This window comes from Ixodes scapularis, unplaced genomic scaffold (assembly GCF_016920785.2).
Source record: "Ixodes scapularis isolate PalLabHiFi unplaced genomic scaffold, ASM1692078v2 ptg002705l_1__unscaffolded, whole genome shotgun sequence".
Taxonomy (NCBI): Eukaryota; Metazoa; Arthropoda; class Arachnida; order Ixodida; family Ixodidae; genus Ixodes; species Ixodes scapularis.
The window spans coordinates 78,503-222,681 of NW_024610263.1; the positions used below are offsets into that span (position 1 = coordinate 78,503).

At 44.9% G+C, this 144,179-nt stretch overlaps 2 long non-coding RNA genes across 2 annotated transcripts; one reads left to right on the forward strand and one right to left on the reverse strand.

Annotated features, from left to right (window-relative positions):
• Positions 1 to 4,190: 4,190 nt before the first annotated feature.
• Positions 4,191 to 108,609, reverse strand: LOC120848198. The gene is made up of 2 exons (XR_006077310.1): positions 107,852 to 108,609; positions 4,191 to 4,354 (listed from the first exon to the last, which is right to left on the reverse strand). It is a non-coding gene; the product is annotated as an uncharacterized LOC120848198 (long non-coding RNA).
• LOC120848211 lies at positions 6,026 to 114,728 on the forward strand. Its single transcript, XR_006077309.1, has 2 exons — positions 6,026 to 6,198; positions 114,464 to 114,728. It is a non-coding gene; the product is annotated as an uncharacterized LOC120848211 (long non-coding RNA).
• The last annotated feature ends 29,451 nt before the right edge of the window (positions 114,729 to 144,179 follow it).

Here is a 144,179-nt window from a genome sequence, read left to right on the forward strand (position 1 = left end):
CAAAGCCGAGAAAAAATTTATCTTTCGGCTAGGGGACCAAGGGTTCCGCCATTTGAAATCCGGAGCAGATAAAGTCTCCAAATAACTCGTCGCTGGTAGATTGGGAGGTGCTATGCAAGAAACAAACACAGGTTTGTCAAGAAAACGTACGACAGAGGAGCGCTGAGCAATATCGAACCCGAAAATTACTGCTTTCCTGTGGGAAGTCGCATCAGTGCTCGTACAGTAAACTATCGACTCGATCCGAGGCAAACTACAGTCGTCGGGTCTTCTACGGAACGCGTGCTCACGTTTGACACCAACATCGCGTCTCGGAAACGAAAATTCAGCCTCGGAGGTCCGAACACAGGTTCGGAAAGTAGAATTGGCCGCCATGACCATGCCCACGGTAAAAGCGTCGTAGCATCGCGAAAACTTTTATTACACACGTTCAAAGTGGTGTCCGTAGAGTCTAGGAAGACCAAGGAACACATCGGTGCTAGCGGTGATGAGATACGACCAGTATTAATGAAGGGAGATCGAAGAAAGGATCGGTGCCTAAAGTGAGGAAAGCGAATGGCTGGCTTCGATATGAAAACTTTCAAACGTCGTTTATTTCGCGAAACTCGCATCGTACAAGAAAAGAAATCGGTCTCTGTCCAGTCCGGGGGCGGCTGGGAACAAGTGTCCCCCATTTGATATCGTAAATTCAAGGTCGTAATATAGATTTCAGAATTTAAATATTTTCAATGGTAAAACAAAAGGGCCAGGTGGCGCAATGTACCGACCGGTCGAAATTGCTCAGCCGCACTCATGGATCCATTCATTCGAAACGGGTCATCTATCTATTCATTCATAAAAAATGTAATTCCTGGCCGTGTTTTAAAATTAACGAAATCATACTGCGAGGTAAAGCTTCTGTACACCTGGCGTTTTGAAACCTGCCTGCGTCCAGCGTTCTTTCATTTCTGCTGTCACGTGACACGATCCGCCCGAGTAACTCGGGTTTGTTAGGGTGAGATTTGAAACACAGCCCTGGTTTAATAAAACCAAACTTAGAATTACGGGAATCGTCTTATTTTTCAAAACGATGTCGTCGAGACCCGTGTTCCACAACAAGTTTAAATTATTTAGGTCAAGTATTTAGAAAGTTCGTGGTTTTTGTTCGGTTTTTGCAAAAAAGCAAATGGCTGCCGCGTGTTTTGCTCGCAACCGGGGGTGATTCAATCGCACGAAGCTCGGAAAGTAGGCTAGCTAGGACATTTATTTTAACCAGGGAGTGGGATTATGTTCCGAGGAACATTCGAGGCGCGTCTCATCGATGTAGCTAATCTAAAAACAAAGTTATCAACAGAAGTTTACGTGTAAGTAAGGCTTCACTGTACGATGTTTTGATTTCACATACGCTCGTATAAAGAAAACTACAATAGCTAGAAGGTTCTAATTCGCAGCGAATGATCGCGCTCTGAATTTAGACGCACTGTTAAAATTTCATCGCTCCAGCTAGTCTAGAACTCGATATATTCGCGAAAACAGGTTTTGGGACTCTGCTCGGAAATTAACAAGCCCGACCAAGTTCAATCGTTCGCCTGTGGATATTCAAGACCGCTGGAGTGCATTCATCGATTGTGGTCGTGAAAACAACATCATAGGAACATGTGTGTGCAGTGAAACCGTGTCAGCTCATCTCAATCGAGACTCATCGATCAACAGGGAGGGTGTCCCGAGCACAAGTGGATGGATATACTTCAAAGAGCTGCCGCTCGCTCGGAATTAGAAAACCATTAAGCTATCCAATTGTCGGGAAAGGGTGTCGCACCAGGTAGGAGTGTTTGTGTGTCAAATTTCTTCGAGATAGCAAACGCAAAAGTTGTTTTATCGACCTAATAAAACCGCTCGGAGAACTCGGCTCATTTCTGGTGTTTTTTCTGTTTTTTTTTGTTGTTTTTTTTAGTGAAAAAAGATGACTCTTCAGATTACCATTTCTTTTAGGTAATTGAGAAGTTGCATTAAAGAAACGGCCTGCACAGTAAATACAAATGGTTCTATTGCGATTATTTCATAATTGAACCAGAAAAGCACATTAATTTTGGCATGTTGGCCTAATAAGAGAGTCGGCTGTTTTTTATGTACTGCTCATGTCTAGGAAACTAAGAGTGCTAGAGCGACGATTCATTTTTGATACGAGTGCTTGCTTTCCTCCTGTAATGAACGAGCCCAGGTTGGTTAACACAGCTGGTGTCAAAGTTTATGTACGAACGCAAAAGCTGAAGGTAGTCCTGATTTTTCGAGCCTTTGAACAGGGGCGTGGGGTTTTGTAGTGTCTGAGAATAAAGAGGCACTGCAGACAAGAAGACTGTGTCCTCGGTGTTGCTTGCCCACCCCCGTAAGATGTGGAGACACACTTCATTGAAAACCTACGTGATTTACTAAGACAGGGGTTTCTGCAGAACCCCGTAGGGGGCTGTGCAGAGAATACAGGTCGACATCAAGCCTTCAGAATTCACAGGTACCATTCGACAAGAATGCTGTAGCTGGACTTGAAACAAGCTGACGTGGGAAAGTACGGAAGCCGAGAAAACAAATGTGTCGGCCAAGCCGTAGCAAGGACGTCCCAGCACGACTGCGGACAGCGTTATCCTGGCTGTGCAAAGTGGACGTCCCTCGGAGACAAAAGGCAGACTTTTGGTATTCCGCAGTAACCACGCCTGCGTTCAAATTTTGGCCGTCGAGGGAAAAGGGACGTAGCTTGAGGGTTCAAAGTGAACAGGTAGCAAGCTAGTAGGTTACTCGTGCTTCAGTTTAGCTCATCTTGCGCCAGAAAGTGCAAAAGGGGACAAAATAGAAAGTGTCGGGCCAGTTGTACTGTAGGGGCATGTCTACAAAAAGCTCTGTAGGGTTGTGTGGAGGCCCTCTTGCAGCACATATGTGTATTTGTCCTCACCGTCTCTGGAAAAGACGACTGGCGGGTGCTAAAGAAGGAAACAAAAACAGTTTTCTCGATAAAACGTAATGCGGAGGATCGGTGAGCCAGATGAGAACCTCAAAAGAAACACATGGATTGCTATGGCAGGTAGCAGCTCGTACAGTGAAACATCGACTACATCAAACTTAAAAGTATATTTGTCGGGTGTTCTACGCGAGGAGAGCTCACGTTTGACACCAAGATCGCCTTTCTCGAACAAAAAACAGGCCCGAAAATAGGTCCCGAAACAAATGCATTCATGAGGCACATAGCATGACCTGCTCGTACAATACAATATGGACTAGATCAGACTTTAACTGTACTCGCCGCGTCTTCTACGCAACGAGAGCTCACGTTTGACACCAACAAGGTGTCTCTGGAGCAAAAATTAGGCCCGTGAGGGACGGATGTAGATCGGATATCCAAAATGGCGGCCATTGGCCATGTCGGCGGTAAAAGTGCCGTAACGTCGCGAAACTTGGATCGCACACGTTAAAAGTGGTGTGTATGGAGTGGCGAAAGACCAAGGAACACAGCGGTACCAGCGGTACAGATCTAGGTCCGGTATTCAGGACGGGAGATCGGAGAAAGCCTCGGCGAGTCAAGGAAGAAGCACAGGGCTGGCTTCGATGCGAAAGCACTTCAAACGTCGATGATGTCGCGAAATCATAGAAGATGAAATCGGTCTCTTTCGAGTCCGGGGGCCACAGAGAACGAGTGGAGATCGTAATCGGTACTCGAAAGATAAAATTGTTATAACGTTTGGAGTATACACTGTGCATTGGGACAGACGGGGGCTACAAATTGGAAGATTTACACAAGTACCGAGACCGAGCTCAATCAACTTTACACCGTTGGCTAGGGAATGAAAAGCGCAATTTTGTGCAAAATATTTGCAAGGTCATTGACTCGAAGGCTCGAGAGCCGAAATACGCATAATCTGCGTAGTTTCACACCAGCTGTATCGATGGAATTCGCACCGATTTTAATGTATTCGAATGTCTGAACAAACCTTTTCCCGAGGTGGACAGCAGGGACCTGAAAACCCAAATAAAAAAGAAGTGGCTCATTTAACGAGTCTTTCTTTTTCACTGCGCCAGAAAAACAAGAATCAGCTCATTTCTTTTTGAGACCTCATACTTTATTAGGCCAAGAATACAAGTTTTCAGACGAGCTGTCTCAATGTAAAAACACACTTCCTTATTAGTACCCTGCCATGAAATTCTCACAGTTCGTATAGTGTTCTTTTTAAGCTAGGAGCTGGCTAACACGATTTCACACACATGTTACTCGCAGAGAGTTGTCACAATCGGTGTTTCCATTGAAGCGGTCATCCGCAGCTGAAGAAGACTCGGGTCAGGAGGCCATTGGTTTCTTGAAACGGAGGGCCAGCCGTACAACTCGCTCGTGCTGCACAAAAGACAAGACAATCTTTAGCGCCCTACATTTAAAAAGATATGCGAAACGATCTCACGCATAATATTTCTTTTTTTTTTTTTTTTTTCTCGGTGCGTTACAGAGAGTCAAACGGGCGAGGTCGTAGAGGCCGTCCTCGCGCTCGGAGCGCGATTCCATGTTGCGTGTTCGCGTAAAAAAAACGATAAAAAACAAAACTATTCGTTCGAAAAAAAAAAAAAAAAAACATTTTCTACCATGCGTCTAGTACACACACTGGCACGCTATATTAAGAGTGTCCATCTGCGTTTATTCATACCCTTTTTCAACTTACAAAACGGCCAGCCGCTGAGAGACTTTTGCCTTTCAAGTAAGATCGAAATAAAAGGAGAATAATACCAGCGGTGGCCCTCTCGTAATCCTGGACGTGGCCCGAACGCACTGCGAAAGCCGCTCACTTAGATTAATGAAGCCCCGATAAATGAATCCAGCGAAAACAACGCTCGGATGTTTAGGCCAGGCTCGTAGAATTGTGGAATGCCTTTTTCCCCCTATTATAGTTTGATCGCACACCTCAATTTCAAAATGAACCTTGTCATCTCCTTTCCCGAGGCAGTATTCCATCATTTCGCGGCGGACGCGCTTTAGAGCTCAATTATAGAGTATACACTTTATAGTGAAAGCTTTCTTTGCCGAGCATAGAACTATCAAGAAGCAGTTGGATGAAATATCGGTATTCGAGGCGGGTCTTGCTCGCGCTCTGGTGAGCCTTCAAACGACCAGCCGCTCCGCCGAGCGCGCGCCGCACCAGATGAATGAATTAAATTAATCTCGCGCGCATAGCGAACGTTCCTTTTAACCGAGGGAGCGCTTCAGAACAAAAAAGCAAAGTGTGGTAGCAAATGATGAAGCGGTGAGCAATATCGAACCTGAAAATGACTGCCTTCCTGTGGGAAGTCGCATCAGTGCTCGTACAGTAAGCTATCGACTCGATCAGAGGTAAACTACAGTCGTCGGGTCTTCTACGGAACGCGTGCTCACGTTTGACACCAACATCGCGTCTCGGAAACGAAAATTCAGCCTCGGAGGTCCGAACACAGGTTCGGAAAGTAGAATTGGCCGCCATGACCATGCCCACGGTAAAAGCGTCGTAGCTTCGCGAAAACGTTTATTACACACGTTCAAAGTGGTGTCCGTAGAGTCTAGAAAGACCAAGGAACACATCGGTGCTAGCGGTGATGAGATACGACCAGTATTAATGAAGGGAGATCAACGAGAATGCTTCCCTTAATAAATAGTGCAAAAATAAAGAAAAAATGAGTGCCATCTGGCGGAGGGCAGACACACTAGCCGAGGCGAGTGGTGTGTCTGCCCTCCACCAGGCGGCGCGATCCCCTTTGCCGACGTTTTTGTGACCAGGTGGCGTAAGCTACCGCCCGATCCAAAGGGCTCAGCCGTATTCATTTATCCATCCATCCACCGTTACCAAGGTGCGCGCGCACACGCTTCTTAGTAACCCGTGGCAACCGTTACTTTTTTTCCTTCTCTTTGTTTGTCCGTCCTCCCCCCCCCCCGGTTTCTTTCTTTCGCCCGCTAATTGCTCGTGTGTTCTTTTGTCTTTCTCTTTCCTTCTTTCTTTCTCGTCCTCGCTCATCCTCCGCCGCTTTTCTTTGTTCCGAGAGGCGGGCCCCAGTGCGGTTTCGGTTGTGCTTCGGAGCAGTCGCGTAGTCACCCGTGTCCAGCGCCTGCTTTGTGCGGCGTCTTTGTTCCGAAATCGGTCTTCTTCTTCTTCGGACCCCTAACGTCGCCTCACGGTTCCTGCCTTCGTCAAAGGGCCTCCTTTCGTTCGACACATTGGGGTAAGTGTGCGTCCATTTTACCATCCTTTAATTCGAGTTTTTGCTTCCGATTATTTGCCAAACGAAAGTGGTTTGGGTTTTTCAGCAAAAAAAGAATAATAATTCCGTTTGAAATCAAATGCTTTGTACACCTGTTGGAGAATTTCATTAGCTTTCGGAAAATATACACTTCGATATGCGTAAAAGTATTTTTCGTTGCGTTAGAGAGTGAAACAGGGGAAGCTGTAGAGTTCGGCGCGCGCTCGAGCCGCGATTCGATCGTCTAAGATCAGGCAAAAATTAAAAATAAAGAACTACTCGCTTCAGAAGAGTCTCTTTTTCTGTGCTATTAGCGCACACGTTTTTTAGCGGCACACGAAATTAAGAATTTGTATCTACGTTTATTATTAGCTTTTTTAAACTTAAATCGACCAGCCACCCAGAGCGCCCGAAACCTATTTCCTTGTCTTCTGTGTACTCGAAGTACGTTGAACTCCGAAAGCAGACGATGCACGGAGCAAGAACACTTGCAGACAAAGATACTTCATTTCTGGAGCAGCATTGGGGAGGTATTATTTATTCCCGTTTATAGTCTGACACTTTGAGCACTCTGAAACTTACCCCAAAACCCAAACAACTTTATTTTGGGAAATACATATTCCAGGGAACCGAAAACTCGAATAAAAGAGCGTTTTTTTCGTTCATTCCGCGTCCAGAGGATCCGTGAACGCATTCTCAGAATAAGGGACAGAAACGTGGCTTTCGCTCAAAACATCGGTTATTATTTCCTCGTCTTCTGTGTACTCGAAGTACGTTAAACTCCGAAAGAAGACGATGGTCGGAGCAAGAACCGTTGCAGACAAAGATACTTCGTTTCTGCAGCAGCATCGGGGAGGTATTATTTATTCGCATTTACAGTCTGACACTTTGAGCACTGTGAAACTTACCTCAAAAACCCAAACAACTTTATTTGGGCAAATATTATCCCGGAGAAGCGAAAACTCGAATAAAAGCGCGTTTTTTTCGTTCATTCCGCGTCCAGTGGATCCGTGGCGCCATCTCAGAATAAGGGACAGAAACGAGGCTTCCGCTCAAAACATCGCTTATTATTTCCTCGTCTTCTGTGAACTCGAAGTACGTTAAACTCCGAAAGAAGACGATGGTCGGAGCAAGAACCGTTGCAGGCAAAGATACTTCGTTTCTGAAGCAGCATCGGGGAGGTATTATTTATTCGCGTTTATAGTCTGACAGTTTGAGCACTCTGAAACTTACCTCAAAAACCCAAACAACTTTATTTGGGCAAATATTATCCCGGAGAAGCGAAAACTCGAATAAAAGCGCGTTTTTTTCGTTCATTCCGCGTCCAGGGGACCCGTGAACGCCGTCTCAGAATAAGGGACAGAAACGAGGCTTCCGCTCAAAACATCGCTTATTATTTCCTCGTCTTCTGTGTACTCGAAGTACGTTAAACTCCGAAAGAAGACGATGGTCGGAGCAAGAACCGTTGCAGACAAAGATACTTCGTTTCTGCAGCAGCATCGGGGAGGTATTATTTATTCGCATTTACAGTCTGACACTTTGAGCACTCTGAAACTTACCTCAAAACCCAAACAACTTTATTTGGGCAAATATTATCCCGGAGAAGCGAAAACTCGAATAAAAGCGCGTTTTTTTCGTTCATTCCGCGTCCAGGGGACCCGTGAACGCCGTCTCAGAATAAGGGACAGAAACGAGGCTTCCGCTCAAAACATCGCTTATTATTTCCTCGTCTTCTGTGTACTCGAAGTACGTTAAACTCCGAAAGAAGACGATGGTCGGAGCAAGAACCGTTGCAGGCAAAGATACTTCGTTTCTGCAGCAGCATCGGGGAGGTATTATTTATTCGCATTTACAGTCTGACACTTTGAGCACTGTGAAACTTACCTCAAAACCCAAACAACTTTATTTGGGCAAATATTATCCCGGAGAAGCGAAAACTCGAATAAAAGCGCGTTTTTTTCGTTCATTCCGCGTCCAGGGGACCCGTGAACGCCGTCTCAGAATAAGGGACAGAAACGAGGCTTCCGCTCAAAACATCGCTTATTATTTCCTCGTCTTCTGTGTACTCGAAGTACGTTAAACTCCGAAAGAAGACGATGGTCGGAGCAAGAACCGTTGCAGGCAAAGATACTTCGTTTCTGCAGCAGCATCGGGGAGGTATTATTTATTCGCATTTACAGTCTGACACTTTGAGCACTGTGAAACTTACCTCAAAACCCAAACAACTTTATTTGGGCAAATATTATCCCGGAGAAGCGAAAACTCGAATAAAAGCGCGTTTTTTTCGTTCATTCCGCGTCCAGGGGACCCGTGAACGCCGTCTCAGAATAAGGGACAGAAACGAGGCTTCCGCTCAAAACATCGCTTATTATTTCCTCGTCTTCTGTGTACTCGAAGTACGTTAAACTCCGAAAGAAGACGATGGTCGGAGCAAGAACCGTTGCAGGCAAAGATACTTCGTTTCTGCAGCAGCATCGGGGAGGTATTATTTATTCGCATTTACAGTCTGACACTTTGAGCACTGTGAAACTTACCTCAAAACCCAAACAACTTTATTTGGGCAAATATTATCCCGGAGAAGCGAAAACTCGAATAAAAGCGCGTTTTTTTCGTTCATTCCGCGTCCAGGGGACCCGTGAACGCCGTCTCAGAATAAGGGACAGAAACGAGGCTTCCGCTCAAAACATCGCTTATTATTTCCTCGTCTTCTGTGTACTCGAAGTACGTTAAACTCCGAAAGAAGACGATGGTCGGAGCAAGAACCGTTGCAGACAAAGATACTTCGTTTCTGCAGCAGCATCGGGGAGGTATTATTTATTCGCATTTACAGTCTGACACTTTGAGCACTCTGAAACTTACCTCAAAACCCAAACAACTTTATTTGGGCAAATATTATCCCGGAGAAGCGAAAACTCGAATAAAAGCGCGTTTTTTTCGTTCATTCCGCGTCCAGGGGACCCGTGAACGCCGTCTCAGAATAAGGGACAGAAACGAGGCTTCCGCTCAAAACATCGCTTATTATTTCCTCGTCTTCTGTGTACTCGAAGTACGTTAAACTCCGAAAGAAGACGATGGTCGGAGCAAGAACCGTTGCAGGCAAAGATACTACGTTTCTGCAGCAGCATCGGGGAGGTATTATTTATTCGCATTTACAGTCTGACACTTTGAGCACTCTGACACTTACCTCAAAACCCAAACAACTTTATTTGGGCAAATATTATCCCGGAGAAGCGAAAACTCGAATAAAAGCGCGTTTTTTTCGTTCATTCCGCGTCCAGGGGACCCGTGAACGCCGTCTCAGAATAAGGGACAGAAACGAGGCTTCCGCTCAAAACATCGCTTATTATTTCCTCGTCTTCTGTGTACTCGAAGTACGTTAAACTCCGAAAGAAGACGATGGTCGGAGCAAGAACCGTTGCAGACAAAGATACTTCGTTTCTGCAGCAGCATCGGGGAGGTATTATTTATTCGCATTTACAGTCTGACACTTTGAGCACTCTGAAACTTACCTCAAAACCCAAACAACTTTATTTGGGCAAATATTATCCCGGAGAAGCGAAAACTCGAATAAAAGCGCGTTTTTTTCGTTCATTCCGCGTCCAGGGGACCCGTGAACGCCGTCTCAGAATAAGGGACAGAAACGAGGCTTCCGCTCAAAACATCGCTTATTATTTCCTCGTCTTCTGTGTACTCGAAGTACGTTAAACTCCGAAAGAAGACGATGGTCGGAGCAAGAACCGTTGCAGGCAAAGATACTACGTTTCTGCAGCAGCATCGGGGAGGTATTATTTATTCGCATTTACAGTCTGACACTTTGAGCACTCTGAAACTTACCTCAAAACCCAAACAACTTTATTTGGGCAAATATTATCCCGGAGAAGCGAAAACTCGAATAAAAGCGCGTTTTTTTCGTTCATTCCGCGTCCAGGGGACCCGTGAACGCCGTCTCAGAATAAGGGACAGAAACGAGGCTTCCGCTCAAAACATCGCTTATTATTTCCTCGTCTTCTGTGTACTCGAAGTACGTTAAACTCCGAAAGAAGACGATGGTCGGAGCAAGAACCGTTGCAGGCAAAGATACTTCGTTTCTGCAGCAGCATCGGGGAGGTATTATTTATTCGCATTTACAGTCTGACACTTTGAGCACTCTGAAACTTACCTCAAAACCCAAACAACTTTATTTGGGCAAATATTATCCCGGAGAAGCGAAAACTCGAATAAAAGCGCGTTTTTTTCGTTCATTCCGCGTCCAGGGGACCCGTGAACGCCGTCTCAGAATAAGGGACAGAAACGAGGCTTCCGCTCAAAACATCGCTTATTATTTCCTCGTCTTCTGTGTACTCGAAGTACGTTAAACTCCGAAAGAAGACGATGGTCGGAGCAAGAACCGTTGCAGGCAAAGATACTACGTTTCTGCAGCAGCATCGGGGAGGTATTATTTATTCGCATTTACAGTCTGACACTTTGAGCACTCTGAAACTTACCTCAAAACCCAAACAACTTTATTTGGGCAAATATTATCCCGGAGAAGCGAAAACTCGAATAAAAGCGCGTTTTTTTCGTTCATTCCGCGTCCAGGGGACCCGTGAACGCCGTCTCAGAATAAGGGACAGAAACGAGGCTTCCGCTCAAAACATCGCTTATTATTTCCTCGTCTTCTGTGTACTCGAAGTACGTTAAACTCCGAAAGAAGACGATGGTCGGAGCAAGAACCGTTGCAGGCAAAGATACTTCGTTTCTGCAGCAGCATCGGGGAGGTATTATTTATTCGCATTTACAGTCTGACACTTTGAGCACTCTGAAACTTACCTCAAAACCCAAACAACTTTATTTGGGCAAATATTATCCCGGAGAAGCGAAAACTCGAATAAAAGCGCGTTTTTTTCGTTCATTCCGCGTCCAGGGGACCCGTGAACGCCGTCTCAGAATAAGGGACAGAAACGAGGCTTCCGCTCAAAACATCGCTTATTATTTCCTCGTCTTCTGTGTACTCGAAGTACGTTAAACTCCGAAAGAAGACGATGGTCGGAGCAAGAACCGTTGCAGGCAAAGATACTACGTTTCTGCAGCAGCATCGGGGAGGTATTATTTATTCGCATTTACAGTCTGACACTTTGAGCACTCTGAAACTTACCTCAAAACCCAAACAACTTTATTTGGGCAAATATTATCCCGGAGAAGCGAAAACTCGAATAAAAGCGCGTTTTTTTCGTTCATTCCGCGTCCAGAGGACCCGTGAACGCCGTCTCAGAATAAGGGACAGAAACGAGGCTTCCGCTCAAAACATCGCTTATTATTTCCTCGTCTTCTGTGTACTCGAAGTACGTTAAACTCCGAAAGAAGACGATGGTCGGAGCAAGAACCGTTGCAGACAAAGATACTTCGTTTCTGCAGCAGCATCGGGGAGGTATTATTTATTCGCATTTACAGTCTGACACTTTGAGCACTCTGAAACTTACCTCAAAACCCAAACAACTTTATTTGGGCAAATATTATCCCGGAGAAGCGAAAACTCGAATAAAAGCGCGTTTTTTTCGTTCATTCCGCGTCCAGGGGACCCGTGAACGCCGTCTCAGAATAAGGGACAGAAACGAGGCTTTCGCTCAAAACATCGCTTATTATTTCCTCGTCTTCTGTGTACTCGAAGTACGTTAAACTCCGAAAGAAGACGATGGTCGGAGCAAGAACCGTTGCAGGCAAAGATACTACGTTTCTGCAGCAGCATCGGGGAGGTATTATTTATTCGCATTTACAGTCTGACACTTTGAGCACTCTGAAACTTACCTCAAAACCCAAACAACTTTATTTGGGCAAATATTATCCCGGAGAAGCGAAAACTCGAATAAAAGCGCGTTTTTTTCGTTCATTCCGCGTCCAGAGGACCCGTGAACGCCGTCTCAGAATAAGGGACAGAAACGAGGCTTCCGCTCAAAACATCGGTTATTATTTCCTCGTCTTCTGTGTACTCGAAGTACGTTAAACTCCGAAAGAAGACGATGGTCGGAGCAAGAACCGTTGCAGACAAAGATACTTCGTTTCTGCAGCAGCATCGGGGAGGTATTATTTATTCGCATTTACAGTCTGACACTTTGAGCACTCTGAAACTTACCTCAAAACCCAAACAACTTTATTTGGGCAAATATTATCCCGGAGAAGCGAAAACTCGAATAAAAGCGCGTTTTTTTCGTTCATTCCGCGTCCAGGGGACCCGTGAACGCCGTCTCAGAATAAGGGACAGAAACGAGGCTTCCGCTCAAAACATCGTTTATTATTTCCTCGTCTTCTGTGTACTCGAAGTACGTTAAACTCCGAAAGAAGACGATGGTCGGAGCAAGAACCGTTGCAGACAAAGATACTTCGTTTCTGCAGCAGCATCGGGGAGGTATTATTTATTCGCATTTACAGTCTGACACTTTGAGCACTCTGAAACTTACCTCAAAACCCAAACAACTTTATTTGGGCAAATATTATCCCGGAGAAGCGAAAACTCGAATAAAAGCGCGTTTTTTTCGTTCATTCCGCGTCCAGAGGAAGCGTGGACGCCGTCTCAGAATAAGGGACAGAAACGAGGCTTCCGCTCAAAACATCGCTTATTATTTCCTCGTCTTCTGTGTACTCGAAGTACGTTAAACTCCGAAAGAAGACGATGGTCGGAGCAAGAACCGTTGCAGACAAAGATACTACGTTTCTGCAGCAGCATCGGGGAGGTATTATTTATTCGCATTTACAGTCTGACACTTTGAGCACTCTGACACTTACCTCAAAACCCAAACAACTTTATTTGGGCAAATATTATCCCGGAGAAGCGAAAACTCGAATAAAAGCGCGTTTTTTTCGTTCATTCCGCGTCCAGAGGAAGCGTGGACGCCGTCTCAGAATAAGGGACAGAAACGAGGCTTCCGCTCAAAACATCGTTTATTATTTCCTCGTCTTCTGTGTACTCGAAGTACGTTAAACTCCGAAAGAAGACGATGGTCGGAGCAAGAACCGTTGCAGACAAAGATACTACGTTTCTGCAGCAGCATCGGGGAGGTATTATTTATTCGCATTTACAGTCTGACACTTTGAGCACTCTGACACTTACCTCAAAACCCAAACAACTTTATTTGGGCAAATATTATCCCGGAGAAGCGAAAACTCGAATAAAAGCGCGTTTTTTTCGTTCATTCCGCGTCCAGAGGAAGCGTGGACGCCGTCTCAGAATAAGGGACAGAAACGAGGCTTCCGCTCAAAACATCGCTTATTATTTCCTCGTCTTCTGTGTACTCGAAGTACGTTAAACTCCGAAAGAAGACGATGGTCGGAGCAAGAACCGTTGCAGACAAAGATACTTCGTTTCTGCAGCAGCATCGGGGAGGTATTATTTATTCGCATTTACAGTCTGACACTTTGAGCACTCTGAAACTTACCTCAAAACCCAAACAACTTTATTTGGGCAAATATTATCCCGGAGAAGCGAAAACTCGAATAAAAGCGCGTTTTTTTCGTTCATTCCGCGTCCAGGGGAAGCGTGGACGCCGTCTCAGAATAAGGGACAGAAACGAGGCTTCCGCTCAAAACATCGCTTATTATTTCCTCGTCTTCTGTGTACTCGAAGTACGTTAAACTCCGAAAGAAGACGATGGTCGGAGCAAGAACCGTTGCAGGCAAAGATACTACGTTTCTGCAGCAGCATCGGGGAGGTATTATTTATTCGCATTTACAGTCTGACACTTTGAGCACTCTGAAACTTACCTCAAAACCCAAACAACTTTATTTGGGCAAATATTATCCCGGAGAAGCGAAAACTCGAATAAAAGCGCGTTTTTTTCGTTCATTCCGCGTCCAGAGGAAGCGTGGACGCCGTCTCAGAATAAGGGACAGAAACGAGGCTTCCGCTCAAAACATCGCTTATTATTTCCTCGTCTTCTGTGTACTCGAAGTACGTTAAACTCCGAAAGAAGACGATGGTCGGAGCAAGAACCGTTGCAGACAAAGATACTTCGTTTCTGCAGCAGCATCGGGGAGGTATTATTTATTCGCATTTACAGTCTGACACTTTGAGCACTCTGAAACTTACCTCAAAACCCAAACAACTTTATTTGGGCAAATATTATCCCGGAGAAGCGAAAACTCGAATAAAAGCGCGTTTTTTTCGTTCATTCCGCGTCCAGGGGACCCGTGAACGCCGTCTCAGAATAAGGGACAGAAACGAGGCTTCCGCTCAAAACATCGCTTATTATTTCCTCGTCTTCTGTGTACTCGAAGTACGTTAAACTCCGAAAGAAGACGATGGTCGGAGCAAGAACCGTTGCAGACAAAGATACTTCGTTTCTGCAGCAGCATCGGGGAGGTATTATTTATTCGCATTTACAGTCTGACACTTTGAGCACTCTGAAACTTACCTCAAAACCCAAACAACTTTATTTGGGCAAATATTATCCCGGAGAAGCGAAAACTCGAATAAAAGCGCGTTTTTTTCGTTCATTCCGCGTCCAGGGGAAGCGTGGACGCCGTCTCAGAATAAGGGACAGAAACGAGGCTTCCGCTCAAAACATCGCTTATTATTTCCTCGTCTTCTGTGTACTCGAAGTACGTTAAACTCCGAAAGAAGACGATGGTCGGAGCAAGAACCGTTGCAGGCAAAGATACTACGTTTCTGCAGCAGCATCGGGGAGGTATTATTTATTCGCATTTACAGTCTGACACTTTGAGCACTCTGAAACTTACCTCAAAACCCAAACAACTTTATTTGGGCAAATATTATCCCGGAGAAGCGAAAACTCGAATAAAAGCGCGTTTTTTTCGTTCATTCCGCGTCCAGAGGAAGCGTGGACGCCGTCTCAGAATAAGGGACAGAAACGAGGCTTCCGCTCAAAACATCGCTTATTATTTCCTCGTCTTCTGTGTACTCGAAGTACGTTAAACTCCGAAAGAAGACGATGGTCGGAGCAAGAACCGTTGCAGACAAAGATACTTCGTTTCTGCAGCAGCATCGGGGAGGTATTATTTATTCGCATTTACAGTCTGACACTTTGAGCACTCTGAAACTTACCTCAAAACCCAAACAACTTTATTTGGGCAAATATTATCCCGGAGAAGCGAAAACTCGAATAAAAGCGCGTTTTTTTCGTTCATTCCGCGTCCAGGGGACCCGTGAACGCCGTCTCAGAATAAGGGACAGAAACGAGGCTTCCGCTCAAAACATCGCTTATTATTTCCTCGTCTTCTGTGTACTCGAAGTACGTTAAACTCCGAAAGAAGACGATGGTCGGAGCAAGAACCGTTGCAGACAAAGATACTTCGTTTCTGCAGCAGCATCGGGGAGGTATTATTTATTCGCATTTACAGTCTGACACTTTGAGCACTCTGAAACTTACCTCAAAACCCAAACAACTTTATTTGGGCAAATATTATCCCGGAGAAGCGAAAACTCGAATAAAAGCGCGTTTTTTTCGTTCATTCCGCGTCCAGAGGAAGCGTGGACGCCGTCTCAGAATAAGGGACAGAAACGAGGCTTCCGCTCAAAACATCGCTTATTATTTCCTCGTCTTCTGTGTACTCGAAGTACGTTAAACTCCGAAAGAAGACGATGGTCGGAGCAAGAACCGTTGCAGGCAAAGATACTACGTTTCTGCAGCAGCATCGGGGAGGTATTATTTATTCGCATTTACAGTCTGACACTTTGAGCACTCTGAAACTTACCTCAAAACCCAAACAACTTTATTTGGGCAAATATTATCCCGGAGAAGCGAAAACTCGAATAAAAGCGCGTTTTTTTCGTTCATTCCGCGTCCAGGGGACCCGTGAACGCCGTCTCAGAATAAGGGACAGAAACGAGGCTTCCGCTCAAAACATCGCTTATTATTTCCTCGTCTTCTGTGTACTCGAAGTACGTTAAACTCCGAAAGAAGACGATGGTCGGAGCAAGAACCGTTGCAGGCAAAGATACTACGTTTCTGCAGCAGCATCGGGGAGGTATTATTTATTCGCATTTACAGTCTGACACTTTGAGCACTCTGAAACTTACCTCAAAACCCAAACAACTTTATTTGGGCAAATATTATCCCGGAGAAGCGAAAACTCGAATAAAAGCGCGTTTTTTTCGTTCATTCCGCGTCCAGGGGACCCGTGAACGCCGTCTCAGAATAAGGGACAGAAACGAGGCTTCCGCTCAAAACATCGCTTATTATTTCCTCGTCTTCTGTGTACTCGAAGTACGTTAAACTCCGAAAGAAGACGATGGTCGGAGCAAGAACCGTTGCAGACAAAGATACTTCGTTTCTGCAGCAGCATCGGGGAGGTATTATTTATTCGCATTTACAGTCTGACACTTTGAGCACTCTGAAACTTACCTCAAAACCCAAACAACTTTATTTGGGCAAATATTATCCCGGAGAAGCGAAAACTCGAATAAAAGCGCGTTTTTTTCGTTCATTCCGCGTCCAGGGGACCCGTGAACGCCGTCTCAGAATAAGGGACAGAAACGAGGCTTCCGCTCAAAACATCGCTTATTATTTCCTCGTCTTCTGTGTACTCGAAGTACGTTAAACTCCGAAAGAAGACGATGGTCGGAGCAAGAACCGTTGCAGACAAAGATACTTCGTTTCTGCAGCAGCATCGGGGAGGTATTATTTATTCGCATTTACAGTCTGACACTTTGAGCACTCTGAAACTTACCTCAAAACCCAAACAACTTTATTTGGGCAAATATTATCCCGGAGAAGCGAAAACTCGAATAAAAGCGCGTTTTTTTCGTTCATTCCGCGTCCAGGGGACCCGTGAACGCCGTCTCAGAATAAGGGACAGAAACGAGGCTTCCGCTCAAAACATCGCTTATTATTTCCTCGTCTTCTGTGTACTCGAAGTACGTTAAACTCCGAAAGAAGACGATGGTCGGAGCAAGAACCGTTGCAGGCAAAGATACTACGTTTCTGCAGCAGCATCGGGGAGGTATTATTTATTCGCATTTACAGTCTGACACTTTGAGCACTCTGAAACTTACCTCAAAACCCAAACAACTTTATTTGGGCAAATATTATCCCGGAGAAGCGAAAACTCGAATAAAAGCGCGTTTTTTTCGTTCATTCCGCGTCCAGAGGACCCGTGAACGCCGTCTCAGAATAAGGGACAGAAACGAGGCTTCCGCTCAAAACATCGCTTATTATTTCCTCGTCTTCTGTGTACTCGAAGTACGTTAAACTCCGAAAGAAGACGATGGTCGGAGCAAGAACCGTTGCAGACAAAGATACTTCGTTTCTGCAGCAGCATCGGGGAGGTATTATTTATTCGCATTTACAGTCTGACACTTTGAGCACTCTGAAACTTACCTCAAAACCCAAACAACTTTATTTGGGCAAATATTATCCCGGAGAAGCGAAAACTCGAATAAAAGCGCGTTTTTTTCGTTCATTCCGCGTCCAGGGGACCCGTGAACGCCGTCTCAGAATAAGGGACAGAAACGAGGCTTCCGCTCAAAACATCGCTTATTATTTCCTCGTCTTCTGTGTACTCGAAGTACGTTAAACTCCGAAAGAAGACGATGGTCGGAGCAAGAACCGTTGCAGACAAAGATACTTCGTTTCTGCAGCAGCATCGGGGAGGTATTATTTATTCGCATTTACAGTCTGACACTTTGAGCACTCTGAAACTTACCTCAAAACCCAAACAACTTTATTTGGGCAAATATTATCCCGGAGAAGCGAAAACTCGAATAAAAGCGCGTTTTTTTCGTTCATTCCGCGTCCAGGGGACCCGTGAACGCCGTCTCAGAATAAGGGACAGAAACGAGGCTTCCGCTCAAAACATCGCTTATTATTTCCTCGTCTTCTGTGTACTCGAAGTACGTTAAACTCCGAAAGAAGACGATGGTCGGAGCAAGAACCGTTGCAGGCAAAGATACTACGTTTCTGCAGCAGCATCGGGGAGGTATTATTTATTCGCATTTACAGTCTGACACTTTGAGCACTCTGAAACTTACCTCAAAACCCAAACAACTTTATTTGGGCAAATATTATCCCGGAGAAGCGAAAACTCGAATAAAAGCGCGTTTTTTTCGTTCATTCCGCGTCCAGGGGACCCGTGAACGCCGTCTCAGAATAAGGGACAGAAACGAGGCTTCCGCTCAAAACATCGCTTATTATTTCCTCGTCTTCTGTGTACTCGAAGTACGTTAAACTCCGAAAGAAGACGATGGTCGGAGCAAGAACCGTTGCAGGCAAAGATACTACGTTTCTGCAGCAGCATCGGGGAGGTATTATTTATTCGCATTTACAGTCTGACACTTTGAGCACTCTGAAACTTACCTCAAAACCCAAACAACTTTATTTGGGCAAATATTATCCCGGAGAAGCGAAAACTCGAATAAAAGCGCGTTTTTTTCGTTCATTCCGCGTCCAGAGGACCCGTGAACGCCGTCTCAGAATAAGGGACAGAAACGAGGCTTCCGCTCAAAACATCGCTTATTATTTCCTCGTCTTCTGTGTACTCGAAGTACGTTAAACTCCGAAAGAAGACGATGGTCGGAGCAAGAACCGTTGCAGACAAAGATACTTCGTTTCTGCAGCAGCATCGGGGAGGTATTATTTATTCGCATTTACAGTCTGACACTTTGAGCACTCTGAAACTTACCTCAAAACCCAAACAACTTTATTTGGGCAAATATTATCCCGGAGAAGCGAAAACTCGAATAAAAGCGCGTTTTTTTCGTTCATTCCGCGTCCAGGGGACCCGTGAACGCCGTCTCAGAATAAGGGACAGAAACGAGGCTTCCGCTCAAAACATCGCTTATTATTTCCTCGTCTTCTGTGTACTCGAAGTACGTTAAACTCCGAAAGAAGACGATGGTCGGAGCAAGAACCGTTGCAGGCAAAGATACTACGTTTCTGCAGCAGCATCGGGGAGGTATTATTTATTCGCATTTACAGTCTGACACTTTGAGCACTCTGAAACTTACCTCAAAACCCAAACAACTTTATTTGGGCAAATATTATCCCGGAGAAGCGAAAACTCGAATAAAAGCGCGTTTTTTTCGTTCATTCCGCGTCCAGAGGACCCGTGAACGCCGTCTCAGAATAAGGGACAGAAACGAGGCTTCCGCTCAAAACATCGCTTATTATTTCCTCGTCTTCTGTGTACTCGAAGTACGTTAAACTCCGAAAGAAGACGATGGTCGGAGCAAGAACCGTTGCAGACAAAGATACTTCGTTTCTGCAGCAGCATCGGGGAGGTATTATTTATTCGCATTTACAGTCTGACACTTTGAGCACTCTGAAACTTACCTCAAAACCCAAACAACTTTATTTGGGCAAATATTATCCCGGAGAAGCGAAAACTCGAATAAAAGCGCGTTTTTTTCGTTCATTCCGCGTCCAGAGGAAGCGTGGACGCCGTCTCAGAATAAGGGACAGAAACGAGGCTTCCGCTCAAAACATCGCTTATTATTTCCTCGTCTTCTGTGTACTCGAAGTACGTTAAACTCCGAAAGAAGACGATGGTCGGAGCAAGAACCGTTGCAGGCAAAGATACTACGTTTCTGCAGCAGCATCGGGGAGGTATTATTTATTCGCATTTACAGTCTGACACTTTGAGCACTCTGAAACTTACCTCAAAACCCAAACAACTTTATTTGGGCAAATATTATCCCGGAGAAGCGAAAACTCGAATAAAAGCGCGTTTTTTTCGTTCATTCCGCGTCCAGGGGACCCGTGAACGCCGTCTCAGAATAAGGGACAGAAACGAGGCTTCCGCTCAAAACATCGCTTATTATTTCCTCGTCTTCTGTGTACTCGAAGTACGTTAAACTCCGAAAGAAGACGATGGTCGGAGCAAGAACCGTTGCAGACAAAGATACTTCGTTTCTGCAGCAGCATCGGGGAGGTATTATTTATTCGCATTTACAGTCTGACACTTTGAGCACTCTGAAACTTACCTCAAAACCCAAACAACTTTATTTGGGCAAATATTATCCCGGAGAAGCGAAAACTCGAATAAAAGCGCGTTTTTTTCGTTCATTCCGCGTCCAGAGGACCCGTGAACGCCGTCTCAGAATAAGGGACAGAAACGAGGCTTCCGCTCAAAACATCGCTTATTATTTCCTCGTCTTCTGTGTACTCGAAGTACGTTAAACTCCGAAAGAAGACGATGGTCGGAGCAAGAACCGTTGCAGACAAAGATACTTCGTTTCTGCAGCAGCATCGGGGAGGTATTATTTATTCGCATTTACAGTCTGACACTTTGAGCACTCTGAAACTTACCTCAAAACCCAAACAACTTTATTTGGGCAAATATTATCCCGGAGAAGCGAAAACTCGAATAAAAGCGCGTTTTTTTCGTTCATTCCGCGTCCAGAGGACCCGTGAACGCCGTCTCAGAATAAGGGACAGAAACGAGGCTTCCGCTCAAAACATCGCTTATTATTTCCTCGTCTTCTGTGTACTCGAAGTACGTTAAACTCCGAAAGAAGACGATGGTCGGAGCAAGAACCGTTGCAGACAAAGATACTTCGTTTCTGCAGCAGCATCGGGGAGGTATTATTTATTCGCATTTACAGTCTGACACTTTGAGCACTCTGAAACTTACCTCAAAACCCAAACAACTTTATTTGGGCAAATATTATCCCGGAGAAGCGAAAACTCGAATAAAAGCGCGTTTTTTTCGTTCATTCCGCGTCCAGAGGACCCGTGAACGCCGTCTCAGAATAAGGGACAGAAACGAGGCTTCCGCTCAAAACATCGCTTATTATTTCCTCGTCTTCTGTGTACTCGAAGTACGTTAAACTCCGAAAGAAGACGATGGTCGGAGCAAGAACCGTTGCAGACAAAGATACTACGTTTCTGCAGCAGCATCGGGGAGGTATTATTTATTCGCATTTACAGTCTGACACTTTGAGCACTCTGAAACTTACCTCAAAACCCAAACAACTTTATTTGGGCAAATATTATCCCGGAGAAGCGAAAACTCGAATAAAAGCGCGTTTTTTTCGTTCATTCCGCGTCCAGAGGACCCGTGAACGCCGTCTCAGAATAAGGGACAGAAACGAGGCTTCCGCTCAAAACATCGCTTATTATTTCCTCGTCTTCTGTGTACTCGAAGTACGTTAAACTCCGAAAGAAGACGATGGTCGGAGCAAGAACCGTTGCAGACAAAGATACTACGTTTCTGCAGCAGCATCGGGGAGGTATTATTTATTCGCATTTACAGTCTGACACTTTGAGCACTCTGAAACTTACCTCAAAACCCAAACAACTTTATTTGGGCAAATATTATCCCGGAGAAGCGAAAACTCGAATAAAAGCGCGTTTTTTTCGTTCATTCCGCGTCCAGAGGACCCGTGAACGCCGTCTCAGAATAAGGGACAGAAACGAGGCTTCCGCTCAAAACATCGCTTATTATTTCCTCGTCTTCTGTGTACTCGAAGTACGTTAAACTCCGAAAGAAGACGATGGTCGGAGCAAGAACCGTTGCAGACAAAGATACTACGTTTCTGCAGCAGCATCGGGGAGGTATTATTTATTCGCATTTACAGTCTGACACTTTGAGCACTCTGAAACTTACCTCAAAACCCAAACAACTTTATTTGGGCAAATATTATCCCGGAGAAGCGAAAACTCGAATAAAAGCGCGTTTTTTTCGTTCATTCCGCGTCCAGAGGACCCGTGAACGCCGTCTCAGAATAAGGGACAGAAACGAGGCTTCCGCTCAAAACATCGCTTATTATTTCCTCGTCTTCTGTGTACTCGAAGTACGTTAAACTCCGAAAGAAGACGATGGTCGGAGCAAGAACCGTTGCAGACAAAGATACTTCGTTTCTGCAGCAGCATCGGGGAGGTATTATTTATTCGCATTTACAGTCTGACACTTTGAGCACTCTGAAACTTACCTCAAAACCCAAACAACTTTATTTGGGCAAATATTATCCCGGAGAAGCGAAAACTCGAATAAAAGCGCGTTTTTTTCGTTCATTCCGCGTCCAGAGGACCCGTGAACGCCGTCTCAGAATAAGGGACAGAAACGAGGCTTCCGCTCAAAACATCGCTTATTATTTCCTCGTCTTCTGTGTACTCGAAGTACGTTAAACTCCGAAAGAAGACGATGGTCGGAGCAAGAACCGTTGCAGACAAAGATACTTCGTTTCTGCAGCAGCATCGGGGAGGTATTATTTATTCGCATTTACAGTCTGACACTTTGAGCACTCTGAAACTTACCTCAAAACCCAAACAACTTTATTTGGGCAAATATTATCCCGGAGAAGCGAAAACTCGAATAAAAGCGCGTTTTTTTCGTTCATTCCGCGTCCAGAGGACCCGTGAACGCCGTCTCAGAATAAGGGACAGAAACGAGGCTTCCGCTCAAAACATCGCTTATTATTTCCTCGTCTTCTGTGTACTCGAAGTACGTTAAACTCCGAAAGAAGACGATGGTCGGAGCAAGAACCGTTGCAGACAAAGATACTTCGTTTCTGCAGCAGCATCGGGGAGGTATTATTTATTCGCATTTACAGTCTGACACTTTGAGCACTCTGAAACTTACCTCAAAACCCAAACAACTTTATTTGGGCAAATATTATCCCGGAGAAGCGAAAACTCGAATAAAAGCGCGTTTTTTTCGTTCATTCCGCGTCCAGAGGACCCGTGAACGCCGTCTCAGAATAAGGGACAGAAACGAGGCTTCCGCTCAAAACATCGCTTATTATTTCCTCGTCTTCTGTGTACTCGAAGTACGTTAAACTCCGAAAGAAGACGATGGTCGGAGCAAGAACCGTTGCAGACAAAGATACTACGTTTCTGCAGCAGCATCGGGGAGGTATTATTTATTCGCATTTACAGTCTGACACTTTGAGCACTCTGAAACTTACCTCAAAACCCAAACAACTTTATTTGGGCAAATATTATCCCGGAGAAGCGAAAACTCGAATAAAAGCGCGTTTTTTTCGTTCATTCCGCGTCCAGAGGACCCGTGAACGCCGTCTCAGAATAAGGGACAGAAACGAGGCTTCCGCTCAAAACATCGCTTATTATTTCCTCGTCTTCTGTGTACTCGAAGTACGTTAAACTCCGAAAGAAGACGATGGTCGGAGCAAGAACCGTTGCAGACAAAGATACTACGTTTCTGCAGCAGCATCGGGGAGGTATTATTTATTCGCATTTACAGTCTGACACTTTGAGCACTCTGAAACTTACCTCAAAACCCAAACAACTTTATTTGGGCAAATATTATCCCGGAGAAGCGAAAACTCGAATAAAAGCGCGTTTTTTTCGTTCATTCCGCGTCCAGAGGACCCGTGAACGCCGTCTCAGAATAAGGGACAGAAACGAGGCTTCCGCTCAAAACATCGCTTATTATTTCCTCGTCTTCTGTGTACTCGAAGTACGTTAAACTCCGAAAGAAGACGATGGTCGGAGCAAGAACCGTTGCAGACAAAGATACTTCGTTTCTGCAGCAGCATCGGGGAGGTATTATTTATTCGCATTTACAGTCTGACACTTTGAGCACTCTGAAACTTACCTCAAAACCCAAACAACTTTATTTGGGCAAATATTATCCCGGAGAAGCGAAAACTCGAATAAAAGCGCGTTTTTTTCGTTCATTCCGCGTCCAGAGGACCCGTGAACGCCGTCTCAGAATAAGGGACAGAAACGAGGCTTCCGCTCAAAACATCGCTTATTATTTCCTCGTCTTCTGTGTACTCGAAGTACGTTAAACTCCGAAAGAAGACGATGGTCGGAGCAAGAACCGTTGCAGACAAAGATACTACGTTTCTGCAGCAGCATCGGGGAGGTATTATTTATTCGCATTTACAGTCTGACACTTTGAGCACTCTGAAACTTACCTCAAAACCCAAACAACTTTATTTGGGCAAATATTATCCCGGAGAAGCGAAAACTCGAATAAAAGCGCGTTTTTTTCGTTCATTCCGCGTCCAGAGGACCCGTGAACGCCGTCTCAGAATAAGGGACAGAAACGAGGCTTCCGCTCAAAACATCGCTTATTATTTCCTCGTCTTCTGTGTACTCGAAGTACGTTAAACTCCGAAAGAAGACGATGGTCGGAGCAAGAACCGTTGCAGACAAAGATACTTCGTTTCTGCAGCAGCATCGGGGAGGTATTATTTATTCGCATTTACAGTCTGACACTTTGAGCACTCTGAAACTTACCTCAAAACCCAAACAACTTTATTTGGGCAAATATTATCCCGGAGAAGCGAAAACTCGAATAAAAGCGCGTTTTTTTCGTTCATTCCGCGTCCAGGGGACCCGTGAACGCCGTCTCAGAATAAGGGACAGAAACGAGGCTTCCGCTCAAAACATCGCTTATTATTTCCTCGTCTTCTGTGTACTCGAAGTACGTTAAACTCCGAAAGAAGACGATGGTCGGAGCAAGAACCGTTGCAGACAAAGATACTTCGTTTCTGCAGCAGCATCGGGGAGGTATTATTTATTCGCATTTACAGTCTGACACTTTGAGCACTCTGAAACTTACCTCAAAACCCAAACAACTTTATTTGGGCAAATATTATCCCGGAGAAGCGAAAACTCGAATAAAAGCGCGTTTTTTTCGTTCATTCCGCGTCCAGAGGACCCGTGAACGCCGTCTCAGAATAAGGGACAGAAACGAGGCTTCCGCTCAAAACATCGCTTATTATTTCCTCGTCTTCTGTGTACTCGAAGTACGTTAAACTCCGAAAGAAGACGATGGTCGGAGCAAGAACCGTTGCAGACAAAGATACTTCGTTTCTGCAGCAGCATCGGGGAGGTATTATTTATTCGCATTTACAGTCTGACACTTTGAGCACTCTGAAACTTACCTCAAAACCCAAACAACTTTATTTGGGCAAATATTATCCCGGAGAAGCGAAAACTCGAATAAAAGCGCGTTTTTTTTCGTTCATTCCGCGTCCAGGGGACCCGTGAACGCCGTCTCAGAATAAGGGACAGAAACGAGGCTTCCGCTCAAAACATCGCTTATTATTTCCTCGTCTTCTGTGTACTCGAAGTACGTTAAACTCCGAAAGAAGACGATGGTCGGAGCAAGAACCGTTGCAGACAAAGATACTTCGTTTCTGCAGCAGCATCGGGGAGGTATTATTTATTCGCATTTACAGTCTGACACTTTGAGCACTCTGAAACTTACCTCAAAACCCAAACAACTTTATTTGGGCAAATATTATCCCGGAGAAGCGAAAACTCGAATAAAAGCGCGTTTTTTTCGTTCATTCCGCGTCCAGGGGACCCGTGAACGCCGTCTCAGAATAAGGGACAGAAACGAGGCTTCCGCTCAAAACATCGCTTATTATTTCCTCGTCTTCTGTGTACTCGAAGTACGTTAAACTCCGAAAGAAGACGATGGTCGGAGCAAGAACCGTTGCAGACAAAGATACTTCGTTTCTGCAGCAGCATCGGGGAGGTATTATTTATTCGCATTTACAGTCTGACACTTTGAGCACTCTGAAACTTACCTCAAAACCCAAACAACTTTATTTGGGCAAATATTATCCCGGAGAAGCGAAAACTCGAATAAAAGCGCGTTTTTTTTCGTTCATTCCGCGTCCAGGGGACCCGTGAACGCCGTCTCAGAATAAGGGACAGAAACGAGGCTTCCGCTCAAAACATCGCTTATTATTTCCTCGTCTTCTGTGTACTCGAAGTACGTTAAACTCCGAAAGAAGACGATGGTCGGAGCAAGAACCGTTGCAGACAAAGATACTTCGTTTCTGCAGCAGCATCGGGGAGGTATTATTTATTCGCATTTACAGTCTGACACTTTGAGCACTCTGAAACTTACCTCAAAACCCAAACAACTTTATTTGGGCAAATATTATCCCGGAGAAGCGAAAACTCGAATAAAAGCGCGTTTTTTTCGTTCATTCCGCGTCCAGAGGACCCGTGAACGCCGTCTCAGAATAAGGGACAGAAACGAGGCTTCCGCTCAAAACATCGCTTATTATTTCCTCGTCTTCTGTGTACTCGAAGTACGTTAAACTCCGAAAGAAGACGATGGTCGGAGCAAGAACCGTTGCAGACAAAGATACTTCGTTTCTGCAGCAGCATCGGGGAGGTATTATTTATTCGCATTTACAGTCTGACACTTTGAGCACTCTGAAACTTACCTCAAAACCCAAACAACTTTATTTGGGCAAATATTATCCCGGAGAAGCGAAAACTCGAATAAAAGCGCGTTTTTTTCGTTCATTCCGCGTCCAGGGGACCCGTGAACGCCGTCTCAGAATAAGGGACAGAAACGAGGCTTCCGCTCAAAACATCGCTTATTATTTCCTCGTCTTCTGTGTACTCGAAGTACGTTAAACTCCGAAAGAAGACGATGGTCGGAGCAAGAACCGTTGCAGACAAAGATACTTCGTTTCTGCAGCAGCATCGGGGAGGTATTATTTATTCGCATTTACAGTCTGACACTTTGAGCACTCTGAAACTTACCTCAAAACCCAAACAACTTTATTTGGGCAAATATTATCCCGGAGAAGCGAAAACTCGAATAAAAGCGCGTTTTTTTTCGTTCATTCCGCGTCCAGAGGACCCGTGAACGCCGTCTCAGAATAAGGGACAGAAACGAGGCTTCCGCTCAAAACATCGCTTATTATTTCCTCGTCTTCTGTGTACTCGAAGTACGTTAAACTCCGAAAGAAGACGATGGTCGGAGCAAGAACCGTTGCAGACAAAGATACTTCGTTTCTGCAGCAGCATCGGGGAGGTATTATTTATTCGCATTTACAGTCTGACACTTTGAGCACTCTGAAACTTACCTCAAAACCCAAACAACTTTATTTGGGCAAATATTATCCCGGAGAAGCGAAAACTCGAATAAAAGCGCGTTTTTTTCGTTCATTCCGCGTCCAGGGGACCCGTGAACGCCGTCTCAGAATAAGGGACAGAAACGAGGCTTCCGCTCAAAACATCGCTTATTATTTCCTCGTCTTCTGTGTACTCGAAGTACGTTAAACTCCGAAAGAAGACGATGGTCGGAGCAAGAACCGTTGCAGACAAAGATACTTCGTTTCTGCAGCAGCATCGGGGAGGTATTATTTATTCGCATTTACAGTCTGACACTTTGAGCACTCTGAAACTTACCTCAAAACCCAAACAACTTTATTTGGGCAAATATTATCCCGGAGAAGCGAAAACTCGAATAAAAGCGCGTTTTTTTCGTTCATTCCGCGTCCAGAGGACCCGTGAACGCCGTCTCAGAATAAGGGACAGAAACGAGGCTTCCGCTCAAAACATCGCTTATTATTTCCTCGTCTTCTGTGTACTCGAAGTACGTTAAACTCCGAAAGAAGACGATGGTCGGAGCAAGAACCGTTGCAGACAAAGATACTTCGTTTCTGCAGCAGCATCGGGGAGGTATTATTTATTCGCATTTACAGTCTGACACTTTGAGCACTCTGAAACTTACCTCAAAACCCAAACAACTTTATTTGGGCAAATATTATCCCGGAGAAGCGAAAACTCGAATAAAAGCGCGTTTTTTTCGTTCATTCCGCGTCCAGGGGACCCGTGAGCGCCGTCTCAGAATAAGGGACAGAAACGAGGCTTTCGCTCAAAACATCGCTTATTATTTCCTCGTCTTCTGTGTACTCGAAGTACGTTAAACTCCGAAAGAAGACGATGGTCGGAGCAAGAACCGTTGCAGACAAAGATACTTCATTTCTGCAGCAGCATCGGGGAGGTATTCTTTATTCGCATTTACAGTCTGACACTTTGAGCACTCTGAAACTTACCTCAAAACCCAAACAACTTTATTTGGGCAAATATTATCCCGGAGAAGCGAAAACTCGAATAAAAGCGCGTTTTTTTCGTTCATTCCGCGTCCAGGGGACCCGTGAGCGCCGTCTCAGAATAAGGGACAGAAACGAGGCTTTCGCTCAAAACATCGCTTATTATTTCCTCGTCTTCTGTGTACTCGAAGTACGTTAAACTCCGAAAGAAGACGATGGTCGGAGCAAGAACCGTTGCAGACAAAGATACTTCGTTTCTGCAGCAGCATCGGGGAGGTATTATTTATTCGCATTTACAGTCTGACACTTTGAGCACTCTGAAACTTACCTCAAAACCCAAACAACTTTATTTGGGCAAATATTATCCCGGAGAAGCGAAAACTCGAATAAAAGCGCGTTTTTTTCGTTCATTCCGCGTCCAGGGGACCCGTGAGCGCCGTCTCAGAATAAGGGACAGAAACGAGGCTTTCGCTCAAAACATCGCTTATTATTTCCTCGTCTTCTGTGTACTCGAAGTACGTTAAACTCCGAAAGAAGACGATGGTCGGAGCAAGAACCGTTGCAGGCAAAGATACTTCATTTCTGCAGCAGCATCGGGGAGGTATTCTTTATTCGCATTTACAGTCTGACACTTTGAGCACTCTGAAACTTACCTCAAAACCCAAACAACTTTATTTGGGCAAATATTATCCCGGAGAAGCGAAAACTCGAATAAAAGCGCGTTTTTTTCGTTCATTCCGCGTCTAGGGGACCCGTGAACGCCGTCTCAGAATAAGGGACAGAAACGAGGCTTTCGCTCAAAACATCGCTTATTATTTCCTCGTCTTCTGTGTACTCGAAGTACGTTAAACTCCGAATGAAGACGATGGTCGGAGCAAGAACCGTTGCAGGCAAAGATACTTCATTTCTGCAGCAGCATCGGGGAGGTATTCTTTATTCGCATTTACAGTCTGACACTTTGAGCACTCTGAAACTTACCTCAAAACCCAAACAACTTTATTTGGGCAAATATTATCCCGGAGAAGCGAAAACTCGAATAAAAGCGCGTTTTTTTCGTTCATTCCGCGTCTAGGGGACCCGTGAACGCCGTCTCAGAATAAGGGACAGAAACGAGGCTTTCGCTCAAAACATCGCTTATTATTTCCTCGTCTTCTGTGTACTCGAAGTACGTTAAACTCCGAATGAAGACGATGGTCGGAGCAAGAACCGTTGCAGGCAAAGATACTTCATTTCTGCAGCAGCATCGGGGAGGTATTATTTATTCGCATTTACAGTCTGACACTTTGAGCACTCTGAAACTTACCTCAAAACCCAAACAACTTTATTTGGGCAAATATTATCCCGGAGAAGCGAAAACTCGAATAAAAGCGCGTTTTTTTCGTTCATTCCGCGTCTAGGGGACCCGTGAACGCCGTCTCAGAATAAGGGACAGAAACGAGGCTTTCGCTCAAAACATCGCTTATTATTTCCTCGTCTTCTGTGTACTCGAAGTACGTTAAACTCCGAAAGAAGACGATGGTCGGAGCAAGAACCGTTGCAGGCAAAGATACTTCATTTCTGCAGCAGCATCGGGGAGGTATTCTTTATTCGCATTTACAGTCTGACACTTTGAGCACTCTGAAACTTACCTCAAAACCCAAACAACTTTATTTGGGCAAATATTATCCCGGAGAAGCGAAAACTCGAATAAAAGCGCGTTTTTTTCGTTCATTCCGCGTCCAGGGGACCCGTGAGCGCCGTCTCAGAATAAGGGACAGAAACGAGGCTTTCGCTCAAAACATCGCTTATTATTTCCTCGTCTTCTGTGTACTCGAAGTACGTTAAACTCCGAATGAAGACGATGGTCGGAGCAAGAACCGTTGCAGGCAAAGATACTTCATTTCTGCAGCAGCATCGGGGAGGTATTCTTTATTCGCATTTACAGTCTGACACTTTGAGCACTCTGAAACTTACCTCAAAACCCAAACAACTTTATTTGGGCAAATATTATCCCGGAGAAGCGAAAACTCGAATAAAAGCGCGTTTTTTTCGTTCATTCCGCGTCTAGGGGACCCGTGAACGCATTCTCAGAATAAGGGACAGAAACGAGGCTTCCGCTCAAAACATCGCTTATTATTTCCTCGTCTTCTGTGTACTCGAAGTACGTTAAACTCCGAATGAAGACGATGGTCGGAGCAAGAACCGTTGCAGGCAAAGATACTTCATTTCTGCAGCAGCATCGGGGAGGTATTCTTTATTCGCATTTACAGTCTGACACTTTGAGCACTCTGAAACTTACCTCAAAACCCAAACAACTTTATTTGGGCAAATATTATCCCGGAGAAGCGAAAACTCGAATAAAAGCGCGTTTTTTTCGTTCATTCCGCGTCCAGGGGACCCGTGAACGCCGTCTCAGAATAAGGGACAGAAACGAGGCTTTCGCTCAAAACATCGCTTATTATTTCCTCGTCTTCTGTGTACTCGAAGTACGTTAAACTCCGAAAGAAGACGATGGTCGGAGCAAGAACCGTTGCAGGCAAAGATACTTCATTTCTGCAGCAGCATCGGGGAGGTATTCTTTATTCGCATTTACAGTCTGACACTTTGAGCACTCTGAAACTTACCTCAAAACCCAAACAACTTTATTTGGGCAAATATTATCCCGGAGAAGCGAAAACTCGAATAAAAGCGCGTTTTTTTCGTTCATTCCGCGTCTAGGGGACCCGTGAACGCATTCTCAGAATAAGGGACAGAAACGAGGCTTCCGCTCAAAACATCGCTTATTATTTCCTCGTCTTCTGTGTACTCGAAGTACGTTAAACTCCGAATGAAGACGATGGTCGGAGCAAGAACCGTTGCAGGCAAAGATACTTCATTTCTGCAGCAGCATCGGGGAGGTATTCTTTATTCGCATTTACAGTCTGACACTTTGAGCACTCTGAAACTTACCTCAAAACCCAAACAACTTTATTTGGGCAAATATTATCCCGGAGAAGCGAAAACTCGAATAAAAGCGCGTTTTTTTCGTTCATTCCGCGTCCAGGGGACCCGTGAACGCCGTCTCAGAATAAGGGACAGAAACGAGGCTTTCGCTCAAAACATCGCTTATTATTTCCTCGTCTTCTGTGTACTCGAAGTACGTTAAACTCCGAAAGAAGACGATGGTCGGAGCAAGAACCGTTGCAGGCAAAGATACTTCATTTCTGCAGCAGCATCGGGGAGGTATTCTTTATTCGCATTTACAGTCTGACACTTTGAGCACTCTGAAACTTACCTCAAAACCCAAACAACTTTATTTGGGCAAATATTATCCCGGAGAAGCGAAAACTCGAATAAAAGCGCGTTTTTTTCGTTCATTCCGCGTCTAGGGGACCCGTGAACGCATTCTCAGAATAAGGGACAGAAACGAGGCTTCCGCTCAAAACATCGCTTATTATTTCCTCGTCTTCTGTGTACTCGAAGTACGTTAAACTCCGAATGAAGACGATGGTCGGAGCAAGAACCGTTGCAGGCAAAGATACTTCATTTCTGCAGCAGCATCGGGGAGGTATTCTTTATTCGCATTTACAGTCTGACACTTTGAGCACTCTGAAACTTACCTCAAAACCCAAACAACTTTATTTGGGCAAATATTATCCCGGAGAAGCGAAAACTCGAATAAAAGCGCGTTTTTTTCGTTCATTCCGCGTCCAGGGGACCCGTGAACGCCGTCTCAGAATAAGGGACAGAAACGAGGCTTCCGCTCAAAACATCGCTTATTATTTCCTCGTCTTCTGTGTACTCGAAGTACGTTAAACTCCGAAAGAAGACGATGGTCGGAGCAAGAACCGTTGCAGGCAAAGATACTTCATTTCTGCAGCAGCATCGGGGAGGTATTCTTTATTCGCATTTACAGTCTGACACTTTGAGCACTCTGAAACTTACCTCAAAACCCAAACAACTTTATTTGGGCAAATATTATCCCAGGGAACCGAAAACTCGAATAAAAGCGCGTTTTTTTCGTTCATTCCGCGTCCAGGGGACCCGTGAACGCCGTCTCAGAATAAGGGACAGAAACGAGGCTTTCGCTCAAAACATCGCTTATTATTTCCTCGTCTTCTGTGTACTCGAAGTACGTTAAACTCCGAAAGAAGACGATGGTCGGAGCAAGAACCGTTGCAGGCAAAGATACTTCATTTCTGCAGCAGCATCGGGGAGGTATTCTTTATTCGCATTTACAGTCTGACACTTTGAGCACTCTGAAACTTACCTCAAAACCCAAACAACTTTATTTGGGCAAATATTATCCCGGAGAAGCGAAAACTCGAATAAAAGCGCGTTTTTTTCGTTCATTCCGCGTCTAGGGGACCCGTGAACGCCGTCTCAGAATAAGGGACAGAAACGAGGCTTCCGCTCAAAACATCGCTTATTATTTCCTCGTCTTCTGTGTACTCGAAGTACGTTAAACTCCGAATGAAGACGATGGTCGGAGCAAGAACCGTTGCAGGCAAAGATACTTCATTTCTGCAGCAGCATCGGGGAGGTATTCTTTATTCGCATTTACAGTCTGACACTTTGAGCACTCTGAAACTTACCTCAAAACCCAAACAACTTTATTTGGGCAAATATTATCCCAGGGAACCGAAAACTCGAATAAAAGCGCGTTTTTTTCGTTCATTCCGCGTCCAGGGGACCCGTGAACGCCGTCTCAGAATAAGGGACAGAAACGAGGCTTTCGCTCAAAACATCGCTTATTATTTCCTCGTCTTCTGTGTACTCGAAGTACGTTAAACTCCGAAAGAAGACGATGGTCGGAGCAAGAACCGTTGCAGACAAAGATACTTCGTTTCTGCAGCAGCATCGGGGAGGTATTATTTATTCGCGTTTACAGTCTGACACTTTGAGCACTCTGAAACTTACCTCAAAACCCAAACAACTTTATTTGGGCAAATATTATCCCAGGGAACCGAAAACTCGAATAAAAGCGCGTTTTTTTCGTTCATTCCGCGTCCAGGGGACCCGTGAACGCCGTCTCAGAATAAGGGACAGAAACGAGGCTTTCGCTCAAAACATCGCTTATTATTTCCTCGTCTTCTGTGTACTCGAAGTACGTTAAACTCCGAAAGAAGACGATGGTCGGAGCAAGAACCGTTGCAGGCAAAGATACTTCGTTTCTGCAGCAGCATCGGGGTGGTATTATTTATTCGCGTTTACAGTCTGACACTTTGAGCACTCTGAAACTTACCTCAAAACCCAAACAACTTTATTTGGGCAAATATTATCCCAGGGAACCGAAAACTCGAATAAAAGCGCGCTTTTTTCGTTCATTCCGCGTCCAGGGGACCCGTGAACGCATTCTCAGAATAAGGGACAGAAACGAGGCTTCCGCTCAAAACATCGCTTATTATTTCCTCGTCTTCTGTGTACTCGAAGTACGTTAAACTCCGAAAGAAGACGATGGTCGGAGCAAGAACCGTTGCAGGCAAAGATACTTCGTTTCTGCAGCAGCATCGGGGAGGTATTATTTATTCGCGTTTACAGTCTGACACTTTGAGCACTCTGAAACTTACCTCAAAACCCAAACAACTTTATTTGGGCAAATATTATCCCAGGGAACCGAAAACTCGAATAAAAGCGCGCTTTTTTCGTTCATTCCGCGTCCAGGGGACCCGTGAACGCATTCTCAGAATAAGGGACAGAAACGAGGCTTCCGCTCAAAACATCGCTTATTATTTCCTCGTCTTCTGTGTACTCGAAGTACGTTAAACTCCGAAAGAAGACGATGGTCGGAGCAAGAACCGTTGCAGGCAAAGATACTTCGTTTCTGCAGCAGCATCGGGGTGGTATTATTTATTCGCGTTTACAGTCTGACACTTTGAGCACTCTGAAACTTACCTCAAAACCCAAACAACTTTATTTGGGCAAATATTATCCCAGGGAACCGAAAACTCGAATAAAAGCGCGCTTTTTTCGTTCATTCCGCGTCCAGGGGACCCGTGAACGCATTCTCAGAATAAGGGACAGAAACGAGGCTTCCGCTCAAAACATCGCTTATTATTTCCTCGTCTTCTGTGTACTCGAAGTACGTTAAACTCCGAAAGAAGACGATGGTCGGAGCAAGAACCGTTGCAGGCAAAGATACTTCGTTTCTGCAGCAGCATCGGGGAGGTATTATTTATTCGCGTTTACAGTCTGACACTTTGAGCACTGTGAAACTTACCTCAAAACCCAAACAACTTTATTTGGGCAAATATTATCCCAGGGAACCGAAAACTCGAATAAAAGCGCGCTTTTTTCGTTCATTCCGCGTCCAGGGGACCCGTGAACGCATTCTCAGAATAAGGGACAGAAACGAGGCTTCCGCTCAAAACATCGCTTATTATTTCCTCGTCTTCTGTGTACTCGAAGTACGTTAAACTCCGAAAGAAGACGATGGTCGGAGCAAGAACCGTTGCAGGCAAAGATACTTCGTTTCTGCAGCAGCATCGGGGAGGTATTATTTATTCGCGTTTACAGTCTGACACTTTGAGCACTGTGAAACTTACCTCAAAACCCAAACAACTTTATTTGGGCAAATATTATCCCAGGGAACCGAAAACTCGAATAAAAGCGCGCTTTTTTCGTTCATTCCGCGTCCAGGGGACCCGTGAACGCATTCTCAGAATAAGGGACAGAAACGAGGCTTCCGCTCAAAACATCGCTTATTATTTCCTCGTCTTCTGTGTACTCGAAGTACGTTAAACTCCGAAAGAAGACGATGGTCGGAGCAAGAACCGTTGCAGGCAAAGATACTTCGTTTCTGCAGCAGCATCGGGGAGGTATTATTTATTCGCGTTTACAGTCTGACACTTTGAGCACTCTGAAACTTACCTCAAAACCCAAACAACTTTATTTGGGCAAATATTATCCCAGGGAACCGAAAACTCGAATAAAAGCGCGCTTTTTTCGTTCATTCCGCGTCCAGGGGACCCGTGAACGCATTCTCAGAATAAGGGACAGAAACGAGGCTTCCGCTCAAAACATCGCTTATTATTTCCTCGTCTTCTGTGTACTCGAAGTACGTTAAACTCCGAAAGAAGACGATGGTCGGAGCAAGAACCGTTGCAGGCAAAGATACTTCGTTTCTGCAGCAGCATCGGGGAGGTATTATTTATTCGCGTTTACAGTCTGACACTTTGAGCACTGTGAAACTTACCTCAAAACCCAAACAACTTTATTTGGGCAAATATTATCCCAGGGAACCGAAAACTCGAATAAAAGCGCGCTTTTTTCGTTCATTCCGCGTCCAGGGGACCCGTGAACGCATTCTCAGAATAAGGGACAGAAACGAGGCTTCCGCTCAAAACATCGCTTATTATTTCCTCGTCTTCTGTGTACTCGAAGTACGTTAAACTCCGAAAGAAGACGATGGTCGGAGCAAGAACCGTTGCAGGCAAAGATACTTCGTTTCTGCAGCAGCATCGGGGAGGTATTATTTATTCGCGTTTACAGTCTGACACTTTGAGCACTGTGAAACTTACCTCAAAAACCCAAACAACTTTATTTGGGCAAATATTATCCCGGAGAAGCGAAAACTCGAATAAAAGCGCGTTTTTTCGTTCATTCCGCGTCCAGAGGAAGCGTGGACGCCGTCTCAGAATAAGGGACAGAAACGAGGCTTCCGCTCAAAACATCGCTTATTATTTCCTCGTCTTCTGTGTACTCGAAGTACGTTAAACTCCGAAAGAAGACGATGGTCGGAGCAAGAACCGTTGCAGGCAAAGATACTTCGTTTCTGCAGCAGCATCGGGGAGGTATTATTTATTCGCGTTTACAGTCTGACACTTTGAGCACTGTGAAACTTACCTCAAAAACCCAAACAACTTTATTTGGGCAAATATTATCCCGGAGAAGCGAAAACTCGAATAAAAGCGCGTTTTTTTCGTTCATTCCGCGTCCAGAGGAAGCGTGGACGCCGTCTCAGAATAAGGGACAGAAACGAGGCTTCCGCTCAAAACATCGCTTATTATTTCCTCGTCTTCTGTGTACTCGAAGTACGTTAAACTCCGAAAGAAGACGATGGTCGGAGCAAGAACCGTTGCAGGCAAAGATACTTCGTTTCTGCAGCAGCATCGGGGAGGTATTATTTATTCGCGTTTACAGTCTGACACTTTGAGCACTGTGAAACTTACCTCAAAAACCCAAACAACTTTATTTGGGCAAATATTATCCCGGAGAAGCGAAAACTCGAATAAAAGCGCGTTTTTTCGTTCATTCCGCGTCCAGAGGAAGCGTGGACGCCGTCTCAGAATAAGGGACAGAAACGAGGCTTCCGCTCAAAACATCGCTTATTATTTCCTCGTCTTCTGTGTACTCGAAGTACGTCAAACTCCGAAAGAAGACGATGGTCGGAGCAAGAACCGTTGCAGGCAAAGATACTTCGTTTCTGCAGCAGCATCGGGGAGGTATTATTTATTCGCGTTTACAGTCTGACACTTTGAGCACTGTGAAACTTACCTCAAAAACCCAAACAACTTTATTTGGGCAAATATTATCCCGGAGAAGCGAAAACTCGAATAAAAGCGCGTTTTTTCGTTCATTCCGCGTCCAGAGGAAGCGTGGACGCCGTCTCAGAATAAGGGACAGAAACGAGGCTTCCGCTCAAAACATCGCTTATTATTTCCTCGTCTTCTGTGTACTCGAAGTACGTTAAACTCCGAAAGAAGACGATGGTCGGAGCAAGAACCGTTGCAGGCAAAGATACTTCGTTTCTGCAGCAGCATCGGGGAGGTATTATTTATTCGCGTTTACAGTCTGACACTTTGAGCACTGTGAAACTTACCTCAAAAACCCAAACAACTTTATTTGGGCAAATATTATCCCGGAGAAGCGAAAACTCGAATAAAAGCGCGTTTTTTTCGTTCATTCCGCGTCCAGAGGAAGCGTGGACGCCGTCTCAGAATAAGGGACAGAAACGAGGCTTCCGCTCAAAACATCGCTTATTATTTCCTCGTCTTCTGTGTACTCGAAGTACGTTAAACTCCGAAAGAAGACGATGGTCGGAGCAAGAACCGTTGCAGGCAAAGATACTTCGTTTCTGCAGCAGCATCGGGGAGGTATTATTTATTCGCGTTTACAGTCTGACACTTTGAGCACTGTGAAACTTACCTCAAAAACCCAAACAACTTTATTTGGGCAAATATTATCCCGGAGAAGCGAAAACTCGAATAAAAGCGCGTTTTTTCGTTCATTCCGCGTCCAGGGGACCCGTGAGCGCCATCTCAGAATAAGGGACAGAAACGAGGCTTTCGCTCAAAACATCGGTTATTATTTCCTCGTCTTCTGTGTACTCGAAGTACGTTAAACTCCGAAAGAAGACGATGGTCGGAGCAAGAACCGTTGCAGGCAAAGATACTTCGTTTCTGGAGCAGCATCGGGGAGGTATTATTTATTCGCGTTTACAGTCTCACACTTTGAGCACTGTGAAACTTACCTCAAAAACCCAAACAACTTTATTTGGGCAAATATTATCCCGGAGAAGCGAAAACTCGAATAAAAGCGCGTTTTTTCGTTCATTCCGCGTCCAGGGGACCCGTGAGCGCCATCTCAGAATAAGGGACAGAAACGAGGCTTCCGCTCAAAACATCGCTTATTATTTCCTCGTCTTCTGTGTACTCGAAGTACGTTAAACTCCGAAAGAAGACGATGGTCGGAGCAAGAACCGTTGCAGGCAAAGATACTTCGTTTCTGGAGCAGCATCGGGGAGGTATTATTTATTCGCGTTTACAGTCTCACACTTTGAGCACTGTGAAACTTACCTCAAAAACCCAAACAACTTTATTTGGGCAAATATTATCCCGGAGAAGCGAAAACTCGAATAAAAGCGCGTTTTTTCGTTCATTCCGCGTCCAGGGGACCCGTGAGCGCCATCTCAGAATAAGGGACAGAAACGAGGCTTTCGCTCAAAACATCGGTTATTATTTCCTCGTCTTCTGTGTACTCGAAGTACGTTAAACTCCGAAAGAAGACGATGGTCGGAGCAAGAACCGTTGCAGGCAAAGATACTTCGTTTCTGGAGCAGCATCGGGGAGGTATTATTTATTCGCGTTTACAGTCTGACACTTTGAGCACTGTGAAACTTACCTCAAAAACCCAAACAACTTTATTTGGGCAAATATTATCCCGGAGAAGCGAAAACTCGAATAAAAGCGCGTTTTTTCGTTCATTCCGCGTCCAGGGGACCCGTGAGCGCCATCTCAGAATAAGGGACAGAAACGAGGCTTTCGCTCAAAACATCGCTTATTATTTCCTCGTCTTCTGTGTACTCGAAGTACGTTAAACTCCGAAAGAAGACGATGGTCGGAGCAAGAACCGTTGCAGGCAAAGATACTTCGTTTCTGCAGCAGCATCGGGGAGGTATTATTTATTCGCGTTTACAGTCTGACACTTTGAGCACTGTGAAACTTACCTCAAAAACCCAAACAACTTTATTTGGGCAAATATTATCCCGGAGAAGCGAAAACTCGAATAAAAGCGCGTTTTTTTCGTTCATTCCGCGTCCAGAGGAAGCGTGGACGCCGTCTCAGAATAAGGGACAGAAACGAGGCTTCCGCTCAAAACATCGCTTATTATTTCCTCGTCTTCTGTGTACTCGAAGTACGTTAAACTCCGAAAGAAGACGATGGTCGGAGCAAGAACCGTTGCAGGCAAAGATACTTCGTTTCTGGAGCAGCATCGGGGAGGTATTATTTATTCGCGTTTACAGTCTCACACTTTGAGCACTGTGAAACTTACCTCAAAAACCCAAACAACTTTATTTGGGCAAATATTATCCCGGAGAAGCGAAAACTCGAATAAAAGCGCGTTTTTTCGTTCATTCCGCGTCCAGGGGACCCGTGAGCGCCATCTCAGAATAAGGGACAGAAACGAGGCTTCCGCTCAAAACATCGCTTATTATTTCCTCGTCTTCTGTGTACTCGAAGTACGTTAAACTCCGAAAGAAGACGATGGTCGGAGCAAGAACCGTTGCAGGCAAAGATACTTCGTTTCTGGAGCAGCATCGGGGAGGTATTATTTATTCGCGTTTACAGTCTCACACTTTGAGCACTGTGAAACTTACCTCAAAAACCCAAACAACTTTATTTGGGCAAATATTATCCCGGAGAAGCGAAAACTCGAATAAAAGCGCGTTTTTTCGTTCATTCCGCGTCCAGGGGACCCGTGAGCGCCATCTCAGAATAAGGGACAGAAACGAGGCTTCCGCTCAAAACATCGCTTATTATTTCCTCGTCTTCTGTGTACTCGAAGTACGTTAAACTCCGAAAGAAGACGATGGTCGGAGCAAGAACCGTTGCAGGCAAAGATACTTCGTTTCTGGAGCAGCATCGGGGAGGTATTATTTATTCGCGTTTACAGTCTCACACTTTGAGCACTGTGAAACTTACCTCAAAAACCCAAACAACTTTATTTGGGCAAATATTATCCCGGAGAAGCGAAAACTCGAATAAAAGCGCGTTTTTTCGTTCATTCCGCGTCCAGGGGACCCGTGAGCGCCATCTCAGAATAAGGGACAGAAACGAGGCTTCCGCTCAAAACATCGCTTATTATTTCCTCGTCTTCTGTGTACTCGAAGTACGTTAAACTCCGAAAGAAGACGATGGTCGGAGCAAGAACCGTTGCAGGCAAAGATACTTCGTTTCTGGAGCAGCATCGGGGAGGTATTATTTATTCGCGTTTACAGTCTCACACTTTGAGCACTGTGAAACTTACCTCAAAAACCCAAACAACTTTATTTGGGCAAATATTATCCCGGAGAAGCGAAAACTCGAATAAAAGCGCGTTTTTTCGTTCATTCCGCGTCCAGGGGACCCGTGAGCGCCATCTCAGAATAAGGGACAGAAACGAGGCTTTCGCTCAAAACATCGCTTATTATTTCCTCGTCTTCTGTGTACTCGAAGTACGTTAAACTCCGAAAGAAGACGATGGTCGGAGCAAGAACCGTTGCAGGCAAAGATACTTCGTTTCTGGAGCAGCATCGGGGAGGTATTATTTATTCGCGTTTACAGTCTCACACTTTGAGCACTGTGAAACTTACCTCAAAAACCCAAACAACTTTATTTGGGCAAATATTATCCCGGAGAAGCGAAAACTCGAATAAAAGCGCGTTTTTTCGTTCATTCCGCGTCCAGAGGAAGCGTGGACGCCGTCTCAGAATAAGGGACAGAAACGAGGCTTCCGCTCAAAACATCGCTTATTATTTCCTCGTCTTCTGTGTACTCGAAGTACGTTAAACTCCGAAAGAAGACGATGGTCGGAGCAAGAACCGTTGCAGGCAAAGATACTTCGTTTCTGGAGCAGCATCGGGGAGGTATTATTTATTCGCGTTTACAGTCTCACACTTTGAGCACTGTGAAACTTACCTCAAAAACCCAAACAACTTTATTTGGGCAAATATTATCCCGGAGAAGCGAAAACTCGAATAAAAGCGCGTTTTTTCGTTCATTCCGCGTCCAGGGGACCCGTGAGCGCCATCTCAGAATAAGGGACAGAAACGAGGCTTCCGCTCAAAACATCGCTTATTATTTCCTCGTCTTCTGTGTACTCGAAGTACGTTAAACTCCGAAAGAAGACGATGGTCGGAGCAAGAACCGTTGCAGGCAAAGATACTTCGTTTCTGGAGCAGCATCGGGGAGGTATTATTTATTCGCGTTTACAGTCTCACACTTTGAGCACTGTGAAACTTACCTCAAAAACCCAAACAACTTTATTTGGGCAAATATTATCCCGGAGAAGCGAAAACTCGAATAAAAGCGCGTTTTTTCGTTCATTCCGCGTCCAGGGGACCCGTGAGCGCCATCTCAGAATAAGGGACAGAAACGAGGCTTCCGCTCAAAACATCGCTTATTATTTCCTCGTCTTCTGTGTACTCGAAGTACGTTAAACTCCGAAAGAAGACGATGGTCGGAGCAAGAACCGTTGCAGGCAAAGATACTTCGTTTCTGGAGCAGCATCGGGGAGGTATTATTTATTCGCGTTTACAGTCTCACACTTTGAGCACTGTGAAACTTACCTCAAAAACCCAAACAACTTTATTTGGGCAAATATTATCCCGGAGAAGCGAAAACTCGAATAAAAGCGCGTTTTTTCGTTCATTCCGCGTCCAGGGGACCCGTGAGCGCCATCTCAGAATAAGGGACAGAAACGAGGCTTTCGCTCAAAACATCGCTTATTATTTCCTCGTCTTCTGTGTACTCGAAGTACGTTAAACTCCGAAAGAAGACGATGGTCGGAGCAAGAACCGTTGCAGGCAAAGATACTTCGTTTCTGGAGCAGCATCGGGGAGGTATTATTTATTCGCGTTTACAGTCTCACACTTTGAGCACTGTGAAACTTACCTCAAAAACCCAAACAACTTTATTTGGGCAAATATTATCCCGGAGAAGCGAAAACTCGAATAAAAGCGCGTTTTTTCGTTCATTCCGCGTCCAGGGGACCCGTGAGCGCCATCTCAGAATAAGGGACAGAAACGAGGCTTTCGCTCAAAACATCGCTTATTATTTCCTCGTCTTCTGTGTACTCGAAGTACGTTAAACTCCGAAAGAAGACGATGGTCGGAGCAAGAACCGTTGCAGGCAAAGATACTTCGTTTCTGGAGCAGCATCGGGGAGGTATTATTTATTCGCGTTTACAGTCTCACACTTTGAGCACTGTGAAACTTACCTCAAAAACCCAAACAACTTTATTTGGGCAAATATTATCCCGGAGAAGCGAAAACTCGAATAAAAGCGCGTTTTTTCGTTCATTCCGCGTCCAGGGGACCCGTGAGCGCCATCTCAGAATAAGGGACAGAAACGAGGCTTCCGCTCAAAACATCGCTTATTATTTCCTCGTCTTCTGTGTACTCGAAGTACGTTAAACTCCGAAAGAAGACGATGGTCGGAGCAAGAACCGTTGCAGGCAAAGATACTTCGTTTCTGGAGCAGCATCGGGGAGGTATTATTTATTCGCGTTTACAGTCTCACACTTTGAGCACTGTGAAACTTACCTCAAAAACCCAAACAACTTTATTTGGGCAAATATTATCCCGGAGAAGCGAAAACTCGAATAAAAGCGCGTTTTTTCGTTCATTCCGCGTCCAGGGGACCCGTGAGCGCCATCTCAGAATAAGGGACAGAAACGAGGCTTCCGCTCAAAACATCGCTTATTATTTCCTCGTCTTCTGTGTACTCGAAGTACGTTAAACTCCGAAAGAAGACGATGGTCGGAGCAAGAACCGTTGCAGGCAAAGATACTTCGTTTCTGGAGCAGCATCGGGGAGGTATTATTTATTCGCGTTTACAGTCTCACACTTTGAGCACTGTGAAACTTACCTCAAAAACCCAAACAACTTTATTTGGGCAAATATTATCCCGGAGAAGCGAAAACTCGAATAAAAGCGCGTTTTTTCGTTCATTCCGCGTCCAGGGGACCCGTGAGCGCCATCTCAGAATAAGGGACAGAAACGAGGCTTCCGCTCAAAACATCGCTTATTATTTCCTCGTCTTCTGTGTACTCGAAGTACGTTAAACTCCGAAAGAAGACGATGGTCGGAGCAAGAACCGTTGCAGGCAAAGATACTTCGTTTCTGGAGCAGCATCGGGGAGGTATTATTTATTCGCGTTTACAGTCTGACACTTTGAGCACTGTGAAACTTACCTCAAAAACCCAAACAACTTTATTTGGGCAAATATTATCCCGGAGAAGCGAAAACTCGAATAAAAGCGCGTTTTTTCGTTCATTCCGCGTCCAGGGGACCCGTGAGCGCCATCTCAGAATAAGGGACAGAAACGAGGCTTCCGCTCAAAACATCGCTTATTATTTCCTCGTCTTCTGTGTACTCGAAGTACGTTAAACTCCGAAAGAAGACGATGGTCGGAGCAAGAACCGTTGCAGGCAAAGATACTTCGTTTCTGGAGCAGCATCGGGGAGGTATTATTTATTCGCGTTTACAGTCTCACACTTTGAGCACTGTGAAACTTACCTCAAAAACCCAAACAACTTTATTTGGGCAAATATTATCCCGGAGAAGCGAAAACTCGAATAAAAGCGCGTTTTTTCGTTCATTCCGCGTCCAGGGGACCCGTGAGCGCCATCTCAGAATAAGGGACAGAAACGAGGCTTTCGCTCAAAACATCGCTTATTATTTCCTCGTCTTCTGTGTACTCGAAGTACGTTAAACTCCGAAAGAAGACGATGGTCGGAGCAAGAACCGTTGCAGGCAAAGATACTTCGTTTCTGGAGCAGCATCGGGGAGGTATTATTTATTCGCGTTTACAGTCTGACACTTTGAGCACTGTGAAACTTACCTCAAAAACCCAAACAACTTTATTTGGGCAAATATTATCCCGGAGAAGCGAAAACTCGAATAAAAGCGCGTTTTTTTCGTTCATTCCGCGTCCAGAGGAAGCGTGGACGCCGTCTCAGAATAAGGGACAGAAACGAGGCTTCCGCTCAAAACATCGCTTATTATTTCCTCGTCTTCTGTGTACTCGAAGTACGTTAAACTCCGAAAGAAGACGATGGTCGGAGCAAGAACCGTTGCAGGCAAAGATACTTCGTTTCTGGAGCAGCATCGGGGAGGTATTATTTATTCGCGTTTACAGTCTCACACTTTGAGCACTGTGAAACTTACCTCAAAAACCCAAACAACTTTATTTGGGCAAATATTATCCCGGAGAAGCGAAAACTCGAATAAAAGCGCGTTTTTTCGTTCATTCCGCGTCCAGGGGACCCGTGAGCGCCATCTCAGAATAAGGGACAGAAACGAGGCTTCCGCTCAAAACATCGCTTATTATTTCCTCGTCTTCTGTGTACTCGAAGTACGTTAAACTCCGAAAGAAGACGATGGTCGGAGCAAGAACCGTTGCAGGCAAAGATACTTCGTTTCTGGAGCAGCATCGGGGAGGTATTATTTATTCGCGTTTACAGTCTCACACTTTGAGCACTGTGAAACTTACCTCAAAAACCCAAACAACTTTATTTGGGCAAATATTATCCCGGAGAAGCGAAAACTCGAATAAAAGCGCGTTTTTTCGTTCATTCCGCGTCCAGGGGACCCGTGAGCGCCATCTCAGAATAAGGGACAGAAACGAGGCTTTCGCTCAAAACATCGCTTATTATTTCCTCGTCTTCTGTGTACTCGAAGTACGTTAAACTCCGAAAGAAGACGATGGTCGGAGCAAGAACCGTTGCAGGCAAAGATACTTCGTTTCTGGAGCAGCATCGGGGAGGTATTATTTATTCGCGTTTACAGTCTGACACTTTGAGCACTGTGAAACTTACCTCAAAAACCCAAACAACTTTATTTGGGCAAATATTATCCCGGAGAAGCGAAAACTCGAATAAAAGCGCGTTTTTTTCGTTCATTCCGCGTCCAGAGGAAGCGTGGACGCCGTCTCAGAATAAGGGACAGAAACGAGGCTTCCGCTCAAAACATCGGTTATTATTTCCTCGTCTTCTGTGTACTCGAAGTACGTTAAACTCCGAAAGAAGACGATGGTCGCAGCAAGAACCGTTGCAGACAAAGATACTTCATTTCTGCAGCAGCATCGGGGAGGTATTATTTATTCCCGTTTACAGTCTGACACTTTGAGCACTCTGAAACTTACCTCAAAAACCCAAACAACTTTATTTGGGCAAATATTATCCCGGAGAAGCGAAAACTCGAATAAAAGCGCGTTTTTTTCGTTCATTCCGCGTCCAGAGGAAGCGTGGACGCCGTCTCAGAATAAGGGACAGAAACGAGGCTTCCGCTCAAAACATCGGTTATTATTTCCTCGTCTTCTGTGTACTCGAAGTACGTTAAACTCCGAAAGAAGACGATGGTCGCAGCAAGAACCGTTGCAGACAAAGATACTTCATTTCTGCAGCAGCATCGGGGAGGTATTATTTATTCCCGTTTACAGTCTGACACTTTGAGCACTCTGAAACTTACCTCAAAAACCCAAACAACTTTATTTGGGCAAATATTATCCCGGAGAAGCGAAAACTCGAATAAAAGCGCGTTTTTTTCGTTCATTCCGCGTCCAGAGGAAGCGTGGACGCCGTCTCAGAATAAGGGACAGAAACGAGGCTTCCGCTCAAAACATCGCTTATTATTTCCTCGTCTTCTGTGTACTCGAAGTACGTTAAACTCCGAAAGAAGACGATGGTCGGAGCAAGAACCGTTGCAGACAAAGATACTTCATTTCTGCAGCAGCATCGGGGAGGTATTATTTATTCCCGTTTACAGTCTGACACTTTGAGCACTCTGAAACTTACCTCAAAAACCCAAACAACTTTATTTGGGCAAATATTATCCCGGAGAAGCGAAAACTCGAATAAAAGCGCGTTTTTTTCGTTCATTCCGCGTCCAGGGGACCCGTGAACGCCGTCTCAGAATAAGGGACAGAAACGAGGCTTCCGCTCAAAACATCGCTTATTATTTCCTCGTCTTCTGTGTACTCGAAGTACGTTAAACTCCGAAAGAAGACGATGGTCGGAGCAAGAACCGTTGCAGACAAAGATACTTCATTTCTGCAGCAGCATCGGGGAGGTATTATTTATTCCCGTTTACAGTCTGACACTTTGAGCACTCTGAAACTTACCTCAAAAACCCAAACAACTTTATTTGGGCAAATATTATCCCGGAGAAGCGAAAACTCGAATAAAAGCGCGTTTTTTTCGTTCATTCCGCGTCCAGAGGAAGCGTGGACGCCGTCTCAGAATAAGGGACAGAAACGAGGCTTCCGCTCAAAACATCGCTTATTATTTCCTCGTCTTCTGTGTACTCGAAGTACGTTAAACTCCGAAAGAAGACGATGGTCGGAGCAAGAACCGTTGCAGACAAAGATACTTCATTTCTGCAGCAGCATCGGGGAGGTATTATTTATTCCCGTTTACAGTCTGACACTTTGAGCACTCTGAAACTTACCTCAAAAACCCAAACAACTTTATTTGGGCAAATATTATCCCGGAGAAGCGAAAACTCGAATAAAAGCGCGTTTTTTTCGTTCATTCCGCGTCCAGAGGAAGCGTGGACGCCGTCTCAGAATAAGGGACAGAAACGAGGCTTCCGCTCAAAACATCGCTTATTATTTCCTCGTCTTCTGTGTACTCGAAGTACGTTAAACTCCGAAAGAAGACGATGGTCGGAGCAAGAACCGTTGCAGACAAAGATACTTCATTTCTGCAGCAGCATCGGGGAGGTATTATTTATTCCCGTTTACAGTCTGACACTTTGAGCACTCTGAAACTTACCTCAAAAACCCAAACAACTTTATTTGGGCAAATATTATCCCGGAGAAGCGAAAACTCGAATAAAAGCGCGTTTTTTTCGTTCATTCCGCGTCCAGAGGAAGCGTGGACGCCGTCTCAGAATAAGGGACAGAAACGAGGCTTCCGCTCAAAACATCGCTTATTATTTCCTCGTCTTCTGTGTACTCGAAGTACGTTAAACTCCGAAAGAAGACGATGGTCGGAGCAAGAACCGTTGCAGGCAAAGATACTTCGTTTCTGCAGCAGCATCGGGGAGGTATTATTTATTCGCGTTTACAGTCTGACACTTTGAGCACTCTGAAACTTACCTCAAAACCCAAACAACTTTATTTGGGCAAATATTATCCCGGAGAAGCGAAAACTCGAATAAAAGCGCGTTTTTTTCGTTCATTCCGCGTCCAGGGGACCCGTGAACGCCGTCTCAGAATAAGGGACAGAAACGAGGCTTCCGCTCAAAACATCGCTTATTATTTCCTCGTCTTCTGTGTACTCGAAGTACGTTAAACTCCGAAAGAAGACGATGGTCGCAGCAAGAACCGTTGCAGACAAAGATACTTCATTTCTGCAGCAGCATCGGGGAGGTATTATTTATTCCCGTTTACAGTCTGACACTTTGAGCACTCTGAAACTTACCTCAAAAACCCAAACAACTTTATTTGGGCAAATATTATCCCGGAGAAGCGAAAACTCGAATAAAAGCGCGTTTTTTTCGTTCATTCCGCGTCCAGAGGAAGCGTGGACGCCGTCTCAGAATAAGGGACAGAAACGAGGCTTCCGCTCAAAACATCGGTTATTATTTCCTCGTCTTCTGTGTACTCGAAGTACGTTAAACTCCGAAAGAAGACGATGGTCGCAGCAAGAACCGTTGCAGACAAAGATACTTCATTTCTGCAGCAGCATCGGGGAGGTATTATTTATTCCCGTTTACAGTCTGACACTTTGAGCACTCTGAAACTTACCTCAAAAACCCAAACAACTTTATTTGGGCAAATATTATCCCGGAGAAGCGAAAACTCGAATAAAAGCGCGTTTTTTTCGTTCATTCCGCGTCCAGAGGAAGCGTGGACGCCGTCTCAGAATAAGGGACAGAAACGAGGCTTCCGCTCAAAACATCGGTTATTATTTCCTCGTCTTCTGTGTACTCGAAGTACGTTAAACTCCGAAAGAAGACGATGGTCGCAGCAAGAACCGTTGCAGACAAAGATACTTCATTTCTGCAGCAGCATCGGGGAGGTATTATTTATTCCCGTTTACAGTCTGACACTTTGAGCACTCTGAAACTTACCTCAAAAACCCAAACAACTTTATTTGGGCAAATATTATCCCGGAGAAGCGAAAACTCGAATAAAAGCGCGTTTTTTTCGTTCATTCCGCGTCCAGAGGAAGCGTGGACGCCGTCTCAGAATAAGGGACAGAAACGAGGCTTCCGCTCAAAACATCGCTTATTATTTCCTCGTCTTCTGTGTACTCGAAGTACGTTAAACTCCGAAAGAAGACGATGGTCGCAGCAAGAACCGTTGCAGACAAAGATACTTCATTTCTGCAGCAGCATCGGGGAGGTATTATTTATTCCCGTTTACAGTCTGACACTTTGAGCACTCTGAAACTTACCTCAAAAACCCAAACAACTTTATTTGGGCAAATATTATCCCGGAGAAGCGAAAACTCGAATAAAAGCGCGTTTTTTCGTTCATTCCGCGTCCAGGGGACCCGTGAACGCCGTCTCAGAATAAGGGACAGAAACGAGGCTTCCGCTCAAAACATCGCTTATTATTTCCTCGTCTTCTGTGTACTCGAAGTACGTTAAACTCCGAAAGAAGACGATGGTCGGAGCAAGAACCGTTGCAGACAAAGATACTTCGTTTCTGCAGCAGCATCGGGGAGGTATTATTTATTCGCATTTACAGTCTGACACTTTGAGCACTCTGAAACTTACCCCAAAACCCAAACAACTTTATTTGGGCAAATATTATCCCGGAGAAGCGAAAACTCGAATAAAAGCGCGTTTTTTCGTTCATTCCGCGTCCAGAGGACCCGTGAACGCCGTCTCAGAATAAGGGACAGAAACGAGGCTTCCGCTCAAAACATCGCTTATTATTTCCTCGTCTTCTGTGTACTCGAAGTACGTTAAACTCCGAAAGAAGACGATGGTCGGAGCAAGAACCGTTGCAGACAAAGATACTTCGTTTCTGCAGCAGCATCGGGGAGGTATTATTTATTCGCATTTACAGTCTGACACTTTGAGCACTCTGAAACTTACCCCAAAACCCAAACAACTTTATTTGGGCAAATATTATCCCGGAGAAGCGAAAACTCGAATAAAAGCGCGTTTTTTCGTTCATTCCGCGTCCAGAGGACCCGTGAACGCCGTCTCAGAATAAGGGACAGAAACGAGGCTTCCGCTCAAAACATCGCTTATTATTTCCTCGTCTTCTGTGTACTCGAAGTACGTTAAACTCCGAAAGAAGACGATGGTCGGAGCAAGAACCGTTGCAGACAAAGATACTTCGTTTCTGCAGCAGCATCGGGGAGGTATTATTTATTCGCATTTACAGTCTGACACTTTGAGCACTCTGAAACTTACCCCAAAACCCAAACAACTTTATTTGGGCAAATATTATCCCGGAGAAGCGAAAACTCGAATAAAAGCGCGTTTTTTCGTTCATTCCGCGTCCAGGGGACCCGTGAACGCCGTCTCAGAATAAGGGACAGAAACGAGGCTTCCGCTCAAAACATCGCTTATTATTTCCTCGTCTTCTGTGTACTCGAAGTACGTTAAACTCCGAAAGAAGACGATGGTCGGAGCAAGAACCGTTGCAGACAAAGATACTTCGTTTCTGCAGCAGCATCGGGGAGGTATTATTTATTCGCATTTACAGTCTGACACTTTGAGCACTCTGAAACTTACCCCAAAACCCAAACAACTTTATTTGGGCAAATATTATCCCGGAGAAGCGAAAACTCGAATAAAAGCGCGTTTTTTCGTTCATTCCGCGTCCAGAGGACCCGTGAACGCCGTCTCAGAATAAGGGACAGAAACGAGGCTTCCGCTCAAAACATCGCTTATTATTTCCTCGTCTTCTGTGTACTCGAAGTACGTTAAACTCCGAAAGAAGACGATGGTCGGAGCAAGAACCGTTGCAGACAAAGATACTTCGTTTCTGCAGCAGCATCGGGGAGGTATTATTTATTCGCATTTACAGTCTGACACTTTGAGCACTCTGAAACTTACCTCAAAACCCAAACAACTTTATTTGGGCAAATATTATCCCGGAGAAGCGAAAACTCGAATAAAAGCGCGTTTTTTCGTTCATTCCGCGTCCAGGGGACCCGTGAACGCCGTCTCAGAATAAGGGACAGAAACGAGGCTTCCGCTCAAAACATCGCTTATTATTTCCTCGTCTTCTGTGTACTCGAAGTACGTTAAACTCCGAAAGCAGACGATGGTCGGAGCAAGAACCGTTGCAGACAAAGATACTTCGTTTCTGCAGCAGCATCGGGGAGGTATTATTTATTCGCATTTACAGTCTGACACTTTGAGCACTCTGAAACTTACCCCAAAACCCAAACAACTTTATTTGGGCAAATATTATCCCGGAGAAGCGAAAACTCGAATAAAAGCGCGTTTTTTCGTTCATTCCGCGTCCAGGGGACCCGTGAACGCCGTCTCAGAATAAGGGACAGAAACGAGGCTTCCGCTCAAAACATCGCTTATTATTTCCTCGTCTTCTGTGTACTCGAAGTACGTTAAACTCCGAAAGAAGACGATGGTCGGAGCAAGAACCGTTGCAGACAAAGATACTTCGTTTCTGCAGCAGCATCGGGGAGGTATTATTTATTCGCATTTACAGTCTGACACTTTGAGCACTGTGAAACTTACCTCAAAACCCAAACAACTTTATTTGGGCAAATATTATCCCGGAGAAGCGAAAACTCGAATAAAAGCGCGTTTTTTCGTTCATTCCGCGTCCAGAGGACCCGTGAACGCCGTCTCAGAATAAGGGACAGAAACGAGGCTTCCGCTCAAAACATCGCTTATTATTTCCTCGTCTTCTGTGTACTCGAAGTACGTTAAACTCCGAAAGAAGACGATGGTCGGAGCAAGAACCGTTGCAGACAAAGATACTTCGTTTCTGCAGCAGCATCGGGGAGGTATTATTTATTCGCATTTACAGTCTGACACTTTGAGCACTCTGAAACTTACCTCAAAACCCAAACAACTTTATTTGGGCAAATATTATCCCGGAGAAGCGAAAACTCGAATAAAAGCGCGTTTTTTCGTTCATTCCGCGTCCAGAGGACCCGTGAACGCCGTCTCAGAATAAGGGACAGAAACGAGGCTTCCGCTCAAAACATCGCTTATTATTTCCTCGTCTTCTGTGTACTCGAAGTACGTTAAACTCCGAAAGAAGACGATGGTCGGAGCAAGAACCGTTGCAGACAAAGATACTTCGTTTCTGCAGCAGCATCGGGGAGGTATTATTTATTCGCATTTACAGTCTGACACTTTGAGCACTGTGAAACTTACCTCAAAACCCAAACAACTTTATTTGGGCAAATATTATCCCGGAGAAGCGAAAACTCGAATAAAAGCGCGTTTTTTCGTTCATTCCGCGTCCAGAGGACCCGTGAACGCCGTCTCAGAATAAGGGACAGAAACGAGGCTTCCGCTCAAAACATCGCTTATTATTTCCTCGTCTTCTGTGTACTCGAAGTACGTTAAACTCCGAAAGAAGACGATGGTCGGAGCAAGAACCGTTGCAGACAAAGATACTTCGTTTCTGCAGCAGCATCGGGGAGGTATTATTTATTCGCATTTACAGTCTGACACTTTGAGCACTCTGAAACTTACCTCAAAACCCAAACAACTTTATTTGGGCAAATATTATCCCGGAGAAGCGAAAACTCGAATAAAAGCGCGTTTTTTCGTTCATTCCGCGTCCAGAGGACCCGTGAACGCCGTCTCAGAATAAGGGACAGAAACGAGGCTTCCGCTCAAAACATCGCTTATTATTTCCTCGTCTTCTGTGTACTCGAAGTACGTTAAACTCCGAAAGAAGACGATGGTCGCAGCAAGAACCGTTGCAGACAAAGATACTTCGTTTCTGCAGCAGCATCGGGGAGGTATTATTTATTCGCATTTACAGTCTGACACTTTGAGCACTCTGAAACTTACCCCAAAACCCAAACAACTTTATTTGGGCAAATATTATCCCGGAGAAGCGAAAACTCGAATAAAAGCGCGTTTTTTCGTTCATTCCGCGTCCAGAGGACCCGTGAACGCCGTCTCAGAATAAGGGACAGAAACGAGGCTTCCGCTCAAAACATCGCTTATTATTTCCTCGTCTTCTGTGTACTCGAAGTACGTTAAACTCCGAAAGAAGACGATGGTCGGAGCAAGAACCGTTGCAGGCAAAGATACTTCGTTTCTGCAGCAGCATCGGGGAGGTATTATTTATTCGCATTTACAGTCTGACACTTTGAGCACTCTGAAACTTACCCCAAAACCCAAACAACTTTATTTGGGCAAATATTATCCCGGAGAAGCGAAAACTCGAATAAAAGCGCGTTTTTTCGTTCATTCCGCGTCCAGAGGACCCGTGAACGCCGTCTCAGAATAAGGGACAGAAACGAGGCTTCCGCTCAAAACATCGCTTATTATTTCCTCGTCTTCTGTGTACTCGAAGTACGTTAAACTCCGAAAGAAGACGATGGTCGCAGCAAGAACCGTTGCAGACAAAGATACTTCGTTTCTGCAGCAGCATCGGGGAGGTATTATTTATTCGCATTTACAGTCTGACACTTTGAGCACTCTGAAACTTACCTCAAAACCCAAACAACTTTATTTGGGCAAATATTATCCCGGAGAAGCGAAAACTCGAATAAAAGCGCGTTTTTTCGTTCATTCCGCGTCCAGAGGATCCGTGAACGCCATCTCAGAATAAGGGACAGAAACGAGGCTTCCGCTCAAAACATCGCTTATTATTTCCTCGTCTTCTGTGTACTCGAAGTACGTTAAACTCCGAAAGAAGACGATGGTCGGAGCAAGAACCGTTGCAGACAAAGATACTTCGTTTCTGCAGCAGCATCGGGGAGGTATTATTTATTCGCATTTACAGTCTGACACTTTGAGCACTCTGAAACTTACCCCAAAACCCAAACAACTTTATTTGGGCAAATATTATCCCGGAGAAGCGAAAACTCGAATAAAAGCGCGTTTTTTCGTTCATTCCGCGTCCAGAGGACCCGTGAACGCCGTCTCAGAATAAGGGACAGAAACGAGGCTTCCGCTCAAAACATCGCTTATTATTTCCTCGTCTTCTGTGTACTCGAAGTACGTTAAACTCCGAAAGAAGACGATGGTCGCAGCAAGAACCGTTGCAGACAAAGATACTTCGTTTCTGCAGCAGCATCGGGGAGGTATTATTTATTCGCATTTACAGTCTGACACTTTGAGCACTCTGAAACTTACCCCAAAACCCAAACAACTTTATTTGGGCAAATATTATCCCGGAGAAGCGAAAACTCGAATAAAAGCGCGTTTTTTCGTTCATTCCGCGTCCAGAGGACCCGTGAACGCATTCTCAGAATAAGGGACAGAAACGAGGCTTCCGCTCAAAACATCGCTTATTATTTCCTCGTCTTCTGTGTACTCGAAGTACGTTAAACTCCGAAAGAAGACGATGGTCGCAGCAAGAACCGTTGCAGACAAAGATACTTCGTTTCTGCAGCAGCATCGGGGAGGTATTATTTATTCGCATTTACAGTCTGACACTTTGAGCACTCTGAAACTTACCCCAAAACCCAAACAACTTTATTTGGGCAAATATTATCCCGGAGAAGCGAAAACTCGAATAAAAGCGCGTTTTTTCGTTCATTCCGCGTCCAGAGGACCCGTGAACGCCGTCTCAGAATAAGGGACAGAAACGAGGCTTCCGCTCAAAACATCGCTTATTATTTCCTCGTCTTCTGTGTACTCGAAGTACGTTAAACTCCGAAAGAAGACGATGGTCGCAGCAAGAACCGTTGCAGACAAAGATACTTCGTTTCTGCAGCAGCATCGGGGAGGTATTATTTATTCGCATTTACAGTCTGACACTTTGAGCACTCTGAAACTTACCTCAAAACCCAAACAACTTTATTTGGGCAAATATTATCCCGGAGAAGCGAAAACTCGAATAAAAGCGCGTTTTTTCGTTCATTCCGCGTCCAGAGGATCCGTGAACGCCATCTCAGAATAAGGGACAGAAACGAGGCTTCCGCTCAAAACATCGCTTATTATTTCCTCGTCTTCTGTGTACTCGAAGTACGTTAAACTCCGAAAGAAGACGATGGTCGGAGCAAGAACCGTTGCAGGCAAAGATACTTCGTTTCTGCAGCAGCATCGGGGAGGTATTATTTATTCGCATTTACAGTCTGACACTTTGAGCACTCTGAAACTTACCTCAAAAACCCAAACAACTTTATTTGGGCAAATATTATCCCGGAGAAGCGAAAACTCGAATAAAAGCGCGTTTTTTTCGTTCATTCCGCGTCCAGGGGACCCGTGAACGCCGTCTCAGAATAAGGGACAGAAACGAGGCTTCCGCTCAAAACATCGCTTATTATTTCCTCGTCTTCTGTGTACTCGAAGTACGTTAAACTCCGAAAGAAGACGATGGTCGCAGCAAGAACCGTTGCAGACAAAGATACTTCATTTCTGCAGCAGCATCGGGGAGGTATTATTTATTCGCATTTACAGTCTGACACTTTGAGCACTCTGAAACTTACCTCAAAAACCGAAACAACTTTATTTGGGCAAATATTATCCCGGAGAAGCGAAAACTCGAATAAAAGCGCGTTTTTTCGTTCATTCCGCGTCCAGGGGACCCGTGAACGCATTCTCAGAATAAGGGACAGAAACGAGGCTTCCGCTCAAAACATCGCTTATTATTTCCTCGTCTTCTGTGTACTCGAAGTACGTTAAACTCCGAAAGAAGACGATGGTCGGAGCAAGAACCGTTGCAGACAAAGATACTTCGTTTCTGCAGCAGCATCGGGGAGGTATTATTTATTCGCATTTACAGTCTGACACTTTGAGCACTGTGAAACTTACCTCAAAAACCCAAACAACTTTATTTGGGCAAATATTATCCCGGAGAAGCGAAAACTCGAATAAAAGAGCGCTTTTTCGTTCATTCCGCGTCCAGAGGACCCGTGAACGCCGTCTCAGAATAAGGGACAGAAACGAGGCTTCCGCTCAAAACATCGGTTATTATTTCCTCGTCTTCTGTGTACTCGAAGTACGTTAAACTCCGAAAGAAGACGATGGTCGGAGCAAGAACCGTTGCAGACAAAGATACTTCGTTTCTGCAGCAGCATCGGGGAGGTATTATTTATTCGCATTTACAGTCTGACACTTTGAGCACTGTGAAACTTACCTCAAAACCCAAACAACTTTATTTGGGCAAATATTATCCCGGAGAAGCGAAAACTCGAATAAAAGAGCGTTTTTTTCGTTCATTCCGCGTCCAGAGGACCCGTGAACGCCGTCTCAGAATAAGGGACAGAAACGAGGCTTCCGCTCAAAACATCGGTTATTATTTCCTCGTCTTCTGTGTACTCGAAGTACGTTAAACTCCGAAAGAAGACGATGGTCGGAGCAAGAACCGTTGCAGACAAAGATACTTCGTTTCTGCAGCAGCATCGGGGAGGTATTATTTATTCGCATTTACAGTCTGACACTTTGAGCACTGTGAAACTTACCTCAAAAACCCAAACAACTTTATTTGGGCAAATATTATCCCGGAGAAGCGAAAACTCGAATAAAAGCGCGTTTTTTTCGTTCATTCCGCGTCCAGAGGAAGCGTGGACGCCGTCTCAGAATAAGGGACAGAAACGAGGCTTCCGCTCAAAACATCGCTTATTATTTCCTCGTCTTCTGTGTACTCGAAGTACGTCAAACTCCGAAAGAAGACGATGGTCGGAGCAAGAACCGTTGCAGGCAAAGATACTTCGTTTCTGCAGCAGCATCGGGGAGGTATTATTTATTCCCGTTTACAGTCTGACACTTTGAGCACTCTGAAACTTACCTCAAAAACCCAAACAACTTTATTTGGGCAAATATTATCCCGGAGAAGCGAAAACTCGAATAAAAGCGCGTTTTTTTCGTTCATTCCGCGTCCAGAGGAAGCGTGGACGCCGTCTCAGAATAAGGGACAGAAACGAGGCTTCCGCTCAAAACATCGCTTATTATTTCCTCGTCTTCTGTGTACTCGAAGTACGTCAAACTCCGAAAGAAGACGATGGTCGGAGCAAGAACCGTTGCAGGCAAAGATACTTCGTTTCTGCAGCAGCATCGGGGAGGTATTATTTATTCCCGTTTACAGTCTGACACTTTGAGCACTCTGAAACTTACCTCAAAAACCCAAACAACTTTATTTGGGCAAATATTATCCCGGAGAAGCGAAAACTCGAATAAAAGCGCGTTTTTTTCGTTCATTCCGCGTCCAGAGGAAGCGTGGACGCCGTCTCAGAATAAGGGACAGAAACGAGGCTTCCGCTCAAAACATCGCTTATTATTTCCTCGTCTTCTGTGTACTCGAAGTACGTCAAACTCCGAAAGAAGACGATGGTCGGAGCAAGAACCGTTGCAGGCAAAGATACTTCGTTTCTGCAGCAGCATCGGGGAGGTATTATTTATTCCCGTTTACAGTCTGACACTTTGAGCACTCTGAAACTTACCTCAAAAACCCAAACAACTTTATTTGGGCAAATATTATCCCGGAGAAGCGAAAACTCGAATAAAAGCGCGTTTTTTTCGTTCATTCCGCGTCCAGAGGAAGCGTGGACGCCGTCTCAGAATAAGGGACAGAAACGAGGCTTCCGCTCAAAACATCGCTTATTATTTCCTCGTCTTCTGTGTACTCGAAGTACGTCAAACTCCGAAAGAAGACGATGGTCGGAGCAAGAACCGTTGCAGACAAAGATACTTCGTTTCTGCAGCAGCATCGGGGAGGTATTATTTATTCCCGTTTACAGTCTGACACTTTGAGCACTCTGAAACTTACCTCAAAAACCCAAACAACTTTATTTGGGCAAATATTATCCCGGAGAAGCGAAAACTCGAATAAAAGCGCGTTTTTTTCGTTCATTCCGCGTCCAGAGGAAGCGTGGACGCCGTCTCAGAATAAGGGACAGAAACGAGGCTTCCGCTCAAAACATCGCTTATTATTTCCTCGTCTTCTGTGTACTCGAAGTACGTCAAACTCCGAAAGAAGACGATGGTCGGAGCAAGAACCGTTGCAGGCAAAGATACTTCGTTTCTGCAGCAGCATCGGGGAGGTATTATTTATTCCCGTTTACAGTCTGACACTTTGAGCACTCTGAAACTTACCTCAAAAACCCAAACAACTTTATTTGGGCAAATATTATCCCGGAGAAGCGAAAACTCGAATAAAAGAGCGTTTTTTTCGTTCATTCCGCGTCCAGAGGAAGCGTGGACGCCGTCTCAGAATAAGGGACAGAAACGAGGCTTCCGCTCAAAACATCGCTTATTATTTCCTCGTCTTCTGTGTACTCGAAGTACGTCAAACTCCGAAAGAAGACGATGGTCGGAGCAAGAACCGTTGCAGGCAAAGATACTTCGTTTCTGCAGCAGCATCGGGGAGGTATTATTTATTCCCGTTTACAGTCTGACACTTTGAGCACTCTGAAACTTACCTCAAAAACCCAAACAACTTTATTTGGGCAAATATTATCCCGGAGAAGCGAAAACTCGAATAAAAGCGCGTTTTTTTCGTTCATTCCGCGTCCAGAGGAAGCGTGGACGCCGTCTCAGAATAAGGGACAGAAACGAGGCTTCCGCTCAAAACATCGCTTATTATTTCCTCGTCTTCTGTGTACTCGAAGTACGTCAAACTCCGAAAGAAGACGATGGTCGGAGCAAGAACCGTTGCAGGCAAAGATACTTCGTTTCTGCAGCAGCATCGGGGAGGTATTATTTATTCCCGTTTACAGTCTGACACTTTGAGCACTGTGAAACTTACCTCAAAAACCCAAACAACTTTATTTGGGCAAATATTATCCCGGAGAAGCGAAAACTCGAATAAAAGAGCGTTTTTTTCGTTCATTCCGCGTCCAGAGGAAGCGTGGACGCCGTCTCAGAATAAGGGACAGAAACGAGGCTTCCGCTCAAAACATCGCTTATTATTTCCTCGTCTTCTGTGTACTCGAAGTACGTCAAACTCCGAAAGAAGACGATGGTCGGAGCAAGAACCGTTGCAGGCAAAGATACTTCGTTTCTGCAGCAGCATCGGGGAGGTATTATTTATTCCCGTTTACAGTCTGACACTTTGAGCACTCTGAAACTTACCTCAAAAACCCAAACAACTTTATTTGGGCAAATATTATCCCGGAGAAGCGAAAACTCGAATAAAAGCGCGTTTTTTTCGTTCATTCCGCGTCCAGAGGAAGCGTGGACGCCGTCTCAGAATAAGGGACAGAAACGAGGCTTCCGCTCAAAACATCGCTTATTATTTCCTCGTCTTCTGTGTACTCGAAGTACGTCAAACTCCGAAAGAAGACGATGGTCGGAGCAAGAACCGTTGCAGGCAAAGATACTTCGTTTCTGCAGCAGCATCGGGGAGGTATTATTTATTCCCGTTTACAGTCTGACACTTTGAGCACTGTGAAACTTACCTCAAAACCCAAACAACTTTATTTGGGCAAATATTATCCCGGAGAAGCGAAAACTCGAATAAAAGAGCGTTTTTTTCGTTCATTCCGCGTCCAGAGGACCCGTGAACGCCGTCTCAGAATAAGGGACAGAAACGAGGCTTCCGCTCAAAACATCGGTTATTATTTCCTCGTCTTCTGTGTACTCGAAGTACGTTAAACTCCGAAAGAAGACGATGGTCGGAGCAAGAACCGTTGCAGACAAAGATACTTCGTTTCTGCAGCAGCATCGGGGAGGTATTATTTATTCGCATTTACAGTCTGACACTTTGAGCACTGTGAAACTTACCTCAAAAACCCAAACAACTTTATTTGGGCAAATATTATCCCGGAGAAGCGAAAACTCGAATAAAAGCGCGTTTTTTTCGTTCATTCCGCGTCCAGAGGAAGCGTGGACGCCGTCTCAGAATAAGGGACAGAAACGAGGCTTCCGCTCAAAACATCGCTTATTATTTCCTCGTCTTCTGTGTACTCGAAGTACGTCAAACTCCGAAAGAAGACGATGGTCGGAGCAAGAACCGTTGCAGGCAAAGATACTTCGTTTCTGCAGCAGCATCGGGGAGGTATTATTTATTCCCGTTTACAGTCTGACACTTTGAGCACTCTGAAACTTACCTCAAAAACCCAAACAACTTTATTTGGGCAAATATTATCCCGGAGAAGCGAAAACTCGAATAAAAGCGCGTTTTTTTCGTTCATTCCGCGTCCAGAGGAAGCGTGGACGCCGTCTCAGAATAAGGGACAGAAACGAGGCTTCCGCTCAAAACATCGCTTATTATTTCCTCGTCTTCTGTGTACTCGAAGTACGTCAAACTCCGAAAGAAGACGATGGTCGGAGCAAGAACCGTTGCAGACAAAGATACTTCGTTTCTGCAGCAGCATCGGGGAGGTATTATTTATTCCCGTTTACAGTCTGACACTTTGAGCACTCTGAAACTTACCTCAAAAACCCAAACAACTTTATTTGGGCAAATATTATCCCGGAGAAGCGAAAACTCGAATAAAAGCGCGTTTTTTTCGTTCATTCCGCGTCCAGAGGAAGCGTGGACGCCGTCTCAGAATAAGGGACAGAAACGAGGCTTCCGCTCAAAACATCGCTTATTATTTCCTCGTCTTCTGTGTACTCGAAGTACGTCAAACTCCGAAAGAAGACGATGGTCGGAGCAAGAACCGTTGCAGGCAAAGATACTTCGTTTCTGCAGCAGCATCGGGGAGGTATTATTTATTCCCGTTTACAGTCTGACACTTTGAGCACTCTGAAACTTACCTCAAAAACCCAAACAACTTTATTTGGGCAAATATTATCCCGGAGAAGCGAAAACTCGAATAAAAGCGCGTTTTTTTCGTTCATTCCGCGTCCAGAGGAAGCGTGGACGCCGTCTCAGAATAAGGGACAGAAACGAGGCTTCCGCTCAAAACATCGCTTATTATTTCCTCGTCTTCTGTGTACTCGAAGTACGTCAAACTCCGAAAGAAGACGATGGTCGGAGCAAGAACCGTTGCAGGCAAAGATACTTCGTTTCTGCAGCAGCATCGGGGAGGTATTATTTATTCGCATTTACAGTCTGACACTTTGAGCACTCTGAAACTTACCTCAAAAACCCAAACAACTTTATTTGGGCAAATATTATCCCGGAGAAGCGAAAACTCGAATAAAAGCGCGTTTTTTTCGTTCATTCCGCGTCCAGAGGAAGCGTGGACGCCGTCTCAGAATAAGGGACAGAAACGAGGCTTCCGCTCAAAACATCGCTTATTATTTCCTCGTCTTCTGTGTACTCGAAGTACGTCAAACTCCGAAAGAAGACGATGGTCGGAGCAAGAACCGTTGCAGGCAAAGATACTTCGTTTCTGCAGCAGCATCGGGGAGGTATTATTTATTCGCATTTACAGTCTGACACTTTGAGCACTCTGAAACTTACCTCAAAAACCCAAACAACTTTATTTGGGCAAATATTATCCCGGAGAAGCGAAAACTCGAATAAAAGCGCGTTTTTTTCGTTCATTCCGCGTCCAGAGGAAGCGTGGACGCCGTCTCAGAATAAGGGACAGAAACGAGGCTTCCGCTCAAAACATCGCTTATTATTTCCTCGTCTTCTGTGTACTCGAAGTACGTCAAACTCCGAAAGAAGACGATGGTCGGAGCAAGAACCGTTGCAGGCAAAGATACTTCGTTTCTGCAGCAGCATCGGGGAGGTATTATTTATTCCCGTTTACAGTCTGACACTTTGAGCACTCTGAAACTTACCTCAAAAACCCAAACAACTTTATTTGGGCAAATATTATCCCGGAGAAGCGAAAACTCGAATAAAAGCGCGTTTTTTTCGTTCATTCCGCGTCCAGAGGAAGCGTGGACGCCGTCTCAGAATAAGGGACAGAAACGAGGCTTCCGCTCAAAACATCGCTTATTATTTCCTCGTCTTCTGTGTACTCGAAGTACGTCAAACTCCGAAAGAAGACGATGGTCGGAGCAAGAACCGTTGCAGGCAAAGATACTTCGTTTCTGCAGCAGCATCGGGGAGGTATTATTTATTCCCGTTTACAGTCTGACACTTTGAGCACTCTGAAACTTACCTCAAAAACCCAAACAACTTTATTTGGGCAAATATTATCCCGGAGAAGCGAAAACTCGAATAAAAGCGCGTTTTTTTCGTTCATTCCGCGTCCAGAGGAAGCGTGGACGCCGTCTCAGAATAAGGGACAGAAACGAGGCTTCCGCTCAAAACATCGCTTATTATTTCCTCGTCTTCTGTGTACTCGAAGTACGTCAAACTCCGAAAGAAGACGATGGTCGGAGCAAGAACCGTTGCAGGCAAAGATACTTCGTTTCTGCAGCAGCATCGGGGAGGTATTATTTATTCCCGTTTACAGTCTGACACTTTGAGCACTCTGAAACTTACCTCAAAAACCCAAACAACTTTATTTGGGCAAATATTATCCCGGAGAAGCGAAAACTCGAATAAAAGCGCGTTTTTTTCGTTCATTCCGCGTCCAGAGGAAGCGTGGACGCCGTCTCAGAATAAGGGACAGAAACGAGGCTTCCGCTCAAAACATCGCTTATTATTTCCTCGTCTTCTGTGTACTCGAAGTACGTCAAACTCCGAAAGAAGACGATGGTCGGAGCAAGAACCGTTGCAGGCAAAGATACTTCGTTTCTGCAGCAGCATCGGGGAGGTATTATTTATTCCCGTTTACAGTCTGACACTTTGAGCACTCTGAAACTTACCTCAAAAACCCAAACAACTTTATTTGGGCAAATATTATCCCGGAGAAGCGAAAACTCGAATAAAAGCGCGTTTTTTTCGTTCATTCCGCGTCCAGAGGAAGCGTGGACGCCGTCTCAGAATAAGGGACAGAAACGAGGCTTCCGCTCAAAACATCGCTTATTATTTCCTCGTCTTCTGTGTACTCGAAGTACGTCAAACTCCGAAAGAAGACGATGGTCGGAGCAAGAACCGTTGCAGGCAAAGATACTTCGTTTCTGCAGCAGCATCGGGGAGGTATTATTTATTCCCGTTTACAGTCTGACACTTTGAGCACTCTGAAACTTACCTCAAAAACCCAAACAACTTTATTTGGGCAAATATTATCCCGGAGAAGCGAAAACTCGAATAAAAGCGCGTTTTTTTCGTTCATTCCGCGTCCAGAGGAAGCGTGGACGCCGTCTCAGAATAAGGGACAGAAACGAGGCTTCCGCTCAAAACATCGCTTATTATTTCCTCGTCTTCTGTGTACTCGAAGTACGTCAAACTCCGAAAGAAGACGATGGTCGGAGCAAGAACCGTTGCAGGCAAAGATACTTCGTTTCTGCAGCAGCATCGGGGAGGTATTATTTATTCGCATTTACAGTCTGACACTTTGAGCACTCTGAAACTTACCTCAAAAACCCAAACAACTTTATTTGGGCAAATATTATCCCGGAGAAGCGAAAACTCGAATAAAAGCGCGTTTTTTTCGTTCATTCCGCGTCCAGAGGAAGCGTGGACGCCGTCTCAGAATAAGGGACAGAAACGAGGCTTCCGCTCAAAACATCGCTTATTATTTCCTCGTCTTCTGTGTACTCGAAGTACGTCAAACTCCGAAAGAAGACGATGGTCGGAGCAAGAACCGTTGCAGGCAAAGATACTTCGTTTCTGCAGCAGCATCGGGGAGGTATTATTTATTCGCATTTACAGTCTGACACTTTGAGCACTCTGAAACTTACCTCAAAATCCAAACAACTTTATTTGGGCAAATATTATCCCGGAGAAGCGAAAACTCGAATAAAAGCGCGTTTTTTTCGTTCATTCCGCGTCCAGAGGAAGCGTGGACGCCGTCTCAGAATAAGGGACAGAAACGAGGCTTCCGCTCAAAACATCGCTTATTATTTCCTCGTCTTCTGTGTACTCGAAGTACGTCAAACTCCGAAAGAAGACGATGGTCGGAGCAAGAACCGTTGCAGGCAAAGATACTTCGTTTCTGCAGCAGCATCGGGGAGGTATTATTTATTCGCATTTACAGTCTGACACTTTGAGCACTCTGAAACTTACCTCAAAAACCCAAACAACTTTATTTGGGCAAATATTATCCCGGAGAAGCGAAAACTCGAATAAAAGCGCGTTTTTTTCGTTCATTCCGCGTCCAGAGGAAGCGTGGACGCCGTCTCAGAATAAGGGACAGAAACGAGGCTTCCGCTCAAAACATCGCTTATTATTTCCTCGTCTTCTGTGTACTCGAAGTACGTCAAACTCCGAAAGAAGACGATGGTCGGAGCAAGAACCGTTGCAGGCAAAGATACTTCGTTTCTGCAGCAGCATCGGGGAGGTATTATTTATTCCCGTTTACAGTCTGACACTTTGAGCACTCTGAAACTTACCTCAAAAACCCAAACAACTTTATTTGGGCAAATATTATCCCGGAGAAGCGAAAACTCGAATAAAAGCGCGTTTTTTTCGTTCATTCCGCGTCCAGAGGAAGCGTGGACGCCGTCTCAGAATAAGGGACAGAAACGTGGCTTCCGCTCAAAACATCGCTTATTATTTCCTCGTCTTCTGTGTACTCGAAGTACGTCAAACTCCGAAAGAAGACGATGGTCGGAGCAAGAACCGTTGCAGGCAAAGATACTTCGTTTCTGCAGCAGCATCGGGGAGGTATTATTTATTCGCATTTACAGTCTGACACTTTGAGCACTCTGAAACTTACCTCAAAAATCCAAACAACTTTATTTGGGCAAATATTATCCCGGAGAAGCGAAAACTCGAATAAAAGCGCGTTTTTTTCGTTCATTCCGCGTCCAGAGGAAGCGTGGACGCCGTCTCAGAATAAGGGACAGAAACGAGGCTTCCGCTCAAAACATCGCTTATTATTTCCTCGTCTTCTGTGTACTCGAAGTACGTCAAACTCCGAAAGAAGACGATGGTCGGAGCAAGAACCGTTGCAGGCAAAGATACTTCGTTTCTGCAGCAGCATCGGGGAGGTATTATTTATTCGCATTTACAGTCTGACACTTTGAGCACTCTGAAACTTACCTCAAAAACCCAAACAACTTTATTTGGGCAAATATTATCCCGGAGAAGCGAAAACTCGAATAAAAGCGCGTTTTTTTCGTTCATTCCGCGTCCAGAGGAAGCGTGGACGCCGTCTCAGAATAAGGGACAGAAACGAGGCTTCCGCTCAAAACATCGCTTATTATTTCCTCGTCTTCTGTGTACTCGAAGTACGTCAAACTCCGAAAGAAGACGATGGTCGGAGCAAGAACCGTTGCAGACAAAGATACTTCATTTCTGCAGCAGCATCGGGGAGGTATTATTTATTCGCATTTACAGTCTGACACTTTGAGCACTCTGAAACTTACCTCAAAAATCCAAACAACTTTATTTGGGCAAATATTATCCCGGAGAAGCGAAAACTCGAATAAAAGCGCGTTTTTTTCGTTCATTCCGCGTCCAGAGGAAGCGTGGACGCCGTCTCAGAATAAGGGACAGAAACGAGGCTTCCGCTCAAAACATCGCTTATTATTTCCTCGTCTTCTGTGTACTCGAAGTACGTCAAACTCCGAAAGAAGACGATGGTCGGAGCAAGAACCGTTGCAGGCAAAGATACTTCGTTTCTGCAGCAGCATCGGGGAGGTATTATTTATTCGCATTTACAGTCTGACACTTTGAGCACTCTGAAACTTACCTCAAAAACCCAAACAACTTTATTTGGGCAAATATTATCCCGGAGAAGCGAAAACTCGAATAAAAGCGCGTTTTTTTCGTTCATTCCGCGTCCAGAGGAAGCGTGGACGCCGTCTCAGAATAAGGGACAGAAACGAGGCTTCCGCTCAAAACATCGCTTATTATTTCCTCGTCTTCTGTGTACTCGAAGTACGTCAAACTCCGAAAGAAGACGATGGTCGGAGCAAGAACCGTTGCAGACAAAGATACTTCATTTCTGCAGCAGCATCGGGGAGGTATTATTTATTCGCATTTACAGTCTGACACTTTGAGCACTCTGAAACTTACCTCAAAAATCCAAACAACTTTATTTGGGCAAATATTATCCCGGAGAAGCGAAAACTCGAATAAAAGCGCGTTTTTTTCGTTCATTCCGCGTCCAGAGGAAGCGTGGACGCCGTCTCAGAATAAGGGACAGAAACGAGGCTTCCGCTCAAAACATCGCTTATTATTTCCTCGTCTTCTGTGTACTCGAAGTACGTCAAACTCCGAAAGAAGACGATGGTCGGAGCAAGAACCGTTGCAGGCAAAGATACTTCGTTTCTGCAGCAGCATCGGGGAGGTATTATTTATTCGCATTTACAGTCTGACACTTTGAGCACTCTGAAACTTACCTCAAAAACCCAAACAACTTTATTTGGGCAAATATTATCCCGGAGAAGCGAAAACTCGAATAAAAGCGCGTTTTTTTCGTTCATTCCGCGTCCAGAGGAAGCGTGGACGCCGTCTCAGAATAAGGGACAGAAACGAGGCTTCCGCTCAAAACATCGCTTATTATTTCCTCGTCTTCTGTGTACTCGAAGTACGTCAAACTCCGAAAGAAGACGATGGTCGGAGCAAGAACCGTTGCAGACAAAGATACTTCATTTCTGCAGCAGCATCGGGGAGGTATTATTTATTCGCATTTACAGTCTGACACTTTGAGCACTCTGAAACTTACCTCAAAAATCCAAACAACTTTATTTGGGCAAATATTATCCCGGAGAAGCGAAAACTCGAATAAAAGCGCGTTTTTTTCGTTCATTCCGCGTCCAGAGGAAGCGTGGACGCCGTCTCAGAATAAGGGACAGAAACGAGGCTTCCGCTCAAAACATCGCTTATTATTTCCTCGTCTTCTGTGTACTCGAAGTACGTCAAACTCCGAAAGAAGACGATGGTCGGAGCAAGAACCGTTGCAGGCAAAGATACTTCGTTTCTGCAGCAGCATCGGGGAGGTATTATTTATTCGCATTTACAGTCTGACACTTTGAGCACTCTGAAACTTACCTCAAAAACCCAAACAACTTTATTTGGGCAAATATTATCCCGGAGAAGCGAAAACTCGAATAAAAGCGCGTTTTTTTCGTTCATTCCGCGTCCAGAGGAAGCGTGGACGCCGTCTCAGAATAAGGGACAGAAACGAGGCTTCCGCTCAAAACATCGCTTATTATTTCCTCGTCTTCTGTGTACTCGAAGTACGTCAAACTCCGAAAGAAGACGATGGTCGGAGCAAGAACCGTTGCAGACAAAGATACTTCATTTCTGCAGCAGCATCGGGGAGGTATTATTTATTCGCATTTACAGTCTGACACTTTGAGCACTCTGAAACTTACCTCAAAAATCCAAACAACTTTATTTGGGCAAATATTATCCCGGAGAAGCGAAAACTCGAATAAAAGCGCGTTTTTTTCGTTCATTCCGCGTCCAGAGGAAGCGTGGACGCCGTCTCAGAATAAGGGACAGAAACGAGGCTTCCGCTCAAAACATCGCTTATTATTTCCTCGTCTTCTGTGTACTCGAAGTACGTCAAACTCCGAAAGAAGACGATGGTCGGAGCAAGAACCGTTGCAGGCAAAGATACTTCGTTTCTGCAGCAGCATCGGGGAGGTATTATTTATTCGCATTTACAGTCTGACACTTTGAGCACTCTGAAACTTACCTCAAAAACCCAAACAACTTTATTTGGGCAAATATTATCCCGGAGAAGCGAAAACTCGAATAAAAGCGCGTTTTTTTCGTTCATTCCGCGTCCAGAGGAAGCGTGGACGCCGTCTCAGAATAAGGGACAGAAACGAGGCTTCCGCTCAAAACATCGCTTATTATTTCCTCGTCTTCTGTGTACTCGAAGTACGTCAAACTCCGAAAGAAGACGATGGTCGGAGCAAGAACCGTTGCAGACAAAGATACTTCATTTCTGCAGCAGCATCGGGGAGGTATTATTTATTCGCATTTACAGTCTGACACTTTGAGCACTCTGAAACTTACCTCAAAAATCCAAACAACTTTATTTGGGCAAATATTATCCCGGAGAAGCGAAAACTCGAATAAAAGCGCGTTTTTTTCGTTCATTCCGCGTCCAGAGGAAGCGTGGACGCCGTCTCAGAATAAGGGACAGAAACGAGGCTTCCGCTCAAAACATCGCTTATTATTTCCTCGTCTTCTGTGTACTCGAAGTACGTCAAACTCCGAAAGAAGACGATGGTCGGAGCAAGAACCGTTGCAGGCAAAGATACTTCGTTTCTGCAGCAGCATCGGGGAGGTATTATTTATTCGCATTTACAGTCTGACACTTTGAGCACTCTGAAACTTACCTCAAAAATCCAAACAACTTTATTTGGGCAAATATTATCCCGGAGAAGCGAAAACTCGAATAAAAGCGCGTTTTTTTCGTTCATTCCGCGTCCAGAGGAAGCGTGGACGCCGTCTCAGAATAAGGGACAGAAACGAGGCTTCCGCTCAAAACATCGCTTATTATTTCCTCGTCTTCTGTGTACTCGAAGTACGTCAAACTCCGAAAGAAGACGATGGTCGGAGCAAGAACCGTTGCAGGCAAAGATACTTCGTTTCTGCAGCAGCATCGGGGAGGTATTATTTATTCGCATTTACAGTCTGACACTTTGAGCACTCTGAAACTTACCTCAAAAACCCAAACAACTTTATTTGGGCAAATATTATCCCGGAGAAGCGAAAACTCGAATAAAAGCGCGTTTTTTTCGTTCATTCCGCGTCCAGAGGAAGCGTGGACGCCGTCTCAGAATAAGGGACAGAAACGAGGCTTCCGCTCAAAACATCGCTTATTATTTCCTCGTCTTCTGTGTACTCGAAGTACGTCAAACTCCGAAAGAAGACGATGGTCGGAGCAAGAACCGTTGCAGGCAAAGATACTTCGTTTCTGCAGCAGCATCGGGGAGGTATTATTTATTCGCATTTACAGTCTGACACTTTGAGCACTCTGAAACTTACCTCAAAATCCAAACAACTTTATTTGGGCAAATATTATCCCGGAGAAGCGAAAACTCGAATAAAAGCGCGTTTTTTTCGTTCATTCCGCGTCCAGAGGAAGCGTGGACGCCGTCTCAGAATAAGGGACAGAAACGAGGCTTCCGCTCAAAACATCGCTTATTATTTCCTCGTCTTCTGTGTACTCGAAGTACGTCAAACTCCGAAAGAAGACGATGGTCGGAGCAAGAACCGTTGCAGGCAAAGATACTTCGTTTCTGCAGCAGCATCGGGGAGGTATTATTTATTCCCGTTTACAGTCTGACACTTTGAGCACTCTGAAACTTACCTCAAAAACCCAAACAACTTTATTTGGGCAAATATTATCCCGGAGAAGCGAAAACTCGAATAAAAGCGCGTTTTTTTCGTTCATTCCGCGTCCAGAGGAAGCGTGGACGCCGTCTCAGAATAAGGGACAGAAACGAGGCTTCCGCTCAAAACATCGCTTATTATTTCCTCGTCTTCTGTGTACTCGAAGTACGTCAAACTCCGAAAGAAGACGATGGTCGGAGCAAGAACCGTTGCAGGCAAAGATACTTCGTTTCTGCAGCAGCATCGGGGAGGTATTATTTATTCGCATTTACAGTCTGACACTTTGAGCACTCTGAAACTTACCTCAAAAACCCAAACAACTTTATTTGGGCAAATATTATCCCGGAGAAGCGAAAACTCGAATAAAAGCGCGTTTTTTTCGTTCATTCCGCGTCCAGAGGAAGCGTGGACGCCGTCTCAGAATAAGGGACAGAAACGAGGCTTCCGCTCAAAACATCGCTTATTATTTCCTCGTCTTCTGTGTACTCGAAGTACGTCAAACTCCGAAAGAAGACGATGGTCGGAGCAAGAACCGTTGCAGGCAAAGATACTTCGTTTCTGCAGCAGCATCGGGGAGGTATTATTTATTCGCATTTACAGTCTGACACTTTGAGCACTCTGAAACTTACCTCAAAATCCAAACAACTTTATTTGGGCAAATATTATCCCGGAGAAGCGAAAACTCGAATAAAAGCGCGTTTTTTTCGTTCATTCCGCGTCCAGAGGAAGCGTGGACGCCGTCTCAGAATAAGGGACAGAAACGAGGCTTCCGCTCAAAACATCGCTTATTATTTCCTCGTCTTCTGTGTACTCGAAGTACGTCAAACTCCGAAAGAAGACGATGGTCGGAGCAAGAACCGTTGCAGGCAAAGATACTTCGTTTCTGCAGCAGCATCGGGGAGGTATTATTTATTCGCATTTACAGTCTGACACTTTGAGCACTCTGAAACTTACCTCAAAAACCCAAACAACTTTATTTGGGCAAATATTATCCCGGAGAAGCGAAAACTCGAATAAAAGCGCGTTTTTTTCGTTCATTCCGCGTCCAGAGGAAGCGTGGACGCCGTCTCAGAATAAGGGACAGAAACGAGGCTTCCGCTCAAAACATCGCTTATTATTTCCTCGTCTTCTGTGTACTCGAAGTACGTCAAACTCCGAAAGAAGACGATGGTCGGAGCAAGAACCGTTGCAGGCAAAGATACTTCGTTTCTGCAGCAGCATCGGGGAGGTATTATTTATTCGCATTTACAGTCTGACACTTTGAGCACTCTGAAACTTACCTCAAAATCCAAACAACTTTATTTGGGCAAATATTATCCCGGAGAAGCGAAAACTCGAATAAAAGCGCGTTTTTTTCGTTCATTCCGCGTCCAGAGGAAGCGTGGACGCCGTCTCAGAATAAGGGACAGAAACGAGGCTTCCGCTCAAAACATCGCTTATTATTTCCTCGTCTTCTGTGTACTCGAAGTACGTCAAACTCCGAAAGAAGACGATGGTCGGAGCAAGAACCGTTGCAGGCAAAGATACTTCGTTTCTGCAGCAGCATCGGGGAGGTATTATTTATTCGCATTTACAGTCTGACACTTTGAGCACTCTGAAACTTACCTCAAAAACCCAAACAACTTTATTTGGGCAAATATTATCCCGGAGAAGCGAAAACTCGAATAAAAGCGCGTTTTTTTCGTTCATTCCGCGTCCAGAGGAAGCGTGGACGCCGTCTCAGAATAAGGGACAGAAACGAGGCTTCCGCTCAAAACATCGCTTATTATTTCCTCGTCTTCTGTGTACTCGAAGTACGTCAAACTCCGAAAGAAGACGATGGTCGGAGCAAGAACCGTTGCAGGCAAAGATACTTCGTTTCTGCAGCAGCATCGGGGAGGTATTATTTATTCGCATTTACAGTCTGACACTTTGAGCACTCTGAAACTTACCTCAAAATCCAAACAACTTTATTTGGGCAAATATTATCCCGGAGAAGCGAAAACTCGAATAAAAGCGCGTTTTTTTCGTTCATTCCGCGTCCAGAGGAAGCGTGGACGCCGTCTCAGAATAAGGGACAGAAACGAGGCTTCCGCTCAAAACATCGCTTATTATTTCCTCGTCTTCTGTGTACTCGAAGTACGTCAAACTCCGAAAGAAGACGATGGTCGGAGCAAGAACCGTTGCAGGCAAAGATACTTCGTTTCTGCAGCAGCATCGGGGAGGTATTATTTATTCGCATTTACAGTCTGACACTTTGAGCACTCTGAAACTTACCTCAAAAACCCAAACAACTTTATTTGGGCAAATATTATCCCGGAGAAGCGAAAACTCGAATAAAAGCGCGTTTTTTTCGTTCATTCCGCGTCCAGAGGAAGCGTGGACGCCGTCTCAGAATAAGGGACAGAAACGAGGCTTCCGCTCAAAACATCGCTTATTATTTCCTCGTCTTCTGTGTACTCGAAGTACGTCAAACTCCGAAAGAAGACGATGGTCGGAGCAAGAACCGTTGCAGGCAAAGATACTTCGTTTCTGCAGCAGCATCGGGGAGGTATTATTTATTCGCATTTACAGTCTGACACTTTGAGCACTCTGAAACTTACCTCAAAATCCAAACAACTTTATTTGGGCAAATATTATCCCGGAGAAGCGAAAACTCGAATAAAAGCGCGTTTTTTTCGTTCATTCCGCGTCCAGAGGAAGCGTGGACGCCGTCTCAGAATAAGGGACAGAAACGAGGCTTCCGCTCAAAACATCGCTTATTATTTCCTCGTCTTCTGTGTACTCGAAGTACGTCAAACTCCGAAAGAAGACGATGGTCGGAGCAAGAACCGTTGCAGGCAAAGATACTTCGTTTCTGCAGCAGCATCGGGGAGGTATTATTTATTCGCATTTACAGTCTGACACTTTGAGCACTCTGAAACTTACCTCAAAAACCCAAACAACTTTATTTGGGCAAATATTATCCCGGAGAAGCGAAAACTCGAATAAAAGCGCGTTTTTTTCGTTCATTCCGCGTCCAGAGGATCCGTGAACGCATTCTCAGAATAAGGGACAGAAACGAGGCTTCCGCTCAAAACATCGCTTATTATTTCCTCGTCTTCTGTGTACTCGAAGTACGTCAAACTCCGAAAGAAGACGATGGTCGGAGCAAGAACCGTTGCAGGCAAAGATACTTCGTTTCTGCAGCAGCATCGGGGAGGTATTATTTATTCGCATTTACAGTCTGACACTTTGAGCACTCTGAAACTTACCTCAAAAACCCAAACAACTTTATTTGGGCAAATATTATCCCGGAGAAGCGAAAACTCGAATAAAAGCGCGTTTTTTTCGTTCATTCCGCGTCCAGAGGATCCGTGAACGCATTCTCAGAATAAGGGACAGAAACGTGGCTTCCGCTCAAAACATCGCTTATTATTTCCTCGTCTTCTGTGTACTCGAAGTACGTTAAACTCCGAAAGAAGACGATGGTCGGAGCAAGAACCGTTGCAGGCAAAGATACTTCGTTTCTGCAGCAGCATCGGGGAGGTATTATTTATTCGCATTTACAGTCTGACACTTTGAGCACTCTGACACTTACCTCAAAACCCAAACAACTTTATTTGGGCAAATATTATCCCGGAGAAGCGAAAACTCGAATAAAAGCGCGTTTTTTTCGTTCATTCCGCGTCCAGAGGATCCGTGAACGCATTCTCAGAATAAGGGACAGAAACGTGGCTTCCGCTCAAAACATCGCTTATTATTTCCTCGTCTTCTGTGTACTCGAAGTACGTCAAACTCCGAAAGAAGACGATGGTCGGAGCAAGAACCGTTGCAGGCAAAGATACTTCGTTTCTGCAGCAGCATCGGGGAGGTATTATTTATTCGCATTTACAGTCTGACACTTTGAGCACTCTGACACTTACCTCAAAACCCAAACAACTTTATTTGGGCAAATATTATCCCGGAGAAGCGAAAACTCGAATAAAAGCGCGTTTTTTTCGTTCATTCCGCGTCCAGAGGATCCGTGAACGCATTCTCAGAATAAGGGACAGAAACGAGGCTTCCGCTCAAAACATCGCTTATTATTTCCTCGTCTTCTGTGTACTCGAAGTACGTCAAACTCCGAAAGAAGACGATGGTCGGAGCAAGAACCGTTGCAGGCAAAGATACTTCGTTTCTGCAGCAGCATCGGGGAGGTATTATTTATTCGCATTTACAGTCTGACACTTTGAGCACTCTGACACTTACCTCAAAACCCAAACAACTTTATTTGGGCAAATATTATCCCGGAGAAGCGAAAACTCGAATAAAAGCGCGTTTTTTTCGTTCATTCCGCGTCCAGAGGATCCGTGAACGCATTCTCAGAATAAGGGACAGAAACGAGGCTTCCGCTCAAAACATCGCTTATTATTTCCTCGTCTTCTGTGTACTCGAAGTACGTCAAACTCCGAAAGAAGACGATGGTCGGAGCAAGAACCGTTGCAGGCAAAGATACTTCGTTTCTGCAGCAGCATCGGGGAGGTATTATTTATTCCCGTTTACAGTCTGACACTTTGAGCACTCTGAAACTTACCTCAAAAACCCAAACAACTTTATTTGGGCAAATATTATCCCGGAGAAGCGAAAACTCGAATAAAAGCGCGTTTTTTTCGTTCATTCCGCGTCCAGAGGAAGCGTGGACGCCGTCTCAGAATAAGGGACAGAAACGAGGCTTCCGCTCAAAACATCGCTTATTATTTCCTCGTCTTCTGTGTACTCGAAGTACGTCAAACTCCGAAAGAAGACGATGGTCGGAGCAAGAACCGTTGCAGGCAAAGATACTTCGTTTCTGCAGCAGCATCGGGGAGGTATTATTTATTCCCGTTTACAGTCTGACACTTTGAGCACTCTGAAACTTACCTCAAAAACCCAAACAACTTTATTTGGGCAAATATTATCCCGGAGAAGCGAAAACTCGAATAAAAGCGCGTTTTTTTCGTTCATTCCGCGTCCAGAGGAAGCGTGAACGCCATCTCAGAATAAGGGACAGAAACGAGGCTTCCGCTCAAAACATCGCTTATTATTTCCTCGTCTTCTGTGTACTCGAAGTACGTCAAACTCCGAAAGAAGACGATGGTCGGAGCAAGAACCGTTGCAGGCAAAGATACTTCGTTTCTGCAGCAGCATCGGGGAGGTATTATTTATTCCCGTTTACAGTCTGACACTTTGAGCACTCTGAAACTTACCTCAAAAACCCAAACAACTTTATTTGGGCAAATATTATCCCGGAGAAGCGAAAACTCGAATAAAAGCGCGTTTTTTTCGTTCATTCCGCGTCCAGAGGATCCGTGAACGCATTCTCAGAATAAGGGACAGAAACGAGGCTTCCGCTCAAAACATCGCTTATTATTTCCTCGTCTTCTGTGTACTCGAAGTACGTCAAACTCCGAAAGAAGACGATGGTCGGAGCAAGAACCGTTGCAGGCAAAGATACTTCGTTTCTGCAGCAGCATCGGGGAGGTATTATTTATTCGCATTTACAGTCTGACACTTTGAGCACTCTGAAACTTACCTCAAAAACCCAAACAACTTTATTTGGGCAAATATTATCCCGGAGAAGCGAAAACTCGAATAAAAGCGCGTTTTTTTCGTTCATTCCGCGTCCAGAGGATCCGTGAACGCATTCTCAGAATAAGGGACAGAAACGAGGCTTCCGCTCAAAACATCGCTTATTATTTCCTCGTCTTCTGTGTACTCGAAGTACGTTAAACTCCGAAAGAAGACGATGGTCGGAGCAAGAACCGTTGCAGGCAAAGATACTTCGTTTCTGCAGCAGCATCGGGGAGGTATTATTTATTCGCATTTACAGTCTGACACTTTGAGCACTCTGACACTTACCTCAAAACCCAAACAACTTTATTTGGGCAAATATTATCCCGGAGAAGCGAAAACTCGAATAAAAGCGCGTTTTTTTCGTTCATTCCGCGTCCAGAGGATCCGTGAACGCATTCTCAGAATAAGGGACAGAAACGTGGCTTCCGCTCAAAACATCGCTTATTATTTCCTCGTCTTCTGTGTACTCGAAGTACGTTAAACTCCGAAAGAAGACGATGGTCGGAGCAAGAACCGTTGCAGGCAAAGATACTTCGTTTCTGCAGCAGCATCGGGGAGGTATTATTTATTCGCATTTACAGTCTGACACTTTGAGCACTCTGAAACTTACCTCAAAAACCCAAACAACTTTATTTGGGCAAATATTATCCCGGAGAAGCGAAAACTCGAATAAAAGCGCGTTTTTTTCGTTCATTCCGCGTCCAGAGGATCCGTGAACGCATTCTCAGAATAAGGGACAGAAACGTGGCTTCCGCTCAAAACATCGCTTATTATTTCCTCGTCTTCTGTGTACTCGAAGTACGTTAAACTCCGAAAGAAGACGATGGTCGGAGCAAGAACCGTTGCAGGCAAAGATACTTCGTTTCTGCAGCAGCATCGGGGAGGTATTATTTATTCGCATTTACAGTCTGACACTTTGAGCACTCTGACACTTACCTCAAAACCCAAACAACTTTATTTGGGCAAATATTATCCCGGAGAAGCGAAAACTCGAATAAAAGCGCGTTTTTTTCGTTCATTCCGCGTCCAGGGGACCCGTGAACGCATTCTCAGAATAAGGGACAGAAACGAGGCTTCCGCTCAAAACATCGCTTATTATTTCCTCGTCTTCTGTGTACTCGAAGTACGTTAAACTCCGAAAGAAGACGATGGTCGGAGCAAGAACCGTTGCAGGCAAAGATACTTCGTTTCTGCAGCAAAATCGGGGAGGTATTATTTATTCCCGTTTACAGTCTGACACTTTGAGCACTCTGAAACTTACCTCAAAAACCCAAACAACTTTATTTGGGCAAATATTATCCCGGAGAAGCGAAAACTCGAATAAAAGCGCGTTTTTTTCGTTCATTCCGCGTCCAGGGGACCCGTGAACGCATTCTCAGAATAAGGGACAGAAACGAGGCTTCCGCTCAAAACATCGCTTATTATTTCCTCGTCTTCTGTGTACTCGAAGTACGTTAAACTCCGAAAGAAGACGATGGTCGGAGCAAGAACCGTTGCAGGCAAAGATACTTCGTTTCTGCAGCAAAATCGGGGAGGTATTATTTATTCCCGTTTACAGTCTGACACTTTGAGCACTCTGACACTTACCTCAAAACCCAAACAACTTTATTTGGGCAAATATTATCCCGGAGAAGCGAAAACTCGAATAAAAGCGCGTTTTTTTCGTTCATTCCGCGTCCAGGGGACCCGTGAACGCATTCTCAGAATAAGGGACAGAAACGAGGCTTCCGCTCAAAACATCGCTTATTATTTCCTCGTCTTCTGTGTACTCGAAGTACGTTAAACTCCGAAAGAAGACGATGGTCGGAGCAAGAACCGTTGCAGGCAAAGATACTTCGTTTCTGCAGCAGCATCGGGGAGGTATTATTTATTCGCATTTACAGTCTGACACTTTGAGCACTCTGAAACTTACCTCAAAAACCCAAACAACTTTATTTGGGCAAATATTATCCCGGAGAAGCGAAAACTCGAATAAAAGCGCGTTTTTTTCGTTCATTCCGCGTCCAGAGGATCCGTGAACGCATTCTCAGAATAAGGGACAGAAACGTGGCTTCCGCTCAAAACATCGCTTATTATTTCCTCGTCTTCTGTGTACTCGAAGTACGTTAAACTCCGAAAGAAGACGATGGTCGGAGCAAGAACCGTTGCAGGCAAAGATACTTCGTTTCTGCAGCAGCATCGGGGAGGTATTATTTATTCGCATTTACAGTCTGACACTTTGAGCACTCTGACACTTACCTCAAAACCCAAACAACTTTATTTGGGCAAATATTATCCCGGAGAAGCGAAAACTCGAATAAAAGCGCGTTTTTTTCGTTCATTCCGCGTCCAGAGGATCCGTGAACGCATTCTCAGAATAAGGGACAGAAACGAGGCTTCCGCTCAAAACATCGCTTATTATTTCCTCGTCTTCTGTGTACTCGAAGTACGTTAAACTCCGAAAGAAGACGATGGTCGGAGCAAGAACCGTTGCAGGCAAAGATACTTCGTTTCTGCAGCAGCATCGGGGAGGTATTATTTATTCGCATTTACAGTCTGACACTTTGAGCACTCTGAAACTTACCTCAAAAACCCAAACAACTTTATTTGGGCAAATATTATCCCGGAGAAGCGAAAACTCGAATAAAAGCGCGTTTTTTTCGTTCATTCCGCGTCCAGAGGATCCGTGAACGCATTCTCAGAATAAGGGACAGAAACGAGGCTTCCGCTCAAAACATCGCTTATTATTTCCTCGTCTTCTGTGTACTCGAAGTACGTTAAACTCCGAAAGAAGACGATGGTCGGAGCAAGAACCGTTGCAGGCAAAGATACTTCATTTCTGCAGCAGCATCGGGGAGGTATTATTTATTCGCATTTACAGTCTGACACTTTGAGCACTCTGAAACTTACCTCAAAAACCCAAACAACTTTATTTGGGCAAATATTATCCCGGAGAAGCGAAAACTCGAATAAAAGCGCGTTTTTTTCGTTCATTCCGCGTCCAGAGGATCCGTGAACGCATTCTCAGAATAAGGGACAGAAACGAGGCTTCCGCTCAAAACATCGCTTATTATTTCCTCGTCTTCTGTGTACTCGAAGTACGTTAAACTCCGAAAGAAGACGATGGTCGGAGCAAGAACCGTTGCAGGCAAAGATACTTCATTTCTGCAGCAGCATCGGGGAGGTATTATTTATTCGCATTTACAGTCTGACACTTTGAGCACTCTGAAACTTACCTCAAAAACCCAAACAACTTTATTTGGGCAAATATTATCCCGGAGAAGCGAAAACTCGAATAAAAGCGCGTTTTTTTCGTTCATTCCGCGTCCAGAGGATCCGTGAACGCATTCTCAGAATAAGGGACAGAAACGAGGCTTCCGCTCAAAACATCGCTTATTATTTCCTCGTCTTCTGTGTACTCGAAGTACGTTAAACTCCGAAAGAAGACGATGGTCGGAGCAAGAACCGTTGCAGGCAAAGATACTTCATTTCTGCAGCAGCATCGGGGAGGTATTATTTATTCGCATTTACAGTCTGACACTTTGAGCACTCTGAAACTTACCTCAAAAACCCAAACAACTTTATTTGGGCAAATATTATCCCGGAGAAGCGAAAACTCGAATAAAAGCGCGTTTTTTTCGTTCATTCCGCGTCCAGAGGATCCGTGAACGCATTCTCAGAATAAGGGACAGAAACGAGGCTTCCGCTCAAAACATCGCTTATTATTTCCTCGTCTTCTGTGTACTCGAAGTACGTTAAACTCCGAAAGAAGACGATGGTCGGAGCAAGAACCGTTGCAGGCAAAGATACTTCATTTCTGCAGCAGCATCGGGGAGGTATTATTTATTCGCATTTACAGTCTGACACTTTGAGCACTCTGAAACTTACCTCAAAAACCCAAACAACTTTATTTGGGCAAATATTATCCCGGAGAAGCGAAAACTCGAATAAAAGCGCGTTTTTTTCGTTCATTCCGCGTCCAGAGGATCCGTGAACGCATTCTCAGAATAAGGGACAGAAACGAGGCTTCCGCTCAAAACATCGCTTATTATTTCCTCGTCTTCTGTGTACTCGAAGTACGTTAAACTCCGAAAGAAGACGATGGTCGGAGCAAGAACCGTTGCAGGCAAAGATACTTCATTTCTGCAGCAGCATCGGGGAGGTATTATTTATTCGCATTTACAGTCTGACACTTTGAGCACTCTGAAACTTACCTCAAAAACCCAAACAACTTTATTTGGGCAAATATTATCCCGGAGAAGCGAAAACTCGAATAAAAGCGCGTTTTTTTCGTTCATTCCGCGTCCAGAGGATCCGTGAACGCATTCTCAGAATAAGGGACAGAAACGAGGCTTCCGCTCAAAACATCGCTTATTATTTCCTCGTCTTCTGTGTACTCGAAGTACGTTAAACTCCGAAAGAAGACGATGGTCGGAGCAAGAACCGTTGCAGGCAAAGATACTTCATTTCTGCAGCAGCATCGGGGAGGTATTATTTATTCGCATTTACAGTCTGACACTTTGAGCACTCTGAAACTTACCTCAAAAACCCAAACAACTTTATTTGGGCAAATATTATCCCGGAGAAGCGAAAACTCGAATAAAAGCGCGTTTTTTTCGTTCATTCCGCGTCCAGAGGAAGCGTGGACGCCGTCTCAGAATAAGGGACAGAAACGAGGCTTCCGCTCAAAACATCGCTTATTATTTCCTCGTCTTCTGTGTACTCGAAGTACGTTAAACTCCGAAAGAAGACGATGGTCGGAGCAAGAACCGTTGCAGGCAAAGATACTTCATTTCTGCAGCAGCATCGGGGAGGTATTATTTATTCGCATTTACAGTCTGACACTTTGAGCACTCTGAAACTTACCTCAAAAACCCAAACAACTTTATTTGGGCAAATATTATCCCGGAGAAGCGAAAACTCGAATAAAAGCGCGTTTTTTTCGTTCATTCCGCGTCCAGAGGAAGCGTGGACGCCGTCTCAGAATAAGGGACAGAAACGAGGCTTCCGCTCAAAACATCGCTTATTATTTCCTCGTCTTCTGTGTACTCGAAGTACGTTAAACTCCGAAAGAAGACGATGGTCGGAGCAAGAACCGTTGCAGGCAAAGATACTTCATTTCTGCAGCAGCATCGGGGAGGTATTATTTATTCGCATTTACAGTCTGACACTTTGAGCACTCTGAAACTTACCTCAAAAACCCAAACAACTTTATTTGGGCAAATATTATCCCGGAGAAGCGAAAACTCGAATAAAAGCGCGTTTTTTTCGTTCATTCCGCGTCCAGAGGATCCGTGAACGCATTCTCAGAATAAGGGACAGAAACGAGGCTTCCGCTCAAAACATCGCTTATTATTTCCTCGTCTTCTGTGTACTCGAAGTACGTTAAACTCCGAAAGAAGACGATGGTCGGAGCAAGAACCGTTGCAGGCAAAGATACTTCATTTCTGCAGCAGCATCGGGGAGGTATTATTTATTCGCATTTACAGTCTGACACTTTGAGCACTCTGAAACTTACCTCAAAAACCCAAACAACTTTATTTGGGCAAATATTATCCCGGAGAAGCGAAAACTCGAATAAAAGCGCGTTTTTTTCGTTCATTCCGCGTCCAGAGGATCCGTGAACGCATTCTCAGAATAAGGGACAGAAACGAGGCTTCCGCTCAAAACATCGCTTATTATTTCCTCGTCTTCTGTGTACTCGAAGTACGTTAAACTCCGAAAGAAGACGATGGTCGGAGCAAGAACCGTTGCAGGCAAAGATACTTCATTTCTGCAGCAGCATCGGGGAGGTATTATTTATTCGCATTTACAGTCTGACACTTTGAGCACTCTGAAACTTACCTCAAAAACCCAAACAACTTTATTTGGGCAAATATTATCCCGGAGAAGCGAAAACTCGAATAAAAGCGCGTTTTTTTCGTTCATTCCGCGTCCAGAGGATCCGTGAACGCATTCTCAGAATAAGGGACAGAAACGAGGCTTCCGCTCAAAACATCGCTTATTATTTCCTCGTCTTCTGTGTACTCGAAGTACGTTAAACTCCGAAAGAAGACGATGGTCGGAGCAAGAACCGTTGCAGGCAAAGATACTTCATTTCTGCAGCAGCATCGGGGAGGTATTATTTATTCGCATTTACAGTCTGACACTTTGAGCACTCTGAAACTTACCTCAAAAACCCAAACAACTTTATTTGGGCAAATATTATCCCGGAGAAGCGAAAACTCGAATAAAAGCGCGTTTTTTTCGTTCATTCCGCGTCCAGAGGAAGCGTGGACGCCATCTCAGAATAAGGGACAGAAACGAGGCTTCCGCTCAAAACATCGCTTATTATTTCCTCGTCTTCTGTGTACTCGAAGTACGTTAAACTCCGAAAGAAGACGATGGTCGGAGCAAGAACCGTTGCAGGCAAAGATACTTCGTTTCTGCAGCAGCATCGGGGAGGTATTATTTATTCGCATTTACAGTCTGACACTTTGAGCACTCTGAAACTTACCTCAAAAACCCAAACAACTTTATTTGGGCAAATATTATCCCGGAGAAGCGAAAACTCGAATAAAAGCGCGTTTTTTTCGTTCATTCCGCGTCCAGAGGAAGCGTGGACGCCGTCTCAGAATAAGGGACAGAAACGAGGCTTCCGCTCAAAACATCGCTTATTATTTCCTCGTCTTCTGTGTACTCGAAGTACGTTAAACTCCGAAAGAAGACGATGGTCGGAGCAAGAACCGTTGCAGGCAAAGATACTTCGTTTCTGCAGCAGCATCGGGGAGGTATTATTTATTCGCATTTACAGTCTGACACTTTGAGCACTCTGACACTTACCTCAAAACCCAAACAACTTTATTTGGGCAAATATTATCCCGGAGAAGCGAAAACTCGAATAAAAGCGCGTTTTTTTCGTTCATTCCGCGTCCAGAGGAAGCGTGGACGCCGTCTCAGAATAAGGGACAGAAACGAGGCTTCCGCTCAAAACATCGCTTATTATTTCCTCGTCTTCTGTGTACTCGAAGTACGTTAAACTCCGAAAGAAGACGATGGTCGGAGCAAGAACCGTTGCAGGCAAAGATACTTCGTTTCTGCAGCAGCATCGGGGAGGTATTATTTATTCGCATTTACAGTCTGACACTTTGAGCACTCTGACACTTACCTCAAAACCCAAACAACTTTATTTGGGCAAATATTATCCCGGAGAAGCGAAAACTCGAATAAAAGCGCGTTTTTTTCGTTCATTCCGCGTCCAGAGGAAGCGTGGACGCCGTCTCAGAATAAGGGACAGAAACGAGGCTTCCGCTCAAAACATCGCTTATTATTTCCTCGTCTTCTGTGTACTCGAAGTACGTTAAACTCCGAAAGAAGACGATGGTCGGAGCAAGAACCGTTGCAGACAAAGATACTTCGTTTCTGCAGCAGCATCGGGGAGGTATTATTTATTCGCATTTACAGTCTGACACTTTGAGCACTCTGACACTTACCTCAAAACCCAAACAACTTTATTTGGGCAAATATTATCCCGGAGAAGCGAAAACTCGAATAAAAGCGCGTTTTTTTCGTTCATTCCGCGTCCAGAGGATCCGTGAACGCATTCTCAGAATAAGGGACAGAAACGTGGCTTCCGCTCAAAACATCGCTTATTATTTCCTCGTCTTCTATGTACTCGAAGTACGTTAAACTCCGAAAGAAGACGATGGTCGGAGCAAGAACCGTTGCAGGCAAAGATACTTCGTTTCTGCAGCAGCATCGGGGAGGTATTATTTATTCGCATTTACAGTCTGACACTTTGAGCACTCTGACACTTACCTCAAAACCCAAACAACTTTATTTGGGCAAATATTATCCCGGAGAAGCGAAAACTCGAATAAAAGCGCGTTTTTTTCGTTCATTCCGCGTCCAGAGGATCCGTGAACGCATTCTCAGAATAAGGGACAGAAACGAGGCTTCCGCTCAAAACATCGCTTATTATTTCCTCGTCTTCTGTGTACTCGAAGTACGTTAAACTCCGAAAGAAGACGATGGTCGGAGCAAGAACCGTTGCAGGCAAAGATACTTCGTTTCTGCAGCAGCATCGGGGAGGTATTATTTATTCGCATTTACAGTCTGACACTTTGAGCACTCTGACACTTACCTCAAAACCCAAACAACTTTATTTGGGCAAATATTATCCCGGAGAAGCGAAAACTCGAATAAAAGCGCGTTTTTTTCGTTCATTCCGCGTCCAGGGGACCCGTGAGCGCCGTCTCAGAATAAGGGACAGAAACGAGGCTTCCGCTCAAAACATCGCTTATTATTTCCTCGTCTTCTGTGTACTCGAAGTACGTTAAACTCCGAAAGAAGACGATGGTCGGAGCAAGAACCGTTGCAGACAAAGATACTTCATTTCTGCAGCAGCATCGGGGAGGTATTATTTATTCGCGTTTACAGTCTGACACTTTGAGCACTGTGAAACTTACCTCAAAAACCCAAACAACTTTATTTGGGCAAATATTATCCCGGAGAAGCGAAAACTCGAATAAAAGCGCGTTTTTTTCGTTCATTCCGCGTCCAGAGGAAGCGTGGACGCCGTCTCAGAATAAGGGACAGAAACGTGGCTTCCGCTCAAAACATCGCTTATTATTTCCTCGTCTTCTGTGTACTCGAAGTACGTTAAACTCCGAAAGAAGACGATGGTCGGAGCAAGAACCGTTGCAGGCAAAGATACTTCGTTTCTGCAGCAGCATCGGGGAGGTATTATTTATTCGCATTTACAGTCTGACACTTTGAGCACTCTGACACTTACCTCAAAACCCAAACAACTTTATTTGGGCAAATATTATCCCGGAGAAGCGAAAACTCGAATAAAAGCGCGTTTTTTTCGTTCATTCCGCGTCCAGAGGATCCGTGAACGCATTCTCAGAATAAGGGACAGAAACGAGGCTTCCGCTCAAAACATCGCTTATTATTTCCTCGTCTTCTGTGTACTCGAAGTACGTTAAACTCCGAAAGAAGACGATGGTCGGAGCAAGAACCGTTGCAGGCAAAGATACTTCGTTTCTGCAGCAGCATCGGGGAGGTATTATTTATTCGCATTTACAGTCTGACACTTTGAGCACTCTGACACTTACCTCAAAAACCCAAACAACTTTATTTGGGCAAATATTATCCCGGAGAAGCGAAAACTCGAATAAAAGCGCGTTTTTTTCGTTCATTCCGCGTCCAGGGGACCCGTGAGCGCCGTCTCAGAATAAGGGACAGAAACGAGGCTTCCGCTCAAAACATCGCTTATTATTTCCTCGTCTTCTGTGTACTCGAAGTACGTTAAACTCCGAAAGAAGACGATGGTCGGAGCAAGAACCGTTGCAGGCAAAGATACTTCGTTTCTGCAGCAGCATCGGGGAGGTATTATTTATTCGCATTTACAGTCTGACACTTTGAGCACTCTGACACTTACCTCAAAAACCCAAACAACTTTATTTGGGCAAATATTATCCCGGAGAAGCGAAAACTCGAATAAAAGCGCGTTTTTTTCGTTCATTCCGCGTCCAGAGGATCCGTGAACGCATTCTCAGAATAAGGGACAGAAACGAGGCTTCCGCTCAAAACATCGCTTATTATTTCCTCGTCTTCTGTGTACTCGAAGTACGTTAAACTCCGAAAGAAGACGATGGTCGGAGCAAGAACCGTTGCAGGCAAAGATACTTCGTTTCTGCAGCAGCATCGGGGAGGTATTATTTATTCGCATTTACAGTCTGACACTTTGAGCACTCTGACACTTACCTCAAAAACCCAAACAACTTTATTTGGGCAAATATTATCCCGGAGAAGCGAAAACTCGAATAAAAGCGCGTTTTTTTCGTTCATTCCGCGTCCAGGGGACCCGTGAGCGCCGTCTCAGAATAAGGGACAGAAACGAGGCTTCCGCTCAAAACATCGCTTATTATTTCCTCGTCTTCTGTGTACTCGAAGTACGTTAAACTCCGAAAGAAGACGATGGTCGGAGCAAGAACCGTTGCAGGCAAAGATACTTCGTTTCTGCAGCAGCATCGGGGAGGTATTATTTATTCGCATTTACAGTCTGACACTTTGAGCACTCTGACACTTACCTCAAAAACCCAAACAACTTTATTTGGGCAAATATTATCCCGGAGAAGCGAAAACTCGAATAAAAGCGCGTTTTTTTCGTTCATTCCGCGTCCAGGGGACCCGTGAGCGCCGTCTCAGAATAAGGGACAGAAACGAGGCTTCCGCTCAAAACATCGCTTATTATTTCCTCGTCTTCTGTGTACTCGAAGTACGTTAAACTCCGAAAGAAGACGATGGTCGGAGCAAGAACCGTTGCAGGCAAAGATACTTCGTTTCTGCAGCAGCATCGGGGAGGTATTATTTATTCGCATTTACAGTCTGACACTTTGAGCACTCTGACACTTACCTCAAAAACCCAAACAACTTTATTTGGGCAAATATTATCCCGGAGAAGCGAAAACTCGAATAAAAGCGCGTTTTTTTCGTTCATTCCGCGTCCAGAGGATCCGTGAACGCATTCTCAGAATAAGGGACAGAAACGAGGCTTCCGCTCAAAACATCGCTTATTATTTCCTCGTCTTCTGTGTACTCGAAGTACGTTAAACTCCGAAAGAAGACGATGGTCGGAGCAAGAACCGTTGCAGGCAAAGATACTTCGTTTCTGCAGCAGCATCGGGGAGGTATTATTTATTCGCATTTACAGTCTGACACTTTGAGCACTCTGACACTTACCTCAAAAACCCAAACAACTTTATTTGGGCAAATATTATCCCGGAGAAGCGAAAACTCGAATAAAAGCGCGTTTTTTTCGTTCATTCCGCGTCCAGGGGACCCGTGAGCGCCGTCTCAGAATAAGGGACAGAAACGAGGCTTCCGCTCAAAACATCGCTTATTATTTCCTCGTCTTCTGTGTACTCGAAGTACGTTAAACTCCGAAAGAAGACGATGGTCGGAGCAAGAACCGTTGCAGGCAAAGATACTTCGTTTCTGCAGCAGCATCGGGGAGGTATTATTTATTCGCATTTACAGTCTGACACTTTGAGCACTCTGACACTTACCTCAAAACCCAAACAACTTTATTTGGGCAAATATTATCCCGGAGAAGCGAAAACTCGAATAAAAGCGCGTTTTTTTCGTTCATTCCGCGTCCAGAGGATCCGTGAACGCATTCTCAGAATAAGGGACAGAAACGAGGCTTCCGCTCAAAACATCGCTTATTATTTCCTCGTCTTCTGTGTACTCGAAGTACGTTAAACTCCGAAAGAAGACGATGGTCGGAGCAAGAACCGTTGCAGGCAAAGATACTTCGTTTCTGCAGCAGCATCGGGGAGGTATTATTTATTCGCATTTACAGTCTGACACTTTGAGCACTCTGACACTTACCTCAAAACCCAAACAACTTTATTTGGGCAAATATTATCCCGGAGAAGCGAAAACTCGAATAAAAGCGCGTTTTTTTCGTTCATTCCGCGTCCAGGGGACCCGTGAGCGCCGTCTCAGAATAAGGGACAGAAACGAGGCTTCCGCTCAAAACATCGCTTATTATTTCCTCGTCTTCTGTGTACTCGAAGTACGTTAAACTCCGAAAGAAGACGATGGTCGGAGCAAGAACCGTTGCAGACAAAGATACTTCATTTCTGCAGCAGCATCGGGGAGGTATTATTTATTCGCGTTTACAGTCTGACACTTTGAGCACTCTGAAACTTACCTCAAAAACCCAAACAACTTTATTTGGGCAAATATTATCCCGGAGAAGCGAAAACTCGAATAAAAGCGCGTTTTTTTCGTTCATTCCGCGTCCAGAGGAAGCGTGGACGCCGTCTCAGAATAAGGGACAGAAACGTGGCTTCCGCTCAAAACATCGCTTATTATTTCCTCGTCTTCTGTGTACTCGAAGTACGTTAAACTCCGAAAGAAGACGATGGTCGGAGCAAGAACCGTTGCAGGCAAAGATACTTCGTTTCTGCAGCAGCATCGGGGAGGTATTATTTATTCGCATTTACAGTCTGACACTTTGAGCACTCTGACACTTACCTCAAAACCCAAACAACTTTATTTGGGCAAATATTATCCCGGAGAAGCGAAAACTCGAATAAAAGCGCGTTTTTTTCGTTCATTCCGCGTCCAGAGGATCCGTGAACGCATTCTCAGAATAAGGGACAGAAACGTGGCTTCCGCTCAAAACATCGCTTATTATTTCCTCGTCTTCTGTGTACTCGAAGTACGTTAAACTCCGAAAGAAGACGATGGTCGGAGCAAGAACCGTTGCAGGCAAAGATACTTCGTTTCTGCAGCAGCATCGGGGAGGTATTATTTATTCGCATTTACAGTCTGACACTTTGAGCACTCTGACACTTACCTCAAAACCCAAACAACTTTATTTGGGCAAATATTATCCCGGAGAAGCGAAAACTCGAATAAAAGCGCGTTTTTTTCGTTCATTCCGCGTCCAGGGGACCCGTGAGCGCCGTCTCAGAATAAGGGACAGAAACGAGGCTTCCGCTCAAAACATCGCTTATTATTTCCTCGTCTTCTGTGTACTCGAAGTACGTTAAACTCCGAAAGAAGACGATGGTCGGAGCAAGAACCGTTGCAGACAAAGATACTTCATTTCTGCAGCAGCATCGGGGAGGTATTATTTATTCGCGTTTACAGTCTGACACTTTGAGCACTCTGAAACTTACCTCAAAAACCCAAACAACTTTATTTGGGCAAATATTATCCCGGAGAAGCGAAAACTCGAATAAAAGCGCGTTTTTTTCGTTCATTCCGCGTCCAGAGGAAGCGTGGACGCCGTCTCAGAATAAGGGACAGAAACGTGGCTTCCGCTCAAAACATCGCTTATTATTTCCTCGTCTTCTGTGTACTCGAAGTACGTTAAACTCCGAAAGAAGACGATGGTCGGAGCAAGAACCGTTGCAGGCAAAGATACTTCGTTTCTGCAGCAGCATCGGGGAGGTATTATTTATTCGCATTTACAGTCTGACACTTTGAGCACTCTGACACTTACCTCAAAACCCAAACAACTTTATTTGGGCAAATATTATCCCGGAGAAGCGAAAACTCGAATAAAAGCGCGTTTTTTTCGTTCATTCCGCGTCCAGAGGATCCGTGAACGCATTCTCAGAATAAGGGACAGAAACGAGGCTTCCGCTCAAAACATCGCTTATTATTTCCTCGTCTTCTGTGTACTCGAAGTACGTTAAACTCCGAAAGAAGACGATGGTCGGAGCAAGAACCGTTGCAGGCAAAGATACTTCGTTTCTGCAGCAGCATCGGGGAGGTATTATTTATTCGCATTTACAGTCTGACACTTTGAGCACTCTGACACTTACCTCAAAACCCAAACAACTTTATTTGGGCAAATATTATCCCGGAGAAGCGAAAACTCGAATAAAAGCGCGTTTTTTTCGTTCATTCCGCGTCCAGAGGAAGCGTGGACGCCGTCTCAGAATAAGGGACAGAAACGAGGCTTCCGCTCAAAACATCGCTTATTATTTCCTCGTCTTCTATGTACTCGAAGTACGTTAAACTCCGAAAGAAGACGATGGTCGGAGCAAGAACCGTTGCAGGCAAAGATACTTCGTTTCTGCAGCAGCATCGGGGAGGTATTATTTATTCGCATTTACAGTCTGACACTTTGAGCACTCTGACACTTACCTCAAAACCCAAACAACTTTATTTGGGCAAATATTATCCCGGAGAAGCGAAAACTCGAATAAAAGCGCGTTTTTTTCGTTCATTCCGCGTCCAGAGGAAGCGTGGACGCCGTCTCAGAATAAGGGACAGAAACGAGGCTTCCGCTCAAAACATCGCTTATTATTTCCTCGTCTTCTGTGTACTCGAAGTACGTTAAACTCCGAAAGAAGACGATGGTCGGAGCAAGAACCGTTGCAGGCAAAGATACTTCGTTTCTGCAGCAGCATCGGGGAGGTATTATTTATTCGCATTTACAGTCTGACACTTTGAGCACTCTGACACTTACCTCAAAACCCAAACAACTTTATTTGGGCAAATATTATCCCGGAGAAGCGAAAACTCGAATAAAAGCGCGTTTTTTTCGTTCATTCCGCGTCCAGAGGAAGCGTGGACGCCGTCTCAGAATAAGGGACAGAAACGAGGCTTCCGCTCAAAACATCGCTTATTATTTCCTCGTCTTCTATGTACTCGAAGTACGTTAAACTCCGAAAGAAGACGATGGTCGGAGCAAGAACCGTTGCAGGCAAAGATACTTCGTTTCTGCAGCAGCATCGGGGAGGTATTATTTATTCGCATTTACAGTCTGACACTTTGAGCACTCTGACACTTACCTCAAAACCCAAACAACTTTATTTGGGCAAATATTATCCCGGAGAAGCGAAAACTCGAATAAAAGCGCGTTTTTTTCGTTCATTCCGCGTCCAGAGGATCCGTGAACGCATTCTCAGAATAAGGGACAGAAACGAGGCTTCCGCTCAAAACATCGCTTATTATTTCCTCGTCTTCTGTGTACTCGAAGTACGTTAAACTCCGAAAGAAGACGATGGTCGGAGCAAGAACCGTTGCAGGCAAAGATACTTCGTTTCTGCAGCAGCATCGGGGAGGTATTATTTATTCGCATTTACAGTCTGACACTTTGAGCACTCTGACACTTACCTCAAAACCCAAACAACTTTATTTGGGCAAATATTATCCCGGAGAAGCGAAAACTCGAATAAAAGCGCGTTTTTTTCGTTCATTCCGCGTCCAGAGGATCCGTGAACGCATTCTCAGAATAAGGGACAGAAACGAGGCTTCCGCTCAAAACATCGCTTATTATTTCCTCGTCTTCTGTGTACTCGAAGTACGTTAAACTCCGAAAGAAGACGATGGTCGGAGCAAGAACCGTTGCAGGCAAAGATACTTCGTTTCTGCAGCAGCATCGGGGAGGTATTATTTATTCGCATTTACAGTCTGACACTTTGAGCACTCTGACACTTACCTCAAAACCCAAACAACTTTATTTGGGCAAATATTATCCCGGAGAAGCGAAAACTCGAATAAAAGCGCGTTTTTTTCGTTCATTCCGCGTCCAGAGGAAGCGTGGACGCCGTCTCAGAATAAGGGACAGAAACGTGGCTTCCGCTCAAAACATCGCTTATTATTTCCTCGTCTTCTGTGTACTCGAAGTACGTTAAACTCCGAAAGAAGACGATGGTCGGAGCAAGAACCGTTGCAGGCAAAGATACTTCGTTTCTGCAGCAGCATCGGGGAGGTATTATTTATTCGCGTTTACAGTCTGACACTTTGAGCACTGTGAAACTTACCTCAAAAACCCAAACAACTTTATTTGGGCAAATATTATCCCGGAGAAGCGAAAACTCGAATAAAAGCGCGTTTTTTTCGTTCATTCCGCGTCCAGAGGAAGCGTGGACGCCGTCTCAGAATAAGGGACAGAAACGTGGCTTCCGCTCAAAACATCGCTTATTATTTCCTCGTCTTCTGTGTACTCGAAGTACGTTAAACTCCGAAAGAAGACGATGGTCGGAGCAAGAACCGTTGCAGACAAAGATACTTCATTTCTGGAGCAGCATCGGGGAGGTATTATTTATTCGCGTTTACAGTCTGACACTTTGAGCACTGTGAAACTTACCTCAAAAACCCAAACAACTTTATTTGGGCAAATATTATCCCGGAGAAGCGAAAACTCGAATAAAAGCGCGTTTTTTTCGTTCATTCCGCGTCCAGGGGACCCGTGAACGCATTCTCAGAATAAGGGACAGAAACGAGGCTTCCGCTCAAAACATCGCTTATTATTTCCTCGTCTTCTGTGTACTCGAAGTACGTTAAACTCCGAAAGAAGACGATGGTCGGAGCAAGAACCGTTGCAGACAAAGATACTTCATTTCTGCAGCAGCATCGGGGAGGTATTATTTATTCGCATTTACAGTCTGACACTTTGAGCACTGTGAAACTTACCTCAAAAACCCAAACAACTTTATTTGGGCAAATATTATCCCGGAGAAGCGAAAACTCGAATAAAAGCGCGTTTTTTTCGTTCATTCCGCGTCCAGGGGACCCGTGAGCGCCGTCTCAGAATAAGGGACAGAAACGAGGCTTCCGCTCAAAACATCGCTTATTATTTCCTCGTCTTCTGTGTACTCGAAGTACGTTAAACTCCGAAAGAAGACGATGGTCGGAGCAAGAACCGTTGCAGACAAAGATACTTCATTTCTGGAGCAGCATCGGGGAGGTATTATTTATTCGCGTTTACAGTCTGACACTTTGAGCACTGTGAAACTTACCTCAAAAACCCAAACAACTTTATTTGGGCAAATATTATCCCAGGGAACCGAAAACTCGAATAAAAGCGCGTTTTTTTCGTTCATTCCGCGTCCAGGGGACCCGTGAGCGCCGTCTCAGAATAAGGGACAGAAACGAGGCTTCCGCTCAAAACATCGCTTATTATTTCCTCGTCTTCTGTGTACTCGAAGTACGTTAAACTCCGAAAGAAGACGATGGTCGGAGCAAGAACCGTTGCAGACAAAGATACTTCATTTCTGCAGCAGCATCGGGGAGGTATTATTTATTCCCGTTTACAGTCTGACACTTTGAGCACTCTGAAACTTACCTCAAAAACCCAAACAACTTTATTTGGGCAAATATTATCCCGGAGAAGCGAAAACTCGAATAAAAGCGCGTTTTTTTCGTTCATTCCGCGTCCAGAGGAAGCGTGGACGCCGTCTCAGAATAAGGGACAGAAACGAGGCTTCCGCTCAAAACATCGCTTATTATTTCCTCGTCTTCTGTGTACTCGAAGTACGTTAAACTCCGAAAGAAGACGATGGTCGGAGCAAGAACCGTTGCAGACAAAGATACTTCATTTCTGGAGCAGCATCGGGGAGGTATTATTTATTCGCGTTTACAGTCTGACACTTTGAGCACTGTGAAACTTACCTCAAAAACCCAAACAACTTTATTTGGGCAAATATTATCCCGGAGAAGCGAAAACTCGAATAAAAGCGCGTTTTTTTCGTTCATTCCGCGTCCAGGGGACCCGTGAACGCATTCTCAGAATAAGGGACAGAAACGAGGCTTCCGCTCAAAACATCGCTTATTATTTCCTCGTCTTCTGTGTACTCGAAGTACGTTAAACTCCGAAAGAAGACGATGGTCGGAGCAAGAACCGTTGCAGGCAAAGATACTTCGTTTCTGCAGCAGCATCGGGGAGGTATTATTTATTCGCATTTACAGTCTGACACTTTGAGCACTCTGACACTTACCTCAAAACCCAAACAACTTTATTTGGGCAAATATTATCCCGGAGAAGCGAAAACTCGAATAAAAGCGCGTTTTTTTCGTTCATTCCGCGTCCAGGGGACCCGTGAGCGCCGTCTCAGAATAAGGGACAGAAACGAGGCTTCCGCTCAAAACATCGCTTATTATTTCCTCGTCTTCTGTGTACTCGAAGTACGTTAAACTCCGAAAGAAGACGATGGTCGGAGCAAGAACCGTTGCAGACAAAGATACTTCATTTCTGGAGCAGCATCGGGGAGGTATTATTTATTCGCGTTTACAGTCTGACACTTTGAGCACTGTGAAACTTACCTCAAAAACCCAAACAACTTTATTTGGGCAAATATTATCCCGGAGAAGCGAAAACTCGAATAAAAGCGCGTTTTTTTCGTTCATTCCGCGTCCAGGGGACCCGTGAACGCATTCTCAGAATAAGGGACAGAAACGAGGCTTCCGCTCAAAACATCGCTTATTATTTCCTCGTCTTCTGTGTACTCGAAGTACGTTAAACTCCGAAAGAAGACGATGGTCGGAGCAAGAACCGTTGCAGACAAAGATACTTCATTTCTGGAGCAGCATCGGGGAGGTATTATTTATTCGCGTTTACAGTCTGACACTTTGAGCACTGTGAAACTTACCTCAAAAACCCAAACAACTTTATTTGGGCAAATATTATCCCGGAGAAGCGAAAACTCGAATAAAAGCGCGTTTTTTTCGTTCATTCCGCGTCCAGGGGACCCGTGAACGCATTCTCAGAATAAGGGACAGAAACGAGGCTTCCGCTCAAAACATCGCTTATTATTTCCTCGTCTTCTGTGTACTCGAAGTACGTTAAACTCCGAAAGAAGACGATGGTCGGAGCAAGAACCGTTGCAGACAAAGATACTTCATTTCTGGAGCAGCATCGGGGAGGTATTATTTATTCGCGTTTACAGTCTGACACTTTGAGCACTGTGAAACTTACCTCAAAAACCCAAACAACTTTATTTGGGCAAATATTATCCCGGAGAAGCGAAAACTCGAATAAAAGCGCGTTTTTTTCGTTCATTCCGCGTCCAGGGGACCCGTGAACGCATTCTCAGAATAAGGGACAGAAACGAGGCTTCCGCTCAAAACATCGCTTATTATTTCCTCGTCTTCTGTGTACTCGAAGTACGTTAAACTCCGAAAGAAGACGATGGTCGGAGCAAGAACCGTTGCAGACAAAGATACTTCATTTCTGGAGCAGCATCGGGGAGGTATTATTTATTCGCGTTTACAGTCTGACACTTTGAGCACTGTGAAACTTACCTCAAAAACCCAAACAACTTTATTTGGGCAAATATTATCCCGGAGAAGCGAAAACTCGAATAAAAGCGCGTTTTTTTCGTTCATTCCGCGTCCAGGGGACCCGTGAACGCATTCTCAGAATAAGGGACAGAAACGAGGCTTCCGCTCAAAACATCGCTTATTATTTCCTCGTCTTCTGTGTACTCGAAGTACGTTAAACTCCGAAAGAAGACGATGGTCGGAGCAAGAACCGTTGCAGACAAAGATACTTCATTTCTGGAGCAGCATCGGGGAGGTATTATTTATTCGCGTTTACAGTCTGACACTTTGAGCACTGTGAAACTTACCTCAAAAACCCAAACAACTTTATTTGGGCAAATATTATCCCGGAGAAGCGAAAACTCGAATAAAAGCGCGTTTTTTTCGTTCATTCCGCGTCCAGGGGACCCGTGAACGCATTCTCAGAATAAGGGACAGAAACGAGGCTTCCGCTCAAAACATCGCTTATTATTTCCTCGTCTTCTGTGTACTCGAAGTACGTTAAACTCCGAAAGAAGACGATGGTCGGAGCAAGAACCGTTGCAGACAAAGATACTTCATTTCTGGAGCAGCATCGGGGAGGTATTATTTATTCGCGTTTACAGTCTGACACTTTGAGCACTGTGAAACTTACCTCAAAAACCCAAACAACTTTATTTGGGCAAATATTATCCCGGAGAAGCGAAAACTCGAATAAAAGCGCGTTTTTTTCGTTCATTCCGCGTCCAGGGGACCCGTGAACGCATTCTCAGAATAAGGGACAGAAACGAGGCTTCCGCTCAAAACATCGCTTATTATTTCCTCGTCTTCTGTGTACTCGAAGTACGTTAAACTCCGAAAGAAGACGATGGTCGGAGCAAGAACCGTTGCAGACAAAGATACTTCATTTCTGGAGCAGCATCGGGGAGGTATTATTTATTCGCGTTTACAGTCTGACACTTTGAGCACTGTGAAACTTACCTCAAAAACCCAAACAACTTTATTTGGGCAAATATTATCCCGGAGAAGCGAAAACTCGAATAAAAGCGCGTTTTTTTCGTTCATTCCGCGTCCAGGGGACCCGTGAGCGCCGTCTCAGAATAAGGGACAGAAACGAGGCTTCCGCTCAAAACATCGCTTATTATTTCCTCGTCTTCTGTGTACTCGAAGTACGTTAAACTCCGAAAGAAGACGATGGTCGGAGCAAGAACCGTTGCAGACAAAGATACTTCGTTTCTGCAGCAGCATCGGGGAGGTATTATTTATTCGCATTTACAGTCTGACACTTTGAGCACTCTGACACTTACCTCAAAACCCAAACAACTTTATTTGGGCAAATATTATCCCGGAGAAGCGAAAACTCGAATAAAAGCGCGTTTTTTTCGTTCATTCCGCGTCCAGTGGATCCGTGGCGCCATCTCAGAATAAGGGACAGAAACGTGGCTTTCGCTCAAAACATCGCTTATTATTTCCTCGTCTTCTGTGTACTCGAAGTACGTTAAACTCCGAAAGAAGACGATGGTCGGAGCAAGAACCGTTGCAGACAAAGATACTTCATTTCTGCAGCAGCATCGGGGAGGTATTATTTATTCGCATTTACAGTCTGACACTTTGAGCACTCTGACACTTACCTCAAAACCCAAACAACTTTATTTGGGCAAATATTATCCCGGAGAAGCGAAAACTCGAATAAAAGCGCGTTTTTTTCGTTCATTCCGCGTCCAGGGGACCCGTGAGCGCCGTCTCAGAATAAGGGACAGAAACGAGGCTTCCGCTCAAAACATCGCTTATTATTTCCTCGTCTTCTGTGTACTCGAAGTACGTTAAACTCCGAAAGAAGACGATGGTCGGAGCAAGAACCGTTGCAGACAAAGATACTTCATTTCTGGAGCAGCATCGGGGAGGTATTATTTATTCGCGTTTACAGTCTGACACTTTGAGCACTGTGAAACTTACCTCAAAAACCCAAACAACTTTATTTGGGCAAATATTATCCCGGAGAAGCGAAAACTCGAATAAAAGCGCGTTTTTTTCGTTCATTCCGCGTCCAGGGGACCCGTGAGCGCCGTCTCAGAATAAGGGACAGAAACGAGGCTTCCGCTCAAAACATCGCTTATTATTTCCTCGTCTTCTGTGTACTCGAAGTACGTTAAACTCCGAAAGAAGACGATGGTCGGAGCAAGAACCGTTGCAGACAAAGATACTTCATTTCTGCAGCAGCATCGGGGAGGTATTATTTATTCGCATTTACAGTCTGACACTTTGAGCACTCTGACACTTACCTCAAAACCCAAACAACTTTATTTGGGCAAATATTATCCCGGAGAAGCGAAAACTCGAATAAAAGCGCGTTTTTTTCGTTCATTCCGCGTCCAGTGGATCCGTGGCGCCATCTCAGAATAAGGGACAGAAACGTGGCTTTCGCTCAAAACATCGCTTATTATTTCCTCGTCTTCTGTGTACTCGAAGTACGTTAAACTCCGAAAGAAGACGATGGTCGGAGCAAGAACCGTTGCAGACAAAGATACTTCGTTTCTGCAGCAGCATCGGGGAGGTATTATTTATTCGCATTTACAGTCTGACACTTTGAGCACTCTGACACTTACCTCAAAAACCCAAACAACTTTATTTGGGCAAATATTATCCCGGAGAAGCGAAAACTCGAATAAAAGCGCGTTTTTTTCGTTCATTCCGCGTCCAGTGGATCCGTGGCGCCATCTCAGAATAAGGGACAGAAACGTGGCTTTCGCTCAAAACATCGCTTATTATTTCCTCGTCTTCTGTGTACTCGAAGTACGTTAAACTCCGAAAGAAGACGATGGTCGGAGCAAGAACCGTTGCAGACAAAGATACTTCATTTCTGCAGCAGCATCGGGGAGGTATTATTTATTCGCATTTACAGTCTGACACTTTGAGCACTCTGAAACTTACCTCAAAAACCCAAACAACTTTATTTGGGCAAATATTATCCCGGAGAAGCGAAAACTCGAATAAAAGCGCGTTTTTTTCGTTCATTCCGCGTCCAGTGGATCCGTGGCGCCATCTCAGAATAAGGGACAGAAACGTGGCTTTCGCTCAAAACATCGCTTATTATTTCCTCGTCTTCTGTGTACTCGAAGTACGTTAAACTCCGAAAGAAGACGATGGTCGGAGCAAGAACCGTTGCAGACAAAGATACTTCGTTTCTGCAGCAGCATCGGGGAGGTATTATTTATTCGCATTTACAGTCTGACACTTTGAGCACTCTGACACTTACCTCAAAAACCCAAACAACTTTATTTGGGCAAATATTATCCCGGAGAAGCGAAAACTCGAATAAAAGCGCGTTTTTTTCGTTCATTCCGCGTCCAGTGGATCCGTGGCGCCATCTCAGAATAAGGGACAGAAACGTGGCTTTCGCTCAAAACATCGCTTATTATTTCCTCGTCTTCTGTGTACTCGAAGTACGTTAAACTCCGAAAGAAGACGATGGTCGGAGCAAGAACAGTTGCAGACAAAGATACTTCATTTCTGGAGCAGCACTGGGGAGGTATTATTTATTCGCATTTACAGTCTGACACTTTGAGCACTCTGACACTTACCTCAAAAACCCAAACAACTTTATTTGGGCAAATATTATCCCGGAGAAGCGAAAACTCGAATAAAAGCGCGTTTTTTTCGTTCATTCCGCGTCCAGTGGATCCGTGGCGCCATCTCAGAATAAGGGACAGAAACGTGGCTTTCGCTCAAAACATCGCTTATTATTTCCTCGTCTTCTGTGTACTCGAAGTACGTTAAACTCCGAAAGAAGACGATGGTCGGAGCAAGAACAGTTGCAGACAAAGATACTTCATTTCTGGAGCAGCACTGGGGAGGTATTATTTATTCGCATTTACAGTCTGACACTTTGAGCACTCTGACACTTACCTCAAAAACCCAAACAACTTTATTTGGGCAAATATTATCCCGGAGAAGCGAAAACTCGAATAAAAGCGCGTTTTTTTCGTTCATTCCGCGTCCAGTGGATCCGTGGCGCCATCTCAGAATAAGGGACAGAAACGTGGCTTCCGCTCAAAACATCGCTTATTATTTCCTCGTCTTCTGTGTACTCGAAGTACGTTAAACTCCGAAAGAAGACGATGGTCGGAGCAAGAACAGTTGCAGACAAAGATACTTCATTTCTGGAGCAGCACTGGGGAGGTATTATTTATTCGCATTTACAGTCTGACACTTTGAGCACTCTGACACTTACCTCAAAAACCCAAACAACTTTATTTGGGCAAATATTATCCCGGAGAAGCGAAAACTCGAATAAAAGCGCGTTTTTTTCGTTCATTCCGCGTCCAGTGGATCCGTGGCGCCATCTCAGAATAAGGGACAGAAACGTGGCTTTCGCTCAAAACATCGCTTATTATTTCCTCGTCTTCTGTGTACTCGAAGTACGTTAAACTCCGAAAGAAGACGATGGTCGGAGCAAGAACAGTTGCAGACAAAGATACTTCATTTCTGGAGCAGCACTGGGGAGGTATTATTTATTCGCATTTACAGTCTGACACTTTGAGCACTCTGACACTTACCTCAAAAACCCAAACAACTTTATTTGGGCAAATATTATCCCGGAGAAGCGAAAACTCGAATAAAAGCGCGTTTTTTTCGTTCATTCCGCGTCCAGAGGACCCGTGAGCGCCGTCTCAGAATAAGGGACAGAAACGAGGCTTCCGCTCAAAACATCGCTTATTATTTCCTCGTCTTCTATGTACTCGAAGTACGTTAAACTCCGAAAGAAGACGATGGTCGGAGCAAGAACCGTTGCAGGCAAAGATACTTCGTTTCTGGAGCAGCATCGGGGAGGTATTATTTATTCGCATTTATAGTCTGACACTTTGAGCACTGTGAAACTTACCTCAAAAACCCAATCAACTTTATTTGGGCAAATATTATCCCGGAGAAGCGAAAACTCGAATAAAAGCGCGTTTTTTTCGTTCATTCCTCGTCCAGGGGACCCGTGAACGCATTCTCAGAATAAGGGACAGAAACGAGGCTTCCGCTCAAAACATCGGTTATTATTTCCTCGTCTTCTGTGTACTCGAAGTACGTTAAACTCCGAAAGCAGACGATGGTCGGAGCAAGAACCGTTGCAGACAAAGATACTTCGTTTCTGCAGCAGCACTGGGGAGGTATTATTTATTCGCATTTATAGTCTGACACTTTGAGCACTGTGAAACTTACCTCAAAAACCCAATCAACTTTATTTGGGCAAATATTATCCCGGAGAAGCGAAAACTCGAATAAAAGCGCGTTTTTTTCGTTCATTCCTCGTCCAGGGGACCCGTGAACGCATTCTCAGAATAAGGGACAGAAACGAGGCTTCCGCTCAAAACATCGCTTATTATTTCCTCGTCTTCTGTGTACTCGAAGTACGTTAAACTCCGAAAGCAGACGATGGTCGGAGCAAGAACCGTTGCAGACAAAGATACTTCGTTTCTGCAGCAGCACTGGGGAGGTATTATTTATTCGCATTTATAGTCTGACACTTTGAGCACTGTGAAACTTACCTCAAAAACCCAATCAACTTTATTTGGGCAAATATTATCCCGGAGAAGCGAAAACTCGAATAAAAGCGCGTTTTTTTCGTTCATTCCTCGTCCAGGGGACCCGTGAACGCATTCTCAGAATAAGGGACAGAAACGAGGCTTCCGCTCAAAACATCGGTTATTATTTCCTCGTCTTCTGTGTACTCGAAGTACGTTAAACTCCGAAAGCAGACGATGGTCGGAGCAAGAACCGTTGCAGACAAAGATACTTCGTTTCTGCAGCAGCACTGGGGAGGTATTATTTATTCGCATTTATAGTCTGACACTTTGAGCACTGTGAAACTTACCTCAAAAACCCAAACAACTTTATTTGGGCAAATATTATCCCGGAGAAGCGAAAACTCGAATAAAAGCGCGTTTTTTTCGTTCATTCCTCGTCCAGGGGACCCGTGAACGCATTCTCAGAATAAGGGACAGAAACGAGGCTTCCGCTCAAAACATCGCTTATTATTTCCTCGTCTTCTGTGTACTCGAAGTACGTTAAACTCCGAAAGCAGACGATGGTCGGAGCAAGAACCGTTGCAGACAAAGATACTTCGTTTCTGCAGCAGCACTGGGGAGGTATTATTTATTCGCATTTATAGTCTGACACTTTGAGCACTGTGAAACTTACCTCAAAAACCCAATCAACTTTATTTGGGCAAATATTATCCCGGAGAAGCGAAAACTCGAATAAAAGCGCGTTTTTTTCGTTCATTCCTCGTCCAGGGGACCCGTGAACGCATTCTCAGAATAAGGGACAGAAACGAGGCTTCCGCTCAAAACATCGGTTATTATTTCCTCGTCTTCTGTGTACTCGAAGTACGTTAAACTCCGAAAGCAGACGATGGTCGGAGCAAGAACCGTTGCAGACAAAGATACTTCGTTTCTGCAGCAGCACTGGGGAGGTATTATTTATTCGCATTTATAGTCTGACACTTTGAGCACTGTGAAACTTACCTCAAAAACCCAATCAACTTTATTTGGGCAAATATTATCCCGGAGAAGCGAAAACTCGAATAAAAGCGCGTTTTTTTCGTTCATTCCTCGTCCAGGGGACCCGTGAACGCATTCTCAGAATAAGGGACAGAAACGAGGCTTCCGCTCAAAACATCGGTTATTATTTCCTCGTCTTCTGTGTACTCGAAGTACGTTAAACTCCGAAAGCAGACGATGGTCGGAGCAAGAACCGTTGCAGACAAAGATACTTCGTTTCTGCAGCAGCATCGGGGAGGTATTATTTATTCGCATTTACAGTCTGACACTTTGAGCACTCTGACACTTACCTCAAAAACCCAAACAACTTTATTTGGGCAAATATTATCCCGGAGAAGCGAAAACTCGAATAAAAGCGCGTTTTTTTCGTTCATTCCTCGTCCAGGGGACCCGTGAACGCATTCTCAGAATAAGGGACAGAAACGAGGCTTCCGCTCAAAACATCGCTTATTATTTCCTCGTCTTCTATGTACTCGAAGTACGTTAAACTCCGAAAGAAGACGATGGTCGGAGCAAGAACAGTTGCAGACAAAGATACTTCGTTTCTGCAGCAGCACTGGGGAGGTATTATTTATTCGCATTTACAGTCTGACACTTTGAGCACTCTGACACTTACCTCAAAAACCCAATCAACTTTATTTGGGCAAATATTATCCCGGAGAAGCGAAAACTCGAATAAAAGCGCGTTTTTTTCGTTCATTCCTCGTCCAGGGGACCCGTGAACGCATTCTCAGAATAAGGGACAGAAACGAGGCTTCCGCTCAAAACATCGGTTATTATTTCCTCGTCTTCTGTGTACTCGAAGTACGTTAAACTCCGAAAGCAGACGATGGTCGGAGCAAGAACCGTTGCAGACAAAGATACTTCGTTTCTGCAGCAGCACTGGGGAGGTATTATTTATTCGCATTTATAGTCTGACACTTTGAGCACTGTGAAACTTACCTCAAAAACCCAATCAACTTTATTTGGGCAAATATTATCCCGGAGAAGCGAAAACTCGAATAAAAGCGCGTTTTTTTCGTTCATTCCTCGTCCAGGGGACCCGTGAACGCATTCTCAGAATAAGGGACAGAAACGAGGCTTCCGCTCAAAACATCGGTTATTATTTCCTCGTCTTCTGTGTACTCGAAGTACGTTAAACTCCGAAAGCAGACGATGGTCGGAGCAAGAACCGTTGCAGACAAAGATACTTCGTTTCTGCAGCAGCATCGGGGAGGTATTATTTATTCGCATTTACAGTCTGACACTTTGAGCACTCTGACACTTACCTCAAAAACCCAAACAACTTTATTTGGGCAAATATTATCCCGGAGAAGCGAAAACTCGAATAAAAGCGCGTTTTTTTCGTTCATTCCTCGTCCAGGGGACCCGTGAACGCATTCTCAGAATAAGGGACAGAAACGAGGCTTCCGCTCAAAACATCGGTTATTATTTCCTCGTCTTCTGTGTACTCGAAGTACGTTAAACTCCGAAAGCAGACGATGGTCGGAGCAAGAACCGTTGCAGACAAAGATACTTCGTTTCTGCAGCAGCATCGGGGAGGTATTATTTATTCGCATTTACAGTCTGACACTTTGAGCACTCTGACACTTACCTCAAAAACCCAAACAACTTTATTTGGGCAAATATTATCCCGGAGAAGCGAAAACTCGAATAAAAGCGCGTTTTTTTCGTTCATTCCTCGTCCAGGGGACCCGTGAACGCATTCTCAGAATAAGGGACAGAAACGAGGCTTCCGCTCAAAACATCGGTTATTATTTCCTCGTCTTCTGTGTACTCGAAGTACGTTAAACTCCGAAAGCAGACGATGGTCGGAGCAAGAACCGTTGCAGACAAAGATACTTCGTTTCTGCAGCAGCATCGGGGAGGTATTATTTATTCGCATTTACAGTCTGACACTTTGAGCACTCTGACACTTACCTCAAAAACCCAAACAACTTTATTTGGGCAAATATTATCCCGGAGAAGCGAAAACTCGAATAAAAGCGCGTTTTTTTCGTTCATTCCGCGTCCAGTGGATCCGTGGCGCCATCTCAGAATAAGGGACAGAAACGTGGCTTTCGCTCAAAACATCGGTTATTATTTCCTCGTCTTCTGTGTACTCGAAGTACGTTAAACTCCGAAAGAAGACGATGGTCGGAGCAAGAACCGTTGCAGACAAAGATACTTCGTTTCTGCAGCAGCATCGGGGAGGTATTATTTATTCGCATTTACAGTCTGACACTTTGAGCACTCTGACACTTACCTCAAAAACCCAAACAACTTTATTTGGGCAAATATTATCCCGGAGAAGCGAAAACTCGAATAAAAGCGCGTTTTTTTCGTTCATTCCTCGTCCAGGGGACCCGTGAACGCATTCTCAGAATAAGGGACAGAAACGAGGCTTCCGCTCAAAACATCGGTTATTATTTCCTCGTCTTCTGTGTACTCGAAGTACGTTAAACTCCGAAAGCAGACGATGGTCGGAGCAAGAACCGTTGCAGACAAAGATACTTCGTTTCTGCAGCAGCATCGGGGAGGTATTATTTATTCGCATTTACAGTCTGACACTTTGAGCACTGTGAAACTTACCTCAAAAACCCAATCAACTTTATTTGGGCAAATATTATCCCGGAGAAGCGAAAACTCGAATAAAAGCGCGTTTTTTTCGTTCATTCCTCGTCCAGGGGACCCGTGAACGCATTCTCAGAATAAGGGACAGAAACGAGGCTTCCGCTCAAAACATCGGTTATTATTTCCTCGTCTTCTGTGTACTCGAAGTACGTTAAACTCCGAAAGCAGACGATGGTCGGAGCAAGAACCGTTGCAGACAAAGATACTTCGTTTCTGCAGCAGCATCGGGGAGGTATTATTTATTCGCATTTACAGTCTGACACTTTGAGCACTCTGACACTTACCTCAAAAACCCAAACAACTTTATTTGGGCAAATATTATCCCGGAGAAGCGAAAACTCGAATAAAAGCGCGTTTTTTTCGTTCATTCCTCGTCCAGGGGACCCGTGAACGCATTCTCAGAATAAGGGACAGAAACGAGGCTTCCGCTCAAAACATCGGTTATTATTTCCTCGTCTTCTGTGTACTCGAAGTACGTTAAACTCCGAAAGCAGACGATGGTCGGAGCAAGAACCGTTGCAGACAAAGATACTTCGTTTCTGCAGCAGCATCGGGGAGGTATTATTTATTCGCATTTACAGTCTGACACTTTGAGCACTCTGACACTTACCTCAAAAACCCAAACAACTTTATTTGGGCAAATATTATCCCGGAGAAGCGAAAACTCGAATAAAAGCGCGTTTTTTTCGTTCATTCCGCGTCCAGTGGATCCGTGGCGCCATCTCAGAATAAGGGACAGAAACGTGGCTTTCGCTCAAAACATCGGTTATTATTTCCTCGTCTTCTGTGTACTCGAAGTACGTTAAACTCCGAAAGAAGACGATGGTCGGAGCAAGAACCGTTGCAGACAAAGATACTTCGTTTCTGCAGCAGCATCGGGGAGGTATTATTTATTCGCATTTACAGTCTGACACTTTGAGCACTCTGACACTTACCTCAAAAACCCAAACAACTTTATTTGGGCAAATATTATCCCGGAGAAGCGAAAACTCGAATAAAAGCGCGTTTTTTTCGTTCATTCCGCGTCCAGTGGATCCGTGGCGCCATCTCAGAATAAGGGACAGAAACGTGGCTTTCGCTCAAAACATCGGTTATTATTTCCTCGTCTTCTGTGTACTCGAAGTACGTTAAACTCCGAAAGCAGACGATGGTCGGAGCAAGAACCGTTGCAGACAAAGATACTTCGTTTCTGCAGCAGCATCGGGGAGGTATTATTTATTCGCATTTACAGTCTGACACTTTGAGCACTCTGACACTTACCTCAAAAACCCAAACAACTTTATTTGGGCAAATATTATCCCGGAGAAGCGAAAACTCGAATAAAAGCGCGTTTTTTTCGTTCATTCCGCGTCCAGTGGATCCGTGGCGCCATCTCAGAATAAGGGACAGAAACGTGGCTTTCGCTCAAAACATCGGTTATTATTTCCTCGTCTTCTGTGTACTCGAAGTACGTTAAACTCCGAAAGAAGACGATGGTCGGAGCAAGAACCGTTGCAGACAAAGATACTTCGTTTCTGCAGCAGCATCGGGGAGGTATTATTTATTCGCGTTTACAGTCTGACACTTTGAGCACTCTGACACTTACCTCAAAAACCCAAACAACTTTATTTGGGCAAATATTATCCCGGAGAAGCGAAAACTCGAATAAAAGCGCGTTTTTTTCGTTCATTCCGCGTCCAGTGGATCCGTGGCGCCATCTCAGAATAAGGGACAGAAACGTGGCTTTCGCTCAAAACATCGGTTATTATTTCCTCGTCTTCTGTGTACTCGAAGTACGTTAAACTCCGAAAGCAGACGATGGTCGGAGCAAGAACCGTTGCAGACAAAGATACTTCGTTTCTGCAGCAGCATCGGGGAGGTATTATTTATTCGCATTTACAGTCTGACACTTTGAGCACTCTGACACTTACCTCAAAAACCCAAACAACTTTATTTGGGCAAATATTATCCCGGAGAAGCGAAAACTCGAATAAAAGCGCGTTTTTTTCGTTCATTCCGCGTCCAGTGGATCCGTGGCGCCATCTCAGAATAAGGGACAGAAACGTGGCTTTCGCTCAAAACATCGGTTATTATTTCCTCGTCTTCTGTGTACTCGAAGTACGTTAAACTCCGAAAGCAGACGATGGTCGGAGCAAGAACCGTTGCAGACAAAGATACTTCGTTTCTGCAGCAGCATCGGGGAGGTATTATTTATTCGCATTTACAGTCTGACACTTTGAGCACTGTGAAACTTACCTCAAAAACCCAATCAACTTTATTTGGGCAAATATTATCCCGGAGAAGCGAAAACTCGAATAAAAGCGCGTTTTTTTCGTTCATTCCTCGTCCAGGGGACCCGTGAACGCATTCTCAGAATAAGGGACAGAAACGAGGCTTCCGCTCAAAACATCGGTTATTATTTCCTCGTCTTCTGTGTACTCGAAGTACGTTAAACTCCGAAAGCAGACGATGGTCGGAGCAAGAACCGTTGCAGACAAAGATACTTCGTTTCTGCAGCAGCATCGGGGAGGTATTATTTATTCGCATTTACAGTCTGACACTTTGAGCACTCTGACACTTACCTCAAAAACCCAAACAACTTTATTTGGGCAAATATTATCCCGGAGAAGCGAAAACTCGAATAAAAGCGCGTTTTTTTCGTTCATTCCTCGTCCAGGGGACCCGTGAACGCATTCTCAGAATAAGGGACAGAAACGAGGCTTCCGCTCAAAACATCGGTTATTATTTCCTCGTCTTCTGTGTACTCGAAGTACGTTAAACTCCGAAAGCAGACGATGGTCGGAGCAAGAACCGTTGCAGACAAAGATACTTCGTTTCTGCAGCAGCATCGGGGAGGTATTATTTATTCGCATTTACAGTCTGACACTTTGAGCACTCTGACACTTACCTCAAAAACCCAAACAACTTTATTTGGGCAAATATTATCCCGGAGAAGCGAAAACTCGAATAAAAGCGCGTTTTTTTCGTTCATTCCGCGTCCAGTGGATCCGTGGCGCCATCTCAGAATAAGGGACAGAAACGTGGCTTTCGCTCAAAACATCGGTTATTATTTCCTCGTCTTCTGTGTACTCGAAGTACGTTAAACTCCGAAAGAAGACGATGGTCGGAGCAAGAACCGTTGCAGACAAAGATACTTCGTTTCTGCAGCAGCATCGGGGAGGTATTATTTATTCGCATTTACAGTCTGACACTTTGAGCACTCTGACACTTACCTCAAAAACCCAAACAACTTTATTTGGGCAAATATTATCCCGGAGAAGCGAAAACTCGAATAAAAGCGCGTTTTTTTCGTTCATTCCGCGTCCAGTGGATCCGTGGCGCCATCTCAGAATAAGGGACAGAAACGTGGCTTTCGCTCAAAACATCGGTTATTATTTCCTCGTCTTCTGTGTACTCGAAGTACGTTAAACTCCGAAAGCAGACGATGGTCGGAGCAAGAACCGTTGCAGACAAAGATACTTCGTTTCTGCAGCAGCATCGGGGAGGTATTATTTATTCGCATTTACAGTCTGACACTTTGAGCACTCTGACACTTACCTCAAAAACCCAAACAACTTTATTTGGGCAAATATTATCCCGGAGAAGCGAAAACTCGAATAAAAGCGCGTTTTTTTCGTTCATTCCGCGTCCAGTGGATCCGTGGCGCCATCTCAGAATAAGGGACAGAAACGTGGCTTTCGCTCAAAACATCGGTTATTATTTCCTCGTCTTCTGTGTACTCGAAGTACGTTAAACTCCGAAAGAAGACGATGGTCGGAGCAAGAACCGTTGCAGACAAAGATACTTCGTTTCTGCAGCAGCATCGGGGAGGTATTATTTATTCGCGTTTACAGTCTGACACTTTGAGCACTCTGAAACTTACCTCAAAAACCCAAACAACTTTATTTGGGCAAATATTATCCCGGAGAAGCGAAAACTCGAATAAAAGCGCGTTTTTTCGTTCATTCCGCGTCCAGGGGACCCGTGAACGCCGTCTCAGAATAAGGGACAGAAACGAGGCTTCCGCTCAAAACATCGCTTATTATTTCCTCGTCTTCTGTGTACTCGAAGTACGTTAAACTCCGAAAGAAGACGATGGTCGGAGCAAGAACCGTTGCAGACAAAGATACTTCGTTTCTGCAGCAGCATCGGGGAGGTATTATTTATTCGCATTTACAGTCTGACACTTTGAGCACTCTGACACTTACCTCAAAAACCCAAACAACTTTATTTGGGCAAATATTATCCCGGAGAAGCGAAAACTCGAATAAAAGCGCGTTTTTTCGTTCATTCCGCGTCCAGGGGACCCGTGAACGCCGTCTCAGAATAAGGGACAGAAACGAGGCTTCCGCTCAAAACATCGCTTATTATTTCCTCGTCTTCTGTGTACTCGAAGTACGTTAAACTCCGAAAGAAGACGATGGTCGGAGCAAGAACCGTTGCAGACAAAGATACTTCGTTTCTGCAGCAGCATCGGGGAGGTATTATTTATTCGCATTTACAGTCTGACACTTTGAGCACTGTGAAACTTACCTCAAAACCCAAACAACTTTATTTGGGCAAATATTATCCCGGAGAAGCGAAAACTCGAATAAAAGCGCGTTTTTTTCGTTCATTCCGCGTCCAGGGGATCCGTGAACGCATTCTCAGAATAAGGGACAGAAACGAGGCTTTCGCTCAAAACATCGGTTATTATTTCCTCGTCTTCTGTGTACTCGAAGTACGTTAAACTCCGAAAGAAGACGATGGTCGGAGCAAGAACCGTTGCAGACAAAGATACTTCGTTTCTGCAGCAGCATCGGGGAGGTATTATTTATTCGCATTTACAGTCTGACACTTTGAGCACTGTGAAACTTACCTCAAAACCCAAACAACTTTATTTGGGCAAATATTATCCCGGAGAAGCGAAAACTCGAATAAAAGCGCGTTTTTTTCGTTCATTCCGCGTCCAGAGGATCCGTGAACGCATTCTCAGAATAAGGGACAGAAACGAGGCTTTCGCTCAAAACATCGCTTATTATTTCCTCGTCTTCTATGTACTCGAAGTACGTTAAACTCCGAAAGAAGACGATGGTCGGAGCAAGAACCGTTGCAGACAAAGATACTTCGTTTCTGCAGCAGCATCGGGGAGGTATTATTTATTCGCATTTACAGTCTGACACTTTGAGCACTCTGACACTTACCTCAAAACCCAAACAACTTTATTTGGGCAAATATTATCCCAGGGAACCGAAAACTCCAATAAAAGCGCGCTTATCATTTTCTACAATGCGTCTACTACACACACTGGCACGCCACATCAAGAGCGTCTACACTCTTAGAAAAAAGGGTATGGATAGTACCTCTCAGAGTATTTTGAATGGCTCAGGGGATTAATCTCTTATTAAAAAGTAAACGCTCGATCATGCCGTAATTATTTGAAAGCCAATAAATCAAGCCGTTCCAATGCGGTTCGAAGCCACGAGTTTGTTTCGCCACACGGCACGTCGTAGCCTGTATTTCTATTGGTTTTTCTATTTGTGCTGTTCGCGCAAAGCTGCAATTACCGTCTCGAATTAATCTCTGTAGAGCGGATATTCACTCAGCGTGAAGTGATGCTTCACATGCTGAGAAATCGCTTTTCGATCAACTTGAATGCAGTCAAAGCCGCGACTTGCGGCAGGTGTTAAGTGTACGGAGCTACGCCGTGGCGAGCCCGAAAACTTCTAGCGCTCATCCCAGCGCGCCACTTGTAGGGGAGTTTCTCCAGGAACCGTAGTATATTTAAACAGCAAAATAAAGGGTAGCTATTTTTTTTTTTTTTTCGATTTTACCTTGTATTGTTTTTTAATGCCGAAATTCCATACTGTAAAAATACGTACTTTGTGTTTCACGATTTCGTACTGTTCAGTCCTTGCCCCAGAGCTCAATCGCTCTCGGGGACAATTGCGACAGTCACGTTGGTCACTGTACGATAGCGATAGGAGCTTCTACTGTTGAGACCAGCGTTCCAACATGACTATCCGCACGTTGATCGATTGCACGTAATCCCTCAAGTGGTGTCTTTAATGTAAAGCGGAATGTCAACCTGCGACACCAAGCCCCCTCCGATCACGGCCCGACCAACGGCATCAATGCCAGGGAGTTTACGATCTCATCTTGTTGTTACACCACTGATACGCGAACACACGGTCACATCGGCGATAATTCCAGTCTTCTGTTCACAACACTGCCATCACGATGTTGCAGCTATGTTGCTGACACGCACAAATACAGAACCACGTTGAACGCCGGTTGCACTCGGCATTGGAAAACCGAACTCAGGAAGGAAGGCACCCAGGCAGCAAAACCTGCCTGTCTTGGACGCAGTTCCTGCGGTTTCCATAACGTCGAAAACGTCGACATAGTTCCGCGTAGTTTCGATACTGTAGTGACTGTAGTTCGTGCCGCGCGAGTCCCGCAATCCGGAGACGGCCATCCCCCAGTGTACGTGGCGCTGCTGGCACTGCTCCGGAACTTCGCTGTTTCTAGCGGCTTCGTTGGCTCATTTAATGAAATTAGTGATAAAAACGTCAATGCAACCGAAATTTTCTGCACATTGAGACTAGAAGACGGAATTATAGGCGGCCTTTGCTGCCGCTGAAGCTCAATGAACTCGACAGCTATTTATTAAACAACGTGCGCGACCTGCTCGAAAAACCAAACCGAAAGAAGATGAGTCGGGAGGGCGAAAGCTTTCTCCCGTCTGCCTGAAGAAGGAGCAGTGTCTAACCTGGAAGGCAAAAAGCAAACAACGGGCGCGACGGGATTTCTAGATCGAATTAAACGCAGATAGCATTTATTAATTTGTTGTTCCGCGCAAGAAATGCGTGTACATGACGCTGGGAAAAAGAGAAACTTTAAAAGCGAATACTTTTTTTTTAATCAATATTTGTTACGCGAAGAACAGATTTCGAAGCGCGGCCGAGCGCTTTATAGTCCGGACTCCTATTCAAACCACGAGAGATAGTAGAAGCATTCTCAAATACCTTTCCTTGCATGTTGTCTAGCGTCGTCGCTTTTGTGTCCATAGTCCAGAGTTATCCAAAGTTCACCAGGAAAGTGCACACACACACACGTTCACAGAAGCGTCCACGTTGAGCCGGGGCAGGGCCGTTTTGATATCACCCGAGACTGGGGTAGAAGCATCAAATCGTAGAAGGGACAGAAAATAGTCCCTTCTACGACTTGAAGCTTCTACCCCAGTCTCAGGCTATTTTAACATTGTGAATATTCACCAGCTCGCGTGCACCCTCTTTTCTTGACTCACAAAGAAGCACACACACGTGTATTTGGGCGGTTCTTTGTCAAGGCGGGGGACATGAGGTAGGACTAGACTTGCCCGGTTGAGAGTGGGATTTCTGGAATAGAAAAGAAAAGTGTTGTAATATTAAGAAAAGGGTACAATAGATATTTTTGTTTTTAGATTTGGTAACTTTTAAGTAGAGAGTTGAATGATTAGGATAGAGTTGAAAAAGGTCGACGCAGAACGTAATAGCACCCTGTAAGGTACCGTTCCGACGTGCGTCGACCTTTTGTCGCGGGTTTTGACCGTTAGGGGTTTTATCATCATCATGATCCAGGGTTTCGGTTCTCTGTTTTCAGGGTGCTATAATGGCGCATGCGCAGAGGATCTCCTCCCGGGCGATTCAGGCGAGTTTTTTTTTTTTTTTTTTCTTTTTTTGGCTGCTAGGAAGGGTACTGCTCTGCCTGTATGAAAGTGTCCAGTTACTTGGGTACCTCTAGAAAACAGACTCCAGGTCACGTGATGTTTTTTTTTTGTCGGAGCAAGGATGAGTCACCCTCGCCTGAACGGCGCCTGGCTGTTGCTATGCGTGTTCTGGGCCTGGGGGCTCACTTTGAGACTCAGACGAGAACGGAAGAAGGTGGGATTACCGTAACTCGAGAAGGTATTTGCTCATTTTATGATCTTTTTTTGCCCAAAGTAGTCGTTTGTGTGAGCGCGTGCGATTATAAGTACTATTATTTTTGGGAGGATGATAAAAGAGGGTTTGTTCTCCTCGGCGGTTGGTAGATGGAAAGGATATGTTCTTCTCGGAGCTAGCGAGATTCTGCACGCTTTTCCGAGTGTCGGCAAAGAAGGCTTTTAATGGGATATACTATATTGAGCGTGAAAGAGTATATAGGCGCACAAGATGAATTGAATTCTCGGCGGAGCGGCTGGTCGTTTTTTTGAAGGCTCTTTACCAGAGCGCGAGCAAGATTTACCTATGCGTGTTTCATGGAAGTGCTTTTTTTGATAGGTCCATGCTCGGCAAAGATATAAAGTGTATTAAGCTTTGAAGCGCGTATTCCATCGCGCAATGATGGAATACTGCCTCGGATAAAGAGAATTGAAAATTTAGGTGCGCGATCAAACCATAATAGGGAGAAAAAGGCATTCAAGCCTGGCCTAAACAGCCGGTCGGTCGCCTTTTTTTGGGGGTCGCGTGGCCTAAACATCCTCGGCGTTTGGGCAGTTTTCGCTAGGGAGCTCTCAGTTGGCGCGAAAAAACGAGAATAATAAATAAACTGTTGGCTTTAAAACGGTCTCTGTTAGAGTGGGTATAGTAGAGAAACTTCTTTCGCGGTACGCCAAGTTCAGAGTGTCTACCTACGTTTGTTATTTTTTTTAACTGATAAAACGAAGTCAGCCGCGATTCGAACGTCCGATTGTGGATTGCGCAATATTGTTTTGCTCGTATTTATTTAATTTCTCGACTATTTCTTGCTGTAATTGGGTTGGTAGGGTCCAAATATTTTTTTTTTTTTTATCTTGCATCGTAAAATTAGCGTTCGAGCGGTTTGGGTATTCGCTAGGTGATTAATTTCATCGGCGCTTCAGTAATTTAGTTCTGGATAGCTAGGTTCGACATTGTACATGTACCTTTTTTTAGTACACGGAAGTGACGTCATCACGTCTGATTGGTTGGAAACAAAAGTGACGTAATTTCCCTAGAAAAATGTGGGCGGAGTCGGCAAAACTGGGCGGAGTCGGCTACCGGACGTGACAACAAAATGACGTTTCGTTTTGTACCGAGTACGTTTCAAAAGGTACTTGCTCGGAACTAGGTGTCATTGGCAGCATGTTTTTGGCGGCGAGGTGTCGCCGTCTCGTCACTTCGACTTTTTCTTTAATGGAGCTTTTTTTTTCGCCAGAAAGGCTGTATCGGGAACACCGCGATGCATTCGAGCTCCCGGAGGAGATCTTTCGGAAGCAATACCGCCTGCCCAAGATCGTGGTGCGGTGGTTGTGCGACGAACTTCGCGAGGAACCGGAGGTGAGGAGAGTGCGTACCACGTCATGACTGTAGAGCTTCAAGTGTTGTGTGCACTGCGCTTCTACGGCACGGGGAGCTTCCAAGGCATGGTGGCGAGCGACGAACACGTAGCGCGGGACCAAAAGACAGTCAGCGTTGCGGTCCGCGCCGTGTCCGTCGCTATCGTGCGTCGTCTCGGGGTCCAGCGTGGCTGGATCCACTTCCCCGAGACGCCGAGCGAGAGGTTCGACGCGGAGAAGGGCTTCAGGCTGCTCGGCAGGATACCCGGCGTCATCGGTTGCGTGGACGGGACCATGGTCTCCATCGTCGGCCCGTCCAAGAACGACCCCACCGTCACGAAGGCGGCGTACTGGTGCCGCAAGTACTTCTACGCCCTCAACGTGATGGTGGTAAGTACACTCATGTTGCGTTGTCAAAACGCGCCCCAAATCTGTAGAAAAAAAAAAGGTATTGCCGATTCGGTTTAAGTATGCCGTTTTATGACTGCGGGCTGTGGGGTCTCACGACTGCGCGAGCGTGTGCTCTACGTAGCATGTGAGCCGTGAGACTCTTCTCCCAAAAATAATACTTGTCTGCTAAAACGTGCAAGCTTCCGTAAAAAAAAAAAAAAAAAAAAAACATTATTTTTGTTTCAAGGTAGTTAGTTGTACCTTGCTTCCAGGAAGGTGTGTTGACATGCATGTGTCAGACAAAATAACTTAAAAGGTTCTGAAATTGCGACTGCTTTGTGAACCATAAGTACAATCTACTACTTGTGGATTCAGGTAATTACATGTCAATATCTCTCTCACTTTCAGGTGTGTGACGCCGACTGCTGGATAATGTGCATCGACCCACGGTATCCCGGGTCGGTGCACGACTCCTTCGTGTGGCAATTTTCCTGGCTCCGAAACCAACTCGAGCAAGGGCAGGTGCCACGCGACGGCCGGTTCCTGCTTGGTGAGCATACTAAATTCATTCCTTACGCACACGGTGGCTCCCACTGCTTGAAAGCCACAGTACCACACATACTGTGCTTGTTGTGAGGCACACAGACACAGTTGCTGGAACTCCTTGAAGTGAGACAACACCCAAAGTTTGGCCATTAATCTCTGTTTATGTCCACATAACTCTCACACTCTGCAGGCTACGAAAGCCACACTACACCAATCTCACGACAGTGATAGACTATGCAAGGCATGCGACCGCAGTGCGAGTCGCTGTCCGGTTCGGCCCACTCACTGTTACTGTCTGCCTGTACCCTCTTGCTGGTTGGTTTTTGCATGAAGTTGGAGCTCTTTCACTGATACCTGGGGGCTCGCCTGGTCGCTTTGACGGTCGTCAGTTTGTACGGAATGGCATCAATTCCTCCTTGGCCACTTGGGGCTCGCCAAATATGTCCTCGGGTCGACTCTGTCCCACACACTGGATTCTTTTCCCTGACCCTTCTTCTTCGGTCTGCTTATATAGCTCCTCCTATTAGACCCTCCGTGTCCCAACAGGACCTGACTCCTTTCCAATCTAACCACCCCCTCTCTTTTCCCCATCTCCAACTCCACCGAGGATTTGGAAAGAGGTTCGTCGAACTGGCGCCTTATCCCCTTGCTTGCCAAAGACAAGGCCAGCGTGTTCTGCTCTGCCCGTGCCTAAGGTCACGGCCACACTCCCAAAAGCAACAGAGCTTTTATCTGTCGGATGCAAGGGTCTAATAATGCACAATAACACAGCACCCCTAAGGAATCGTGCACACATCCCATACAACCCACCAGGAAAACACATAGTTACATGAAATAATAGGGAGTTTGCAGGCAAGCTGGTGCTAATTAATCATAATGTAAACTGATACTGTAGTGCAGAAATATTAACACACTTTTAAGTCCCACTTAAGTTACATTATAATTGACATAGTGGCACACAGCTGTTTTCTTGCCTTTTATTTTAAAAAGTAAAGAATGTAATATGTTCCATCCTCTACATGTGCAGGTGACAGCGGCTACCCCTTGGAGCCTTGGCTCATCACCCCTGTCCCGCGGAACCACGCGACCTCCACCGCTTGCGGCCGGTTTAATAAGGCGCATTCCTCGATCAGGTCTGTTGTGGAGCGCTGCATCGGGCTGTTGAAAAACAGATTCCGGTGTCTGCAAAGGCACCGGGCTCTGTATTACCACCCTTCAACTGCCACCGCCATTATTTCGGCATGTGCAGTGCTCCACAACATCTGCCTTGCATCGAGCGAGCCAGAACCGGAGTCAGACTGCGACCCTGAAGAGTCAGAGTTGGAGTCTGAGCCGAGCTCGGACGGTTCTGAGCCGAGCTCGGAGAGGTCAGCCTTCCGGTCGGCCTCTCGGACAGGGGGAAGGCCCTGAGGCAGCGCCTTGTCGCCCGGTTCGGAACCCGCCGCAGACGTGCCCGTGCGGAGCGCCACACGCAAGGGGTCCGCCGCCACGACGGTAGTCCCGACCACCAGGGACACCGTCGGGAAGCCCCTCAGCGCCCTTGCTGCGGTGGTGCCCAGCACGGACGCCGCCAGCGACAGGGAACCTCTCGCCACCACGACTGAGGTCCTGACCACCAAGGACCCCGTCACAACCTTGCCCTCAGTGAAGCCCTCCCCGTGGAAGCCGTAAAGTGAACACTTCGCTTCCTGCTCCACAGTCATGGCCGTCCACAAGCTACATACTCTCTTCAGCTCCTACACCTTGTGAAGTTCGTCGCACAGCCAGCGTGCTGCCTCCAGATACGTGTCGAGTGCATCGCGGTGAAATCGATACAGCCTTTTTTTTTAATTTTTATGAGCAGAAGGCACGAGACGCAGTCGACAGTGACAGAAAAGGTTCGGAGGTTTAGTTGCCAGACCAACAGGTCATCTGGATTGCCCCTGCAAAGAACTCAGAAGTAATTTAGACTACCTCTAGAAAGAAATGCTTGCTTTTGCAGAGATTGCGCTCTTAGTTGCTGATTGAACCAGGGATATTGTTGTCATGGACATTGTTTCATTTTACAAATGCTTCAAAGCGTCTTGCCTTCTGCTCCATTTTATTATCTCTCTTATGGTACTTCATCAAAGTTAGGTGATTGTGTTATCTCAAGACAGTGCACATGTAGTTTGTTTTGAAAATTGCTTTATTTCTTAAAGAAAAACCTGTGACTTCATGAATAAAAGTGTGATAACATGGAATGTAATATTTCATTCTTGGAAGTAAAAGTGAGCATCGACTGGAACCATGTAAGCAATTGTGCAATCTTAAGTATATATCACAGATATCTTGTTGAACACTCTGGTCTTATTTGAACACAATAGTTAAATTTCGAAAGGAAAAAAAATATATATATATTCTTTGACTAGCATACCACCATATAAACACTGGACCACTTTGAAAGAATTATCACAGATGTTGCGCCAAACATTCTTATTTGAGCACAGCAATAGCAAGTTCTCGAAAGATAAAAAAATTGTTTCTGACTAAAGCAGCCGTCACTCGCGCGCTCCCAGTTGGTTCCGCCGACCCCTCCGCTGCCCCCGGCACACCCGTATCCTCGTGGTTCGACATTTTGGTTTGAAGAAGGCGCGTAGCGCACATCCCGCATAATGTTGGAACAACTTTCTCTCCAATTAATTCTTAAATGTATTGCAAAAGGGTACAAAAAAGCGGTTTGTTTTAACAACGCCCAAAAGGTTTTGATAATTTTTCAATACTTTTACCTGTACTAGAACAGATGCGACGGCCAGCGACGCACAGGATTGGTTGCCGTTCCTTCGCTAAACGCAGGAACTGCTCCCCGCGTCGTAGTAAATCCTACCCCGTATCCCGCGCGTAGGGACGCCTCAGGGAATGCGTAGCTACCTCCGCTCGTCGGTGGTTGGCTCCGGACGTCGCTGAAACGGGTGACGGGTGTCAAGTTTGCGATGACGTAGCGGCGTCAAAGTGGGCAGAGCCGCCACGTGAGTGTTGCTAGGATACGCTCCTCCTTTGCATTACGTCACTTCCATGTACCTTTTCTCAAATGTCCAACCTAGCGATCCTGGGCGCGCATTTTCTCGCGGAGTTGGTTTGTAAGTTGAAAAAGGGTACGAATAAAGACAGATAGACGCTCTTGATGTGGCGTGCCAGTGTGTGTAGTAGACGCATGGTAGAAAATGATAACGAATAGTTTTGTTTTTGTTATTATTTTCACGCGAAACACGGAACACCGAATCGGCGGCGCGGAGCGCGAAGCCGGCCTCTACGAACTCAAACGCTTCACTCTCTGACGCACGGAAGAAATATATATATATGTATGGCGTAAGATCGTTTATCTTTTTGAAATGTAGGGCGCTAAAGATTGTCTTTTGTGCAGCAGGAGAGCGAGTTGCACGGCTGGCCCTCCGTTTCAAGAGACCTCCTGACCCGAGTCTTCTTCAGCTGCGGATGGCCTCTGGAATGCAGACATGGATCGTGCCACTGAGAACTTGCTCCGAGCAAAAAGTGTTTTTATGAAATCGTGTTAGCTCGTGCGAATTCACTGAATAGGAACGAGTGTGTTTTCATCGAGACAGCTCTCGTCTGCAAACTTGCATTGTCGGCCTATTAAAGTCTGAGGTTAATAAAATCTGAGGTGAAACGGAGAAATCTGTTGTTTTGTGTTTTGCTGGTGAAGACGAAGCCCCTGCTGTGCACAACCTGCGGAAACCAAGTAAGTACCTTATCAGTTTTATTCAGAGATTTGATTTTTTCCCGTGGAAAAAAAAAAGCGAGGACATAAATTCTTCTTTCTTACGTTTGCGCTTATTGCAAGACGCTATCAGGGGCGATTTTTTTATATCTATACAGCCTTTGAACTTGTGTTTTTTCTTCTTTCTTTTTGTGATCTCCAGTGTACCAGATTTGTTGGCTTACTGTTATCTTTTTTTTTTTTTCTTCTCCCAACCTGCTTGGGGATTGGAAATGGCCTGCGGTATAAATGAATAAAAAGAATTTAAATACTTCCTGACGCCATAGGATCTTGATCTGCTTGCAGAATAACGTACTATAAAAATTACAAATGCAATTAAATAAAAAACATATAAAAACCCTGACTACGTACGAGGGTTCGAACCCGCGCAACCGACCTTCGAAAACGGACGTCTTAGCCGCTGGGCCACGCGCACCTACTGCTCTACGAGTTTGAGAAGTCGTTTTGTACGTGGCTTTTGGATTTTAGGCGCGCGCTCCGTGCAACGATCAGCCGTTCCGCCTAGCGCGCGCCGCACGAGATGAATGAATTAAATTAATCTCGCGCGCATAACGAACCTTCCTTTTAACCGAGGGAGCGCTTCAGAACAAAAACGCAAAGTGTGTTAGCAAATGATGACGCGGTGAGCAATATCGAACATGAAAATGACTGCTTTTCTGGGGCAAGTCGAATCAGTGCTCGTACAGTAAACCATCGACTCGATCAGAGGTAATCTACAGTCGTCGGGTCTTCTACGGAACGCGTGCTCACGTTTGACACCAACATCGCGTCTCGGAAACGAAAATTCAGCCTCGGAGGTCCGAACACAGGTTCGGAAAGTAGAATTGGCCGCCATGACCATGCCCACGGTAAAAGCGTCGTAGCATCGCGAAAACTTTTATTACACACGTTCAAAGTGGTGTCCGTAGAGTCTAGGAAGACCAAGGAACGCATCGCTGCTAGCGGTGACGAGATACGACCAGTATTAATGAAGCGAGATCGAAGAAAGGATCGGTGCCTAAAGTGAGGAAAGCGAATGGCTGGCTTCGATGTGAAAACTTTCAAACGCCGTTTATTTCGCGAAACTCGCATCACACAAGAAAAGAAATCGGTCTCTGTCCAGTCCAGGGGCGGCTGGGAACAAGTGTCCCCCATTTGATATCTTAAATTCAAGGTCGTAATATAGATTTCAGAATTTAAATATTTTCAATGGTAAAACAAAAGGGCCAGGTGGCGCAATGTACCGACCGGTCGAAATTGCTCAGCCGCACTCATGGATCCATTCATTCGAAACGGGTCATCTATCTATTCATTCATAAAAATGTAATTCCTGGCCGTGTTTTAAAATTAACAAAATCATACTGCAAGGTACTGCTTTTGTACCCCTGGCGTTTTGAAACCTGCCTGCGTCCAGCGTTCTTTCATTTCTGCTGTCACGTGACACGATCCGCCCGAGTAACTCGGGTTTATTAGGGTGAGATTTGAAACACAGCCCTGGTTTAATAAAACCAAACTTAGAATTACGGGAATCGTCTTATTTTTGAAAACGACGTCGTCGAGACCCGTGTTCCACAACAAGTTTAAATTATTTAGGTGAAGTATTTAGAAAGTTCGTGGTTTTTGTTCGGTTTTTGCAAAAAAGCAAATGGCTGCCGCGTGTTTTGCTCGCAACCGGAGGTGATTCAATCGCACGAAGCTCGGAAAGTAGGCTAGCTAGGACATTTATTTTAACCAGGGAGTGGGATTATGTTCCGAGGAACATTCGAGGCGCGTCTCATCGATGTAGCTAGTCTAAAAAGAAAGTTATCAACAGAAGTTTACGTGTAAGTAAGGCTTCACTGTACGATGTTTTGATTTCACATATGCTCGTATAAAGAAAACTACGATAGCTAGAAAGTTTTAATTCGCAGCGAATGATTGCGCTCTGAATTTAGACGCACTGTTAAAATTTCATCGCTCCAGCTAGTCTAGAACTCGTTATATTCGCGAAAACAGGTTTTGGGACTCTGCTCGGAAATTAACAAGCCCGACCAAGTTCAATCGTTCGCCTGTGGATATTCAAGACCGCTGGAGTGCATTCATCGATTGTGGTCGTGAAAACAACATCATAGGAACATGTGTGTGCAGTGAAACCGTGTCAGCTCATCTCAATCGAGACTGATGGATCAACAGGGAGGGTGTCCCGAGCACAAGTGGATGGATATACTTCAAAGAGCTGCCGCTCGCTCGGAATTAGAAAACCATTAAGCTATCCAATTGTCGGGAAAGGGTGTCGCACCATCATAAGGAGTGTTTGTGTGTCAAATTTCTTCGAGATAGCAAACGCAAAAGTTGTTTTATCGACCTAATAAAACCGCTCGGAGAACTCGGCTCATTTCTGCTGTTTTTTTCTGTTTTTTTGTTGTTGTTTTTTTTAGTGAAAAAAGATGACTCTTCAGATTACCATTTCTTTTAGGTAATTGAGAAGTTGCATTAAAGAAACGGCCTGCACAGTAAATACAAATGGTTCTATTGCGATTATTTCATAATTGAACCAGAAAAGCACATTAATGTTGGCCTAATAAGAGAGTCGGCTGTTTTTTATGTACTGCTAATGTCTAGGAAACGAAGAGTGCTAGAGCGACGATTCATTTTTGATACGAGTGCTTGCTTTCCTCCTGTAATGAACGAGCCCAGGTTGGTTAACACAGCTGGTGTCAAAGTTTATGTACGAACACAAAAGCTGAAGGTAGTCCTGATTTTTTCGAGCCTTTGAACAGTGGCGTGGGGTTTTGTAGTGTCTGAGAATAAAGACGTACTGCAGACAAGAAGACTGTGTCCTCGGTGTTGCTTGCCCACCCCCGTAAGATGTGGAGACGCACTTCATTGAAAACCTACGTGATTTACTAAGACGGGGGTTTCTGCAGAACCCCGTAGGGGGCTGTGCAGAGAATACAGGTCGACATCAAGCCTTCAGAACTCACAGGTACCGTTCGACAAGAATGCTGTAGCTGGACTTGAAACAAGCCGACGTGGGAAAGTACGGAAGCCGAGAAAACAAATGTGTCGGCCAAGCCGTAGCAAGGACGTCCCAGCACGACTGCGGACAGCGTTATCCTGGCTGTGCAAAGTGGACGTCCCTCGGAGACAAAAGGCAGACTTTTGGTATTCCGCAGTAACCATGCCTGCGTTCAAATTTTGGCCGTCAAGGGAAAAGGGACGTAGCTTGAGGGTTCCAACTGAACAGGTAGCAAGCTAGAAGGTTACTCGTGCTTCAGTTTAGCTCATCTTGCGCCAGAAAGTGCACAAGGGGACAAAATATAAAGTGTCGGGCCAGTTGTACTGTAGGGGCATGTTTGTTTGTTTGTTTGTTTATTGGAACTTTTGACAATACAGGATTGTCATGGTGCTGAGGCAAAAGGTGACAGTAAGTCACCTGACCAGGCCCCTAGCACCAGACTACACTTGCAGCAGATGCAGCAGATGCAGCAGGCAGACTAGTGGTAGAGTGCTATAGTTAACCATAAACAAAAACAAAAAATACGCAGTAACTAGATCACTACACTACATACGCTCTTGCAATGAAAAATAAATAATTCGCAACATGCAACAAAAATATATGAACTACATTACTACATTTACATCTGTACACATAATTTAGAAGACCACAGTATTATGCGGAAAGTAAAAAATATGTTTTTGATTTTTTTCTGAAAGTCAAGAGCTTTGAATTATGATCGATTATATCGATCAAGCCAGGGTGGAGGTTGAGAAGATTGGGAATCTGCCAAGATAGTAATTGCGTACCGTAATTTGTTCTGGTTCTGATTTTTATAAAGTTTGTATTTCTAAAATTGTAGTGTGTATCAGTATTCGTATATGTAGAAAGGAATAATTCACGGTCAGTTTTAACTTGGGAGAATATAACCTCAGACAATCGTTGATTATACAGTGCCTCAATATTCAGGATACGATCTTTCTCAAAGTATTGGAATGTATGATCGCGGCTTGATAGGTTTTCAATAAATCGTATACTTTTTTTCTGCATTAAGTACAAACTAGTCATATTACATTTAGATGTAACCCCCCAGACAAGTAAACAATAGTGCAGTCGAGAATGAACAGTAGTGAAATAGAGCTGACGTTTTAGCCACATTGGTAATAAGGCACGAAATCTATTCAGCATGCCAATAGACTGTGCGATGTCACGCTTCACAAAATTCACATGACATGTCCAGCGAAGGTTTTCATGAAAATGTATGCCTAAGAATTTGTATTCGGTAACCCTTTCTAGTGACCGTGACTGGAATACAATTTCGGTAGTAAGGTTAACTGGTCTGTTAATTGAGGAAAAAACAATATATTTTGTTTTGTTAACATTTAGAAGCAGCTGATTCGCATCAAGCCACTTCGATAAGTTTTTGAGCCATGCGTTTGTGACAGGAATAAGAGATGATAGGTCCCTGGATGAAAAAAAAAACACTCGTGTCATCGGCGTAAAGTACTATGTCTGGCGTATGGGGGATAGCAACAATGTCATTGATATAAAGAAGGAATAGTATAGGTCCTAATATTGATCCTTGCGGAACACCAAATTTTATATGTTCAGTGTCCGATTCTATACTATTAGCTACCACAAACTGGCTACGATTTGTCAGATAACTGCGCAATAGTTTAAGTGAAATGCCTCTAATTCCGTAGTGTGGCAGTTTATCAAAGAGAATATTATGCTTGATAGAGTCAAAAGCTTTATTGAAATCTACGAAGATGCCTATAGTGTAGGATTGATTTTCTATATTGCTGATAAGTTTTCCTCGGAACGTTAAGTAAAGCTGACTCAGTATATTTACCTCTTTGAAATCCATATTGGTTTGCAGAAATTAGTCGGTATTTATGAAGATGATTAATTATTCTAGATGTCTACAAAAAGCTCTGTAGGGTTGTGTGGAGGCCCTCTTGCAGCACAGATGTGTATTTGTCCTCACCGTCTCTGGAAAAGACGACCATAACACAGTATGAACGTCCCTCGGAGACAAAAGGCAGACTTTTGGTATCCCGCAGTAACCATGCCTGCGTTCAAATTTTGGCCGTCAAGGGAAAAGGGACGGAGCTTGAGGGTTCAAACTGCTCAGATAGCAACCTAGAAGGTTACGCATGCTTCAGTCGAGCTCATCCTGCACCAGAAAAAGCACAAGGGGGGAATATAGGAGTGTGGGAGCGGTTGTACTGTGGCGGCATGTCTAGAAAAAGCTCAAAAGTGATTTGTGGAGTCCCTCTTGCGCCGCAGACCTGTATTTGTCCTCACCGTCTCTGGGAAAGACCACCCTAACAAAAGAATGGACGTGAAACTGAGGCAAAGGGCGTAGTTTTGCTTCGAGGTAGAAACAGCGCCTGCGTTCAGATGTTGGCCGTCAAGTGAAAACGGACTTAGCTTGAGGGTTCAAACTGAACAGGTAGCAAGCTAGAAGGTTACTCATGCTTCAGTCGAGCTCATCTTGCACCAGAAAAAGCACAAGGGGGGAAAATAAAGAGTGTGGGGCCAGTTGTACTCTAGGGGCATGTATACAAAAAGCTCTGCAGGAACAAACCTTTTCCCGAGGTGGACAGCAGGGGCCTGAAGACATAAATAAAAAAGAAGTGACACATTTAACGAGTCTTCACTGCGCCAGAAAAACAAGAATCAGCTCATTTCTTTTTGAGACCTCAGTCTTTATTAGGCCAAGAATACAATTTTTCAGACGAGCTGTCTCAATGTAAAAACACACTTCCTTATTAGTACCCTTTTGACACACAAACAGTCCTACCTGGTGCGAGACCCTTCCCACACAATTTGATAGTTGTACGTACCTATAATGGTTTTCTAATTACGAGCGAGCGGCAGCTCTTTGAAGTCTTGCTCGCGCTCTGGTGAGCCTTCAAACGACCAGCCGCTCCGCCGAGCGCGCGCCGCACGAGATGAATGAATTAAAATAATCTCGCGCGCATAGCGAACGTTCCTTTTACCCGAGGGAGCGCTTCAGAACAAAAAAGCAAATTGTGGTAGCAAATGATGAAGCGGTGAGCAATATCGAACCTGAAAATGACTGCTTTCGTGCGGGAAGTCGCATCAGTGCTCGCACAGTAAACCATCGACTCGATCAGAGGCAAACTACAGTCGTCGGGTCTTCTACGGAACGCGTGCTCACGTTTGACACCAACATCGCGTCTCGGAAACGAAAATTCAGCCTCGGAAGTCCGAACACAGGCTCGGAAAGTACAATTGGCCGCCATGACCATGCCCACGGCAAAAGCGTCGTAGCATCGCGAAACCTTTTATTACACACGTTCAAAGTGGTGTCCGTAGAGTCTAGAAAGACCAAGGAACACATCGGTGCTAGCGGTGACGAGATACGACCAGTATTAATGAAGCGAGATCGAAGAAAGGATCGGTGCCTAAAGTGAGGAAAGCGAATGGCTGGCTTCGATGTGAAAACTTTCAAACGCCGTTTATTTCGCGAAACTCGCATCACACAAGAAAAGAAATCGGTCTCTGTCCAGTCCAGGGGCGGCTGGGAACAAGTGTCCCCCATTTGATATCGTAAATTCAAGGTCGTTATATAGATTTCAGAAATTCAATATTTTCAATGGTAAAACAAAAGGCACCAGGTGGCGGGATTTACCGACCGGTCGGAATCGCTCAGCCGCACTCATGGATCCATTCATTCGAAACGGGTCATCTATCTATTCATTCATAAAAAATTTAATTCCTGGCCGTGTTTTAAAATTAACGAAATCATACTGCGAGGTAAAGCTTCTGTACACCTGGCGTTTTGAAACCTGCCTGCGTCCAGCGTTCTTTCATTTCTGCTGTCACGTGACACGATCCGCCCGAGTAACTCGGGTTTGTTAGGGTGAGATTTGAAACACAGCCCTGGTTTAATAAAACCAAACTTAGAATTACGGGAATCGTCTTATTTTTCAAAACGACGTCGTCGAGACACGTGTTCCACAACAAGTTTAAATTATTTAGGTGAAGTATTTAGAATTTTACCGCCCATTCGTGGTTCTCGTTTGGTTTTTGCAAAAAAAGCAAATGGCTGCCGCGTGTTTTGCTCGCAACCGGAGGTGATTCAATCGCACGAAGCTCGGAAAGTAGGCTAGCTAGGACATTTATTTTACCCAGGGAGTAAGATTATGTTCCGAGGAACATTCGAGGCGCGTCTCATCGATGTAGGTATTCTAAAAAGAAAGTTATCAACAGAAGTTTACGTGAAAGTAAGGCTTTCACTGTACGATGTTTTGATTTCACCTATGCTCGTATAAAGAAAACTACGATAGCTAGAAAGTTCTAATTCGCAGCGAATGATCGCGCTCTGAATTTAGACGCACGGTTAAAATTTCATCGCTCCAGCTAGTCTAGAACTCGTTATATTCGCGAAAACAGGTTTTGGGACTCTGCTCGGAAATTAACAAGCCCGACCAAGTTCAATCGTTCGCCTGTGGATATTCAAGACCGCTGGAGTGCATTCATCGATTGTGGTCGTGAAAACAATATCATAGGAACATGTGTGTGCAGTGAAACCGTGTCAGCTCATCTCAATCGAGGCTCATCGATCAACAGGGAGGGTGTCCCGAGCACAAGTGGATGGATATACTTCAAAGAGCTGCCGCTCGCTCGGAATTAGAAAACCATTAAGCTATCCAATTGTCGGGAAAGGGTGTCGCACCAGGTAGGAGTGTTTGTGTGTCAAATTTCTTCGAGATAGCAAACGCAAAAGTTGTTTTATCGACCTAATAAAACCGCTCGGAGAACTCGGCTCATTTCTGGTGTTTTTTCTGTTTTTTTTTGTTGTTTTTTTTAGTGAAAAAAGATGACTCTTCAGATTACCATTTCTTTTAGGTAATTGAGAAGTTGCATTAAAGAAACGGCCTGCACAGTAAATACAAATGGTTCTATTGCGATTATTTCATAATTGAACCAGAAAAGCACATTAATGTTGGCCTAATAAGAGAGTCGGCTGTTTTTTATGTACTGCTCATGTCTAGGAAACGAAGAGTGCTAGAGCGACGATTCATTTTTGATACGAGTGCTTGCTTTCCTCCTGTAATGAACGAGCCCAGGTTGGTTAACACAGCTGGTGTCAAAGTTTATGTACGAACGCAAAAGCTGAAGGTAGTCCTGATTTTTCGAGCCTTTGAACAGTGGCGTGGGGTTTTGTAGTGTCTGAGAATAAAGAGGCACTGCAGACAAGAAGACTGTGTCCTCGGTGTTGCTTGCCCACCCCCGTAAGATGTGGAGACGCACTTCATTGAAAACCTACGTGATTTACTAAGACAAGGGTTTCTGCAGAACCCCGTAGGGGGCTGTGCAGAGAATACAGGTCGACACCAAGCCTTCAGAACTCACAGGTACCATTCGACAAGAATGCTGTAGCTGGACTTGAAACAAGCCGATGTGGGAAAGTACGGAAGCCGAGAAAACAAATGTGTCGGCCAAGCCGTAGCAAGGACGTCCCAGCACGACTGCGGACAGCGTTATCCTGGCTGTGCAAAGTGGACGTCCCTCGGAGAAAAAAGGCAGACTTTTGGTATTCCGCAGTAACCATGCCTGCGTTCAAATTTTGGCCGTCAAGGGAAAAGGGACGTAGCTTGAGGGTTCAAACTGAACAGGTAGCAACCTAGAAGGTTACTCCTGCTTCAGTTTAGCTCATCTTGCGCCAGAAAGTGCAGAAGGGGACAAAATAGGAAGTGTCGGGCCAGTTGTACTGTAGGGGCATGTCTACAAAAAGCTCTGTAGGGTTGTGTGGAGGCCCTCTTGCAGCACATATGTGTATTTGTCCTCACCATCTCTGGAAAAGACGACCATAACACAGTATGAACGTCCCTCGGAGACAAAAGGCAGACTTTTGGTATTCCGCAGTAACCATGCCTGCGTTCAAATTTTGGCCGTCGAGGGAAAAGGGACGTAGCTTGAGGGTTCAAACTGAACAGATAGCAACCTAGAAGGTTACTCGTGCTTCAGTTTAGCTCATCTTGCGCCAGAAAGTGCAGAAGGGGAGAAAATAAATAGTGTGAGGCCAGTTGTACTCTAGGGGCATGTATACAAAAAGCTCTGCAGGGTTGTGTGGAGTCCCTCTTGCAGCACAGATGTGCATTTGTCCTCACCGTCTCTGGAAAAGACGACCATAACACAGTGTGAACGTCCCTCGGAGGCAAAAGGCAGACTTTTGGTATTCCGCAGTAACCATGCCTGCGTTCAAATTTTGGCCGTCAAGGGAAAAGGGACGTAGCTTGAGGGTTCAAACTGAACAGATAGCAACCTAGAAGGTAACTCGTGCTTCACTTTAGCTCATCTTGCGCCAGAAAGTGCAGAAGGGGACAAAATAGGAAGTGTCGGGCCAGTTGTACTGTAGGGGCATGTCTACAAAAAGCTCTGTAGGGTTGTGTGGAGGCCCTCTTGCAGCACATATGTGTATTTGTCCTCACCGTCTCTGGAAAAGACGACCATAACACAGTATGAACGTCCCTCGGAGACAAAAGGCAGACTTTTGGTATTCCGCAGTAACCATGCCTGCGTTCAAATTTTGGCCGTCGAGGGAAAAGGGACGTAGCTTGAGGGTTCAAACTGAACAGATAGCAACCTAGAAGGTTACTCCTGCTTCACTTTAGCTCATCTTGCGCCAGAAAGTGCAGAAGGGGACAAAATAGGAAGTGTCGGGCCAGTTGTACTGTAGGGGCATGTCTACAAAAAGCTCTGTAGGGTTGTGTGGAGGCCCTCTTGCAGCACATATGTGTATTTGTCCTCACCGTCTCTGGAAAAGACGACCATAACACAGTATGAACGTCCCTCGGAGACAAAAGGCAGACTTTTGGTATTCCGCAGTAACCATGCCTGCGTTCAAATTTTGGCCGTCAAGGGAAAAGGGACGTAGCTTGAGGGTTCAAACTGAACCGATAGCAACCTAGAAGGTTACTCCTGCTTCACTTTAGCTCATCTTGCGCCAGAAAGTGCAGAAGGGGACAAAATAGGAAGTGTCGGGCCAGTTGTACTGTAGGGGCATGTCTACAAAAAGCTCTGTAGGGTTGTGTGGAGGCCCTCTTGCAGCACATATGTGTATTTGTCCTCACCGTCTCTGGAAAAGACGACCATAACACAGTATGAACGTCCCTCGGAGACAAAAGGCAGACTTTTGGTATTCCGCAGTAACCATGCCTGCGTTCAAATTTTGGCCGTCAAGGGAAAAGGGACGTAGCTTGAGGGTTCAAACTGAACAGATAGCAACCTAGAAGGTTACTCCTGCTTCACTTTAGCTCATCTTGCGCCAGAAAGTGCAGAAGGGGACAAAATAGGAAGTGTCGGGCCAGTTGTACTGTAGGGGCATGTCTACAAAAAGCTCTGTAGGGTTGTGTGGAGGCCCTCTTGCAGCACATATGTGTATTTGTCCTCACCGTCTCTGGAAAAGACGACCATAACACAGTATGAACGTCCCTCGGAGACAAAAGGCAGACTTTTGGTATTCCGCAGTAACCATGCCTGCGTTCAAATTTTGGCCGTCAAGGGAAAAGGGACGCAGCTTGAGGGTTCAAACTGAACCGATAGCAACCTAGAAGGTTACTCCTGCTTCAGTTTAGCTCATCTTGCGCCAGAAAGTGCAGAAGGGGACAAAATAGGAAGTGTCGGGCCAGTTGTACTGTAGGGGCATGTCTACAAAAAGCTCTGTAGGGTTGTGTGGAGGCCCTCTTGCAGCACATATGTGTATTTGTCCTCACCATCTCTGGAAAAGACGACCATAACACAGAATGAACGTCCCTCGGAGACAAAAGGCAGACTTTTTGTATTCCGCAGTAACCATGCCTGCGTTCAAATTTTGGCCGTCAAGGGAAAAGGGACGTAGCTTGAGGGTTCAAACTGAACAGATAGCAACCTAGAAGGTTAGTCGTGCTTCAGTTTAGCTCATCTTGCGCCAGAAAGTGCAGAAGGGGACAAAATAGAAAGGGCCGGGCCAGTTGTACTGTAGGGGCATGTCTACAAAAAGCTCTGTAGGGTTGTGTGGAGGCCTTCTTGCAGCACATATGTGTATTTGTCCTCACCGTCTCTGGAAAAGACGACCATAACACAGAATGAACGTCCCTCGGAGACAAAAGGCAGACTTTTTGTATTCCGCAGTAACCATGCCTGCGTTCAAATTTTGGCCGTCAAGGGAAAAGGGACGTAGCTTGAGGGTTCAAACTGAACAGATAGCAACCTAGAAGGTTAGTCGTGCTTCAGTTTAGCTCATCTTGCGCCAGAAAGTGCACAAGGGGACAAAATAGAAAGTGTCGGGCCAGTTGTACTGTAGGGGCATGTCTACAAAAAGCTCTGTAGGGTTGTGTGGAGGCCCTCTTGCAGCACAGATGTGCATTTGTCCTCACCGTCTCTGGAAAAGACGACCATCACTCAGAATGAACGTCCCTCGGAGACGAAAGGCACACTTTTGGTTTGGCGCAGAAACAGCGGCTGCGTTCAGATGTTGGCCGTCAAGTGAAAACGGACTTAGCTTGAGGGTTCAAACTGAACAGATAGCAAGCTAGAAGGTTACTCATGCTTCAGTCGAGCTCATCTTGCACCAGAAAAAGCACAAAGGGGGGAAAATAAAGAGTGTGGGGCCAGTTGTACTCTAGGGGCATGTATACAAAAAGCTCTGCAGGAACAAACCTTTTCCCGAGGTGGACAGCAGGGGCCTGAAGACATAAATAAAAAAGAAGTGACACATTTAACGAGTCTTCACTGCGCCAGAAAAACAAGAATCAGCTCATTTCTTTTTGAGACCTCAGACTTTATTAGGCCAAGAATACAATTTTTCAGACGAGCTGTCTCAATGTGAAAACACACTTCCTTATTAGTACCCTTTTGACACACAAACAGTCCTACCTGGTGCGAGACCCTTCCCCAACAATTTGATAGTTGTACGTACCTATAATGGTTTTCTAATTACGAGCGACCGGCAGCTCTTTGAAGTCTTGCTCGCGCTCTGGTGAGCCTTCAAACGACCAGCCGCTCCGCCGAGCGCGCGCCGCACGAGATGAATGAATTAAAATAATCTCGCGCGCATAGCGAACGTTCCTTTTACCCGAGGGAGCGCTTCAGAACAAAAAAGCAAATTGTGGTAGCAAATGATGAAGCGGTGAGCAATATCGAACCTGAAAATGACTGCTTTCGTGCGGGAAGTCGCATCAGTGCTCCTACAGTAAACTATCGACTCGATCCGAGGCAAACTACAGTCGTCGGGTCTTCTACGGAACGCGTGCTCACGTTTGACACCAACATCGCGTCTCGGAAACGAAAATTCAGCCTCGGAGGTCCGAACACAGGCTCGGAAAGTACAATTGGCCGCCATGACCATGCCGACGGTAAAAGCGTCGTAGCATCGCGAAACCTTTTATTACACACGTTCAAAGTGGTGTCCGTACAGTCTAGAAAGACCAAGGAACACATCGGTGCTAGCGGTGACGAGATACGACGAGTATTAATGAAGCGAGATCGAAGAAAGGATCGGTGCCTAAAGTGAGGAAAGCGAATGGCTGGCTTCGATGTGAAAACTTTCAAACGCCGTTTATTTCGCGAAACTCGCATCACACAAGAAAAGAAATCGGTCTCTGTCCAGTCCAGGGGCGGCTGGGAACAAGTGTCCCCCATTTGATATCGTAAATTCAAGGTCGTAATATAGATTTCAGAAATTCAATATTTTCAATGGTAAAACAAAAGGCACCAGGTGGCGGGATTTACCGACCGGTCGGAATTGCTCCGCCGCACTCATGGATCCATTCATTCGAAACGGGTCATCTATCTATTCATTCATGAAAAATGTAATTCCTGGCCGTGTTTTAAAATTAAGGAAATCATACTGTGAGGTAAAGCTTCTGTACACCTGGCGTTTTGAAACCTGCGTGCGTCCAGCGTTCTTTCATTTCTGCTGTCACGTGACACGATCCGCCCGAGTAACTCGGGTTTATTAGGGTGAGATTTGAAACACAGCCCTGGTTTAATAAAACCAAACTTAGAATTACGGGAATCGTCTTATTTTTGAAAACGATGTCGTCGAGACCCGTGTTCCACAACAAGTTTAAATTATTTAGGTCAAGTATTTAGAAATATACCGCCCATTCGTGGTTCTTGTTTTGGTTTTTGCAAAAAAAGCAAATGGCTGCCGCGTGTTTTGCTCGCAACCGGAGGTGATTCAATCGCACGAAGCTCGGAAAGTAGGCTAGCTAGGACATTTATTTTAACCAGGGAGTAAGATTATGTTCCGAGGAACATTCGAGGCGCGTCTCATCGATGTAGGTATTCTAAAAAGAAAGTTATCAACAGAAGTTTACGTGTAAGTAAGGCTTTCACTGTACGATGTTTTGACTTCACATATGCTCGTATAAAGAAAACTACGATAGCTAGAAAGTTCTAATTCGCAGCGAATGATCGCGCTCTGAATGTAGACGCAGTGTTAAAATTTCATCGCTCCAGCTAATCTAGAACTCGTTATATTCGCGAAAACAGGTTTTGGGACTCTGCTCGGAAATTAACAAGCCCGACCAAGTTCAATCGTTCGCCTGTGGATATTCAAGACCGCTGGAGTGCATTCATCGATTGTGGTCGTGAAAACAACATCATAGGAACATGTGTGTGCAGTGAAACCGTGTCAGCTCATCTCAATCGAGACTCATCGATCAACAGGGAGGGTGTCCCGAGCACAAGTGGATGGATATACTTCAAAGAGCTGCCGCTCGCTCGGAATTAGAAAACCATTAAGCTATCCAATTGTCGGGAAAGGGTGTCGCACCAGGTAGGAGTGTTTGTGTGTCAAATTTCTTCGAGATAGCAAACGCAAAAGTTGTTTTATCGACCTAATAAAACCGCTCGGAGAACTCGGCTCATTTCTGGTGTTATGTTTCTGTTTTTTTTGTTGTTGTTTTTTTTTAGTGAAAAAAGATGACTCTTCAGATTACCATTTCTTTTAGGTAATTGAGAAGTTGCATTAAAGAAACGGCCTGCACAGTAAATACAAATGGTTCTATTGCGATTATTTCATAATTGAACCAGAAAAGCACATTAATGTTGGCCTAATAAGAGAGTCGGCTGTTTTTTATGTACTGCTCATGTCTAGGAAACTAAGAGTGCTAGAGCGACGATTCATTTTTGATACGAGTGCTTGCTTTCCTCCTGTAATGAACGAGCCCAGGTTGGTTAACACAGCTGGTGTCAAAGTTTATGTACGAACGCAAAAGCTGAAGGTAGTCCTGATTTTTCGAGCCTTTGAACAGGGGCGTGGGGTTTTGTAGTGTCTGAGAATAAAGAGGCACTGCAGACAAGAAGACTGTGTCCTCGGTGTTGCTTGCCCACCCCCGTAAGATGTGGAGACGCACTTCATTGAAAACCTACGTGATTTACTAAGACGGGGGTTTCTGCAGAACCCCGTAGGGGGCTGTGCAGAGAATACAGGTCGACATCAAGCCTTCAGAACTCACAGGTACCGTTCGACAAGAATACTGTAGCTGGACTTGAAACAAGCCGACGTGGGAAAGTACGGAAGCCGAGAAAACAAATGTGTCGGCCAAGCCGTAGCAAGGACGTCCCAGCACGACTGCGGACAGCGTTATCCTGGCTGTGCAAAGTGGACGTCCCTCGGAGACAAAAGGCAGACTTTTGGTATTCCGCAGTAACCATGCCTGCGTTCAAATTTTGGCCGTCAAGGGAAAAGGGACGTAGCTTGAGGGTTCCAACTGAACAGGTAGCAAGCTAGAAGGTTACTCGTGCTTCAGTTTAGCTCATCTTGCGCCAGAAAGTGCACAAGGGGACAAAATATAAAGTGTCGGGCCAGTTGTACTGTAGGGCCATGTTTGTTTGTTTATTGGAACTTTTGACAATACAGGATTGTCATGGTGCTGAGGCAAAAGGTGACAGTAAGTCACCTGACCAGGCCCCTAGCACCAGACTACACTTGCAGCAGATGCAGCAGATGCAGCAGGCAGACTAGTGGTAGAGTGCTATAGTTAACCATAAACAAAAACAAAAAATACACAGTAACTAGATCACTACACTACATACGCTCTTGCAATGAAAAATAAATAATTCGCAACATGCAACAAAAATATATGAACTACATTACTACAATTACATCTGTACACATAATTTAGAAGACCACAGTATTATGCGGAAAGTAAAAAATATGTTTTTGATTTTTTTCTGAAAGTCAAGAGCTTTGAATTATGATCGATTATATCGATCAAGCCAGGGTGGAGGTTGAGAAGATTGGGAATCTGCCAAGATAGTAATTGCGTACCGTAATTTGTTCTGGTTCTGATTTTTATAAAGTTTGTATTTCTAAAATTGTAGTGTGTATCAGTATTCGTATATGTAGAAAGGAATAATTTACGGTCAGTTTTAACTTGGGAGAATATAACCTCAGACAATCGTTGATTATACAGTGCCTCAATATTCAGGATACGATCTTTCTCAAAGTATTGGAATGTATGATCGCGGCTTGATAGGTTTTCAATAAATCGTATACTTTTTTTCTGCATTAAGTACAAACTAGTCATATTACATTTAGATGTAACCCCCCAGACAAGTAAACAATAGTGCAGTCGAGAATGAACAGTAGTGAAATAGAGCTGACGTTTTAGCCACATTGGTAATAAGGCACGAAATCTATTCAGCATGCCAATAGACTGTGCGATGTCACGCTTCACAAAATTCACATGACATGTCCAGCGAAGGTTTTCATGAAAATGTATGCCTAAGAATTTGTATTCGGTAACCCTTTCTAGTGACCGTGACTGGAATACAATTTCGGTAGTAAGGTTAACTGGTCTGTTAATTGAGGAAAAAACAATATATTTTGTTTTGTTAACATTTAGAAGCAGCTGATTCGCATCAAGCCACTTCGATAAGTTTTTGAGCCATGCGTTTGTGACAGGAATAAGAGATGATAGGTCCCTGGATGAAAAAAAAAACACTCGTGTCATCGGCGTAAAGTACTATGTCTGGCGTATGGGGGATAGCAACAATGTCATTGATATAAAGAAGGAATAGTATAGGTCCTAATATTGATCCTTGCGGAACACCAAATTTTATATGTTCAGTGTCCGATTCTATACTATTAGCTACCACAAACTGGCTACGATTTGTCAGATAACTGCGCAATAGTTTAAGTGAAATGCCTCTAATTCCGTAGTGTGGCAGTTTATCAAAGAGAATATTATGCTTGATAGAGTCAAAAGCTTTATTGAAATCTACGAAGATGCCTATAGTGTAGGATTGATTTTCTATATTGCTGATAAGTTTTCCTCGAATGTTAAGTAAAGCTGACTCAGTATATTTACCTCTCTGAAATCCATATTGGTTTGCAGAAATTAGTCGGTATTTATGAAGATGATTAATTATTCTAGATGTCTACAAAAAGCTCTGTAGGGTTGTGTGGAGGCCCTCTTGCAGCACAGATGTGTATTTGTCCTCACCGTCTCTGGAAAAGACGACCATAACACAGAATGAACGTCCCTCGGAGACAAAAGGCAGACTTTTTGTATTCCGCAGTAACCATGCCTGCGTTCAAATTTTGGCCGTCGAGGGAAAAGGGACGTAGCTTGAGGGTTCAAACTGAACAGGTAGCAACCTAGAAGGTTACTCGTGCTTCACTTTAGCTCATCTTGCGCCAGAAAGTGCAGAAGGGGACAAAATAGAAAGTGTTGGGCCAGTTGTACTGTAGGGGCATGTCTACAAAAAGCTCTGTAGGGTTGTGTGGAGGCCCTCTTGCAGCACAGATGTGTATTTGTCCTCACCGTCTCTGTAAAAGACGACCATAACACAGAATGAACGTCCCTCGGAGACAAAAGGCAGACTTTTTGTATTCCGCAGTAACCATGCCTGCGTTCAAATTTTGGCCGTCGAGGGAAGAGGGACGTAGCTTGAGGGTTCAAACTGCTCAGATAGCAACCTAGAAGGTTACGCATGCTTCAGTCGAGCTCATCTTGCACCAGAAAAAGCACAAGGGGGGAAAATAAAGAGTGTGGGGCCAGTTGTACTCTAGGGGCATGTATACAAAAAGCTCTGCAGGAACAAACCTTTTCCCGAGGTGGACAGCAGGGGCCTGAAGACATAAATAAAAAAGAAGTGACACATTTAACGAGTCTTCACTGCGCCAGAAAAACAAGAATCAGCTCATTTCTTTTTGAGACCTCAGTCTTTATTAGGCCAAGAATACAATTTTTCAGACGAGCTGTCTCAATGTAAAAACACACTTCCTTATTAGTACCCTTTTGACACACAAACAGTACTACCTGGTGCGAGACCCTTCCCCAACAATTTGATAGTTGTACGTACCTATAATGGTTTTCTAATTACGAGCGAGCGGCAGCTCTTTGAAGTCTTGCTCGCGCTCTGGTGAGCCTTCAAACGACCAGCCGCTCCGCCGAGCGCGCGCCGCACGAGATGAATGAATTAAAATAATCTCGCGCGCATAGCGAACGTTCCTTTTACCCGAGGGAGCGCTTCAGAACAAAAAAGCAAATTGTGGTAGCAAATGATGAAGTGGTGAGCAATATCGAACCTGAAAATGACTGTTTTCGTGCGGGAAGTCGCATCAGTGCTCGCACAGTAAACCATCGACTCGATCAGAGGCAAACTACAGTCGTCGGGTCTTCTACGGAACGCGTGCTCACGTTTGACACCAACATCGCGTCTCGGAAACGAAAATTCAGCCTCGGAAGTCCGAACACAGGCTCGGAAAGTACAATTGGCCGCCATGACCATGCCCACGGTAAAAGCGTCGTAGCATCGCGAAACCTTTTATTACACACGTTCAAAGTGGTGTCCGTAGAGTCTAGAAAGACCAAGGAACACATCGGTGCTAGCGGTGACGAGATACGACGAGTATTAATGAAGCGAGATCGAAGAAAGGATCGGTGCCTAAAGTGAGGAAAGCGAATGGCTGGCTTCGATGTGAAAACTTTCAAACGCCGTTTATTTCGCGAAACTCGCATCACACAAGAAAAGAAATCGGTCTCTGTCCAGTCCAGGGGCGGCTGGGAACAAGTGTCCCCCATTTGATATCGTAAATTCAAGGTCGTAATATAGATTTCAGAAATTCAATATTTTCAATGGTAAAACAAAAGGCACCAGGTGGCGGGATTTACCGACCGGTCGGAATTGCTCAGCCGCACTCATGGATCCATTCATTCGAAACGGGTCATCTATCTATTCATTCATAAAAAATGTAATTCCTGGCCGTGTTTTAAAATTAACGAAATCATACTGCGAGGTAAAGCTTCTGTACACCTGGCGTTTTGAAACCTGCCTGCGTCCAGCGTTCTTTCATTTCTGCTGTCACGTGACACGATCCGCCCGAGTAACTCGGGTTTATTAGGGTGAGATTTGAAACACAGCCCTGGTTTAATAAAACCAAACTTAGAATTACGGGAATCGTCTTATTTTTGAAAACGATGTCGTCGAGACCCGTGTTCCACAACAAGTTTAAATTATTTAGGTCAAGTATTTAGAAATTTACCGCCCATTCGTGGTTCTGGTTTGGTTTTTGCAAAAAAAGCAAATGGCTGCCGCGTGTTTTGCTCGCAACCGGAGGTGATTCAATCGCACGAAGCTCGGAAAGTAGGCTAGCTAGGACATTTATTTTAACCAGGGAGTAAGATTATGTTCCGAGGAACATTCGAGGCGCGTCTCATCGATGTAGGTATTCTAAAAAGAAAGTTATCAACAGAAGTTTACGAGAAAGTAAGGCTTTCACTGTACGATGTTTTGATTTCACCTATGCTCATATAAAGAAAACTACGATAGCTAGAAAGTTCTAATTCGCAGCGAATGATCGCGCTCTGAATTTAGACGCACGGTTAAAATTTCATCGCTCCAGCTAGTCTAGAACTCGTTATATTTGCGAAAACAGGTTTTGGGACTCTGCTCGGAAATTAACAAGCCCGACCAAGTTCAATCGTTCGCCCGTGGATATTCAAGACCGCTGGAGTGCATTCATCGATCGTGGACGTGAAAACAACATCATAGGAACATGTGTGTGCAGTGAAACCGTGTCAGCTCATCTCAATCGAGACTCATCGATCAACAGGGAGGGTGTCCCGAGCACAAGTGGATGGATATACTTCAAAGAGCTGCCGCTCGCTCGGAATTAGAAAACCATTAAGCTATCCAATTGTCGGGAAAGGGTGTCGCACCAGGTAGGAGTGTTTGTGTGTCAAATTTCTTCGAGATAGCAAACGCAAAAGTTGTTTTATCGACCTAATAAAACCGCTCGGAGAACTCGGCTCATTTCTGGTGTTTTTTTTTTGTTGTTTTTTTTAGTGAAAAAAGATGACTCTTCAGATTACCATTTCTTTTAGGTAATTGAGAAGTTGCATTAAAGAAACGGCCTGCACAGTAAATACAAATGGTTCTATTGCGATTATTTCATAATTGAACCAGAAAAGCACATTAATTTTGGCATGTTTTTTTTTTTTAATATTTATCAATACTGCCAGCCCAATATAGGGCCAAGGCAGGAGTGGGGTGATACAGTGTCACACATGCACATTATAAACACAACAGTTCTAAACAAAAAGCAATCTTAGCACCGAAAATTAATATCTACGACATATTCGAAAGAAGAGAAACAATGCAGTAACCAAATGTAATACTAGTAATAACAATAACAGTATAGCAGTAAATGTAACAGCAGTAATAAAAAATAAAGACAGTAAAATAATTTCATAAGAGCAATAAAAGCAATCTCAGCACTGAAAAATATTATCTATGGCTTTTTCGAAAGAACAGAGTGAATCAATATCGACAACATCCCCGGGAAGGCTGTTCCACAAATCAATTGTATGCACAAAAAGAGATTGTTTATAGCTATTTATTCGAGCTTTAATAGGGGCTACGGTCTTTGAGTGATGCAAGCGTTCCGAGTAAAAACTTTTTGGTTTTAAGTAAACGGAGCCATCAATTTTTATTGAAAATCTGAAAGAACAGCTTCAACCGTTGGCTCTCTCTTCTGTTTGACAGAGGGCTTATATTGGCTCTCCTTTTAAGTTCGGTCACAGACGTAGTTCGTCTGAAATCTGAAAAAACTATACGCACAGCTAGCGACTGAATATCTTCGAGTTCTCTGACCAGAGAGCTCTGCCATGGGCTCCACACTGCAGACGCGTATTCTAACACAGGTCTAGTAATTGTCTTATACGCAAGAATTTTAACGGAAGGGGGAGTTTTACCCAGCGTTCTCTTCAGGTACCACAATTTGTTAGTTGCCCGCTTTTTAACATACTCCACATGCCTTTTCCACCCGAGGTCAGAAGACAAAATCACTCCTAAATATTTGTAACTATCCACTTCAGTGAATACTACGCCAGCAACCTCATAGCTAAAGTTTAAGACAGTTCTTTTTGTTGTTATGTGCATGTACTGAGTTTTGCTAATATTAATCTTCATGTTATTTTCACGACACCAAGACGCAATGTTAGCCAGTGCTTTACTCACTTTTATCTGGTCTTGTATTTCAACAACGGGACTGCAAATGACGCAGTCGTCGGCAAACATTCTTAGCTTAATTGGGACATCTTCATTGGATGGGAACAAACTGTTAACGTAAGTTAAAAAAAAGTAGGGGCCCTAAGACAGAACCTTGGGGCACCCCAGAATGAACATCTAACAGCCCTGAGTAAGTACCATTTATATCCACAAATTGTTGACGGTTTGAAAGATATGCATTGATCCACTTAGTCAAAGAAAAGGGAACTCCGAGATCTATTAATGTCTTAATCAGTCTGCGGTGAGGTACCCGGTCGAATGCCTTCGACAGGTCGATGAAAACTGCATCAACCTGCGTACGGTTGTTAACGTAAGTGGCTAATTCATGGTAAAATTCAATCAACTGGGTTACCGTTGACAGGCCCCTGCGGAAACCATGTTGGTTGGGGTTTAGAACATTATGCATTTCTAAGAAAGAAACGAGTTTCTAAGAAAGAAACGAAACAAGGACGTGGGGTTTTGTAGTGTCTGAGAATAAAGAGGCACTGCAGACAAGAAGACTGTGTCCTCGGTGTTGCTTGCCCACCCCCGTAAGATGTGGAGACACACTTCATTGAAAACCTACGTGATTTACTAAGACGGGGGTTTCTGCAGAACCCCGTAGGGGGCTGTGCAGAGAATACAGGTCGACATCAAGCCTTCAGAACTCACAGGTACCGTTCGACAAGAATGCTGTAGCTGGACTTGAAACAAGCCGACGTGGGAAAGTACGGAAGCCGAGAAAACAAATGTGTCGGCCAAGCCGTAGCAAGGACGTCCCAGCACGACTGCGGACAGCGTTAACCTGGCTGTGCAAAGTGACCACCGTAACGCAGAATGGACGTCCCTCGGAGACAAATGGCAGACTTTTGCTTTCAGACAGAAACAACGCCTGCGTTCAAATTTTGGCCGTCAAGGGAAAAGGGACGTAGCTTGAGGGTTCAAACTGAACAGGTAGCAAGCTAGAAGGTTACTCGTGCTTCAGTTTAGCTCATCTTGCGCCAGAAAGTGCAGAAGGGGACAAAATAGAAAGTGCGGGGCCAGTTGTACTGTAGGGGCATGTCTGCAAAAAGCTCTGTAGGGTTGTGTGGAGGCCCTCTTGCAGCACATATGTGTATTTGTCCTCACCGTCTCTGGAAAAGACGACCATAACACAGAATGAACGTCCCTCGGAGACAAAAGGCAGACTTTTTGTATTCCGCAGTAAGGGTTCAAACTGAACAGATAGCAACCTAGAAGGTTACTCGTGCTTCACTTTAGCTCATCTTGCGCCAGAAAGTGCAGAAGGGGACAAAATAGAAAGTGTCGGGCCAGTTGTACTGTAGGCGCATGTCTGCAAAAAGCTCTGTAGGGTTGTGTGGAGGCCCTCTTGCAGCACATATGTGTATTTGTCCCTTCCCAACAATTTGATAGTTGTACGTACCTATAATGGTTTTCTAATTACGAGCGAGCGGCAGCTCTTTGAAGTCTTGCTCGCGCTCTGGTGAGCCTTCAAACGACCAGCCGCTCCGCCGAGCGCGCGCCGCACGAGATGAATGAATTAAAATAATCTCGCGCGCATAGCGAACGTTCCTTTTACCCGAGGGAGCGCTTCAGAACAAAAAAGCAAATTGTGGTAGCAAATGATGAAGCGGTGAGCAATATCGAACCTGAAAATGACTGCTTTCGTGCGGGAAGTCGCATCAGTGCTCCTACAGTAAACTATCGACTCGATCCGAGGCAAACTACAGTCGTCGGGTCTTCTACGGAACGCGTGCTCACGTTTGACACCAACATCGCGTCTCGGAAACGAAAATTCAGCCTCGGAGGTCCGAACACAGGTTCGGAAATTAGAATTGGCCGCCATGACCATGCCCACGGTAAAAGCGTCGTAGCTTCGCGAAAGCTTTTATTTCACACGTTCAAAGTGGTGTCCATAGAGTCTAGAAAGAACAAGGAACACATCGGTGCTAGCGGCGATGAGATACGACCAGTATTAATGAAGGAAGTGTCTATTCTGCCGGCAGCCGCCAGAATAACCGGGGGGGGGGAACAAGTGCCGGCAGTAGTCGCCTATTGGGTCTCGTATAAAACGGATTGTAAACACGCCTACTCCGAGCTGTGGATTAGCTCAGTGGGTAAGACGTGCGCTTCGTACACAGCAGGTTCTTAGTTCAATCCCCCGAGAAAATTTGTTTTTTTTTTTTCTTCGGACTTTTGTTTTTTGTTGAGGTATTAGGCGATATTTACGGCATCTCTCTTTTAGAATTAACACTACAAAAAGAACACGCAAAAAAAAACAAAAAAAAAAAACACCAGAAATCAGCCGAGTTCTCCGAGCGGTTTTAATAGGTCGATAAAACAACTTTTGCGTTTGCTATCTCGAAGAAATTTGACACACAAACAGTCCTACCTGGTGCGAGACCCTTCCCCAACAATTTGATAGTTGTACGTACCTATAATGGTTTTCTAATTACGAGCGAGCGGCAGCTCTTTGAAGTCTTGCTCGCGCTCTGGTGAGCCTTCAAACGACCAGCCGCTCCGCCGAGCGCGCGCCGCACGAGATGAATGAATTAAAATAATCTCGCGCGCATAGCGAACGTTCCTTTTACCCGAGGGAGCGCTTCAGAACAAAAAAGCAAATTGTGGTAGCAAATGATGAAGCGGTGAGCAATATCGAACCTGAAAATGACTGTTTTCGTGCGGGAAGTCGCATCAGTGCTCGCACAGTAAACCATCGACTCGATCAGAGGCAAACTACAGTCGTCGGGTCTTCTACGGAACGCGTGCTCACGTTTGACACCAACATCGCCTCTCGGAAACGAAAATTCAGCCTCGGAAGTCCGAACACAGGCTGGGAAAGTACAATTGGCCGCCATGACCATGCCCACGGTAAAAGCGTCGTAGCATCGCGAAACCTTTTATTACACACGTTCAAAGTGGTGTCCGTAGAGTCTAGAAAGACCAAGGAACACATCGGTGCTAGCGGTGACGAGATACGACCAGTATTAATGAAGCGAGATCGAAGAAAGGATCGGTGCCTAAAGTGAGGAAAGCGAATGGCTGGCTTCGATGTGAAAACTTTCAAACGCCGTTTATTTCGCGAAACTCGCATCACACAAGAAAAGAAATCGGTCTCTGTCCAGTCCAGGGGCGGCTGGGAACAAGTGTCCCCCATTTGATATCGTAAATTAAAGCTCGTAATATAGATTTCAGAAATTCAATATTTTCAATGGTAAAACAAGAGGCACCAGGTGGCGGGATTTACCGACCGGTCGGAATCGCTCAGCCGCACTCATGGATCCATTCATTCGAAACGGGTCATCTATCTATTCATTCATAAAAAATGTAATTCCTGGCCGTGTTTTAAAATTAACGAAATCATACTGCGAGGTAAAGCTTCTGTACACCTGGCGTTTTGAAACCTGCCTGCGTCCAGCGTTCTTTCATTTCTGCTGTCACGTGACACGATCCGCCCGAGTAACTCGGGTTTGTTAGGGTGAGATTTGAAACACAGCCCTGGTTTAATAAAACCAAACTTAGAATTACGGGAATCGTCTTATTTTTCAAAACGACGTCGTCGAGACACGTGTTCCACAACAAGTTTAAATTATTTAGGTGAAGTATTTAGAATTTTACCGCCCATTCGTGGTTCTCGTTTGGTTTTTGCAAAAAAAGCAAATGGCTGCCGCGTGTTTTGCTCGCAACCGGAGGTGATTCAATCGCACGAAGCTCGGAAAGTAGGCTAGCTAGGACATTTATTTTAACCAGGGAGTAAGATTATGTTCCGAGGAACATTCGAGGCGCGTCTCATCGATGTAGGTATTCTAAAAAGAAAGTTATCAACAGAAGTTTACGTGAAAGTAAGGCTTTCACTGTACGATGTTTTGATTTCACCTATGCTCGTATAAAGAAAACTACGATAGCTAGAAAGTTCTAATTCGCAGCGAATGATCGCGCTCTGAATTTAGACGCACGGTTAAAATTTCATCGCTCCAGCTAGTCTAGAACTCGTTATATTCGCGAAAACAGGTTTTGGGACTCTGCTCGGAAATTAACAAGCCCGACCAAGTTCAATCGTTCGCCTGTGGATATTCAAGACCGCTGGAGTGCATTCATCGATTGTGGTCGTGAAAACAACATCATAGGAACATGTGTGTGCAGTGAAACCGTGTCAGCTCATCTCAATCGAGACTCATCGATCAACAGGGAGGGTGTCCCGAGCACAAGTGGATGGATATACTTCAAAGAGCTGCCGCTCGCTCGGAATTAGAAAACCATTAAGCTATCCAATTGTCGGGAAAGGGTGTCGCACCAGGTAGGAGTGTTTGTGTGTCAAATTTCTTCGAGATAGCAAACGCAAAAGTTGTTTTATCGACCTAATAAAACCGCTCGGAGAACTCGGCTCATTTCTGGTGTTTTTTTTTTGTTGTTTTTTTTAGTGAAAAAAGATGACTCTTCAGATTACCATTTCTTTTAGGTAATTGAGAAGTTGCATTAAAGAAACGGCCTGCACAGTAAATACAAATGGTTCTATTGCGATTATTTCATAATTGAACCAGAAAAGCACATTAATTTTGGCATGTTTTTTTTTTTTTATTATTTATCAATACTGCCAGCCCAATATAGGGCCAAGGCAGGAGTGGGGTGATACAGTGTCACACATGCACATTATAAACACAACAGTTCTAAACAAAAAGCAATCTTAGCACCGAAAATTAATATCTACGACATATTCGAAAGAAGAGAAACAATACAGTAACCAAATGTAATACTAGTAATAACAATAACAGTATAGCAGTAAATGTAACAGCAGTAATAAAAAATAAAGACAGTAAAATAATTTCATAAGAGCAATAAAAGCAATCTCAGCACTGAAAAATATTATCTACGGCTTTTTCGAAAGAACAGAGTGAATCAATATCGACAACATCCCCGGGAAGGCTGTTCCACAAATCAATTGTATGCACAAAAAGAGATTGTTTATAGCTATTTATTCGAGCTTTAATAGGGGCTGCGGTCTTTGAGTGATGCAAGCGTTCCGAGTAAAAACTTTTTGGTTTTAAGTAAACGGAGCCATCAATTTTTATTGAAAATCTGAAAGAACAGCTTCAACCGTTGGCTCTCTCTTCTGTTTGACAGAGGGCTTATATTGGCTCTCCTTTTAAGTTCGGTCACAGACGTAGTTCGTCTTAAATGTGAAAAAACTATACGCACAGCTAGCGACTGAATATCTTCGAGTTCTCTGACCAGAGAGCTCTGCCATGGGCTCCACACTGCAGACGCGTATTCTAACACAGGTCTAGTAATTGTCTTATACGCAAGAATTTTAACGGAAGGGGGAGTTTTACCCAGCGTTCTCTTCGGGTACCACAATTTGTTAGTTGCCCGCTTTTTAACATACTCCACATGCCTTTTCCACCCGAGGTCAGAAGACAAAATCACTCCTAAATATTTGTAACTATCCACTTCAGTCAATACTACGCCAGCAACCTCATAGCTAAAGTTTAAGACAGTTCTTTTTGTTGTTATGTGCATGTACTGAGTTTTGCTAATATTAATCTTCATGTTATTTTCACGACACCAAGACGCAATGTTAGCCAGTGCTTTACTCACTTTTATCTGGTCTTGTATTTCAACAACGGGACTGCAAATGACGCAGTCGTCGGCAAACATTCTTAGCTTAATTGGGACATCTTCATTGGATGGGAACAAACTGTTAACGTAAGTTAAAAAAAAGTAGGGGCCCTAAGACAGAACCTTGGGGCACCCCAGAATGAACATCTAACAGCCCTGAGTAAGTACCATTTATATCCACAAATTGTTGACGGTTTGAAAGATATGCATTGATCCACTTAGTCAAAGAAAAGGGAACTCCGAGATCTATTAATGTCTTAATCAGTCTGCGGTGAGGTACCCGGTCGAATGCCTTCGACAGGTCGATGAAAACTGCATCAACCTGCGTACGGTTGTTAACGTAAGTGGCTAATTCATGGTAAAATTCAATCAACTGGGTTACCGTTGACAGGCCCCTGCGGAAACCATGTTGGTTGGGGTTTAGAACATTATGCATTTCTAAGAAAGAAACGAGTTTCTAAGAAAGAAACGAAACAAGGACGTGGGGTTTTGTAGTGTCTGAGAATAAAGAGGCACTGCAGACAAGAAGACTGTGTCCTCGGTGTTGCTTGCCCACCCCCGTAAGATGTGGAGACGCACTTCATTGAAAACCTACGTGATTTACTAAGACGGGGGTTTCTGCAGAACCCCGTAGGGGGCTGTGCAGAGAATACAGGTCGACATCAAGCCTTCAGAACTCACAGGTACCGTTCGACAAGAATGCTGTAGCTGGACTTGAAACAAGCCGACGTGGGAAAGTACGGAAGCCGAGAAAACAAATGTGTCGGCCAAGCCGTAGCAAGGACGTCCCAGCACGACTGCGGACAGCGTTAACCTGGCTGTGCAAAGTGACCACCGTAACGCAGAATGGACGTCCCTCGGAGACAAATGGCAGACTTTTGCTTTCAGACAGAAACAACGCCTGCGTTCAAATTTTGGCCGTCAAGGGAAAAGGGACGTAGCTTGAGGGTTCAAACTGAACAGGTAGCAAGCTAGAAGGTTACTCGTGCTTCAGTTTAGCTCATCTTGCGCCAGAAAGTGCAGAAGGGGACAAAATAGAAAGTGCGGGGCCAGTTGTACTGTAGGGGCATGTCTGCAAAAAGCTCTGTAGGGTTGTGTGGAGGCCCTCTTGCAGCACATATGTGTATTTGTCCTCACCGTCTCTGGAAAAGACGACCATAACACAGAATGAACGTCCCTCGGAGACAAAAGGCAGACTTTTTGTATTCCGCAGTAAGGGTTCAAACTGAACAGATAGCAACCTAGAAGGTTACTCGTGCTTCACTTTAGCTCATCTTGCGCCAGAAAGTGCAGAAGGGGACAAAATAGAAAGTGTCGGGCCAGTTGTACTGTAGGGGCATGTCTGCAAAAAGCTCTGTAGGGTTGTGTGGAGGCCCTCTTGCAGCACATATGTGTATTTGTCCCTTCCCAACAATTTGATAGTTGTACGTACCTATAATGGTTTTCTAATTACGAGCGAGCGGCAGCTCTTTGAAGTCTTGCTCGCGCTCTGGTGAGCCTTCAAACGACTAGCCGCTCCGCCGAGCGCGCGCCGCACGAGATGAATGAATTAAAATAATCTCGCGCGCATAGCGAACGTTCCTTTTACCCGAGGGAGCGCTTCAGAACAAAAAAGCAAATTGTGGTAGCAAATGGTGAAGCGGTGAGCAATATCGAACCTGAAAATGACTGCTTTCGTGCGGGAAGTCGCATCAGTGCTCCTACAGTAAACTATCGACTCGATCCGAGGCAAACTACAGTCGTCGGGTCTTCTACGGAACGCGTGCTCACGTTTGACACCAACATCGCGTCTCGGAAACGAAAATTCAGCCTCGGAGGTCCGAACACAGGTTCGGAAATTAGAATTGGCCGCCATGACCATGCCCACGGTAAAAGCGTCGTAGCTTCGCGAAAGCTTTTATTTCACACGTTCAAAGTGGTGTCCATAGAGTCTAGAAAGAACAAGGAACACATCGGTGCTAGCGGCGATGAGATACGACCAGTATTAATGAAGGAAGTGTCTATTCTGCCGGCAGCCGCCAGAATAACCGGGGGGGGGAACAAGTGCCGGCAGTAGTCGCCTATTGGGTCTCGTATAAAACGGATTGTAAACACGCCTACTCCGAGCTGTGGATTAGCTCAGTGGGTAAGACGTGCGCTTCGTACACAGCAGGTTCTTAGTTCAATCCCCCGAGAAAATTTGTTTTTTTTTTTTCTTCGGACTTTTGTTTTTTGTTGAGGTATTAGGCGATATTTACGGCATCTCTCTTTTAGAATTAACACTACAAAAAGAACACGCAAAAAAAAAACAAAAAAAAAACACCAGAAATCAGCCGAGTTCTCCGAGCGGTTTTAATAGGTCGATAAAACAACTTTTGCGTTTGCTATCTCGAAGAAATTTGACACACAAACAGTCCTACCTGGTGCGAGACCCTTCCCCAACAATTTGATAGTTGTACGTACCTATAATGGTTTTCTAATTACGAGCGAGCGGCAGCTCTTTGAAGTCTTGCTCGCGCTCTGGTGAGCCTTCAAACGACCAGCCGCTCCGCCGAGCGCGCGCCGCACGAGATGAATGAATTAAAATAATCTCGCGCGCATAGCGAACGTTCCTTTTACCCGAGGGAGCGCTTCAGAACAAAAAAGCAAATTGTGGTAGCAAATGATGAAGCGGTGAGCAATATCGAACCTGAAAATGACTGTTTTCGTGCGGGAAGTCGCATCAGTGCTCGCACAGTAAACCATCGACTCGATCAGAGGCAAACTACAGTCGTCGGGTCTTCTACGGAACGCGTGCTCACGTTTGACACCAACATCGCGTCTCGGAAACGAAAATTCAGCCTCGGAAGTCCGAACACAGGCTGGGAAAGTACAATTGGCCGCCATGACCATGCCCACGGTAAAAGCGTCGTAGCATCGCGAAACCTTTTATTACACACGTTCAAAGTGGTGTCCGTAGAGTCTAGAAAGACCAAGGAACACATCGGTGCTAGCGGTGACGAGATACGACCAGTATTAATGAAGCGAGATCGAAGAAAGGATCGGTGCCTAAAGTGAGGAAAGCGAATGGCTGGCTTCGATGTGAAAACTTTCAAACGCCGTTTATTTCGCGAAACTCGCATCACACAAGAAAAGAAATCGGTCTCTGTCCAGTCCAGGGGCGGCTGGGAACAAGTGTCCCCCATTTGATATCGTAAATTCAAGGTCGTAATATAGATTTCAGAAATTCAATATTTTCAATGGTAAAACAAAAGGCACCAGGTGGCGGGA